Source organism: Rhododendron vialii, chromosome 3a (assembly GCF_030253575.1).
Source record: "Rhododendron vialii isolate Sample 1 chromosome 3a, ASM3025357v1".
In the NCBI taxonomy this organism is placed as follows: domain Eukaryota; kingdom Viridiplantae; phylum Streptophyta; class Magnoliopsida; order Ericales; family Ericaceae; genus Rhododendron; species Rhododendron vialii.
This window is the reverse complement of record NC_080559.1, coordinates 15,366,314-15,470,636: the sequence shown is the minus strand read 5'-3', so window position 1 is coordinate 15,470,636 and position 104,323 is coordinate 15,366,314. Positions and strand designations below refer to the sequence as shown.

Sequence of the window (104,323 nt, the reverse complement as noted above, 5' to 3'; positions counted from 1 at the left end):
CCCGCGTAATAACAAGATTCAAAAATTTACCAATGTTCAACTTCTAAATAGTTGGTGATGCCGGTGTGTTGTGCTTTCTTCTCTGTTCTCACACCTCATTCGCCTCAAAGTTGTATTGCTATTGTGGTGTGGTGAGAGTGGTGTTGTGGTGGCTGTGGTGGTGACTGATGGAGGAGAAGAAGAAATGGGGCAATAGGAGAAGAAGAAACGGGGGAGGGAGAGAGAGACGGGAGGTGGGCCTGTGGGGTGGGGGCGGTAATGTTGGGTAGGTGGGTGGTGGCGGTAATGGTACCTGTGGGTGGTGGGAGTCGACTGGAGCTGTGGATGGACTGGAGAGAAAGAAAACCTAGGTTAGAAAAGGGAACGAATGGAAGAAGAAGGAATGGGATTGTTGGGTTGTATGTATGTTATGTTTATTGTATAGAAAGGCAAAAAGGGGAGTTCAGGAATAATTTATTGGTTGTAAGTAGCAATTCCTTATAAGGTGGTGGTTTGTAGGTAGCAATTGACTGCGAGTAGCAAGAATTGGGTTGCGAATAGCGGCCACCTTGAAAAATAGCCCGCGTTATTTAAGGCTCTGTTTGGAAAGAAAATGAAAAGACAAGAAAGGAAAACTAAAAAAAATTTCTCTTATTGTTTGGTTGGAAGAGAAGAAAATAAATTTTTCCTCCCATTTTATTTTCTTTTTCTTTCCTTCCTTTTCCTTGGGTTCCAAACAGAGCCTAGATTTTTTATTTTTCCTCTCGACTTGAGAAATTATAACACTGTATGAATATGGACTAAAATTGAAATAAATTTAGATAAGCCAGTACTAGAAATAATAAATATAGCTGTTTCGTTTTTTTTTATTGTATTTTTTTACCTTTTGTACTATAATAATAATATATCTATAATTATATTTTTATCGAGAATAATAATTAATATGAATATTTTGACTTGAATCAAATCAAAAGTCAAAACAAAGCAAAACTATTGTAGCGCCCCCAAAAATGTGATTCATTGTTACAAGAATTTAAACAAAATACGGATCAACTTGAACATTTTATTTTTAAAGATAAAAGGTTAGTGCGGAATTTAAGACCATAACACTACAACCCCAATTTTTTAATCGAATAAGTTTTCAAAATCACAATTTAGGTGCGGGGTTTCAAAAGTCATAAAAATAAAATAAAAAACACTACGTTCCCATCTACTAATATTATGTTTCCATACACAACGTTCTCATACGCCAAGTCCTACTCATTTGTTATGACAATATCATAGTTTAAGACATAACAAGGTGCTCTCATACATTATTCACATTCACCGAATTCCCATACAAAATGCTCTCATAAGCTAGGCTTAACTCTTAATTTAAGATAATATCACAGCCTCAAAAAAAAAACTTCTTGTTTCCTTAAATAAACAAAAATAAATTGCCGTACCATTACTTCTTGTATTTTCGTTAGATTTACGTTAAATTTTTTCGATTGGACATTCATTTATCTTGATGAGAAGAGTGTAAAAGTTAAAAACTTAGGCCATCCACAGTGGTATAATCAAAAGTCAGTTGTTGTTAAAGTTAACAATATTTGTGCAAAAAATGACTCACAATGGTATAATCAAACTTAGCAACATCCTTAGAAATAATCAAATTTTGGGCTTTGGATAATCAAAACTAGCAACCTTTTTCAATAATCAAAATTTGTGAACCCCACACTACATAAGTTAATTGGTTCCAAAATTTATATACGCGCATATTTCAACTAGTATTTTCTTCTCATCTTCTTCACTTGCTCTATATTTTCTTTACTTCAACCACAAATTGTTTCTCTTTCTTTTTCTCCAAAAATGAAGCTCATATTTCTAGATCATCTACTACAATTTAACTCATCGTTGCCGGATTAAGGTATTTTACTCTTTTTCCCCGTTTTTATTTTAGGCTGCATTCTTATGAATTTAACTTAAACTTAACTTAAATCTGAAAATTGTCTTTATTTGAATTTTTTCCCATTTGTTAGTTTTGCACCAAATTTTTATGGGTTATTGATTCGTCTCGACTAGAGGAATCAGAAAAGTATTTTTTTTTTTTTACTTTTACCCAAGTATTTTGAGAAATAATCACTTTTTAGCAAAAAAAGAGACTTTTTTTTGACTAAAAAATGATTATTCCTTTTTTGTTCCTCTCCCTATGGTTGAGCAAATGAAGAACCTTGCAAAAAAAAAAAAAAAAAGAACCTTGCATTCTTTTCCAAATTCAAGAACACGTCTGATTTTTTTTGAAAGATTAAGAGAGTGGTGGATTTGTGATATAGGCTATAGAAATAGGAAGAAAAAAAAAGTTTCGGTATAGTTTTGATAGATAACACTAGGAAAAACACCATATGTTCGATATATTTTTGCCAAAAAAAAAACGTAATGGAGGGAAGTGAATGGCAGAAAACAGATGGGGAGAGAGAGATTGTGTGAAATTGTAGTGGACTCCTTATTTTGGTTATGGACTAGAAGTGACCATTATAAACCTCAACATTGTTAAGCTTAACAACCTCTTAAATGAATAATCAAAAGCTGACGTGTCAACTTTTGGTTATTTATTTTTGATTATACCACTATGGATGGCCTTATAACCAAAAGTAAAAATCTTTTTACTAAAGACGAAAAAATTTCGAAATAGGTGTCTTCTTTAATGTCGTCCCATCTGATTTTTTTTGTAAAATGTGATTCTTTTTACATATTTTTTTGATTCCTTTGTAGAGCCGAAACTATAATGACCCCCCTGAGATTTTTGACGTGTATAAAACTACATTCCTCTCTCTGAGTTTTAAGGGACTCTTGGATACTAAAAAGAATAGCGAAAAAAAGGGTTAAAATCATTTTAAGATACTAAAGTTTATGTTCACAAGTAAATATTCTCTCTCTCTCTTTTTTGGTTTGGTTAAAAATGAAGGCCTAGGCCCTGAACACCAAAGCCACTACTAGCTACGGATAATCTGTCAATGCCATCAACATCGTTCCGCAAATACTCTAGGACCTCCAAAAGGACTTGCTCGTGAATTAACTCTCTTAGCTCAAACTTCAAGTCTGTCTTTGCTAATTCATGAGCACACCCATTAGCTTCCCTCCTCATAAAAATTAGAAGTCATGCCTTAACATAACCATCTATTGTTTAATAAGCATAATCAGATTACGGTTTGGACATGATGATATCTTAGAACCTCCTATTGTTTATGTTACGGAAACAAGAAAAATAGGAGTGAAATAGGAAAATGGTTTCCTCCTATCAAAATATAAAGGTAATCGATTGTCACTCCACTTTTTGAAAATCACACTATTGGCAAATCCGTACCCGATCACCGAAAGCGAATGGCTACCCATATCCGCCCCGAAACCCGAATGGGTAGAGGAGTGGTGAACCACTCCGAACCGAATGGATAACCGAAACAAACTTTGAATCAAATGAAACAAGCTATGAATCAAACGAAACAAGCTGTATCAAACGAAGACAAGGGGAAAAAGAAATTCATGGCTACTATTCTTCACAGGAGTACCAAGCCGGAAAAAGAAAACCCAGATCTTAGTTCATACGTAGCTTTTATTCTTCACTTTTTTGCATCAAGAAACAATATGTGACCTAACCAAGGATATAGTAATCTGAACCTTGACCAAGTTCCTTCTTCAACCAGGCATCACAATTGATTTCAACATTTCCTTGAGTAGGAGCTTTCCACTTAGGCTGTGGAATCAGATAAGCAACTTGATTAGTCGATACCACGATTGAACGAGGAAACCCACGACGAGGTCAGATAGAGATAGATGCATGTACGCCTATATAGAGAGAGAAACAAACCTAGTTGCTAGAGATAGAGGATTGGTACGGCGAGGGCGAGAGAGAGAAGATGATCGGATAGGTGATTATGTGAGTGAGAGAGAGAGAGAGAGAGCGGGGGGGGGGGGGGGGGGGAGAGAGAATTCTGAAAACCCTACACGCCACTTATACTTATATATATACAAAGGGTATTTTTGTAATTTCAATATTCGGTTCAGTTATCGGTTCGGTTTGGGTATCGGTTAGACCATAACCGAACCGATATCCGTTCGGTTATCCAAGGTCTCAAACATACCCATACCCACGAGGAATTTTTCGGCTATGGTTCGGGAAAAAATTTCGGTTACAGTTTGGGTACCCATCGATTCGGTTCACTTTGCCATCCCTACTCCAAAAGCTAAAAGGAGTTTTTTGCGTTAGGGCGTAATAGGTATATAGATCAAAATCAAAGGGGTCAGAGTGCTCTACTTGGAAATTAGGGAAAGTGGGGAAAAGAAAGAAATGTTTAAAAAAAATCTTTACCATTTTTTGGTTTTACTGTAAGAGAAAATAAATTTTAGAATTTTGAACGGTGAAATTTTTGAAATGGGAGGGCTACATGTTTTAATCGCTTATCTTAGCAATCGATGGTTTGGATATTAATCAAGTAATAGACAATTTAGATTTATATGTCATCCAATTTTATCGAGTTGTCCATGCCAAAATGAATAGTCGAATCGGTCGCTTTGCACTGGTCGGCAACATCCTCGGATTTTCCTCCTTTTTCCTCTAATTTTCCTCTTCTTTTCTTTTCCTTCAAGTTATTTCTAGTACCGCGAGTATAAATTTGTCGTCCCCTCTAGGGCCTCTACGTTAACTTGAGAAGTTGGGCAACACAATCATTCAATGGCGGCTCGACAGATTCAGAGGCGATTACTCCCTCTCTTTTCCGCTAGACACCCTCAAACCTCCTCTCTCTATAACGGTAATCTCTCTCTCTCTCTCTCTCTCACACACACACACACACACACACACACACTCACACATCTGTGACCTAGTTTGTCGCGAATAGGCCTGTTATGAACTTTAGAAGTTGGGTTCGATTCCCCTTTCGTTTGAGTTTCCGTTTTGGTAATTGAATCAGTCTTGATTTAGTTTACGTGGAATATATCATTTACAGAACAGTTCTGGTTAGCTTCTATGTTCTCGTTGATGGTGATTATCCCTATAAGGTGGATATGGAGATACAGAAATGGTTTTCCTATTTTTAGCTAAATTGCAAAATGTTGTAATTTTTTGTAAGAGGCAAGAGCCACTGACAAAATTACTCGTTAAATAGTCCTGAGGATACAACTAAATCACTTAGCAAATGAAGCACCGCATTGCGGACTAGGCTTGCCATTTTTATTTTATTAGTATTATTTTTTGAATTCTTTTAAGGATTTGGAATCAGTGAAGTTTTGTCCGAAAACTTACTGGAGGTCTTGCAGTAGTGAAGAGCCAGTAAAATAGGATCAAAGTAGATATACATTCAAAGATAGCCGATGGAGAAAGAGGGATAATGAATAATGATTAGTGTTTTCTTCCTTTCCTTAAGTGTGGGCATTCCCAGCCTGTGGATTGAGAATAATCTCATAACATTGTGCATTCCTCCTTCATTTGGGTGACTACAGTACTGCTAGGGGTCTCTGGGGTAGCTAATAGCTTCATGGGATATTCACGCAAGTGCAGTTTTGACATCTAGATTTGCACTTCCCGAGGCACATATCATAAATTAGGTTGCCACTTACGCCTTGGGGTTAAAGATTAGGGTTTCATTTGTTAGATTGAAATGTTCAAAGATAAGAATGCTCCAAAATTATTATTATGTGAGTGAAAGCCACAATCCTACATCTCAAGTGCTTAAAGATCACGAAATTCGTTAGACAACTATTAAGTGTTAAGCAACTGCAGATTATCTTTTTGCTATAAGTCAACTTCAGCCTCTGACCGTAAGAGTTAAAATTGTTCATGAGAGATCTCAAAACCTGCTGCGGTAATGCGTGCGGTAGTCCCATTACTGATATTGTTCTGCTAAGTGATGCCAAATGTGCATACTACATGTTTTGTACCGCGTTTGAGGATGCCCACAGCTAAGAGCATCAGCACCAAGCTCATCAAATTTTGGACTACATTATTCTTCAAAAGTCAATTTTCCTTTTCAGGTAGTCACCTTTTTAAAAGCACGTTACATCAGCTTCTCTGTAACGACTTTGTTTTATTATTCCTTATCTTCTACTTTACTTTTTCTATATTCTAAAATGAACAATTCATGCAGTTCTGATTGTTATGTGCATTTTATACATACTGCTTTCACAAATATAATACAAAATATTGAAAGCTGAGTGAATAGTGCCTCTCTTAAAGAGAGAGTGACTGTTGCAATTGCAAAGTGTGGCAAGCCACTTGGAATGATTCACGAGTGATGAGCCTCATGCAAGGCTATTTTGAACCATTGGCTAGCTAAAGTTACATACAGAGCGACATAGATTGCCTGAAGCTAATGCTCTAAGCCATAAATATTCCAACTTTCAAGTACAGAAAATGATCCCTTCCAGAAATCGACATAATTTTGAACTGAGCAACTACAGGGACAAACAGCGTCCGCATAAACCTCGGTTTGTGTATTAGAATCAAGTTCTCGGTCTAATATTCAATTAATTGTTTGCCACTGCTTAATGCCTAGTAACTCTAGTAAGCATCATACGTGGACGCAATGATATTATCCTAAGACAAGGAACTTCTCCAAGAGGTCAGAATTGGTAATTTGGTATATATGCATAGATGCATGGAAAATGCTTATGGCTCTATTGGAGCCTTTTTCTATTTTTAATTAATGACTCCATAGGAGCTGATAAACCAATCGGTCATTCTTTTAGAATGAGTATTTTTTGTTTTCTTCTCCTCCTCTCTCTCTCTCTCTCTCTCTCTCTCTCTCTCTCTCTCTTGTTTTCTATTGAATGATTGAATCTGTTGCTTGCAGGACCCTCATGGCAGTTTCTTCCCTCGGCAAATTCTTTCTTGAGCAGAGCTGAAATATGCACAAGAAGAATACAAACGTTACCTGAACCAAGTGAGCTAAAAGATGTGAAAATTCATGAAGCTTCGAGTTTGAGGCCTGATTCTGACTCATCAAAATCTCTCTCCAACTCAACTGATAACTTTGATTCTTCTGTGAAATTCATGGCCTCCTCAAACTTAAAGGTATCCTCTCGTCACGATCTAGCGATGGTCTTTACTTGCAAGGTCTGTGAAACAAGATCCATAAAGACAGTGTGCCGGGAATCCTATGAGAAAGGCGTGGTGGTGGCGCGGTGTGGTGGGTGCAATAACTTACACCTGATTTCAGATCATCTCGGGTGGTTTGGAGAACCAGGGAGCATCGAGGACCTCTTGGCTGCTCGTGGGGAGGAAGTGAAAAGAGGTTCTATTGATACTCTGAATTTAACACTAGAAGATTTGGCTGGACAGGACTCAAGAAATACGAGTGGGTAGAATTTGTGGAATTCCTGAAAATGAGTTGGAGCTTTCTCATTGGTCAAGTAAAATTGGTCTGATTTTCTCTCATTGTATTTCATTCGTAGGCTTTTACGGAAAGGGGACTTTGAACCAAATTTGTTCTCTCTCTTAGTTGTTCGCTTTATGTTGCTATAGCAAGGTGTTACAGTAGAGTCTATTTGATCTGAAGATCCTTAGAAGACGTGCTCATCCCCAAGGTGGAAAACCTTGGTCTACACGGACGGATGTTGTAGACAATCCAAATGGTACGTCTCGTAAGCCTCGAGAAAACTACTCCAATTTGACTGGATATGAATAGACACATGATCAAATAATACCACACAGGATCAAACTTTAGTGACATAACACACCCTGAGGGCAAGTAGGCGTAAGTGAGCTCTCAGTAAAAGTTCTTTAAGCAGAAACTTTTCCGGATGATCCATTCCAGAAAAATGTTTCCAGAAAATGGAAAAAATGCCAACAAATTAATGAGCTTAAACTAAACCAATTTTCTTGTTTTGAAATTATTCTCTTATTATAAAGTCAAATGTATGAATAAATAAACAAATAATAAATGCATTAAGTTTTTCTCCTTGCACAAACATTTACACACACAGTAGGTGTTTTATAGTAATACTCCAGCAGTAGAATTGTTACACAAAGTAGTAATGGAAAGTGGAAATAGAAATAGTACAAATTAGCAGCGTGTTTGGAATTTGTGAAAAGGGAGAGTAGGAAATTAAAAAATGGTTAAGAAGGAAAGTGCGACAAAAATGCGGAGGAAATTGTTTTTCTTGCGATTAGGATTTCCCTACTTCTCATTCCACTACCAAATTAAACTTGTTGGTTCTGGAAGTTTTTAAGGGCACAGCATTGTAATTTGTTAAAATTAAGGGGGTGAAAGATTAAATTTCCATCCTTCTTTCTTTTGCATACTACCGCTTCAGCTTCATTTTTACTCCGTATTTATGTTTATGTTTTGCCGCTCTGCTTTGCTCAAGGGTCAAAATTGCAAATTTGGGAACCAAAATCTTGAATGGCGACTCGGCAGGTCCACAGGCGATTACTCTCACTCTTCGCCACTTCAAAGCCCCAAACCTCCTCTATTCCAAACGGTAATCTCTCTCTCTCTCTCTCTCTCTCTCTCTCTCATATTCGTAACCCCTATGTCGTACAATCGGAGCTTTGGTGGATACAACTGAAATTTTTAGAAAAACCCAAGAGAGATTTACCTATATTTTGGGAATTATTGGCCTACATGAAAGAGCAGGTGATGTAGTACTTTGGAACCCCGTACTGTGGTTTTGACCTCATGAAACTTTAAATTTTTACTCGAATTTTGTAAGGCCTCATGGGCGGCTCCACCATTAGTTGAGGGGTTGTGGTGAGGAGTTCAAGCGAACCTCCGGGTCAGAAAATGTGTTAATTTTGTTTATAATTTTTGATATGTAATTTGGTTTTTCTTTAGTATTGTCTGCACTGGATTAGGATTAGGAGTACGAAGTCAAAATGAATAAAATTGAGTTACATTTGTGAATAATTAGATAATATAGCTCAACAAATAACACAAACCAGTCCCAATAAATTTCTAACTATAATAATAAAAAAAACTTTAATCCATACAGAGTTTTATACCACAAAAATTTTCTATACGATTTTGTCAGATTTTGTCACAACCGCTGAACTCTAATCCTGAAGCCGCACCTGAAAGGCTATTTTTGTCCTCCCAAATTTACAACCCTGCCATTAATGGAGCTTTTTACTCAAATTTGTGCTTAGATTTGGGATTGTCCATTGAAGTGTTTCATATTGAATGAAGCTTTTACTAAAATCAGGGTATAAATATGACCAGCCCTTTCTCTATTTTGAACTCAGAATCAAAATTTGACTAAAATCTCTTAAATCTTTCCCGAGCCCTTGACTCAAACCCATATCAAATTGGGTTTTACTCAAAAAAATTTAACCAAATAAAGGGAGACTCAATTCCTTATTCAAAATTTGAAGGCCATTTTCTCCCTCTCAAATTTACCACTATGGCATTAATGAACCTTCTACTCAAATTTATGCTTAGATTGGAACTTTCCCATTGAAGTGCTTCATACCAAATGAAGCTTTTATTCAAATTTTTACTTGAAATTCGGTAAAGAATTGAGTAAGATGGAGATGCTAACATGGAATATATGAGATCAAATCCCAAGTTATTGTGAACTAAAAAACACTGAGATTATGGAAGTAAATATTCTTGCGTTTGTTGCCACTGCACTGTTCATTCTATTGTGCTAGACTGGCATTATCGAATAACGCCTTTCAATGAGAGATATGGACAACAAGCTTCGCAAAAACTAGTTTTTTTTTTTTTTTTTTCTGAATTATGTGAAGTCAGTTAGCAAACATCGAATCTGTGGGTATTTCAACCCAAGTATCCAGGAAAAAGTAGACTATTTGATGGAAGAACGCGGGATCCTTTTGAACCACCTGTTATCACAAGGAAAGTCCTATGTCTTAAAGTTAATTCATCAAGTTGATGATTAAATCCATGGAAGTTCCATTGGACTGTCAGCTTCCGTCTTGACAGGGTGGTGCTCTAAACGCTAATGTTTCCTCTGCATGTAGTCTTTATTTAAACTCGGTGATTTAATTACAATTAGTCTTGCAAGAAGGAGATGCATGAGCACAAATATTCTCAATTTCATAACAAATTTGTAACGGAGAAAATTGAAAGGGACTATTTGCTAGAGGCTGAAAAACGTATAATTTTCCTCAGCAAAGCTTCAAATTGTTTTTCAAGAATGGCAGTAATGAAAATGTTCCCCGTTCATAGTTCATAAGAATTACACGAGTATACAGTTCATAGTTCTTGAATTTAATTGGACACTTACCTGGATAATAACTATGCATAGAACTTTTATATTATGCATAAAATGATCTATGGTACCTTTTGAACACTATATACCTTAGGAAATAAAATAAGTATGTTAATATTTACAGCACTCCAATGTCCTTGACATAAGAATTAGTAGACGAGTTTGACACGTAGAAACATACCCCTGATAGTTTACCCAATTCCATGTAGGATAGGTTACCATCGTCGTCATCATCATCATCATCTCCTTCTCCTTCTCCTCTCACATTTTGTTTTGGATATACTGGCTGCAGAACCCTTGTGGAAGTTTCTTCCATCTGCAAAATCTTTCTTTACCGTAGATAGATTATGCAAAAGAAGAATTCAGACTCTGAATGAATCGAGTGAACAAGCTGACAAAGATGAGGAAAGCCATAAAGCTTCTAGTTTGAGGTCAGATTCTGACTCATCAAAACCTCTCTCCAATCCAACCGATAATGACCAGTGGGATTCCAACTCACCAAAAGCTCTCTCCAACCAAATCAATAATGACAATTCTGCTGTGAAATTTAGTGCCACCTCCAAATTGAAGGTATCCTCTCGTCACGATCTTGCGATGGTCTTTACTTGCAAGGTCTGTGAGACAAGATCAATCAAGACTATGTGTCGTGAATCGTATGAGAAAGGTGTGGTGGTGGCTCGGTGTGGTGGTTGCAACAATCTACACCTGATTGCAGATCATCTGGGGATGTTTGGACTACCGGGGAGCATTGAGGACGTCCTGGCTGCTCGTGGGGAGGAAGTGAGAAGAGGTTCTGTTGACACCCTGAATATAACACTGGAAGATTTGGCGGGGAAGGAATTTGCCATAAAAGATGGATAGAATAGAATGTGTAATGGATGCTCTGCTGTAACTGTCTCGAACAGTTCCAAAATGTGGGGGGAGATGTGGGCCGCTAATGTGGGACTACTAGGGTGGGACCGACGACCTCTCTTGACATGTTTTTGGGTATCCAGATTTCAGACAATTGCTGGAGGGGAACCAAAAACCTTACGCAATTCGATTTAAGGCTGTGTGTGATATGGAATCACTCTGTTTGTTTGCTGTATCTTCTTCTGTAATAAGTGGACTTCTTGTGCTCTTGTTTTCTCATTTTGTACTGGTTTCTTCTGTAAATACAAAACTTATTTTGCTCTTCATAAAAAATTAGTGAAAACACTTTGTGCTTGGGAATTGCCCCTGTTCTGGTTTATCTGTGGTTTATAGTTTTTTACATGCGTTAATGTGCGCGCGTGTGTTTCTGTACAAGTTGCTTTGAATATAGTGTCATTAGAGATTCTCTAGTCTTGATCCAAACACTTTCCCTAAATTCAGAATTTGACCAAAAATCTTAAAAATCTCTTTCCAATCTTTTATCCAAATCTTTTTCCATTTTGGGTTTTACCCATTTCTTTGCTCAAATTTGAAACAACTCAAACCCTTTTCCCAATTTTTCCAATGGCTAGTTAGAGAAAGAGACGTACAGATGGAGCGAGTTCCTACAAATGGAGATCAGATCCAGAGATTAGGGAATTCACATCGTCGCCGTCGCCAGAACGAGTTCCTATGGATGGAAAAGAAAGGAGGATATATGGATCAGAGTTTTTTGGGTGGTGGTAAGTAGTATACTGTTTGGATGGTTGCCAGAAGGTTGTGGTGATTGGTGGTTGCCAGAGCACGGGTCGACTTGGAGGAAATCGCAAAGGTTGGCAGTGGTTATGGAGATGGGCGAGTTCTTCTTCTTCTGCTTTTTTTTACACCGGTCACTCTCTACTCCAAATCAAATTTGTTCCCCTTTTATTTACATTATTGCCATTGAATAATTAAAAAATAATATATTTGGGTAAAAGATCATTTTGCCACGGGAGTAGGACCGACCCAAAATGAGTTTTGATCCAAATTTGGGTAAAAAATTAGTTCAAGACTGAAGATGCTCTTACAAATGAACCAAGGTTACATAAAGTGACTAAAACCATACAACTCACTCACACTTGCACACACACTCGTATCTGCATGTGAGCCACACATACGAGTGTGTGCGTGTAAGTAGCAAAGTTAGGGCTAATATCCCCATTTGAGTAATGACTTCGGAGATCGCATGTACAGCAGCATAGGTATATTGAGTGCATTAGGTAAAATCTATTTTAATATATCTATTCTATCCAATACATAAAGTGAAAGCACCTTTTGGTGTGGACACCTTTTTTAGGTTAGCTCACATTTTGTTCTTCCAAAATTGTCCCTAAAAAAAAAATAGTTTCACAACTAACCGCGTGGACAAAAAAGTAAAACACCTTTAGTGTATGAGAACAAAACACGATCTGAACATTGTAACTGCTGTAAACCTTTTTCTCATACATGGCATAACTGCTCTGTAACTGCGTCTTCTCAAAGGAGTTTGAAGATGAAGGCTTACATCCTTCCCTCTGTCAATATTTCGACTCTCTCTCTCTCTCTCTCTCTCTGAGTTATTAGTTTAGAGCAGAAAAAAAACAAAGGATTCACCGCTCCAATTTGTGGCAGTTTAACTCCACTTCGAGGAAAATCCACCGCCTCCACTCTTCTACATCTAATAACTGCTATGGATGAAGTTGAACAGGTACTATTATTTTGAAATTCTAGGTCAATGTATTTTTTCCACATGTCGATGTATTCATATATAGCATCTAAACAATGAGCAAGAGCCCCTTTGGGATTTTTTCTCCCTCCATATGCATGTGCAAGTCTAATTTTAATGTTGTTTCTGAAAAGACGGGAAAAAGGAAAAATTCGACGGTAGGGAAGCATTACAAAAAATTGGTTTGCACACGCATAAAATATGAAGAAAAATATTGTAAATTCCACACCGATAGTAGGGAAACATCATTAAAATTTAATTTGCATACGCATCAAGTGTGTCCGGCCTCTATAAAATACGAAGAAAAAAATTGTAAATTCCACACTGACCGTAAAGAAACATCATCAAATTTTGATTTGTACACGCGTTGAGTGTGTCCACTGATTCCCTTGAGTTTGTAGTTCAAATCTCAAGGGTAAAATTGTTCGCTCACACAACAGTTGCATATATGCATTAGAAACCACTTCGGCACTACCCCATTTGTCGTTAAAAAGAAAACTGCCAACTCCAATACGTGTTGTCTTCTGAAGCAATTCTCTTTCTTTGTCTTCAATTCTGAAATTCTTTCCAAATTTCTTTTTGGTTAAGTTTGGCTTTAGAATTTTTAACAAGAGGCCGGACATACGCAATGCGTGTTCAAGTCAATTTTTTGTCAAAATTGAATCAATCAATAAGCGGGAAGTCATTGTGCATAATACGACTCGCTAAAAATGCAAAATTTAACTTGCACACGCATCACGGGGCACGCGTGTGCTCCAGCCTCTAGTAGAGAATGAAAGCTACAAAGGTCAACTGCAACAGAATAGCAAAAAGAACCCTGCTACACATTGTGCACAGATTTTGTGGGTTTCATACAAATAATCCGAGCCGTTTATTAAATGTAAAATAATTTTTCAAGGGTCCCCTTAAAAAAAATCAGCTCAATCCGATACCTATAGATGCTCGATCCAATCGTCTAACTTTTCATTTAGATTTTAGAATAATGAAAAATTAGACGATTGGATTGAGCATCTATAGGTATCGGGCTCAATCCGATACCTATAGATGCTCGATTGAGCCTGATACCTATAGATGCTCAATCCAATCATCTAACTTTTCATTTAGATTTTAGAATAATGAAAAATTAGACGATTGGATTGAGCATCTATAGGTATCGGATTGAGCTTATTTTTAACGGGAACTCTTGAAAAAATATTTTACATTTAATGAGCTCGGATCATTTAGGTGGGACCCGTGATGGACCACACTTCAATCCGATACTTATAGATGCTCGATCCAATCATCTAACTTTTCATTTAGATTTTAGAATAATGAAAAATTAGACGATTGGATTGAGCATCTATAAGTATCGGATTGAGCTTATTTTTAACGAAAACTCTTGAAAAAATATTTTACATTTAATGAGCTCGGATCATTTAGATGGGACCCGTGATGGACCCCACAACGAAATTGTCTGTGCGCGTAGACTTTCCGTAGCCAAAAACTATATTTGCTACAGTAGTTCGGTATTTTTACATAGGAACTGTAGCTTAGGTAGATATTAAACAAGTATGGTTTCTCTTTCCTCCATAAGTAAAACCCAAATCTGAAAGGGAAAAAAAACCCAAATTTGGAATGGGAAAAAAACGGAAAAGGCAATGGGGAAAACAGTATTTTAAGAGAGAATACATAAAATAGATTGTTGAAGTATTAAAAGAGACGTGATTAGCTAAACCAAAAAATGTGCAGTATTCATTAGCATTTTTTGCAAAGAACTGGTGTACATGCTCTAAGCAAAAGAAAATTTGTCATATTCCCTTTCTTTTCTCTCTTTCCCATAAGACAAGTCTAAAATCCAAACACAGTACTATCCCCCCAGTAATCCAAACACGATAATCATTGATGTCAATCATTATGCACAATGAATATGACATAACTTATTGAATAGTACACTTTTCACACTCTGAGTGACAACATCTTCCTTTCTCTCCCAACACCTATTCCACTTTCCAATACAACCAAACAAATGTTTTTGGACACAAGGTTAATGTCTCAATTAAGCAAAGATTCCCTAATATCTAAACACAATGATACACCAAGGGTTTATAAAGAATGATTTGACAAAGAAAGAGAAAAAGGACAGTACCTTATCTTACTATCAGAAGGACCTAGTTGAGATGCACATAAGCTAGTCTAGACACCTGGTTATAAAAAATAAAAAACTATTGGAAGCTCCCATAATGATCGTCATTTTGCAGGGTATACAGCGTGTGATTCTCAAATTCTCAAAACTTGCGCTTTGTTTCAGCTTTTCGGGTTCAAATAGAATGACATAGCAAGTGGCTTGAATTCTCAGTGTTTCCTTTTGAAGGTGAGCATGCCAACAAAAGCTATAGCGCGAGTGACAACACCTGCCAGCATAAGGAAGGATATACAGCGGCCCCAACCATCAAGGCTATAGCCCATTTTCCTGAGCAAACCACAACGAGTTATAATCCATACTCCGGAGTACCTGAAATGAAAGATGATTAGTATGATATACTGCATACATACAAAACTTAAACCAGAACACCAACACATGTTAATTCTGCCAGATATACCAATAGGTCAATAATGCTAGACCTAGTCCTAGTCATTCAATATAATGAAGGGCAGTGATTGTCAACACTCTCCAAATTACTAACGACACTCCAAAAGGCGAGCGCTTTTTGCACTCCCTTTGGAGAGTAGCTGGAAATTTGGAGAGTGCGAAAATCAATTCCCTAAATGGATCTCCATGTTAAAGATGAGAACAACATGGGTGCTATGTAGCACGGACACGGACGGGACACGACATGGACACGCAAATTTTCAGAAAATGATATATATCAAAAATTAAAAAAAAATTCAAATAAGTTAAAAGTTTAATAATATCATAACCAGATGGCCCTAAATCTGATCACTAAGAGAGAAAGAAAGAGAGAACACGTTCAAATACAGAGAGTGTCCCCCCGAAGTGTCCCTAAAGCGTACACTTTGATCCATTTTAAAAGTTCTTATAATTGCATTTTTACCCCCGAAGTGTCCCTAAAGTGTCTGTAAAGTGTTGGACCATAAATATTGGAAAAAAAAAAAAAAGGACACTCCGGGAGAAGTGTCGGACACATGTCGAGAGCGTATCCGTGTCCAACACCGGTATGTCGCCTCCGGCAGAGTGTCGGTGCTACTTTCTTGTCTCTCAGCATCCAACGCCTCAAAGGATTGCCTATCTACTTATTTGCAAGTAAAAACTTTGCAATTAATTTACGTCCTCCACACCAAATCACACCCTTGTTTCTCATTATTCATTATTGAACAGTGCCCAACATTTTCTAGAATGGAGCAATTCTCGCCATAACCCTTGCAATGACATTTGTGTACACAAATAATGTGCATTATATGCATGAATGCAGCCAAGATGAGTTCTACCTAAGGCCATGCAACAGAGTGCACTTTGTTTGCATCTGCAGTTGTGCTTGATGTTCTAACATCATGTCTGTGAAACAAGCTCCACTGCTACAGTGTTATTGAGCGATTGCTCTTACCATTCTACAGTAGGGACTTGGAAAATAGTTCTCCAGTTGCAATGCAGCGCCCAAAGCACAATTAACCAAGAATTTGTATTCCTCCCAAGCTGCCATGTCCAGTTCATAGCAGCAAAGAGTTCACAATGCTACAGTTTTTGGATTTCTTATCCAGGTTTTCTTGCTTTAAAATTTTGTTTCAATATCCAGACTTTCCGGGTTTGGCCCACTAAGATAAAGAGTAAGTTCTACCTTTCGGCATTTGCAACTACGAATGCTTCCAAAGCCCATTTTGGGTAGCACAAGTTTGCTAGTTTCTTTACAAATGTACCATCTCCCGTTTGAGTTGAGATCAGAGTCAAAACCACAGGAAGAAGCACAGCACACTGAACAAAACGGAAGTATGTCATCAGCAGAAATCATAAACATATCGTATCCCATTTAGAAGTTAGAAAAGCTTTGAAATATATTGCTAACCAATTGGGATGGACCAGGTTCAAGGAAGATGGACAGTGTGTAGCCGATCCCAGTAACACAATACACCAGACATAAAAGTACAACGTAATTATCTGAGAAAGAAGATCTAGGGTTGGTGAAGGAATAGAACATTGAGAGAAACACCGCAGGCTTAATCACTGTATTAAGATGGTCTATTGTGTCCTTAGAAAGAAAATGAGCCAAGCTGCTAATGCCAGAAGCACTCTCTCTCCAATATTGTAACTTGTCAAGAGAAAATGATCTCAAAGCCGAAATTGTACACAGAAGAGCTGAAATAAAAGTCATGATCAAAACATAAATAAATAAGACGCAATGAGGAAGTAAAGCTTGTGCAATGAGATAGAGACAGTACATAATACTAGTTACATTAACATTAAGACTACCACTGTTTCCAACTCGGAAATCATTATTATTGTAGCAATTTACACTTGTGCTAGAAAGATATGTTATTCATTTCACAATCCAAACAAATAGTATGGGTCAAGGTTGTTAATCTCGTTCCAGTGCCGGCAGGTACATCCCATTTTAGAGTAAAAACTGTACAACCATCTTTGGTTTCGTTCCGGCCAAGTTTCCAACTTTTACTGGTTGTACCAGACATATTTTTGGTGAATTTCAGTCTTTCCATTGTTTACTGGCAGTATGTATCGGTCATTAAAGGAAATGAAAGAAATCTAACAAAAATAGAGGGGAAGAGAAGATAGAGATTCAGTCATTCAAGTCGGAACTGGGAGAGAAGATCCAGACGGGTTTGTGGAGATCTCCATTTTCCTTGCGAAGATATGTCCAACAATCGACGACAGTCAAACCAACAAGGAAGGTGAAGAATTGAGAACTCAAATGATGAAAATGCCCACCTATTATATTTTCCTGTTTATGTCGTTCAGGAATTTGAGCAAAAAGGGGTGTAGTGGAGTAATTGCACAGTGAAACACCTTTAGGCTCCCTTTAGTTGCAAGGAAAGGAAAAGAAAATATAGAAATATCTTACTTTTCTGGATTTTTTGGGGAGTTAGCAAGAAAGTTGTGGGACCCACATCTCTAACTTTTCCATTAGTACTAGTTTTCCCATAAAACTCATCCTGCAAAAAACACAAGATTTTGCAGGAATCTTGTTTCTGTACTCGTTTCCTAAACAATTAAGCTATTACTTTTTTAACTTTCCAACAACTTTCTTTAGCACTTAACAACATTTAGGAAAATGAAATTTCTTTTCCTTTACTTTGCTTCACTAAAATTTTCTTGTGAACATTTTTCTTGTACCATTTCTTGACAAGTGAACGAAGCCTTGTGCGTAATGCAACACACCAAACTCCAGAATACTCATGTTTACTTCACTCCCATTTAACCATTCTTCTGTTATTTTTTTTACCGTATTTGGTTCAGATTTGAACATTTAATTTGTCAATTTAGTAGTCTATGATTTTCTGGTTCATAAGATATTGTTGGGTGATGACAAGCAAAGCAAATTTTATAAGTAAAATATGATTTTTGATGAATAAATATTAATAACGATTAATCCAAAACGGTACCCAGTAACATATCGGTACGTACCATACCAGTAACTAAAACGGTACTTTGGCCGGTACGGTATTCAGAACCTTGATATAAATACAGAGGCGGCAAGATTCAAGCAAGGTTTTTCCATACTTGTGAATCTTTTTATCCACCAGAGCATTAAAAACCAGCCTTGTGCAGTTTTATAACAGAGAGGCCAGATTTTGCTACTTACAGACGGCAATAATGGTATAGGTATAAACGGGTGCTCCAAATGTCGCATCGGTAGCTTTAATCAGGGATCCTAAACAGGCCCCAGCAAGTAACAATATCAGAAAATCCACCGCAAGGATTCTAGCTTCTCGTAATCGCTGCTTGACAACCCTGCAATTTTTTTGGGCACACAAAGTCAAAAAACAGAAACTAATTAAACATAAAGACTCAAATATCAAACAAAACACATCTCCATTCCTATCGATATCTCAATTCGATATAATCAAAACAAAATGTACTGTACATAATGGTACACTCGCGCCTACTTTTTGCTATTAAAGAAAAAGGGAATTTGACTGGTCATAGTTTTTACAAATGCCAAACACCAGCCATCCAAAACCCTTTATTAACCCCGTCATAACTAACCAAACCAAGCCTTAAATCCCATTCAATTGGGGTAGGGGAAAATCCCTGTCATATTTTCTTATATACTGGCTCTATATAATGACTAAGGCACATAACATTCTTGCATGTATACTCTTCGGGAAGAGTCACACAAAAGAATCAGCTATATTATTTCTCAGGGAATTAGTAAACAATCTCCCATATTTCCTCAACAAAGGAAATACTTGTATAAATGATATCATTGATCGAAGAAACCAAAACCAAACCAAACCAAACTGAGCCTTAAGTATCACTTGGGATCGGTTACATGAATCTGTTGTCTCAATTGAGTTCTCTAAAGGACATCGTGGTCCATGATATCCAAGAAACCTAGGTCTGTTCGAACTACGGCCTTCAAAGTCAAATTTGGTTATCCCTCCCCTTGTTAGCACCATCTGCCTAAACCTATTACTCCTTTAACTACCGTAGCAACCGATCTACGATAGACATGTCCAAACCACCTTAATCTATTCTCTCTCACTATATCTTCTATCGGTGCTACCGCTAGGTCCCTTACTATCCCACGAAAGTTTTCGTTTCTAATTCTATCTTGCAAAGTCTTACCCACATCCATCTCAACATTCTCATTTCTACTCGTCGAAGAAACCCAAAAAAAGTTTTAAATGGATGCATAATAAAAACGATTCTTGAATACTTACCTCCCAATAAAGTACTTGTACTGCAGAAGAACACCAGGGGTTCTCCGATTGGACAAGTCCCTTGACCTCAAGAAATTGTGTTGTATGATATCCCGCTGAAGCTCCATATTACGTCTCATGTCCTGCAACACTTCTGCAGCAAAAGATTGTTCCTCAAGTGTAGCATCACTATCTACTTGGTTATGTAAAGTTACTCCTGAAGAGAGGATGGCAAGTCCAGCCGAATTTTGCTGCATATCTGGGGGCACCACATAACCATTATGAAGCATCCATTGTACGGGAAGCTCTCTGGAACTTATGCCTGAACTTGTAGACGGCTTAACTATATCCTCCAAAACATCGATAAAATGGTCTGGAGGATTCACACGCTCCGGTACATTGATTCCAAGGCCTGCAAAATACTCTTCAACTCTCTTCACGGGTCCATGATACACGGTAAGGCCACCTTTGGCTAGAAGTATTAAATCATCAAACATCTTGAACAAGGTGTAGCTGAAACAAGTACCCAGTAAGATAAAGAATTAATTCCATGACCAGCTAGAGTGACGTAATACCAAAATATTTTTGATGAAATTGAATTCGAACTCTGTTAATTTATGTTGTTGGACTTTTAAACCTTTTTGTTGTGCAAGGTTTACCATCGCGGCATTTTTACATAATCTAGGTGATCTTCTGTGGTGTCTATGCTATACATACAAGAGACAGTTCTGTATCATATGAAATGAAAATTATGTGGTCCTTTTTTGTCGTGCTCAATGACAGTGGGACCTTCCCTAGCTAGTCCATAGTGAATTACTTGTTTGACTAATGTTCATGGCGTGCTGCCATGTCTTCTGTAAATGTGTAATTCGATCTTGCCCCATAGTTAAAAAAGGTCTTGAACTTTGAACACTTCCCATGAATGCCATTGGCAATTCAATGCCCGCATTCTTATAGCATAATTATATTCTCATAAGTTGCCCTTGGCAGAGCTAACTAGAGAAAAAGTCTCGGTTCTGTTTGGTTTGGTTTATATTCTCATAAGTAGTAATTGTAGAACTCCTTATTTCCTTCATGTATGGTAGTGGAATATTAATATGGCTTTAGAACTTGATTGTAACTAAAATGGTTTTTCTCCTATGCTTTTCAAAAAAATTTAAGGTTTGAGCTTATGGGAATTAAGTAATTAACCAAACCTATCTTACTTGCCTGCTCACATCTTATTGCGTGCCCAAAAATTAAAAGAAGATCACGCAATCCGGATTGTTGTATGATATCAGTCCTGTTGCTGTGAATGAAACGATTTAAGAATGCTTTCTTACTTAAGTTTATGTGCATTCAAAGACACAAATGACAAGGATGGTGAGCTTAACAACAATAACAACGATACCCATGTAATCCCTAGATGAGGGTATTGGCATGGGAGGACTGCAGTACACCTAACCTTTAGCAATACATGCACGAAGTGGTTGCTTCCAGAAATTTTTACTATTAAAATAGCGGCCCCCTAGACGGTGAGCTTAATGCATGAAATAATTTCTTGAACCTCTCAATAGAACATGCTGATATGCTCTCAACAAAGTTATCCTCACAGACAAAGAGCTTTCAAATCGAAATGTCGAAACCGTCCCAGTCATGTCTCGTCACACAACTAGAAGTAGAGAGAGAGAGAGAACGAACAGTGTCCCATATATATAGTTATTGTAAGATATCATTACCTAGGTTGGTGGACAACCATGCAGATATTGACCCCTACAAGAGCTTCACGTTGAAGTGCTCTTAGAAGTAGCTGGGAAGATGAACTATCCAAACCCGAGGTGGGTTCATCTAAGATCAGAAGTGATGGTTCCATTACCAATTCCAGGCCAACATTTACTCGCTTCCTTTGGCCTCCTGATATTCCTCGCTTCTCTACTGTTCCAACCAAGGAATCCCGCACTGCTTGCAACCCCAACTCCTCGATGGCTCTTTCAACAATAAGAACCTTATCCGCCTTCGGCAAGTTTGTAGATAATCTTCCATAATAAATGGGTAAAAGAAGAGCAATCAGAAGTAATTGTGCTACGGATATGTATGACAAGATATCAAGATATTATGGTCCTAGAGCATGGCATAGAAAAGGAAAACAAGCAAGGATAATAGCAGAAATCCAGTGCAAGAACAACACAGTTGAAAATTACTAAAGCAAATAAATCAAAGTTGCAGACGAACTATGGGTTTGGTGGAACATATGGAGTGATAACTAAGATTAGGAACATCTACCACGAACATTTAGAAACTTATATCAATCATCATCCAACCGGTTCTAAGGAAGGTTTGATGAGATACCATAATTATTTACATGCCCATGCAGAGATTGAAGAAGAACAAATATAGTTGTGAAAATGGTTAGAAAATGGAAAAATTGAGAAGCTGCGTGATTAAATAACACCAGTGCATGAATTTTAAAAATAATATTTCAAAATCACCTTTTAAGGACACACTTATGAGGGGCCAGATAGAAGCATATCCAAAGGACTATGTTTCTTGGACTCTTCAAACTAATCCAGTACTCCGAAGGACTTAACACCTAGAAAAGGTGCGGGATATGTCATGTCTATCCAACACTTCAAATTCGCCAATTATTATGTGTGTTAAATAATTTCTATAAAAAAGCATAAATTATCTTTTTTGACTAAATTTTAGGGAAAACACCCTTTCTGTCCAACTGGATAGACTAGAATATAAAGCAATTACTCCTTTTTTTTTTTGCTGATTCCCAATCCATCTGTATCTAAAAAAGTGGCTGGTTGATGGGTATAATGCTTAAAGTTTGAGTCCATGTATCAATTATCATAGTGGTAGAATTAGCCGAGCTACAATGACGATTGCAATCTCAATCTATAACATCGCGTTGGAATGACAAAATGCACCTAGCACTGAACCAATTAAAGTAAATTGCAGGTAGAATCTGCCATAGAACTCGTTTTGACATACCTGCACCTAGCACTGAACCAGAGATTCTCCTCCACAGTCAAATTTCCATGCACAATATCATCCTGTGGCACAAAACCAATAATTTTTCTGTACGAGCAGATTGATTCATTCTTTCCATTTATCAGAATGGAACCAGTCATCTTGCATCCAACTGTTTTTCCCACCAAAGCAGAAAGGAATGTTGTTTTCCCAGCCCCAGAAGGACCCATGACAGCAGTAATGCGGCCAGGCACGATTTTCCCTGTAACACACCTTAAAAGATGTTTGTTGTTCCCTTTCAGAGTAAGAGTAAGGTCTCTAAAGGAAACCTCAATTATGGGCCTTTTCCTAATCTCAGGATTGGTAGCCATTGAAATTACTCCTGAGAAGGTAAGGTTTTGTTGCCGCACAGCTTTTTCTATCTCTAGTTGACCGTATGCATATTTGAAAATCTGACTATCAGAATGTAATTGTTTTTTCTTTGGCATTGGCCTTTGTACATGTTTATCTTCTACCTCAATAGTGGTATCATTGCAAATATCAGGACCATCTTCAGTTGTATGTATCCCCATCATTAGGCCACTGGGTTCTGTCTTCTTTCCTCCTATTGCAGCAGATGACTGCTCTGAGGAACTCAAAATAAATGCATGCGTAGTCGGGCATAGATCATCATCTATCTCAATGTCAGTTTGACTGAAAATCCTGAGTTCCTCAGTAGGTAGAGAAAATGTGCGAGATAACTGACTAGGGAAGCCTCTAACATGCTCCGTAGCAGCATTTTTCCCAGATTTCCACCTCTCACGTGCCTGTGTTTTCTGCCTCACACTTCTCGCTGCTGCTTCCCTGGATTTGGCTTGTCTTCTTTCCCGAGTGCTGAGAACTTGGTCAGAACAATTATAAATAATAAACAGGATAGTAGCTAAAGCTGCCTGCATTACAAGTGAGGGGTCAGAGGATAAGTGGAAAGAGAGAGAAACATAGTCGGAATGAATGTACTAAAGGTAAACAGATTAATCATACCTACAGTATCAAGAGAATGCAAAACTGAAATCCTGATATATTCCTTGTTATTTATGAAAGTTATATCATTGTACAGGTAGTGAGACTATTAACACTAACTGCTAATCGTTTGCATGTAATCTCATAACAAAGACACGATGATAAAGGCGATGACACCAGTAACTACCGCACATTTAGGCATCATACCATAGGAAAGTCGAACTCTATACTTTCTTTTGTCTCTACAGCTAATCTTATTTTCGTAAGGTGTACAGTTTTACAGTGTACCTAGCCTTTAAACCCGCCAAAAGGCAAGTACATCAAGTTAGTGTTTTAGTGTTTATTAGTACTACTTACTATCAACATAATTCCGTACGCATAAATATTCTGATACACAGCGTCTGCATGACATGACGCCAACTTGAAGCACCCTGCAAATTTTGACATTAATGACTATCAGACAGTTTGTAGAATCAGCACTACAGGGGCTTAAAAGTACAAAAGCCATGCAGTGGACAAATTGGTTGAGTGTGCAATATATGATGCAGTAAATCACAACTCAGCAAGAAGCTTACGTTTCTCATACATAGAACCCATCCGGCAGTAATGCCTGAAATTGCAAAAGGAAATAGATAGCGTTAGAAAATTAAAAGCTCAACATGCAGTAATTCCATATACACTGCTTACAAATCCCTAAAATATTTACATTGTTCTATCAAAAGCAGGATACAACAATTGATAAAGTTAGACACTGGCAAGTACTGCAAGACTGGGGACAAAAATCATTACCCTCTACTGCATGAAACTTTTTCGATACTTGTAGGACAATACGATCCTGCTGAACAGAATACTTCACTACTACGAGCAACATCTGTCCAGATGTTAGCGGCACCACAAGTGTGATTCGGCTGTCCAGGAGGTAGCTGGTAAAGGTATCTGCAGAAACTCATCGGCCATCATTGTAATATGTTGCGCCATAGACCCATGCATAGCAGGAAATGCGGTTAACAATTGAACAACAACAATATCAACTTACGGATCACACATGCCAGTGGTTTCGTTGAGCGTCGCAAGCGGGCAATAGGAACCCAATGGGCAAGCTTCACAAAAAAAATTCAGGTGGCCTTCTAAAAAATAATCAGACAAATTACAGCTCAATAGCTTAAAATTGACAACTCAATGTTTCACGCAAATAAAGTCTTTTCCAGTGCTTAAAAACAAGTAAGGATCTTCACATACTCACGTATCATGCATGTAAGACCCTCAGGGCAGAAAAACCCTTCACAACACGCCTGACAATCAAGAGTTCTAGACGGTATGTCCTCGGATTCGTTGAGGCTAACCTGCACAGTTGGGTTAACACTACATGCCCAACCTGGCTCGCAACCAGGAACCCAAGAGGTTAGATTGCAGTTCTTGTTAGGCAAAACTACTGATCCCCCTCCAACAAAATTGTTGAAGTAGAACTTTGCTTCTGCTGCAGTACACAAGCGTTGTGACATATTTCCTGTTGAACAAATTCCAACTATCAAGACGTTGTGAACAAGGTATAATGGAAGTGGCATGACAAATCGAACGGATAGACTAAGAAATTTAGGACGCGGGGGCTCTGCTGTGGCACGAGGCACAGTACCTCCTACCCAGGACGCGGGGGCTGCTTCAAATCCACTGTAACCCATGGACCGAGAGTTATATGGGCTCCGATCAGGCACTTAATGATATCCAATTAAGCTGATTTTTTGCATAGTTATTCTACTCGACGAGCTCTACAAAGTGAACGTTTCAGATCATCGGAGCGAGACCGGAGTGGGCCCGAAAACCCGGGACAGCAGCACGCTGCTGCCCCCTTGGGCAGCAGCCCCCCGCCTCCCTCCAAACGTGCCGTTTTGGAGGAAAACAAATCCAAAGACTTCCTATTTACAATCCTAAGGAACAGAAACGTAATTATAAGGGCCAAGAGATAAAATTTAATTATGTCTATTTAGAATAATATGATCAAAATAATAAGATTTTCACACTGGTTCAAACGGATTGAAAATTGGAGCAGTTATGTATTTTTAATATATAAACCGTCTAAAAAATTAAATTAAGTGCTCCAATTTTTAATCCGTTTGAACAAGTGCGAATATCTTATTATTCTGAACATATTATTCTAAAGAATCATAATTAACTTTTGTATCTAGAACTTTCATAATTAAATATCTGCTCTTTATTTAGGATTCTATGAAGAAGAAATATGATTATTAGAGCTTTAAAAACAAAAGTTAATTATATCTTTTTAGAATAATATGTTCAGAATAATAAGATTTTTGCACTTGTTCAAACGGAATAAAAATTGGAGCACTTAATTTTTTAGATTGTTTATATATTAAAAATACAATTAAAAAATTAACTGCTCCAATTTTCAATCCGTTTGAACCAATGTGAATATCTTATTATTCTGATTATATTATTCTTCTAAAGAGAGATAATTAAATTTTATCTCTAAAGCTATTATAATCATGTTACTACTCTATAGAATTGCAAATAGAAAATCTTTTGATTTTTTTCCTCCCAAACGGTACCGTTTGGGGGGGGGGGGGGGGGGGGGGGGGTACTGTGCCATGAGGCACAGCAGAGCCCCGGGTCCACTGAGAAATCTGATCTTTCCCTCCTTTCTTTCTTTTTTTTTTTCATCACTTTTAATTCTGTTCTTCTCATTTGGCTGAAGAACATAGTGGATGGGCTTGTAACTATGTGCTGACGATGTATCATGTATGGATACACCACCACCCTTAGAAAACATGTAGAAATAGAAACATAGCGAATAGCATATCCGAGAATCCTAAGCAAATCTTTTGAACTTAATGCTCAGCTTGACTACTACATTTTGTTTGAGAACAAACTTGTGTCCAAAGAGGAAACTAAAACCCGAAATTAATAGCAAACTATAGTCTGCCTAAACCCTTACAGAAATGTTATGGACAAAGAAAATTTACCCCGAAACTATCCCGAAAAGATCAACTAATGGTTGAGATTCACTTTGATGTGTGTGATACAATCATCAAAGTGATTCTCAACCATTGATTGCTGTTTTCGGAGTACTTTCGGGGTAAGTTTAAAGCTCAATTCGTGAAGTTATCTTTTGATGCATTGCAAGTACAGGTTAATTTCCCATTTCTCATAAACCAAAAAGAGTGAAGACCCAATGCACTTCGTACCTTCAGTTTTCTGAATGCAAGAACTCACAAAAGTCAAATTAGAAGAGTAATTGAAAGCACGGTCCCATTCAACCTCCCTGGAAAGACAACAGAGCTTCGAAAAGTCAGAACTCAAAAAATATAAGCATTACACAAAAAGTCCAAACCCAATAGAATTAGTTCAACTAACATAGAAGTTGCAATTGTCCTACTACACACTACAACAAAAAGGAGATATTGAGGCACTTTTTAAAAGACACTTTTACAAAATTGCCTTATCAAATAGTTGACAAGGCATTCCCTTAGAAAGTCCCGTATTTTGTTAATCTAACGGGGCAGTCCAACTTAATAGCAGATTTTCGAATTATTATTTTTTACTTTTAATATGATAGGGCTAGTTTTAGTGCCCCAAAAGGTTTGTATATTAGGGCAGTTTTTACAACCCATCAAACACGTCACTCCGGTGTGCCTCAAAAGCTTGTAAAAGTGCCGCATAAAGCTATTGCTGCATCGTTACAAACGGCACTTGCATATTCTGCCCCACTAGGTCTCTTTTTGGGGCAGTTTTGACTGCCTCAACATCATGATTTTGTTGTAGTGACATGGGTGAATGTACACGAAACAAAAGACTCATTAAGAACGTGTACAATCTCATACCAATTCACCACCACAAGATGTGGTGAAATTATCACAAACTTAGATAAATAGATACTTTTAGTAATCACTTCAAACGGGGGGGGGGGGGGTTGAAAGATACTTTCAGTGAAGACATAAAATTGGAGGACACCATTATCCAAAAAACTGCTTAGTTCTCATGCGCCAATATAGGGTTTCTAATTTCTATAAATCTTCGAAAAAGAATCTCGGGATGTATGTAACTTGAATAGATCATGTGCTACACACACAGCAATCTGTGCACAGATTTCATTGTGGGGCCCACCACAGATCCCACACAAATCATCCGAGCCGTTCATTAAATGTAAAACATTTTTTCAAGGGTTTCCGTGAAAAAATAAGTTCAATTCAATACCTATAGGTGCTTCATCCAACCATCTAACTTTTCATTCAGATTTCTGGATAATGAAAAGTTATATGATTGGATCGAGCACCTATAGGTATCGGATTGAGATTATTTTTTATAGAGACCCTTGAAATTTTTTTTTACATTTAATGAACGGCTCGGATGATTTGTGTGAGACCCGTGGTGGGCCTCACAACAAAATCTGTGCAGATTGTATGTGTGTAGACTTTCTGATAATTAATTCTCCCTACTTCCCCAATAGTCAGCTCTTTTCTCTAATTCTAAAAATAGTCCGTTAATGCCACTATATTATTGGACTACATGCTAATGGCAATAATGAAGTTGTTTCTGCTAAATGGTGTTTTAGTTGATCGCATGTGAGGAGAATGCCTAGAAATCCGATAAAAAAACAGGTGCTTTAGTCCGTCTACTTAGTTTAGCGCCCCTTAGAACTTTTAACTAGTGTAAAAAAATGCGAATAATTATCTACGAGAATAGCAATTGATCCGAGAACAATTGGGGACTTAAAGGAAGTGCAAGTCCAAATTTTCGACACCGTAGCGATAATGAAAAGAAAAAAAAAATTCTACACCTGTATCATTTAATTTGTGGGGAAACGAAACAAGGAAAAGGATTGAAGTCTTAAAATTCGTAACTTGACGCCGCGATGCAAAACGTACGCAACACTGTGGTATTTAAAGAACTTACGGATCCTTGATGCAGAAGCGGGCGTTCTTAGTGAAGGGAGCGCTGAGAATGGTGGAGGTGAGGTTGTCGATGGCCTGAGTGAGGTTGTAGTTGTTGACTTGGCACTGCGCCAACTGTAGAGAAAAACTCAAGAGAACAGCAGCAATGGCCAATGCGTAGTTGTAGTGCAAGTGGTAGTGGTAGTGGTTATGGGGCATTATTGTCTTGATGTTCAGAGCAACAGGGGGAAGTGGAATTGTCTCTCAGAGCATTAGCAATCAAATTCGTCAATCAATTGCTCGGAGATGTTGTTATTGGTTTGTTCAACGCTGATGATGAAGATGGACGGGCTATTGGGCTTTTATTTTTTATGTTAAGGAGAGACGACCTTTTCGACCTCAGCTGACGAACAAATTTGAATCCAAGTATGAAATAGTCTGAAAGGGAATGTTCACATAAGGAACAAAATAAATCGTGAAAGGGAGAGGAGGAGGAGAAAGGCGGGGTCAGCTCTCTCTTGGAGCATCTTCAATGACATTTCTAGTTAAAAAAATGGTTATTTTTTAAAATACTTTAGTAAAAGTGTTAAAAATTTTACTTTTTTGATTGCTCTCGTCGAGACGAATCAATACCCTAAAAATATTTGGCGCAAAACTAACAAATACGAAAAAAATTCAAATAAAAACAAAATTTTCAGATTTAAGTTAAGTTTAAGTTAAATATAAAAGAAAGATAGGGAACGTTTGGTAACTTTTTTGTTTTCAATTTTTAGTTTTTGTTTTTACCTTTGTAAAAACTAATGAATAAAACTTGTTTGGTAACAAGTTTCTACGTTTTTGTTTTTCATAAACCTTTTTAAAGTTTTTGTAAACTATGGAAACTATAAAAAGGTATCTTTCCTAGGGTTTTTTTTTTTTTTTTTAAGAAACACAAATATTACCAAACATGTTTTTGTTTTGTTTTTAATAAAGCATAAACCTATTTCTACTTGCATTTATGTTAAAGAGGAAATGACCTTTCGACCTCGGCTAAGGAACAAGTTTGAAATAGTCTGAAAGGGAATGTTCAAATAATGAACAACAAAAATTGGTGAAAGGGAGAGGAGGAGGAGAGAGACGGGGTCAGCTCTCTCTTAGAGCATCTTCAATGACATAACCAAAAACAGTTGCCGGCCTTGTTCCGTTAGCAATTTAAGTGTTAAATATGAGAGAAGAGATATTTTATTGATTTTGATCATAAAACTATACAATGAGACATCTATTTATATGAGGGGAGGGAGCCTAACTATGGAAGAGAATCATCCTAATTATAATAAAATCATAATCAATTACAATCAAAATAAAATCAAGGCAATCATATAATATCGTAATCATATCAGCACATATTATGATATTACTATATGATTACTATATTCTAACATCCCCCTCAAACTCAAGTAGGTCTACCAACTTGAGTTTGAAAAAGCCCAGAGAGAAACCAGAAGCAACCAAGCCAAGAAAAAAATTAGGAGCAACCACGCCAAGCCAGGTCGAGAGAGATACCATGAGAGCAAGAGAAACCAAGAGTGCCACTGAACAACCACGAGCGAGAGAATCCATGATAGAAGAGATTTGAGATGAATCCGAATGAACGAGCCAGCTACATGTTACTACGAGTGCCCAGCGGACGGCAACGAAATTTAGGCCGCCCGCCGAGAGCAAAAATTCCACAGGTCCTAGATCTTATTGCTCTGATACCATATTAAATATGATGGAAGAGATATTTTATTGATTTCGATCATAAAACTATACAATGAGACCTCTATTTATACGAGGGGAGGGAGCTTAACTATGAAAGGGAATCATCCTAATTATAAATCAATTACAATCAAAATAAAATCAAGGCAATCATATAATATCGTAATCATATCAGCACATGATTATGATATTATATGATACTCTATTCTAACACGCGATTTTATTTATTATATATCTATTTATTCTAACATCCTCCTCAAACTCAAGTAAATCTACCAACTTGAGTTTGAAAAAAGTAGAAATCAAGAGCACCGAAGCCAAAAAGAAATCAGGAACAACCTAGCCAAGCCAAGAGAACCAGGAGAGCCAAAAAGATAGCCATAAGTGAGAACCAGGAGCAGCCACGCCAAACCAAGCCAAACTCAAGCAGGTCTATCAACTTGAGTTTGAAAGAAAAGAAATGAAGAATCCATGAATCAAAAAGCCACGAGTGCTGGTGGTGAAGAGGCACCGTGGGAGAAATAAACTATGAGTGCCCGGCGGACGGCAGCAAGGCACTGCCCGCTACGAGCGAAAATATATTCCACAGGATCTAAATCTTATAGCTCTGATACCATGTAAAATATGAAGAGAAGTTTTATTGAATTCGATATATAAAACCTTACAATAAGCCCTTTATTTTATATTGGAGAGGGAGCCTAATTATGGAATAAAATCATACTAACTAACTATGGAAGAAAATCATCTTAATTACAATCAAATCACAATCTCAAGAACTTTTTAGTAGTTTGATTTTCGGACAACGAGTGAAGTGAGGAATTAAGATAATAATTGAACAAAATGAGCAGTTTTGATTATTTTTGTTGGACCCGAGACGGGTTCAAATGCGCGTTGCTGTTGGACCAGTAGCAGCACTCTAATTGAAAATAAGGGGTAATGAATGAAGAGATAAATTATGAAATCTCCAAACCGCGTGCTCCAATCTAAGTTTTCAAACCAAATTTAAATTACTCATGACTGTGCTTTGTACATGTGGAAGTTGAACTTTTCCATGGTTTGTTTGCTACATGGTCAAGTCAGGCCCCGTTCCGTTTTACCTTCTTTTTTTAATTTTTTTTTTCAATTTTCAAACTCAAATATAATGAAAATGAAAAATAATTTTTTGATTTTTTTACACTGTATAAAAGATCTTAATGAGATCTATTAAACAAAATCTATATTGGTAGAAAAATTATTTGCGTAAATACATGATTTTTGAGTTTAAAATTGCCTTCTTTTTCAAACAATACTTTTTCCAGAAACCGAAAGACCCCCTCAATCTGTTTCCTTTTCTATTCAAACCAAATTTTCCTGTAATGCCCCACAGTGGTATTGCGGCATGGATGTCCTCATAAATATGAATTTTTAGATTGAAAATGGATAAATCTCAACCAATAGATTCAAATCATCACAAAAACAATGTGGTTTTACGATATTTTCGCAGGCCACATTTATCATAATATATGACCACAATATATACTCATATCAGGGTTGCTCAGTGGATCAACCGAACCACCAAAATCGACCAATCTGCCCAAACCGATCCATCCGTGAAACAAACCGAGGTATGTGATGGATGGATGCAGATGGAAAAAACAACATTCCGCCATGAGCGGATCGAATGTGGATTGGATCCGCCCAATCCGCTCAAACTGCCCAATCCACCCAAAGTAAAAAATAAAAAAAATATAAGAAAGAATTAAACCCTTCACAATAAGCTATTAGCCCCACCAAAATAATATTGGTAAACTCGATAGTACTCCATATACCATGTTGCTTGTTATTGACATAGAAATTTCAAAGTTATGTCAATACGAAAAATTATTGGCTAGTCTTGGGGCAATATGGAGTGGTATAATTTTTTATTGTGTTACTATACTTTTAAAATTTTTGGTATTTATAAAAAATAAATTACAGGTTTAAATCCGCCCAAACCACATCCAAACCGATCCGATCACACAATGCTCACGGATGAGTGGTGGATGAGGTAAATATGAATGTGTGTGTTTTGCTCTCTAATTTTTGGGTATTAAAGAGCTTTTTAAAGCAGATATGAACATGCTTTATTTTAAAAAATACTACTTGAGTAATGTAACATTTTTACGGATGCAAAGTTTTGGAAGCTTTTTAGATTTTTTCGAAGTACTTAGGCTGTTTCAAATCTGCCCAAATCGACCAAGCCAAACTGCCTAAAGCGCAAAGTAAACCGACCGAACCGTGAAACACTCACGGACGGCTGCAAATGGAGAAAACAACAATTTGGCGGATGCAAATCCACCTAGGAACCGAACCAATCCGCCCAAAACCAAACCGCGAACAGCCCTAACTCAAACTTACCATTGGGTATAGAGCCGGTATATTATGGAAGAAATGCCCAAAAACATTTTGTAGGCACCTTTTATCTAAAAAATATATATATAAAAATAATAATACTTGGGAATATGAATGTTTTGGCATGTCCCGAGTCTTTGAGATGAAAATTTAAAATTAGATGGATCCGACTCCATTTCCTTGATTTGATGAACTTGATTGTTTTTCCTAGTGTTTCACACCGAGATGATTTGGCTTGATAGGAATTGTTTCTCTAATTCTCTCTTTAGCTACCGTGAGTAGTGAGGCTTGTAATCTATCCCTCCAATTTCCTCCCTATTTGAAGAAGGATAAGCTATAGAAAATTTTCCGCAATAGGCAGCATAACATTGCACCGAATTGAGACTAGCAAACATGTCAATACTACAATCAGTGTCACCATGTTAATATATACGATCCTTTTAGAGTGAGTGGAAGATGGAGAGGTGCTGTTTCTATGGTTATTCCAATTATGGATTTTAATTTCGGTATCTGCTTCTGCTGCTATCTCTCCAATTTTCTCTTCTGCAACAGAGCCTAAATTCTGCAAATAGTTGATGTTTTGTAGTCAAAGTGGTGTTTGATGTAGTTGGGGTATGGATTGCTGCATCTGCTTCACATGGGTGTTATGGTCTTTTTCTCATGCTTCAGCTTTTTGTTTCATTTGCGTCTAATGTCTGGTTAGACTATGACATTGATTTTCGGTTATGATAGTTCGGTCTTGTTATGCTACTTGTATTTCTTATTGTGCTTTGTTAGCTCCTTGCTGAATTACTAGGTTGTGTCCATACCTATCAAGAGTAATTGTATTACGGGTGTGTCGTGCCCGCGTGTCCATGTTTCTATCCGCTTCTTAATTTAAGTCTAATGCTACCATATCTAGTTCACTAACCACCGTTTTCCTATTATTCATGGTTGCCTGTATTACTAAAGGTACCAACCAAGTTTGTTTTCTTGATTGCATATTAGTCATGCTTCTGCGGCTAAATCTGCAATTTAGGAAAGAAATTTGTTCCAGGGGTTCCGCGTGATAACATTACCGCCCGTGCAATGCCAGTGTGCAAACATGCAATTTTTTTCTTCTCTATCTTCGTTTGGAAAGAAATGGCATCATTGTAGGAGCCCAGATTATGTTGTTTGTTTGTAAGTTTGGCATTAAACCTCAGCCAAAAGGAATGTGGCCATCCATTTTTTTCCTCCATGAATGTCCGATCCACTTCTTGGCTCAGATTTTGTTGTTTATCTTTCGTAACAACTATCTTACGTCTCAATTCTCTATGACGTCTAGACGGTAAATTTTTTTCAGGAATAAGAATTTTTCAGATATTTTTGCTGAAACAATTTTTGCTATTATCAGGGATATATCTTACCTATTACTTGGAGGCATCAAAGCCTATGAATTCTCAAACCATATTGACCCAAACAGAGGTTAGCAAATACTAGTTGTATTTGGTGATTAAAAAATAGGATTGTTGGAAGGAAAAATAGCTGTTGCCTGTTGGAAGTGCAAAAGTGCAATATGATTGTAGGAAGGAAAAAGTAGTTTTTGGAAGTGCAATTGAAAAACTAGCTTTTCTTCTTCCATAGCGCTAAAGCAGGGAAGTAACTTTTGCACTTTACCATTGCAATTAATAAACGAATATTATTGTGATTTGAATAGATTAAATGTCTAGGCTATTGGGTACCTCATAGTTAAATGGCTAGCTAAAGTAGAAAATAGCATTTGGTCTAAGCCAAAATGCCAGCAAATTGCTGGAGATGCTCTAACACTGATTCAATTTTCAGGCTCTGCTCAAATTTTCGAATCTTATCCATTCTGAATAAGAGGGTTGAATTACATTCTTATTAATGAGTTTAAAATGGAGGAATGATAGGAATTTTCACCTATACGAACGTAAAAGTGGTGCCGCTTCTCACCAAAGGCTTGAGTACCTTTAAGTGATGTGTTTTTTTTCTTTTAGGAGAAGACATCTTCTTTCCTAAAAGGCACTTATGTCTTCATATAAACTCCTTCATCCCAATATTTTTATATATACTTAAAACTAGCGTTTTGCCTGTTCAATGCTTGGGGACGAAAAAAAACAACAGTGGAACCTTTTTCCCTGTTGTTCTTTGCATCAAAGAGTCAACATGTATTGCTCTAGGAATTTACTCCCTTTTTTACTTACTCCCCTTTTTGAAAGAATTGGTCCTCTTGCATACGTATATTATATATACATGTATATTTATACATATTCTTGCAAAAAATTAGGAAAATTCCACAGCAATAACAAAAACGATGAAATAAAGAAGACAGGTTTGAAGCAAAATAGAGTATATATTTGTTAGTTGATTGAACTTAGTTTTCTTTTTCAAGCAAAATAAAGTTTATACTTCACGTAGGAGAGAGAATTAAAGAGAGAACTTTTTTTTTTATTTTAGGTAACTACATTGATTTAGTATATGGTGTAGATAGATATAAATTTCACTGTTTCTACCTCATCGTAGTTTTGTTAGGAGGAGGATTTCTTGAAAGGTTTCTGGAATGATTCTGCTTGAACTCAACATCAAACTCTACCAAGTCGAGGCAACTTACATTCTAAAGAAAGTGTCTTTTGATACGCATCAAAGTCTTTCGGATTTATCATCTTTACATTCTGTCCCAACAGAATATTCTTGTGATAATGTGAAGAATTGTATATCATGTGAGATAAGGAATAATGTGCAGGATAAGATGTATTTAAGCCGATTGAATTGTCAATATTGTACAATTCGAAGAGTAGAGTAGTTTTGTACTATTATACACCTTTGTGTCATATCTCTTCTCCATAAGATTGAGTTATCTCGCCTTCATTGGATATAATGACAGTGGCCACATCTAGATAGAGATTACATTTAATGTGATGCATACTAATCACATCATTCGATAAGATGCCCATATATAATACTTGTAATTGAGCAGTACTGTAAAATTAGTGTCGTACCGAAATAATACGCAAAAATAGTGCACGAATGCGAATACGCATTGAATGATGAACAACTTAATTAATACATATTGATCAGTAGAAAAGCAACGCTATATTAATTACATAATGTCATCTGCCAAAAATCAATCAAAATGAGCTAGCTTCGGTGGCCTACTGTTGTTTTTCTACCAATGAACCAAACTATACATACACACAACTTCCATTGCTGCATGCATGCGATGTACTGGAGTACAATAATATTTATTTTTCGTTAACACCTCATCAGGTAATTAATACGGTTGTATTCAAATTTTGTTTTCCAAGTCCATGCGGAGAAAGAAAGAAATAAAAATAAAAAAAAATAAAAAAAACAACTGCCAACATTTAATTTGGCGGTTGGTGTGTGATGGTATATATATTTTAATAACTTTTAATTGAAACTTAATTCAACAACAAACCAATCAGATATAATATTGGTTTCCAATATCTTATGATTCCTCAACGGAATCATAACAGGTATTTAAAAATTAGTAGTTCATATATAATTTTTTTTTGGAAAAGTAAATAATACTATAGAATCTGTACGTTGTAATGCTTTTCTTTGGGGCAAAAGATTTTGGAGGAAGAATTTGCTGATCTATTACGTAACGTATAGGTAGCCTGGCAAAATTATTTGATTTGTCTATTAAATTAGAAATTGGAAAGAATCACGACATCGAATAAAAAATCCAGCAATTACTTTCGACACGCAACTTAACCAATAACGATCGTGGGTGGTGGTCCGAATGAGATCCATTGGCTCGATCACGAAATAGAGTTCGGGTTTTTGCTTTGTTTATATTCTATTTTATTTGCTTTATTGTCTCAATCGGATTACACGGTAATATTACTCAATTTAAATCTAGGTAACACTTAGTTATAGCAAGTACCTCTGTTTTTTTTTCCCTTGTAATGTTGCCAAATTGTTTTCCTTTTGCATTGTGATATGTGTTAAGAGAACTTTAGACTCGTGTCTAGATGATAAACACCAGACTCGTGTTCTTATTTTCTGTTTTAGTTTGCTAAAATTGTTCTCGTTCTTTTCTTTGTATTTGTATTTTTGTAAATTCTTTGCAAGTCTCGTTGAATCCTATAAATACTGTACTCAGGCTTATTCAAAGTACAAATTTTATTACGAAGTGAGACAACAAAGAACAATTATCAAAATATAAACAAATGATAGTTTGTGAAAAGAAAAGGGTAAATTTTAAACCCCTAAACTTTTAAAAACTTTACAAAAAAATATCTGGACTTTAATTAATGACAAAAAGGTAACTGAACTTACCATTTCGTTAACAATAAAGCCCCTGCCATCTAATTCCGTCAATTTATAATGGATGGAGCTAACGGAAGGTATTAACATTCTTATTTTTTAAACTTTTTACTTAAAATTTCTTTTAACACTTTTTAAAGTAATAAATAAATATGCAATAAAATTATTTTTTATTACTATTTATTATAAATTACTTTAACCCCATTTTTTTTACATTTAAATTTTACCTTTCCCCCCTCTCTGTCTCTATATTTTTTAAAAAATTTGGACCTCACACGCCGACCAACAGCACAACCAACCGTTAAAGCTCCAACCCCAATTTCAAATTACTTTTAACCTTCCTTTTTTTTACTTTTCACTTTCCAAAAATTACTTTTAACTCTTTCTTTTTTCAGTAGTAAATAAATATGCAATAAAGTCCTTTTTTTCTTCCTATTTATGAAAACTTTATTTAACCCTGTTTTTTACTATTTAAAATAATAACTTTAACCCCCTTTTTTTACTTTAAAATTATACCCCCCTCTCTCTCTCTCACACATACACACACAATTAAAACTCTCTTTCTTCTCTACTTGATTTAGGGTTTGAATTTTGGAGACATCCAAAATTCCCCTTTTGGTTGGTTCTGGGATTGATTGGTTGGTGGTGTGTAGTTGAATTTTTTTTTTTAAAAGGAAGGGAGAGAGAGAGAGAAAGGGAAAGGTAAATTTTGAAAGTTCAAAAAGTAGTTTTCGTAAATAGTTAAAAAAATGGGTGTGAAATTAAGTTTTAAAAAACATAGGTAAAAAAAAAAAACTTTATTGCGTATTTATTTATTACAAAAGAAAGAGTTAAAGTAAATTTTAAAAGTAAAAGTAAAAAAAAGGCTAAAGAAAGCAGGTTAAAAGTAATTTTGAATTTTTTAAATTGGGGCCAGAGCTTTGACAGTAGGTTGTGGTGTTGATTGGTGGTATAGTATCAAATTTCTGAAAAAAGAAAGAGAGAAAGAGAGGGGGAATAGGTAAAATTTGAAAGTAAAAAAAAAAAGGGATCAAAGTAATTTTAATAAATAGTAATAAAAAAACTTTATTGCATAGTTATTTATTACTTAAAAAAGAGTTTTAAACTTTTTTTGAAGTAAAAAATTAAAAAAAGAAGAAGGTTAACGCCTTCTGTTAGCTTCATCCGTTACAAATTAACGGAATTGAACGGCGATGGCTTTATTGTTAACGGAATGATAAGTTCAGGTGTCTTCTTATCATTAGTTAAAGCCCGGATATTTTTTTTAAATTTTTTTTTGCTTGGAAAATCGAAACATTTTATAAAACTCGAAAGGGATATATATGTGTGTGTATTTTTTTGTGACGTTCCTAAAAAGTTCGAGGACTTTTTTTAAAATTTTCCAAAAGAAAATAGTAAACCAACTCCAGGGGGCTCTTGTATCGGCCCCTCTCTCGTCATTCCTTGATATCCAATCTTTCCAGTCTCTTTCACGAACCCCTCTCCTTTTCATACACGATCTTACAATCCCTTGCATCTCTCTCTCTCTCTCTCTCTTGCCGTCTCTTTTCAAATGGGGATTGTGTTTGGTGAGCTATATTACAGCTGCCTAGCATTGACTTGTCGCTCACATACATCACAGATTGCTCGTTGCCCAATTAAACACCATCATCTGGATTCTGGGTTTCTCTTTAAACCCACCAAGATGGAGGGTTTCTGATGGCTAGCACTCTCAACATTGTTCATCTCATTTTACTGAGATTTGTTATAGGAGGTGAATGTCTTCTTCTTCCTCTTCTTTTTGATCTTTTGGGTTAAGACTTTATGGTTAGAAATATTCAACTGTTTTATTGGTCTGTATTGAACTGGGTAAGTTTGCTTCACTCCACTATCTTTAAGCCGTGTTTATTGAGCAGTTTTTTCGCCTTGCTATCTGGAATAAGAGCTTGGTCATGTCTGGAATTGAGATATCATGAATGTGCCCTGTTGTAGTGTTGTGAGAAGTAGATATAATACACGTATTAGCCAAACATAGGATAGGGGTCTCTGAATATCCCTTCATTGTATTTACCCAAAAAAAAAAAATCCCTTTATTGTATAAAAAGATTTCATTCATTGGACTTGTGGTGATTTTTGGATTTCACTTTTGAAATCTGGTTGTTCAAGTGAGTTTGACTTTTAAACGAAGGATGTGATATTTGAGATTTATTAAATTTTGGAATTATAGTTCAATAACTTTGTGCCTCTGCGTGAATAACCTTTCATGAGGAAGCGGTATCTCTTTAGGATCTATTCCAATATTTAGATATTCGTTAATCGTTAAAGATACATGTACTGGATGTCCTACCCAAGAGAGAAACCCAAGTCCTAGTAGACCCGCTTGACGGTGATTCAACACTTTTAGGCTTGATGTAATAGCGAATGCCTATAAACCTTGGAATCATAGGCCTAAACTCTATGGGCAACCTGTCCAAGTAACTATTCCAATTTTTTGATGTTATATTGGTTAGCTATCATTTGTTGGAAGGTAGCCCTTTATAACTTGAGACTGCTCTAATGCCCTAAGGTAATTCTTTCTTCGATGGCCCTTTCTATAACTCATGGATGGAACATGGCACCTGCTGCAACAAGAATTTTGTAGTCCTAACTTATACGCAGTTTCTAAGACCGACAAAATGCCTCAAGAAACTATTTGGCATTTGGTACCATTACTCTATTTCGCTTCTTTGTTCATTTTTTGCAGGGGAGAAGCAGGCTCATCACTTCATCTCTTATTTTGTTTGGATCGTCCCTTGTAGCCTTTCATTTAAATTTGTATGGTGTCTCACTTTATATTGTTGGTCTTTCTTTGTGTCTATGTAATTAAGCTTCGTGCTTGTGCTGTCAGTTTAGTGCTCAGTAGAGGGGTCTTGTCAACCTAGTGTATATATGTCTTACTTACATAGTTTTATGCCGCTGACTATGCAGTGTAGTGATTGGCGTTTTGGGGGCTATGAGGTGTTTCTCATGCTTGCATGAAACTGACATACCAAAGGGTACTACTAAGTCTATCTCAGTTCGCTCTTCTCCTTTTGCATCAACTGATCGAGATGTGAGAAAATCTGGATCTGAATTGAACTCTGAGAATCTGTCCTTCCCTTTTGCATCAACTGATCGAGATGTGAGAAAATCTAGATCTGAATTGAACTCCGAGAATCTCTCTTATGTAAGCGCCAAATCATCTATGAGGATCTCATTAGCAAGTATGTCCCAAATACAAAGCAACCTCAGAGATTTCACATTGGATGAACTGAAGACAGCGACAAGAAATTTTAGCCGCTCTCTTATGATTGGAGAAGGTGGGTTCGGTTGTGTATATAGGGGTGTGATACGAGATTCTGAGGCTTCATACAAAAGGATTGATGTTGCTGTTAAACAACTTGGAGGTAGAGGATTGCAGGCAAGGTTTCTTCCTCTTGCTGTGAGATTTAAACTACACTGACTATTAACTGCTTTCTATAAAAAACTTTTAAGGTGCACGATCTTGTGTGGATCGTAGGAAGAGCTTTGTCAATTAGGTTTAAAAGCTTTGGCAATTAGGTTTAAAAGCTTTGCCAATTAAGTTTAACAAAAGAATGTAGTTGGTTTGCATATGTGACGTTTTCTAATTGAAGTTAGATGTAGTAGGTAGATGGTGAGAACCTTGTCAGCTACAAATGGAAATGGCAATTGTTAGAGCTTGTCTGACATCTGTGTAATAGCACCTCCCAAGTGGTGTACAAACCTTTTGGGCCTTTTCACTCATAGCCGATCAGTTTTGAGTTGGATGCATTAATGTGGTATCAAATCTAGCCATCTAGGTTACGGGAGCTTTGGGCTAGACTTAATTTGATTCCCCCTAGTTCCTAACATAGGCGCTGATGTGCCCACTTGGTAGTTGTTGATTTTGTCATTTTATGTTTACCAAATGACCGTCAAATGAGATTACTTATTTACGTTAACCGGACTATAACTAAAGATTTGCATAGTACAGTTATAATGACCCAAGCTCATCCCATCCATGTTTTGAAATAGGAAATCGGTTTTGTTGTAATGGGCAACTATATAATTGGTTTGTGAACTTATAGAGAACATCTCTTACTCCACACATCTCACACTCGAGTTATGAGTCATTCAATGCCTACTGACATCCACAGCCATAATTCCATATCCTGTATTTTCTTTATGTTCTCTGTCTCTTTGCACCACCACATGCCTTATACCAACGGATCCCATCTCGAGGCCCATACATCAAGGGCATTAATCATTTGCAAACAAAAACCAACAACTATCCTCACCGATAGCCCCTCTTAATAATTTGCTTCCTCATTATGAACCAAATCCATTCCTCAAATCATTTGAATTCTGGAGCTCAGCAATGAATAGCTTATGCGTAAAGGGCTCAAAATGGCAAACAAAGGGGAAGTGTATTTCCGAATGGAAATGAATGGACTCAATACAACAAAAATGGCCCAAAATCCTTTCCCTAGTACTACATGGTTCTCCAAGTTTCTACAATCGATCTCAACACAAAAGCAGCGTGACACAAGTAATGCATTTTTGGCATTCGACCAAACATGAATTGATGATGAGACTACCCAACAAGCATTATGCGTTATCAATAAAAATATAAGAGTAAATGAACTTGAAACTCTCCAAATGAAAGAATGGCTTGATACTGACTACGGGTAAAAGCCTCCACAAGTGTTTATCAAGATTTCTGGATGATCCACACACATCAATACGATCATGCAACTAGTCGTGAAGTGTAGAGTGCTGAGTAAAAGATGCCATAAAACATTTTACAAGAGGCTAATATTTTGAACTAGGGTACCAACAACATAGCCAACATAGCAAAATTTATGCTTATGCTCAATTGCAATTTAAGGCCAAGTTTGATACAAATAACTTTGTGACCTACAATTACAAAAGTACCACAAATGATATTAAAGAAGAATAACAAAAGACGGACCAAATGTACACTAGGCAGCCTAAATGAAAACATTTCTGCACTTATCAGGTGCACTTTAATATACCTCGGACTATGACCTCTAATTCTTGTCTACCTCTCTCTCCGTGTGGACGAGGGTTGCACGTGAGGGAGCATTACAGCTTGTCCCGCAATGGTACATTCTCAACTCCCAAGTTAGCATATGACCCTTGGGGGCCTCTCCTCTATGTTTGTAATAAGCAATTGTGTTTTAGCTCGTTGCTTTTAACATTCATAACTGCAAATAAAAGGGGATTCTAATTAGAATTTAGAAGCAAAACTAAACTACATTATGCCCACTGAAACTATTACTCTGGTGGTATAAATATATGGCTATCTTGTATTAAATTCATATTTTTGTGGGAGCATTTATTAACTAGTATCCGAACAGAGTGCTTCATTTCATTGGCAAGAGATATCTTGCTAATGATCCAGATACTTTAGTTGATGCACCAACTCCAACTTTACCAGGCATCATGTCAAGTCAAAAGTACAAAAAAGGACATCCTTTATTTTTGCCTATATACTTCTAAGTGCATAGGTTCCGACCCAACTCTCTCTTCTGCATATTTATCAAAACCAACTTATCAAACTCTAAAAAGAAAATTGCTTTGTCCGCAAAATATAAAAAATTATATATTCTTCATGTTTGCTGTGTCAGCACTGGGAGACTATATATTTGTAACATGTCGACAAATTTGCATAGCAATTGAAGGGAGCATGTCCCAATTTTGTTGCAATTATAAAAAAGTTTGTTTTCACTTCTTTTTGTTACCATTCTTCTATAAAATAAAAACTCGAACTCGAAGGAAAGATCAGAGAGCTTCCTATTTAGGAAATATAAAGTAACAAGGATGATTTGCATAGTGGGTTGGAGATGCTCTTCTCTACATGCAATCTCCTAGATCTTGGTAGGTCTGATACTATGATGCCTGAATATTTATTGTTCATCTCCTTTCATTCGTTGAATAGTTTTTTGGCAGATGGTGCAACAAAAGTCTCTAGCTTAGGTTTTTCTATGACCTAGTGACAAGGATCTCCTTGAGCTCTTTGATCTATACATAGAAAATCCTAATTGATCTCATGGTTCTCTTGTTATCTGTCGATTATCAATTATGTACCTGTTATCTTATTGGCATGATCTCATCTTCTTTTTTCATAAGTATAAGTTTTGCTGATTCTGTTTCTTTAGTTAAATCTCCATGGTTTTTCTCGCAGGGGCATAAAGAATGGCTCACAGAAGTAAATTTCCTCGGGATTGTTGAACATCAGAATCTCGTCAAACTTGTGGGCTATTGTGCTGAGGATGACGAAAGAGGGATTCAACGGATTTTGGTATATGAATATATGGTCAACAGGAGTGTGCAAGATCATTTAAGTCAATTTAAGGCACCTCTTCCATGGATAACAAGGCTTAAAATTGCTCAGGATGCTGCTCGTGGCTTAGCATACCTCCATGAAGGAATGGAATTTCAGGTACCCTTTTATCCTTCTCGTGGCTACTGTTTTCATTTAATTCAGACACATTCGTCGTCATATCAATGTTATCAGAAAACTGGGATCAAGGTGATTCACTGAAGAAATATGCCTTCAACGGCTTTTATATTCTTTGGTCATGGTCATCCATGTTTAACTGGGACTGAGGTGATTCATTGATGTAATATGCGCATGAAGATTCTTATTTTTCTCCCCATTTAATGGTGTATGATGGAATAGAAGAGTTGAGTAGATGCCACTATAACGGAATCAAGCAATGGAACTCCCTCAGGATATAAAATCCTTCAACAGTTGTCTATAGTCTTCATGCCCGTGCTTTAATTCTGCTGACATGAAGATGAAAGAAGCAAGTTAAAAGGTGCTATTGTGGAAATTGAAAGAGGAGGTGGAGATGTCCCATATGTTATTAAGTGATCACTCATTCTACTCCTAAACAATGTGGGACTCTATTTCCTTAACATCATCCCTCACGTGCAGCCATGTTTTGAGGTCTGTCACGTGTGACCACTTTTGGGTCCTACCATTGTGCAGCCTTTTTGCTGGTATGTTATCTTGGGTTGTGGATTGTGAATTTTTTTTTTTAATGTGGGGGGTGGAACGGGCTGGCTTTGAGATGGATATAAAGTTTCTACATGATATCAGAGTGCGGCCCGTTCCACCCCACATTTTAAAAAATTTACAATCCACACCCCACAATGACAAATCAGCAAAAAAAAGTTGCACGATGATAAGACCCAAAAGTGGCCACCTGCGACAAACCTCAAATGCGGCTGCACGTGAGGGGGATGTTAAGGAAATAGAATCCCACATTGCTTGGGAGTGGAATGGGTGATCACTTAATAATATTTGAGACCTCTCCACTCATAGCCAATTAGTTTTGAGATGGATATAAAGTTTCTTCAGGTTGTACTTGACTTGTGAGAATTTTCCCATCTTGTGAAGCATTGTGAAACTATACCTATTTCGTGAAGATTGATGGCTCTGTAAATAAGCAATGACCTTGACTTGTTCTGTGATTGCATAAATTCCTCCAGAGCATTTTGCTGACATTATTGTCTTATATTGGGACAGATCATCTTCAGAGATTTCAAATCTTCAAATATCCTTTTGGATGACGAATGGAATGCAAAGCTTTCTGATTTTGGGTTGGCTCGGCTAGGCCCTTGCGATGGAGTAAGCCACATCTCAACAGCGGTATGTTTGAGCAACTTAATCATTTCTATTCCATGATCCCTATAGAATTTTATCTTTCCATCAAGTAAGAATCTCTACCAACATTCTCATTCTGTAACTGTAATATCGGCTTTGATTAATAAACATGCTGAATGGAAGATACGGTTCTGCAATGTAATTGTCATGCACTGTATAGTTTATCTTTTGAATATACTTCTTCTTATTTCTGTTCTCATTAGCGTAAATGAAGAATTTTATTTCCAATAAAAAATGTGATTAGAGTTGAAAAAACTAGCTGCTCACTGCCAATGTGTAAGTTTGCAGGAAAAATAGAGCTACATTCCCACCCAAACTAAATTCTTCCAGATTTCCGATGAATAGCATGAAAATCATAACAATAAACTGGAAATTTCCCAAATTATGAGATTTGGTTTGTTCACCACCCAGTAAATGCTCGAGTGTTTTTTGTTTCTTATTCTAATTCCTTTTACTCTAGTGATTATGCAAACATACTGTGCTTCGATTGCATGTACGCTCACTCACTGTATGGATTACAAAACTGACGATTCTAAGATCCAAACAGGTTGTGGGAACTGTTGGATACGCGGCTCCAGAATACATCCAAACTGGGCGCCTCACAGCCAAGAGTGACGTCTGGAGCTACGGAGTCTTCCTCTATGAACTTATCACAGGTAGGCGTCCGATGGACCTAAACCGACCAAAGAATGAGCAAAAACTCTTGGAATGGGTTCGGACCCACCTCTCCGACATAAAGAAGTTTGAACTGATTTTGGATCCTCGACTCAACGGGAGGTACTCCCTCAAGTCCGCCCAAAAGCTCGCGGCCATTGCCAATCGTTGCCTAATTCGTCACCCAAAACTGCGTCCCAAAATGAGCGAAGTCTTGGAAATGGTGAATCGGGTTGTTGAGAAGTCTCGAATCCCGTATAAAGAGTCTTCCCAAAAAATGGCAATGGGAGGACTCCCTGACAAGTTTTGAAAAGAAGGCTTGTGGTTCCTATAATAGGAGAAAACCGGTGGTTGGGGTGGCAAAGTTGGAAGCCTAAGCTTGCAAGGGCTAGTTCAGCAAAATGAAACTAACAATGAGGGACTAGGCAGATGCTTTTGGCTACTTGGGTGAAATGGGATTATGAAGGAAGGCTGCTATTTTGATGAACATGTGAACTTATGCAGTGTTCCTGTTTTTGTTTTTATTTGTTTGTTTTTCCTGTGCTTTAGGAACCATAAACCTCTATAAGTGAAGAGTCCACCTCATTATTTTTTGTGTGTGCGCGCGCGTAACCATTAATAAAGGTATTGTTGCACTTTAATTATACTCATATCTGGATATCTCTCCTTTTCATTAGCATATAATCAAAGACTAATTAGGATAGTTTTGTTTGTGCTATTCAATTCAACCTTGATCTGACAAAGGTCGTCGTAATGCTTGGGGTTTGATCTGGAATCTTCGGTCGCCTGAAAGAAGAGTCTCAAAGTTTTCCTATGAAATTGTTGTAGCAACAACATTCTTCAAGTTGGGAGTATTTTTTTAGCTTTGAGGAATTAGAATATACACTCTCTCCTCTTTCGGCACACTGCAAGTAAACGCAATATAACATAAAAATGCATTGTCTAAGAATCCATAGTTTCATTTTTTATTCCAATTATTATTCAAGTATGTATAAAGTAAAGTGGTTTAAAAAAAGTAAATAAAAAATGAAGAAAAATAATAAGAAATCACACTTCTTTTTTATAGTACTGTTCAGGGAGTCAATAAGCTAATTCATGTGGATGTTTATTTGCCAGACTGTCCACTTAAACCGGAATCAGTGTCACATTGGAATTAACAATCAAATGTGTCTTTGTTCCAACCACCGTGGAAGCGTCGTACAAAGGATAGGTTGGTTCACTTGAAGAGAATATTTTGTATGATTAGATTCGAATCATGTCGTACATGAGATCCAGTTGAAATAAAGTATGACTGTATTTGATCTGGCAAAGTGACCTCGCCTTTCATCAATGGATCTTGGACTAACGGATGCTTCGTCTCGCAAAAAATAGTAACCGTATGATGTTCCTTCTGCTCCTTCTTCTGTCTCAGCTATGGTAAGGGAGTGCCATTTGGTTTAACAAGGCATCTCTTTGGATGTGTTTGTAACAAAATAATGACAATCCGAGAGTGGACCACTTGCAAATACTGGATTAAAAAAAAAAGGAGCAATTTTGTTTCATTGAAGTGCAAAAATATATGGAAATAAACATCTAGGAGTTGCCCCAGTGGTAAAGAGGAATACTAGACTTAGAGAGTAATCTTCTTGGTTTGGGATTCGATTCCTCACCGGCTGAGTACCCCGGCATTTAAGAGGGCGGCCGCGACTGGTGTGTTGTAGCTAGCTCTCCCTGATGTTTGAGTTGTCCAGTCTCGTCCACTTAGTGGCATGCTTGTAGGGTTATTTCTCGATTAGGACCTTACAACTCGATTAGGGCGAGTGAGCTTAGTTACCTCACTTCTTTCCCGATTCTCGATTAACTTGGCAACCATGGTGCCAAATTTTCTGTTTAGGCAGTGGAATAGTGGCCAATATTGTTCATGGAAGAAATGCAGGCGAAGTCAAACATGGGTTATGGCATGTAATGTTACTCAGGCAATATATATATAAATTTAAATAAGAGGAAAACTGCGAGGAGGGTCCCCTACCAGACAACCAAAATGCTATGATTTCTGGGGATTTCTTTACGGCCTATTCTAATGCATATTTCATTTCTAGCAACTCCATAGTTGTAACTTTTTACTTTTCAGTATCGGAAATCTCCAGCATTTTGTTGTATTTGGATGAGTTTTTGAGAAATTTTTTACGAGAGTAATGGTTGAAAGTAGAGGTAATGAGTGGAAAGAGATAGAGAGAGAAATGAAAATAATGATTGAAAATATGGATAATGAATGAAGAGTAATGATAGTAAGTAGGGATAATGAGTATTTTTTAGTAAGAAATTTTTTAAAAAAGGGAGACGAACTAGGCATTTATGTTTCAACTTTCAACCACATTCTTTACGTTTGAGCACTGTACTTGTTTTTCCTTCTACATCACTTGAGAAGATTTGATGTCCTCTAAGTTAAAAAAGAATTGGTGATGGATTTCATTTTCCGCGCATAATTTGCTTGTTCAAAAGCCGGTCTTTCGATCACACAAAATCAAGTCGTCGTTTCGTTTTTTTGAGGAAAACATGACGCAATATCAACATAAGGATATACCAAAGGAAACTAAATAAAGAAATGCCCATTGTTAAGCGCCCAATAACTATAGTTGATTCGTCTCCAATAACTACGGTTGATTCTTTTGATGATCCCGGCTTTGAGGTAGTGCGACACGCCGGCAATGCACTGCCGTGGTGTAGGGCTTCGATGTGGTCAATTAAAAAATTTTCATCGAGATTTGAACAGTTCAATTTTGTGGAATATGCCGATTAATTCATTCAGCCACAAAATTTAATTGATCGAATATCACTAGTTCATTGGTCGGAAAACATAATTTCTACGAAAATGGATGATCAGTATAATTTCAAAAATGCATTGTGCAACAAATCTGTAACGCCCTAATTTTTGGAAACATTATTTATAATTATTTTATTCAAACTTAAATATTTAATAATTAAAAGTATAATAATAAGTCATTACATCCCAAATTATTCTCAAATCAAGATTACATTTATTTAAGGATAGGGAGGGGTGCTACAGGAAATTTCTACTCCTCATGGTGATTTCCTTATTCAGTGGTATTCTGCTCAGCTCCATACTGCTCCAAATTATAATTATAGTACGCCTCTTGTTCGCCTTCTAAGTCAAGCATAAGATGCTAGGGCCACAAAAGTAATACCGTGAGCTTTTAAGCTCAGTAGCTAACTCCTACCCCTATATCCCATACTTTAGCAAAAATAACTTCTACTTTACAAGGCATCAAACAAAACTTTAATAATGAACAATTATAGACATCGTACGAAAAAGTGTCAAGTGTAATTTCTACGGAAATAGATGATCAGTATAATTTAAAAAATGCATTGTGCAACAAATCTATCCCAATTGTGTAGATACAAATGTTCGATTAACTTAATTGTTAGTTAAAATAAACTAGGGAAAATTTCACGTAGGCACCTAATCTTTCACACAAATCATACATAAACACCTAACCTTTCTTAAATTTCATATAAACACCCAAGCTTTCTAAAAACTCATCAATTCAACATCTAACTTTTTTTAAATTTCATATAAACACTTGAGCTTTCTAAACACTCATCAATTCAACACCTGCCGTCACCCTTCCGTCTAAAACCAAATGGAAATAAAGTTAAGTGCTTCAATTTTTTATTTGTTTGAACCTGTACGAAGATCTTATTTTTTTTATCATTTTATCTTAAAGAATTATAATTAATTTTTGACTCTAAAGCTCTCGTTAGTCAGCCCTAAGAAAGTCGTATAATTAAATATCTCTTATGGCTAACAAGAACCTTAGAGTCAAAAATTAATTATGATTCTTTAGGATAAAATAATCAGAAAAATAAGATCTTCGCACTGATTTAAATGGATTGAAAATTAGAGCAATTAATTTTTCAACCATGTATAGACCGTTTATATATTAAAAAATACGGTTAAAAAATTAAGTGCTCAAATTTTCTATCTGTTTAAACCGGTGCGAAGATCTTATTTCTCTGATCATTTTATCCTAAAGAATCATAATTAATTTTGAATCTAAAGCTCTCGTTAGTCAGCCCTAAGAAAGTCGTAGAATCAAATACCTCTTAGGGCTAACTAACGAGAGCCTTAGAGTTAAAGATTAATTATGACCCTTTAGAATAAAATGATCAGAGAAATAAGAGCTTCTCATCGGTTCAAATGAATTGAAAATTAGAGTAATTAATTTTTCAACCATGTGTAAACCGTATATATATATTAAAAAATATGGTTAAAAAATTAAGTGGTCAAATTTTCAATCTGTTTAAACCGGTGCGAAGATCTTATTTCTCTGATCATTTTATCCTAAAGCATCATAATTAATTTTTAACTCTAAGGCTCTCGTTAGTTAGCCCTGAGAGATATTTGATTCTACGACTTTCTTAGGGCTAACTAACGAGAGTTTTAGAGTCAAAAATTAATTATGATTCTTTAGGATAAAATGATCAGAAAAATAAGATTTTCGCACTTGTTCAAACAAATAAAAAATTGGAGCACTTAATTTTTTTTCCGTTTGGTTTTAGACGAAGGGGTGACAGTAGGTGTTGAATTGATGAGTTTTTAGAAAGCTTAGGTGTTTATATGAAATTTAAGAAAGGTCAGGTGTTAAATTGATGAGTTTTTAAAAAGCCCAAGTATTTATATGAAATTTAAAAAAGGTCAAGTGTTTATGTGTGATTTGTGTAAAATGTCAGGTGCCTACATGAAATTTTCCCAATAAACTATTTAGCAACCTTTACAAGGGAATAGTTCATATCACAATGATGAAATTTCGATGGAGTATATCTGTCACACCCCACCCCGGGCAGCACTCGAATGAGCCCAAACTGACGTGAGGGTGCAACATCAACCATTAACCCAATCCTATAACTCAAGTTCTAGCAACTAAATTAATCAATAGTTATTTTATTGATAACTCAAAACATAATGTTCTTACAAACACAATGGAAGTCTTAAGAAAACGTTAAACTATACAAATATTAACATAGGCTGCGACTACATTCCTATCTACAAAAATTTTACCAAAACTAGTCCAGCCTTCCCGACATGCTACCCTACGCAAGGGTACAACCACCCGACGATCAGCGGTGGATATCCATAACGCCTGCAAAACTGGATTCCAAAATGGAATCCGAGAGTGTTTATGAGACATGGATGCAATTCCATATTAAAGATACAACTAAAAGATAATCTCAACTTGTAACAGTTTATCGAAAAACCAAAAGCAATTAAAAGCAACACCAGGCACACAACCAATAATTTAAGGCATAAAGCCAATTACCGGGCACACAGCCAATAACTTAAGGCAGTAAAGCCTTTTGGCATAAAGCCAATCACTGGGCACTAAGCCAACATTCAAGTTCAATTCAATATAGAACAACATCTATGAATCAAACACTCACCTCGTACTCCAAAAAGAAAGTACAACTATGATTTTGGTGCTCCTTGATTCACCGACTCGTCACCTATCCATAAGCCAAACATTTTAGTGTATAATACTTGAAAGGCTTAGCAAATGTATTAGCAAATATCCTGCCTCAGATCAACAGTATAACATCTAATTTAGTCAAATACGGTATCCAACTCTTATTTTATGCAATTATAAACACAACAATTCCAGCTACCAATTCTGTGTTGGAAATACCAAAATTCAGTCAGACAGTGTATCGTATTTTGGCCATACTTCTCTATAGGCTCAAAATAATACTACAAGACTACCACCTCTAGCAAGAAGACTTCTAATACATCAATCTAGATATAAAATTTGCCCAAAACGGAGTCCGGATGACCAAGATACGCTCAAATGAAGTTTCACGTCGAAAACATAAATCACAGTTCCAGCAAAACAGTCTGCGATCGAATACTCATTAAAAATTACATACTCAATCTTTTCCAATAATTCCAACACCAAAACATCACCAATTGATCAATGTTTAAGACTCATGAGAACTCATGTCCACCCAGCATGCTTAAACTTGAGGAATTTCATGAAGAACACAAGCCAAAAGTTGTCCAGAATTTCAGAAGTACCAAAACCTGAACTTTAATTCAAAAACTGCTATAATCTAGAAAGAACCACGACATAACCCATACATATTCAGAAAGATATACGAGTCTAGTTTCAGAATCAAGAAACGGTGCGTAAAACCAATACCCGAGCTAGAAGTTGTGCCCATTTTTCCAACACGTATCCGTGCTGCCAGCACAGACGCGAACCAGACACCAGTTCGATTCATGATTTATATATTTTTCTACATTTCTCAGAAAATTCTAAATTTTTTACAACACAGACTACACACATAGAGGCATCTCCAGTAAAATTACCAAAAAATAACATGGTTGGCATATTGATGAGAAAAATTCGTCAAAAACAGGGCAGATTCAACTTGCCCAAAATCACAGTTAGCACAATCATATGATATACGAATTTTTCCAGAATAAAACTCAATTCCAACCTCAAAAACCCTCTCCCATGGATTCAATTCAGTGCATATTAGATGCAGAATATGAAACTTAGCATGGAAAACATGAATTTCAATACATAAGAAGATGAAAGTTACCTAATTAACTTCAATTCAAGGTTAGCACTAATTTTTTTTTTTTTTTTCTGTTCTCCTTCTTCTTCCTCCGTCGATCTCTCTCTCTCTCTCTCTCTCTCTCTCTTTCTAACGTAGAAGCAAAACTTCCTTGATGGGTTTCTTTTTTTTTTCTTCTTTTCTTTGTTTTAAAAGAAAAACACACACACACACACACCTAAGCACACACACGGCACACGGCACGCATGCACAATTCTAAAAAAAATTGCACTTTAGTCCTTTAAGTTATTAAATATAACTTTAAAGCACCTCAAAAATAAAGAGTGTTACAATATCGAGGCGCCCTACATCCCTGGTGCATCACCACATCTCTGGGCCTAGATTGCCCATCGTTTCTGATTAAGCCAGAGTTTTACCCCTCAAACATTGATTACGATTTAAAGACTATTTACTATTATCTTTTGTGGACGGGGATTAGGAAAAAAACCAATCTTTAAATTGGGAAGGGTTTAATGGCTACTCATTCGGATGGTTATTTTTTGTTATTTTATATAGATTGATGGATTATTTGGCTGGTCGGTGAACTATTGCTTGTTATAATCCAAATCCAAGTCCAAGTCAAAAAATAAATTTGGCATTTTTTTTTGTCAATATTGTATACATCAGTGGGAGTTAGTGAGGAAAGTTAATGAGTTAATCCACAGGGGGTTCAAAATCCTAATCTCCCACAATAGAGAGCCAATAGTTACCAACTAGGCTACAAACCCATTGGTAAATTTGGCAATTCACCTAGCTATCAAATGGACTATTTTACCTATAATTAATTACTAACAATGCGGTTAATTTGTATTCTGATTGTTTATATGCTATAATGCAAATACCAAGCAAATCTTGATCTCATTTTACTGATAACATTTTGTTGCGGAATTTTTTTTTTTTGCAAGAGCTTCTATCGTAGTAATTTTGAGCCAACCCACCTTCTAGCAAAGCAAGCGCTGACTTCTTTTGTCCACTTTTTTAGCTACATGACATGAAACAGACAGATTCTTTGTCATCAAATTAGCCTTACGTATGAAGTAGCAGTGATGCACAAAATTTCATATTGTACAATTCTTTAAATTTTTTAAAACAAAGAAAAGAAAATAGAAAACATTAAATGATGAGGGAGAAGATTGTCAATCAATTACCAAAAGAATAGGAGTTTTATTGTCATGAATTTATAATCGTACTTTTCCAGTTCACTTTTGCACACATAATATTGTAATGTCATCAATTCATTTGAGAAAAAATGGCACATATATGGTAGAGAGTCACTACCGCCAACATGGGCCCTAGGCGGCTACACTAGATTTGAGAGGCTAAAACGAACATTCCTAATTTAAAAAAATACAGTAAAAATTTTATGTTTTTTTATATATATAATTTGAGCTTTTGTAATATTTTCTGCACTGGATCACTGTTATGAAGCCAAACTAAATGAAATTTTACTAAGATTTGTGAGTAGGTAGATAGAAACTATATAAATGAAAGTCCGCTAAATTTTCAACCAAATAAATATTTTTATTTCATATATATAGTACTAATTTTTATGGAGAAAATTTTAATTTCTTTTTGTCCATTTATATTTTAACGATGAAGGAAAATCTGAAAGCTAGCATTGCTTTTTTGGTATTACTTTAATAGAAATTCCACCAAAAGAGAAGATTTTCATTGCAACATTAAAAACGAGATTCTAAAGAAATTCTCGCACGCAAAAGTATCCTATCCAGTATTCCATAAATAACCGAAATTAATTTTGTTCACATTCTTTAAAATAGGGAAAACGTTACTTTCAACAAATAAGAGAGAGGGTCACCTTCTTTTAACGAAGGTAAACAAATTTGCACCTGTTATACATATACACAGACATGACATCCCTTGTGGCATCCATTCCATCCATTATACTAACCGGAGACTCCAGGTTTCGAGAAAATTTTCAGTGCGGGGTATCACATGGTGTCCGCTCAGCACATTCGGATTATTCATTTCGGTTTTAGACGACTCGAATTTGGAAAGAGAAAGAGGAAAGAGAGTGGTGGGGTGAAATGAGATAGAGAGTTTCAATCTAAACCGTTCAATATACTTTTAAACGGTCCAGATAGATTACTCGGGCACCACGTGGGCACGGCCACGTGGTACCCCACCCGGTACCCATCTCGATTCCCCTATCCAGCCGGACCTGATCCTTCCACGTGGACTCCTCTGCTAATGTTGTGCGCGTAGCATCTGGTTTTTTTGTTCCACTTGATAACATCTATGATAGATAAAACTGGGGTCCACCACCATATAACCAGATTTTCTCATTTCAGAAAAAAGCAGCACGCGAAAACAGAAGCAGACGCCAAAATCAACGGCTTCCGTTACGTTTCCACAGTTTCAAAAAGTTGCTCCATCTTTACCCTGTCGCTTCGATATACAGTACCATTGTACATTTTCAAACTCGTGACGTCGTTTCCTCTCTCTCTCTCTCTCTGTCTCTCAGCCAGACATCGGCGTTCTTTACCCGTTCGTTCTTCGAATTTCTAGGTTTGTATACCATTTTTCAGTTGCTGTAAAGGAAGATGATTATTATTATTATTATTATATGATTCTGTACATAGTAGTAATGTACACTATATCTGCTTGATTTTGATCTTGTTCGGTTGAATTTCGCTTCCTTATTCAATTGATACGAGTTTTCGGAGGTTTGGTATTAGGATTAGGGTTTGCGAATTTTCCGAGAATTTCGATTTGCCTGAAACTGGATGGAATTTGAGATTGCTTAATGCGTAAGGTTTCTGGATGGAATTTGAGATTTCTTAATGCGTAAGGTTTCTGGATGGATTTTGAGATTTCTTCATGTGTAAGTTTGGAATGCATAGTTGTTGTTGTAGGGATGGCAATCTCGCCGGAACTCTTGGTTACCTGAACCGTACAGAACCGATTGGTGCCATTTTTAACCGATTTCTTAACCGTGGTTTTGGTATTTGAATTTGAAAAACCGGTCGGGCCGGGCCGGGTCTTGGTTTCATGTGATAACTGCACAGAAAGCCGAACCTCAAACCGTAACTGTAACCGAACCACATCGTAATTATGCAAATACCCAATACATATACGCATTTATGCCCTACCTTCAATTTATACACTTTACCAATTTACATAATGGCCTATTTCTTATTGGATTTGGGGGTTTATACTTGAGATTAACTCTTTTTCCTTTTGTAAAGTTGTAAAGGAAGAGAGACACGTGGAATGGGAACCCAAAGATTTGAGTTATTTTCTCATTAACGTGAGATATGTATACAACACAATAAACTAATTGCACTATGGTCCTAGAGAATGGAACTAGTTACACAATAGAACAAATAATACACTAATTACAAATACACCCGTAATCTAACACTCCCCCTCAAGTTGGTGCGAAGATATCTATTAAGCCCAACTTGAGCACAATAGGGTGAAAACTCTTACCACCAAGCCCTTTTGTGAATATGTCAGCTAACTGATCTTCAGACCTCACAAACGGCATACATATCAAACCCTCCTTCAGCTTCTCCTTGATGAAGTGTTTGTCAATCTCTTGTTGGGATGAAATCTATTTAACCTGAGCGAGAACCGAGATGCGCGCGGGTCAGCCTTTTTAGGGTTTCGGTCCATTGTATGCTTATGATATAAAAGCAAAGCTAGGGCTGCCTCCTTTTGTAACTCTGACATATTTTTTATCATAGTGAAACACCCCAGCACCCCGTGGACGTACGATTGAGTTCATCGCTCAAGTCGGAACCACGTAAAATCTCTGTGTCTCTCTTTTCTCTGTTTGTGATTGTTTTCTCTTCGTTAGTTTGTTCTTTGATTGTGTGTGTCGATCGTGGGTTTGCGCGCTCGAATCCCCAACATCTCTATATGTTTCGTTCTGTCATGCTGAACAGGATTATGAGCAATGTTAATCGCAGCTTTATTATTACAGTAGAGTTTCATAGGACTATTATCAGGAATTCCCAAATCACGTAATAAGGTTTGGAGCTACGAGAGCTCACAAACACCATGTGTCATAGCTCTATATTCAGCTTCTGCACTAGACCTGGTGACCACAAATTGTTTCTTACTTCACCAAGTAACCAAATTGCCCCCGAGGAAAGTATAGTAGCCAGAAGTAGAGCGTCTATCATCCACAGAACCAGCCTAGTCGGCATCTGTAAATGCCTCTAACCGTAGGTGACCATGATTGGAGAACATAATTCCTTTCCCTGGAGTTGATTTGAGATACCTCAAGATACGATAAACTGCATCCACATGTGAACTACGAGGGTCATGCATAAATTGACTAACAACACCCACTGCATAAGTAACATCCGGTCGGGTGTGAGCTAAGTATATCAGTCGACCTACAAGTCGTTGATACCTCTCCTTATCTGTGCGCTCCCCCACATCTCCACTAAGATGATGATTAGCCTCAATAGGAGAAATTGCAGGTCTACAACCCATCATACCTGTTTCTTCTAAAAGATCAAGTATATACTTCCGTTAGAGATAAAAATACCTCTATCAGACCTTGCCACTTCCATTCCAAGAAAGTATCTCAATGGTCCCAAATCCTTAATCTCAAATTCTTGAGCCAGACTAGATTTAAGATTGAGAATCTCAGTCACATCATTGCCTGTCATTAGTATATCAACATAAACAATAAGGACAACAATCTTACCAGCACCTCCCTTGATGAACATAGTATGATCTGCATGGCTCTGTTTGTAATCAAACCTCAACATAGCCTTCGAAAATCTGTTAAACCAAGCTCTAGGTGATTGTTTCAACCCATAAAGAGCCTTCTTTAATCTGCACACATTTCTCTCAGTCTCAGAGGAAGAAAAACCTGGTGGTACATCCATATACATCTCCCCTCTAACTCCCCATGAAGGAATGCATTTTTCACATCAAACTGGTGAAGAGGCCAATTCAAATTGACAGCACAAGAAAGTAGAGCTCGCACACTGGTCATTGCTATTGGAGCAAATGTCTTCTCGTAGTCAATACCATAGGTTTGAGTAAAACCCTTGGCAACAAGTCTTGCCTTGTATCTCTCTACTGTACCATCAGCATTTTGCTTGACAGTGAAAATCCACTTGCATCCCACTGATTTCTTTCCCCCTGGGAGTGACACCAGCTACCAAGTGCCATTCTTTTTCAAAGCCGTCATCTTTTCTATCATAGCTCTTTTCCACTCAGATATCATGAATGCATCCTGCCAATTTTGTGGGATAGATATAGAAGAAAGAGACGAAACAAAAGTATGGTACGAAGGAGATAAACGATCATAAGAGACATACTGGGAAATGGGATGTTGAGTACATGACCTAACACCTTTCCGAAGAGCAACATGAAGAGTATCAGAATCAATAATAGGAGGTTCAATGAGGGAAGATTCATTACCAGATGAGTCAGCTGAGGAGTCCGGAACTGAAGCAATGGATGGTGATTGGCAAGGTGGCAGTGCACATAAAGATTTGCCTTTGCCTTTCTTTTGATATGTTGCCAAGGTAGCAGGCCATTCACTAGGTCTATGCCTGTTTCCATCCACTCATCCACTAATGTCCTGTGTTGCACTACCAACAGACACTGGTTCCACTCCAAACTTCTCCTTCTCCCCCTCACTATGAAAAGGAAGTGGTAAAGACCATGACCCTTGATTCTGAAACATCTCTTCCTCCCTTATTTCTTCCTGACTAGCTAACATGCTGCTCCCCTTGAAGAGATGGAGTGGAGGTTGAGTAAAAAGACGTGGTTTCCCAATAAGTGACATCCATAGAGACAAAAAACTTTCTAGAATGAGAATCATAACATTTATAGCCCTTTTGGGTAGGAGAATACCCAACAAACATACATTTATGGGCTTTAGGACCTAACTTGCCACCCGAAGGGTGAGGAGCATGAATAAAACACACACAACCAAAAACTCTAAGGGGAAGAGTCAAGACACGAGAAATGTTAGGGATACACTCAATAGGAGTTTTAAAGTGGAGAACACTAGATGGCATACGATTGATAAGATAAGATGCACTCAAAATCGCTTCTTCACATAAATATTTGGGAATATTCATGGTGAATAAAAGAGAGCGAGCAACCTCAGAAAGATGACGATTTTTGCATTCATCAACTCCATTTTGTTGCGGAGTGTCAACACAAATTGTTTGAAAAAGAATACCATTTTCATCCAGAAAAGCCCTAAAATTCCTATCGATATACTCAGTGCTATTGTCACTACAAGAAAATACTTCACTTTTTGACTTAAGTAAATACACCAAAGTAACATGAGAATAACAGTTAATAAAAGTGACAAACCACCGAAAACCTTTAAGAGAGGTAATAAGGGAAGGACCCTAAACATCAGAATGAATAACCATAAAAGGAGAGGCACTCTGTTTATTAATAGGTGCATAAAATAAACGTTTATGTTTTCCAAGCTCACAAGCTTCACAAAAAAACTGACTCCTAGAACATTGCTTAATTAAAGTAGGGAAAAGTTTCTCTAAAATCCCAAAAGAGGGATGATCTAATCTATTGTGTCACTGATGTAACATAGAAAGAGCTGAACTCATATCTGCTTGCTGAGCAAGACTACATGACATAGGTGAACGAGGTGCAAACTCCAAAAAATAGAGGCCATCCTGTGCTTTACCACTGCCAATCACTTTGCCTGTGTCTAGTTCTTGAAAAATACGATGAGTCGGAAAAAATGTCACTAAACAATTTGCAGAACGAGTAAGACTACTTACGGACAAAAGGTTAGTGGCAAAGTTTGGAATATGTAGATTTAAAGAAAGGAAAATAGAGGGAGAATAGTGAACGGAACCTTTCCCTGAAATAGCAGAGAATGATCCATCTGCTATTCTGACCTTATTCTTACCAGAACAAATAGAGTAAGAATCAAATACAAAGGAACAACCTGTCATATGATCTGAAACACTAGAATCTATAATCCAAGGAATAGCAGAAGAGGCAGTAAATGCACTAGCCTGAATACCTGTGTGAGCAAAATAGGATGAAGTGGGACTTGCTATAGAAGTAGGAGCTATAGTAGATGGAGAATCAATCCGAGCCATTAGGCGCCTGAGAGTTTGCATCTCCCCCTGAGAAAAGTCACTAACATGATTAGAAGACGCCTGAACCCCAGTACTGAACCCAGAATTCGGCAAGGTAGCAACCCATGTAGACTCTGAAACATGGGCCTGGGTCTAAGAACGCATGGGACCACGACCGCGACCACCGCGTCCACCCCCTCTCCCACGAGAGGGACGACCATGTAACTTCCAACAGAAATCCCTGACATGGCCGGTGTTGTGGCAATGATCACACCGGAGTGACTCTCAATCAATAGGCTCATTGCTAGCTCCAGACTGTGATTTACCACTCTGTGGAACAAGCCCACCCTGAGGAATGGCAACCAAGGCAGAACGATCAGAAGTAGGAGTATGCACGATAGCATCCTTCCTACTTTCCTCCTGCTGAACAATGACATAGGCCTCTCCCCAAGAAGGAAACGGAACACGATCCAACACCTACACTCTAATCGGATCATATTCCATATCAAGACCTGCAAGAAAGTCATAAATACGCTCTTTCTCTATCCTCTTCAGCCAATTTGTAGCATCAACAACACAAATAGCCTGAAACCCCTGATAATAATCAAATTCCTGCCATGCTCCACTCAAGTCAGCAAAGTACACAACGACGGATCGATGATTTTGTTTCAATGTACGAAGTCTCTTCCTGAACTCAAAACACTGTGCATCATTTCCTTGCTGAGAATAGGTTTGGGCTACAGTAGTCCAAATTTGATGTGGAGTATCAAGGAGCAGGAAAGTATGACGAAAATCAGCTCTCATAGAGTTAAACAACTAGGTCATGACTAATGATTTTTGAGATTTGAACTTCTTGAGTTCAACCGCCTTAACAGGTGAAGTAACAGGGCCCTCAATGAACTCTGAAATCCCTTTGGCTTCAATAGCTAAAGTAAAAGCGCGAGACCAAATTAGGTAGTTGGTACCATCTAACTTAATGTGGCAAATATCCAGAGGAGAGTTATCCATAGTCCCTACATGACTCAACTCATCCTTTATACTAGCGGAAGCTTTTGTTTATCATCCGACATTTCAATCAAAACTCAGATGATGACAAACTACGTAGAATAAGAGAAATAGGGGTCCGGTAAAAACTTGATTATTCTGACCCAACTCCAAATAGGTGTAAACAACCCTTACCCAGTCCAAACAAGAGCAACCGGATTTGGTCCGAGCCTATCCGAGTGTAACAGAGGTTGTCGGAGGTCAAACAGAGGTTGCTAGTCCTGACCTAATAATTTCCGAGAACAAACAAAAATTGCCGGAGGTTGCTGGTGATCTGAGATGGCTAACGGTGGTCAGAGATGACTGGTGGAGGACCTGCGGAAGTCGCTGGTAGTAGTGGTGGACCTACGGAAGTTGGGCTGGAGTAGGAAAGGGGGCAGGCGATGGCCTAGGTTGGTCAGTGAGAGTCCCGGAAAACGCAAAAATCCTTCAACGTCACTGTTCTGGAACGAAATCATCAGAACACATAAACCCTAGGATCGAACCTGGCTATGATACCATGTAAAGTTGTAAAGGAAGAGAGAGACGTGGAATGGGAACCCAAAGATTTGAGTTATTTTCTCATTAATGTGAGATATGTATATAACACAATAAACTAATTGCACTATGGTCCTAGAGAATGAAACTAGTTATACAATAGAACAAATAATACACTAATTACAAATACACCCGTAATCTAACACCTTTTTAATGGGAAGCTATAATATTTATTGTGTGCGGATTATGGGGTCCTTTAGGGCTTGTTTGTTTTGGGTTTTGAAGGAGGTTTGAGTGTAGAGAGGTAGATAGAGAAAATCTATTGGAGACCGTGTGCAAGGGTTTTAAAGCCCCCAAACGAACAAGCTCTTAGTTTCTGTACAAAGTCTATTATATTGCAACAGCGGATGCATTGTTGGGGATTGGGAAATTGAGATTTTTTGGGGCCCAAATTAAACCCTGGATTGAGGAGTTGTGATATGAGAATTTTAGGTTTCTAAAGATTTACTTTGCAGTTGGATGTAGAAGCAATACAAAAAGCTATATAAATGGGTAGTGGCGATGAACTTATGCCTGTCTGATAAGCTGTATAATTCAATTTAACTTTGTCCCTGATGAAAGTGCTTCTTTTTTCTTTTAGTAGTTTTCTTTTTAGAAAGGTTGGTGTGACATAAAGCTCTTGCATTCCTCAAGGCAATGTTGTCATGAACTTGAGTAATGAAACAGTTTGACCATTTCAACCTATGTAAAAGGATCTTACTACTTGGTTCATAGCATGGGATTTAACGTTCCATATTGCAGCCTGTTTGTTTAAGAGGAAAGAAAGATATGTGTTCCACTGAGTTTATTCATCTGTCTCTATCTCTCTTTACATATGTGTGTATATGTACACACACCACACACATACGCATACACTAGTTTTTGATGCACACGCAAAGCATGTGCAATTTCCACAAATAGATTACTACAGGCTTAAAAAACAAAGCAAACTGAAAAAGAAAAGCGAACAAAAGAACAGAACACCCAATTGTAGACATATAAAATACAAATTTCAACAGAATATCTTTTTGTAGGTGTATCTAGATATTTGCAAAGAGAGTACCAAAACTTACAATGAAGATCTTTGTAGGTGTATCTAGATAATGGAAAATGGAAATCCCACCCTCGATAGCTTCCAGATGTGAGAAGTACATGTACGGGCATGCAATGCAGAAATGGAACTGGTAATTGCAACGGCGAAACATGGGGGTGGATTAAGATAAATGCTATATTGGATTTACAGATTCGCCCTCAACAGTTAAATTAATTTATGGCAGTTGTAGTGTGTGGGCAGTTCTAATTTATGGGTGTTTATGAGAACCCAAAAAGTGAGCCAACTTCAAAATTTGTCTACCCAAAAAGGGGGGGGTTCCCTTCGTAGTAGAAATAGATTTTGATATAAATAGTAATATGTGTGTCTCTGTGTGTGTGTGTACAGAGGCTTGGTTTCATGAAAATGGAATTCTTATGGCCATCCAGCCACCATTCTTGTGGGCAATTAGGTCCTGTTCTTGTCTTTGCCTCTAAGGAGAAAGAGAGGGAGGGAGGGAAGTGTTGCCAGATATCATGGCTTGATGTATGAATTGAGTAAAGGTACTTATAGAATGTGAAGGGAAATGAATGAAGAAAATCATTTATTTGTTAGTTTTTAGATGAATGGTTTGAGGTGGGAAACAAAGGGACTGTTAGGATTTCCGTATCCCACGTTGAATATGTGGATCAAACTTGTCTATCTTGTGAAGATGAGGAGGGACCTATGCCACTTCGCATGTCCCATAACTGTACGACATGGTTACAGAGACCATTTAGGCGTGTCGGTGCTTCTTAACCTGGGACTCTTTTAGCTATGTGCTATTTAGGGGTTTAACAGACGTTGCTCAAGTATGGACCACTTTTCAGTTTCACTGATTAGATGTCATTTGAGCTTTAATGGGGCGTGGAGTACCTTGGAGCTTCTCCTTATGTCTGCGGTATATTTCATTACTTTGGGAAACAAATAAGGAAATAATTTCATTTTGTGCAGTGGAAAGTTTATTTTGAGAGGACTGCATTTGTCATGGCGTGGTAGAAAAGAGGTTACATTGGGACTTCTTAATTTAATACCGTTTATATATGCTCGTTTCATAGGCAGAATTTAGAAGCTTTAGTGTTTTCCTTAGTTCATTTGTATAGACAAATATTGGGTCAGTAATCGTAAGTCCGAGTTACGAAAATAGTGGAAAAGGATGTAAATCTGTTGTCTAATCAGATTTAACTCATTAGATTTGTTGCTTAGATGGATTTAAGGTGGAAGCCCTGACTATGTTTCTATGGTAAGCAACAAAACAAGCCTTATGTCAGTGTGGCAAAGTGGGCTGCTTGATTAGTTAGTAAGAGATACGTAGCCAAACATCTGGTGAAAGTAAAAATTGCTTTCGAAGAAAATGCTTGATTGTATAATTTCCATGTGATGCACTCTTTAGTACTTTGGAGTATGGTGATATATAGAGGCGGCTCAATTTGTCTCAAAATCATGACCTGTAAAAGAAAAAAATTTAAGAAACTCTGGAAGGATATTACTACAAGACGTCTTTTCTACAAAGGCTAGAAGAGTCTCTTGAGAACTTATTGAATTATGGAATTTTGATGCTTAATTCCATTTTTGGAGCACTGGATTGAGAGGCAGATAGTCTTACCAAATCAAGTTTCTTTTTTGAGAGGGGCGGGCGGAAAGTCAGGGAAGTTGTCTGCTGAGAAAAAGGAACGGTTGGTTTGTTCTTTTCTAATAAGTTCGTATTTCTCAGATGGATAATGCTTTGGTTTCTAAGTTGTTGATGATTCATATGATTGGTTTTTGTATTCTTCTTGTTGTTTGAGATGACCTCAATATGACAAATGCTTTTGTTTTTAAGTTGTTGACGATTCATCTGATTGCATTTTGTAATCTTGATATTCTGAATGATCTCAATATGACAAATGCAATGAAAGATTAACTACAATGGCCTGTGCTGGTAATTTATAAATTGGAGCTGAATATTCTAGTAGGAGAGGTTACTATTTTCTTTGATAGTAATTATAGTCTGAAATTTAATAATGAAAGAATGCAAAACCAAAATATGGCTGTTCTTGGTGCAGAGCCTTTCGGGAGATAATACAAGCAGATGATTATGTATGAGCAAGATCCTGATGTTGTTCGTTGGGGTCTTCATCTTCTAGATATTTGCCGTATACCTAGTGGTGGTTCCCCTGGTAGTTCCATTCATTATGAAAAGGATTTATCTCAAGTTGAATGTGTCAAAGAAGGATATTGCGAGACAAAATGCGACGAAGTGGAGAATGATGAGATCATTGCACATGCTTTACAAGAAGAACTATCACGACTTGCAGCTGCTGAAGCATCTGGATCTTCACAAGCTGGGGAAGAAGATTTGCAAGCATCCATTCTATCTCAGGACTGGCGGGTTCCTTCAAACAGACATTTTACTGTTGGTACTTGGGAAAAAACAGCTCTACCTTTCCACAATTTATTCGGTTTCTATCTGTTTATCATTTTCCCTCTGGGTTGTTTTCATAATATCATTTCTACTGTAGAGCATGGGGGTGATCATAGAGACACAGATGAAAGGGGAAATTCTGGTTCATGTTCTAGCCTGGGAGAAGAATCGAATTTTGTCGAGAGCCAGCCATATTCCCCGGAGATAGCAAATGAGTCTGTTCTTGATGGTGAAGTGGGCAAGAGGTTGAATCAGATGGTTCCTGTTCCTGTATGTGTAGCTACTTTGTAGTTCTATTCTTTCCTTATATACTTTCAGAAGTTCATTATTTGCTAGTCTACTAGACATTGGGAAAAAGATATTTATATGTAATTGTAAATTATAATAACCCTACAACAAAAAAGAATGCAGTGCAGTCAAATGAAAATTGTTGGAGAACAATGGCGTACTCTGATAGATATTGACATGGTTGTATTCATGCTATAGTTAATAAGAAGTTTATGAAATTGATATAAAGTATGAAAACTTGCCAAAGGAAACGATTGGGGTTTAAACGAAAATGGTATTGGTACCGACGGGGTCGGTACCGAAATCGTAGGGACGGCCGCGCCGGGCCGTCTCCGGCCACCGGACGGCCGATCCGAGCCGTCCAAAAATTCTAAAAAAAAAAAAACGAGGGGGCCTACGCGAGAATCAACGGCATCCGAGGTGTGTAGGGTGCTTGATCCGGCACCCCTTTTTCGTGTATATATGTATATATGTGTGTATATACATATATTCACGAAAAAAGGGTGCTCGGATCAAGCTCCCTACACACCTCGGATGCCATTGAATCTCGCGTAGGCCCCCTCGTTTTTTTTTTTATAGAATTTTTGGACCGCTCGGATCGGCCGTCCGGTGGCCGGAGACGGCCCGGCGCGGCCGTCCCTACGATTTCGGTACCGACCCCGTCGGTACCTGTAGCACTACTTGGGGTTTAAATATTCGCATGTTTTTCTTCTATAAAAATAGTAGTTTAATAGTTTCTCGAATGGTCATGTGTCAAGTATCCAGTAGTTGATGATACTGGAACTTTACTTTGCTTCTTTGCAGAGAAGATAGAAAGTAGCTTAATGAGATCGATTCACCTCGTGATTGTTTTCTTGACTAAATCATTTGTTTTTTTCCTTGCGTTTGGCAATACATATGTATCTGTATATCCATCCTTTTCGTAAGCAAATTATTATCTTTAGACTTTATTATACGTAATCATGAAGTATCGGTTCGTGGGCTTTCTCAACTTGCCTCTGTTGCCTATCCATGACTTATGCTTTAACCGTGTAAATGAGCAAGTGTACTACATAGAGTCTTCACTGAATTAGCAGCTTGCACAGGAAGATTGAGTTCAGTTCATCAACCTATAAAGCTTTGGATTGCTTGCTATCTTTCTGTGTGCTATTTTGGATACTATACATTATGACGTGCATGAAAATGTGTACATTTTGTGGGAATGCAATTTATATATTTTGTGGCAATGGTTGTAAATGTATTGGTGCGTTATGGAAATTGTGTGAGCCATGCATTAAAATCTAAGGGTGGATTTACGCATAGACATTCACTAATGTTGACATGCACAAGCACATATCCACTTTCTTGTTTAATTCCTTCTAGATACTATTTGTTGTTGCGACATTGGTCATTCTTCCATGTAATCTCCTTGTGTACAAAAGAGACTTGGATACCTCCCCTTCCCACCCCAAAGCAAGATTAGCACCCACATGAGCAAAGCGACTTAAGGGACTTATTTTCTCAATCTTTCGAACGTTTTAGTCGCTAGTCATCATCCATAATATTTTGTTACGTATATTTCCTCTACACTGTGTTGCTGAGCTTGCTTAGAAGACTGCATTTAGTGCCTTCATTCAAATGTCTATTGCCAACGTAATTACACTTCAGGATATTATATTCTGATTCACAAGATAATGGAAAGATAGGTTTAGAATTGGAGCAGTCGGTTTGTGGGGATGAAAATCTTAATTAACAGCTGAAGAGGTCATTACAGACCATTAGTTTGCCAATCCTTATGTTGGGACATATGGAGTGGCTTGCCTTGTACTCAAACCCTTGCTTTCAGGCTTTATTGCCGGGGTAAGCCTGCAAGCCCTCGGTCTTGGGCAACCCCAGGCAACCAAAATTAAATACTAAGCTAGATCATAAGTACAAAAAAGTTTCCCATAGTAGCACAAACTATTCGCCTGGTGTAGTGGTCACTGCAGCTGTGAAAGCTCCAACTGGGCTGAGTTTGATTCCCAGGCCCCCCACCCTCCTCTTTTCTTTATTTCTCCATTTTTTGTTCTACCTCCTTTTGTTTTCTTCTCAATCAACAATTTTTGTTCTACCTCTTTTTGTTTGCCTCTCAATCCACAATTTTTGTTCTACCACTTTTTGTTTTCCTCCCAATCCATGACATTACGAAAATCAAATTACTTTGTTGGAAATTTTCAGACTTAATAAATGCAACAATAATATATAAGTAATATGTCCTTACATTTGATTAAAAAAATATCATAGTTAAAATAAATCAAGCGAGCTAACCCGGTTTTTATTTTTATCTTCGAACTACCATTTCGCAAGAGAGATTAAAGCACTATAACCGGGGTTTACGTTTTGATATTGATTTTTTTTTATGCTATTCAAGCTAAAAAAACAATGTAAATTCGGATTTTTTTTTTTGTACTTGTATGTTTTTTTTTATTTATATTTTGTATGACTTAATAGTAAGTGGGCAACAAAGCATGAGGTTGGGCTAGGGCAACCCAAATGTGGGGGCCGGCACTGGCTATTACCACTCCACCCTACATGGATTCCTATTTTATTTAGATAATGGCAGTTCATTACTTCATCGTGGATTACATTGGGAAACAAGGAGGATATGGCTAGTGTATCTTGCCCTCGAAACTTTCCCTTAAATTTTTGAAATTAAGAGGAATATCACATACGAATCGTTTGAACTTTCTTGCTAACATGAACTCTTACTAAATTTTATGTATTTTGAGATGATGGGTCACTCATCTGATAGTAGAGAAACAAACAAGTTTGCTACTGTAAGTGGGAGCATTGTAAGATAATATTGTATGGAAGGTTATTCTTGTTGAGGACAAGAAATATTCATTTATGATAGGCAATTACCTGTTTGTCATAGATACCATGCTACTCCACAAAGGCACAAAGATGCATTAATGCTTTCTCTTACCAAGCTTTTTGTCTTCATGCTGGTCGGTGATTTATAATGAAAGAAAAGCTTTTCACATGTGTCGGGACATGTAATACGGTTAGTAGCCTACAAGGCTACAATCTTGAAAAGACTGGATTGGACTTGACATTGCTCTGTTTATTCCTGGCCTTGTGCAGCATGTACCTAAAATTAATGGAGACCTTCCCTCCGCGGATGAAGAAATGTCAGATCATCAAAGGTTGCTTGAAAGGTAATGTTTCGCACATTTCTCTTATGCTCTTTCTATTTTCATGTATTTGTCATCACACTGGTTTCAGTGCTCTGGGGGAGTACATTTCCCTTTGGGTTTCAGTGCTTATTGTTGTTATTTTAGCTGTGATCCTTGATTCTTGGATCTCCAAATTCAGTATTCTAGACAGGTGAGTTATCCTTTTTCATTTGTCTATATTCAGAATCACGTTATGAAGAAACTCCTATTTTTGTGGCCATCAGGTGGCTGCAACAGGATGATTCTTTTTGAAATGGGTTCTAAAATGCGCAAGACAAATGCACACTTTTCTATTTCGAAAGGAGAACTTTGGACAAAGAGTTGAAGTGTTTATGTTTTGCCTATGGTAATATATCTTGAGTATGAAGTACATAAATTCTTTTGCCGGGGAATGCCAACAAACACTTCACAGTGCTGGTTGATTCATGATTTTTCTATCGTGGAGATGTTGATATATTGTACATATGCTTGTTCATCAAACTTTTTAGTACTTCAAACCAAATACTACAGCGAGCTTCATAACTGTTTACCAATAGCCAAATATCCTTGCGTGACTGCCTTCCTCCCCCTCTGTGATATCCAAAGATAAAAGCCATCTAGCACTTGTATCACTTATCTTTATTCAGCGTATTCCTCCCTCTCTGTCCGGTTCTAATATGAAGAATGCAATAAGCCAATAACATTACTGAAGTCATTAAGTAGAAAGCCAACTAGGTTGAAAACCAATGGATGACAAGGGTTGATTGGTAATAACATCACGCAATTCATTTAGGCTAGTTGGGGGTTAGTATCGTGGTTGCGTTTGAAGCAGTTGATTGATTTTCTTCTGAAGATTGAGGTCAGTAGAAGTCATATTTGATCAGATATGGAAGTGACGGTGGTTGCTTGCAAAATATTGAAGATGATGAAATTAAGGTGGGTGTTATTTAGTGAAGAGGTTTATGAACTTTGCATTTCTGCTCAGCTTAGGGAAGTCCAGCTCTAAAGGGTGTCTTCCTGTCAGCTGTGACTAGTTGAAGCTGGAAATCTCTGAAGGCCACCTTCCAGATCTGGATTTTGCACTCCCTGGTCTTTGGTAACAAATTTGCCTAAGCTAGATATTGGCTTCGATAATGCAGGATATGACTCCTCATTAAGCTGGTGTATGTGCAATTCATGCCGGTGGCTCCAGGATTTAGAGCTATGGTGTTTTTAAGCTTAATTGAGTTTTTTTTCCCCATGGCTGTATTGAGATGATGAAGAATTTAGGGGAGGTAATTACTGTACAGTTTATGAGAGAGTCAATCTTAATTTTTCTTTTTTAGCGGGTTCTATATACAAAGCTCCATCAATGTTGAAGGAAGCCATCACAGTGGAAGTCTCGAATTCTCAAAGGGCACTCATACTTACCTTGAACTTCTGCCCTTTTAGTGATATCTCTTCATGCTATATTTTTTAGTGGCATGTTTAGTTGTGTGTGTGTGTGATTTCTGTCCGTTGCCTTTCTCTTCTTTTCTTGGACTATGAATGTTTATTCTTTAGGGTAATTCCTTGTTTTTTTTTCTTCCCCTTTTCTCTTCTAAAAGAAACCTTGCTCGGTCCTTCCAATCAGCCCTTATCTCTGCCTATTTTTTCTTGTTGTGGAAAAAGAGAAGGCAACCGTCTATTTGTTTGCCACTATTAGCATCCACATTTGTTGTTACAAATGATACTCTCTCCGTCCCGATTTGTTTGTCCACTTTTAGACTTTTTGAGAGTGTTTGACCCCTAAAAAAATTGTCTATAATTTTCAATTCGTAATGTTTTGAATATGCAATACGGATCTTGTTTGGTAGATCTCAATTAGTTTTATTATACAAAGTCTTCAAAATTATAAAAAACATTATAAAATATAAGATATAAGTATATTTTTGAAAGACACAAATTTTGATAACTGGACAACAAATTGGATGGAGGGAGTATCTAGAAATAGTGCATAACTCAAGTCCTTTTGATCCACCTGCATATCTTCCTTATGTCTTTGCTTTCTGTTCACTTTTTATTCAATATTTCAATCCACATAAATTGGTCCCAATTAAGTATTTTCAATACCAACAACACTGATCTTTTCAGATTGCGTTTGTATGACTTGGTGGAGCTTAAGGTTCAAGGAGATGGTAACTGTCAAGTTAGTTCTTATCCTTCTTAATGCTGTAATTATACGTTGCCTAGTTATATGTGTACATGGATGTATGAGTTATTTTGCTCAGTATTCTGTATACCTGTCCTTGGTTTTAAGAGATGAAAGTGAACTTATAAAGCTATTGTGGATGATGATATCCTGTATTGTAACTTTACTTTCTGTATCCCATATATGATGTATGTCATTTTGATTCCATTACCTGGCCTGAGTTAATGATCACTAGCTTTTTCTACCCTGTGCTATGTGCGAATTGCATTTGAAATTTGATTTCCTTTTATTGTCTTTTACTGCATCAATTCCCATCTACAAAGCAAAAAGAATATAAAAGGAAGAAAAGAAAATATTCTGAAAAGTAATGAAAGAAACATAAAAGGGAACGTGATTTTCTAAATTTTTTCTTTCACCTAAGTTTCTTTGTATGTATCATCGAAATATACAACAACTAAATATGTATTATTCTTGCATGCCACTTACTGTTTGTTTTCAAATTATCATTTACATCATTCTGTGTAATTTCAATATTGATACTTGAATCAAATCTCAAAACGTCGTAGTTCAATTCTTTTCCATCAGTAAATCGTCCTATAAGCATTATCAATGAAATAACAAACTCCTACCACAACCATAATCTGTAGTAAGACTGTAAGACATACTGGCATGAAAAAAAGTCTTACAAAATTGGATTCATAAAAATATCCCTAATCTTCAATTTGTATTCAATTCCTTTTCCATCCTCATCACATTGATTCTGCAGTTGATCTGTTCTCAAATTCCCCGTTTCCACCATTGCATTCCGAATATAAAAGCACCTATGCAAATTGAAAAATCAGTTTGTTGCTACTTTTTGATTTGACATTATGGCCTTGCGGAATGCGGTTTCATGTGAATAAGTGAATGCATCCATAAGAAAGTTAGATATGTTTTGGAGAGTCTGTATGATGTAATATGGTAACACTGGCGGAGATGTATGAAGAACTGAAGATTCATTGTCTGTTGTAACTTGTAACAAATCAAGTAAACCTTTTTTTTTGGTCAAAAAATCAAGTAAACCTTTGATTATATGAATCAAGTGAAAAAAAATTAAGTGCGTGCAAACTGCAGTCAAGCCAAACAATGTTGAATAATGGAGCTTGTTAATTTCAGTAGATGCAGCATCATATTTGGGAGTAAGGAAAAGCAACAAGCCTCAAAGAAAGTAATCTGGACCATTCACAACCTGTGAAGAAAGAGGGGGAGGGGGGCATGATAGTGCTAGCAATACTAATTTAAGTTTCATGGGTAGTAATACAAAGGGGTAGTAAACATTTGGGCTACAATATTTGGTGGAGAAATTTAGCATTGCGGAAATTTTTTAGTTCTGAATTCTTAGTGTTCAACATATCATTATAGGAGCTAACCGTTTAAATTAGTGAGAATAGAGTTCACTCAAACATATGGAAATGTTGCCTTCCAATGTTAATAATCAGCTATAATCGGTTTCAACTTAGAATAGAAGAATTTTTTAACTGCGTAGTAATTGATTACTCATAGAGTCGTAGATTGCAATGATGCTGATTACCATTGCTTTTTGATTCGTTTGCGGATTAGTGATCCCTCCATTTTGGGATTATCGAACTAAAAAATTGTGGTAAACAGATAGTGGTAGATTTTGTTATATTCAACATCAGAAAAGCCAGTATAGTCTACCATTTATTATCTCCTTATTTTTATTTTGCAGTTCCGTGCTTTGTCAGATCAAATCTATCGTACTACTGAGCACCACAAACTTGTAAGAGAACAAGTAGTTGGGCAGGTTGGTATTTTTGCTTACCGAAAATAGGTATGACTTATTGTCAATTTTTTTCTATTGACATCATACAATTCTGTTGGGCCTAAAGTTTTGATGTCTGTTTTCAATGCATCAATGTCATCAGCTAAAATCACTCCCAGAATTGTACGAGGGTTATGTTCCAATGGCTTATGATCACTATTTACAAAACATCAGCAAGTATGGAAGCATTCTTTGCTTGAACTTTGTGGGATCTCTGCTTTTTATAGAACTTGGTCTTGCTCATATCCGTTTTGTGTACATGATTATAGGACTGGTGAGTGGGGTGATCATGTGACGTTGCAGGCTGCTGCAGATACGGTATTAGCAAATCTATCTCTCTCTCTCTCTCTCTCTCTCTCTCTCTCTCTCTCTCTCTCTTGTGGCTCTGTGTGTGTGCGCGCGCGCATCTCTAGCTATTTGTAATGATTTAAGACAGAAAAGCTTAATTTCTTCTAATCAAACTCAAAATTTTTTTTCCGAAATCAGGTACTTGTTTAGTATGAGTATGATTGTATTCACATTTTTAATGCAGGATGATATGAATCAATAGTGTGATGAGGTACAATGACTAATCCCTGATTGTAATTTTATTGCAGTATGGAGTCAAAATCTTTATCATAACGTCATTTAAAGATACTTGTTACGTTGAGATTCTTCCACACACTCAGAAGTCGGAAAGAAGTAAGTGATGGTGCCTTTGTTTGCTGTTGTCAAAACTGATACTGAATTGTTCTCTCCAATAGTTGTTGTGTCACTAAGGGCATGGGAAAGACAGTAAAGCAGGACTACTTTTATTTGCTTTTTTTTTTTTTTTTTTTTGTAAAGCTGGATTTCTGTGATGATGTCCTCCATTAGCTGGATAACACAAACATGGAGTAAGAGACGTAAGGTAACAAAGGATAAACAAGGTTCCACGAGTTGATATGCTATGAATTACTATTTAATCAACATCTAATTTCAAATGATAACAATATCTGTTTAAAACACGAAGTGCATGCTTCAAGAATAGGCGCACAGAGTCTTCTGGTGTGTGCTTCTGTTATAAGCACTAAAACTAAATGTAAAGCCGGATTTCTGCGATGATGTCCTCCATTAGCTGGATAACACAAACATGGAGTAAGAGACGTAAGGGAACAAAGGATAAACAAGGTTCCACGAGTTGATATGCTATGAATTACCATTTAATCAACATCTAATTTCAAATGATAACAATATCTGTTTAAAACACAAAGTGTATGCTTCATGAATCGCACAGAGTCTACTGGTGTGTGCTTCTGTTATAAGCACTAAAACTAAATGTTTTGCATTTCTACTGCAACATCTGGAGACTATTGGATTCGTTGATGAACAATGGTGTTATAGTTGTGAACACTACGTATTGTTCTTTGGTTTTGTGAAAAAAATTTCGTCACTCCATCGGTTGATGAAGTGAAAATTGGTTTGCAGAAATCGTAAAGATAAGTATTACCAGTACTGATCCCCATAAACTACGTGTGTTTGGAGAAATACGATCGGGGAAGATCTAACCGTAGACAATATTGCGCAAATTGGCTGCTCTTAGACCCCCGAACTTTGACCATTATGTGTACAAATTAGCTGCTCTCAGCCTCCAATCCGCTTGAGCTTTTGCCATACAAAATGTACGGCAAATGTATGCCAATCAGGCAATTAATGCTGAGGCCAAAAAAGGAGCTAAAGCATACTGTTCCCTTGGAAAGATACCATTACCTAAGAATTTTGGTTGACGCGTTTTGAATTGTTAAGTATTACCTTTCACACCCATGAAGGAAATTTGTTCAAAGTCTGATGCTAGGTTGTAAAAGAAGTTTATATGAAGCTCATTATAAAACCTGTTTTGCCATGTCGGCTTCTCAAAAAAGAATCTGGACCAAGTCAATTGTTGTAAGGGAACTTCATCTCGGGAAGAATACTCTGTATAAAGGGTTTAGTAATACGACTGAATGGCTGTAGATTCTGCATTGTGACTATTGAGGCCCAAATGAACCTACCTGTTACTGTATCATATAAGTTCCTCAGGATGCATTCTGTGGAGTTGCGGTCCAACATGGTTGCTATTGCTCTTAGGGTACCATTTTTGGTTCTTCCGATGTTACTTAACATTAACCCTATTGTCCGCTTGTTCCTTTTGATTTGCATTTTCTTGTGTTCAAGTTGTTTGATGTTGTTGTTATGCATTGCCAATCACATTCCGGTTTGTCCTGGCATTTATTTTGTGTTCCTTCTTACCAATATGGCACATCGATGTTCTTTTTGGCTTTTTGCTTTTTGTTTGTATGTTGATTTATCGTATTTATTTTTTTGGATTTTTAATTGTTATAAGAAGATGAGGTAAAAGTTTCATAATCTCCGTCTCATGCAGTTATATTTTTGAGCTTCTGGGCAGAGGTGCATTACAACTCCATCTATCCTGAAGGAGGTAAGCATAGATAAGATCATCATTACACGACTAACATGTGCTGCTTTGGCATTCTGTAGAAGTTTAAAATCACACTGCTGTAAACTCCCTTCTTACGAGTTATGAGCATGCATTCATAATTTTTCGTATATAATAGCGTGTAATTTACTATTTTTCTTGGTCATTTTATTTCTTATGGGAATTCTCAATTATTTCAAGAGTCTTAAAACTGCAGTGAACGAAGTGATAAATTCCATACTCTTTAGATCTATGCATACATTCACTTTATTTCTTCTAACTATCATTTGTTGGCTTGCTCGATCCTCCTCTGGCGGGTGATAACTTGGTCTCTTTCCCTATGCATTAAGCATATTCTTGTGTTATCAGTTATCACAAGGGGGGTTAAAAATCTTAAATGGAATATGTCCTTAAGAAACTGGGAAAAGGAAAATTGCTTTGTGAGGTTACCACTACCATGGTGATTGAATCTGCAATAGGGAGCCACTAGTGCTTAGCTTATGAACTTTGAAGGCAGTTTACAGAACGTGGGAGAGTTCACATTAGGGATGAAAGTTTTAACCGAAAAACCGAATAGACTGACCAAACCGACGCATTTTTTACAAATTCGATTGGTTTTAAGAGTAGTTCGGTTTGATTCGGTTTCAAATTTTGAAAAAATATGAGATTCGGTTCGGTTTCGGTTTTCAAGTAAAACGAACCGAAAACAACCGAACCGAACCGACACTTAACTCTTCCATTTGATTTTAATCCTAACCCTCCATTTGTTTAGTACTAGCTGCCAGCCGGTGATTCTCTCCACGTGCCCAACCAATGAACCAAGGAGGCAAGGAGTAAACTTGGACTGGAGTCTGGACTTCACCTCTGTCCTCTTCCCCCTCTCTCTGTGTCTATCGCCATCAATGGCTGTGATCTGCAAGCTCCATCCGAAACGGTGATGGTGTAACACAAATCGGAGTATCTCACCTCCTCAGTCCTTCATCTCATTCTTACACCTGAAATCAACTAGATTTCTCATTATTTTCCATCGATTGTTGCAAGAAGACGACCAAATGGGTGTGGCTGTGCCGCCTGTTCAGTGCTTGTTATCTATGCGGCATCCAAGTTCGATCTTCCTGCTGTCTGAAATCTCAAACCGAAAAACTGACAAAACTGATCGAACCGAACCGATTTCACAATCCCCGAACCAAACGGTTTCTCTCATCAACAAGTTGGTGTCGGTTCTAAATTTTGGAAAACCGATTGGTTCAGTTCAGTGGAAATATTGGCGAAAAACCGACCGAACCGAACCGATATCATCCCTAGTTCACATGCATGATTGTAATTTCTATCTCTTCTTTTCCTAGTATAGAGAAAGCCATTGTTTTGGGAATAGGGCTGCAAACGAGCCAAGCCGAGCCAAGCTTCACCATGTTCGAGCTCGGCTCGCAAAAATGTTTGAGAGCTCAAACTCGACTCGCGTGGCTCTCCAAATCTGGAGAAACTCTTGTGCGGAGCACGTGGAAAAGGAAGTGAGCTGGACTCTTTCTTTATACTGGTACACTGGGTGTGAGTTCTCAAGAACTTCCGATGCGGGACTCATTTTTTTTCCCTCACAATGAAAAGCCTACCTCAAGACTTGTCCCACATTGGTAAAAGATGTGCAAGGGTAGCTGTAGACATATGTTCGTGTGTGGTGGCTGCATAAGGCACGTGGAAAGTAAAACCCAAAGTTGTATATATTCAAAATGTATACATATATAATATATATTCCAAATACATATATGTATATGTACATGTACGGGGCGGTTCTGGGGACACCCAAAAAAACACCTAAAAAAACACCTCATAGTTTTCCGATCAAATTTTGATGATATGAGCCGCTCAATATGATCAGAACGTGATTTTAAAGGTATCCGTGAGAAATCAGCAAAAAAAATGACCGGGAAGGGCTTGATTCGAACAATTTCGAACGGTTTTTTATTGAACGGTTCAAATAAAAACTGCTCAAATCAAACCTTTCGCGGTCATTTTTTTTGCTAATTTCTCGCGGGCACCCTTAAAATCACATTCTGCACACATTGAACGGTTCGGATCATAAAAATTTGATCGGGAACTATGAGAATGAGATTATGGGTGTTTTTTTGGGTGTTTTTTTAGGGTGTCCCTTGAACCGTTCCGGTACACGTATATGTATATGTATATATACCAGCTTGCGAGCTCATTCGAGCCGAGCATCAAGTAGCTTGAGCTCGTTCATTTATTTGACGAACCGAGTTTGAACGACGACCCGCTTGCGAGCGTCTCTGTTCGTTTGCAGCCCTAGGTGGGACTTAGAATACCTCAACTTTCATACACTGAAACAGTTGAAGGATATACCACTTAAGCTATTAGGCTTCTGTATGGGTATCAGAAGTGGTACTGAAGAATGCTGAATGCTGTTGGAAGAGTCTACGTAGAAGAGAGTAAGTACCTATCTCTTTGTGCAGATAGAATCCTGGACTTATTTTCAGGATTTTTGTGACAAGTGATGACATTTATTAGAAGGCAACATACAATTATACTCTGGGGAGCAATAACATGAGGTTTCAGTGGATGAGGATTGCTTCCAGTGGCTCCAGTCACCTTCTTTAAGTAATTTTGAGGATAATGCATAAGATTGTGTTGTGGTACTATTACTCAATTGCATATTGGTTCATTTTCACCTTGCCTGGCCTTACCATCTAACGTGCTTTCATGATAAGAGTTGTTGATTTTGTGCCTATACATCTCTCTCCTGGGTTAGATGGCATCTATTACTAAGTTTTACAGTTACCAGATTTCTTGACACTTGCTTTATTCTTTAGATCTGCCGGTAGTAGAGGTGAAGAAAAAGAAAAGATGGTGGATGCTTTGATTATGCTTATGGGTCTGGCAGCCTATTTCATGCCGAACGATTTTATGCAGGGCAGAAAGCTTCTGTTTGTTGACCTTTTACCACTTTCTTGGTCCTTGGAGAGGAAGAAAAGCTATGAATGCTTTGAAGTTGGTCAACTGGGTATGCTCGTGGGGTTTGCAGCATATTTCTCACACAATTCTTCTAGCCACTGCAATTATGCTATGACTCTCCTTGTACATAATAGGTTCTCTTTTTTCTTTTTATTTATTTATTTCTAAGAATAGGTGTTTATTCGCTTCAGGCTTATTCCTGATTCCTTATTCCTTTTGAAACTGTTTTCCTAGATTTTTATCCATTGATTCATTTATAGCTTTCTCGGGAAGTTTTGTACGTCCTTGGGCAGGCAATTCTGTTTTTTTAGTGTTATATACTAATATAGCTGTGAATATGAAACACAAGCAAGCATCTTTCTTCTTCTTCCTCTGTTTCAGTTATCTCTATAAATTTCAATTTCACACCCATCTCAGTCTGGAGGCTACCAGTACTTCAAGCTGTTCGAATGAGCATGGTGTGGTAAGGCACTGTTTGAGTCATGGATTTTTGGATCTTTTGTTGGAGGAGATTAAAATGATAGGAAGTAGGAACTGAAGTAATGCCTAGTTTCTTCACCTTCATTTTTGTCCTTATGTTTTTATTTCCCTCCTCCACAAATCGCACACTAAACCGTTATCCGAACAGAACTTTAATACTTTACTTTATCAATCTGAGCACGAATGGGCCTATCTGATTCATATGATATTGGTGATGATAGAGGAGGTAGATTGTTTTTCTCTAGCCGGGGTTTGCAAATGAGGCGAGTGGGGCTGCTCAATCTCGGCTTGAAAACTTGAAGGGTGTGTTTTTTGTGTGAATGGAACATGTCCTAAAACCTGTTCAAAACTTGGGTCAATCAAGCCAACCACAAGCAGAATTCAAGTAGTTCAATTTGTTCATGCCATATAATTAGCCTGAGTTGAGTTCAGAAATTTACTGGCTTTAAAAATCTAGACAAGCTTGAGCCCAAGTAATGCGAGTACAGAAACTGTGACTTGAACCTAACGATGCAATCTCCATTTTTTTTTAAACCAGCTGGATGTCAGCACAGTCCATCAGGCAAAAAACCGTTCAACTCCATCAGGTTAAATAATAAATAGCTTTGATGCTGTGCAAGGAATATGGGGCTGTGGACCTTAACATGAATGAATTAAATCAAAACAGCAAGAAAGGCCAGTAAAATAACACTAAGATGCTTAAGAAATTCTCAGCACATTTACACCCATCATGTCTAAATCATAGATTTCCACCTTTCTTTACCGGTGCAGACATTTACACTCAAATTGTTTCTTTACAGCCTTAACCTAAGACGACTCTTAACCATGGAATAACAAAACCGCGAGCTGAATATACAGAACGAAATAGATAAGCAAATCTTATTTAGGCAAGTGAACTGAGCCGCGTTTATTTACAACTCTTAGAAGCTCTATACAGAAAAATAATAGCTCAAGTTGATTAATCCGAGTCACCTTCCATGTTAGCTGTACAAAATATGCTTCTTGAATACCTCAATAAAAGTGCGAGGATGTTGACCCGCTACACCTCTCTGGAAGAAAAAGTTTTAAAGTAGATCAGAAATGGTTTCTGTATTTAGTAAACCTGAAGTCAGTTAATGATGGGTTTATCAAAAAGATTCCTTACCTCCAGTGGTTATAAGCTTTTCAACACGTGAAACAATATGTTTACCGTAAGTGTACTTCTTCAGTGTATTCAAGTGGACCTTGATGCGAGAGAGAAGTAATTCACGGCTCTGATCATCACAGGTCTCAAGAACCTTCTGCACAACGTAGTTTCCGAAAGGATCCTTCATCATGGCCTGTATTCAAAATATATTATCTTTTAGTTATTCACAAGCAGTAGCAGTGAATGAAATAGAGAATGAGTGCAGGTAAAAACACCCACTAAACAAACTAGGAGGTTCACATTCACCTATGACCTATCAATGAAGCGAGGAGAGGTACTGTGCTGTTTATGTCCCATGTAATGGTTATAAACAGAGGACAACACACATCATATGATGCGCGAGGTACTATGCTGTTCAACGCAGCATGTTCCATGTAATGGTTACAAGCAGAGGACAGCACACATCATATGATGCACTTACTTAAATGCCTGACCATTGTAACAAGGCTATCTGGGGGAGAAAATGACTTTTTGTATCTGAAAGTTCATTGACTTCTTCCAGATGTCTCTGCAAATTTAGCAACTTTTCCCCTTGACAAAAACATCATAGGTGAGAGATGCAGAGCCAGGGTTTTTGTTCAACGGGAGAAGCTTTATCTAGAACTATTCCTACAAGGTAATAAGGTCATGAGATGTGGGCTGTGGTGGTAGAGGACATAGGTAACAGTGGTCGTCAAAAATGAGGAAGAGGGGATGAGAAGAAATGGAAATACAATATAAAGGAGAGACGAGTTGACGAATTGATAGGATCAAAAAGTGAAAAGAAACCTGAAGTGTAGGAGAGAGAGAGAGAGAGAGAGAGAGAGAGAGAGAGAGAGAGAGAGAGGGACACTGGTCGAGTAAGAAAAATATAGCGCAAATATATGCAACGGTTTAACAGGGACTAAGCATCAGAATTGAAAAGGAAAATTGAACTCATGTTAAACTTGGAAATCAACAATATTTGTGGGGTAAATCTGAAAACCCTGTTAGAAAGTATCGGTAAAAGTACAATGTTTGAGACCTCGGACCCAGTCGGCCCTTCTTCGCTCCGCCCATGATAGAAGACTATGATCGGTTCCCAATCATAATATGATCTACTGCAGAATTTGAGAGGTAAGAGATTTCAAAAACCTGTAAGGGCGCATTTTCATCTGATGAACCAAGCATCTCATTCACCAAAAGCTGACGCTCAGCTGGACCACCAAAAGTTAAGCACTTCTCAACGACATTAGAGGCAAACTTCTGCTGACTCATCTTCACTATCTGTCCAGCTAGCTTGCTAATAATAGCAGATCGTTCATGTGGTTTACCATGTTGCAGGACATGCTAACCAAGCAAAAAGCATAAACATGAGTGACAAATCACAGCTACATAATGGGACTATAAAGCACGATTGGTATACATAGAACCAAAACAAGGCACGAAAAGTTATCGCAAAACGTCACAAAAAAACTCTTAAAGAATGCATGATACCATGGGAATTAGCATAAGATCTTTACTTCATAAATTCTTTGACTAAGTCCAAGAATACATTCATTAAAGAAGTTTTGTTTCCCTGTGACTGTGAGATGGAAAATTGCAAGATCAAACTCAACCTTAGATCCATGCATCTGTCTTTTTTACCCAATATCTCTATCCAGAGCAATATATTCCTATGTCTTAACCAGTGTTCTAAAAATCGGCCGAGTCTCCACCTAGGCGCTAGGCGGTGGTGCAACGCCTAGATTAGGCAGCCAACTAGTCAGCGTATAGTACCCGCCTACGCGTTAGGTGCCCGACTAGTCGGCGCTTAGGTGCTCCTTTTCCACCCAACTAGCGCCTAGTGATTTTTAGAACATTGGTCTTACCTGACAACTCATACCCCAAGGCCTCAATCTGGATCTTTTGACTGTCCTACCAAACTGAAAAACATTTTTGTTGCATTGATCCATCTTTGCTGGAGATATCAAGTTAGTCCCTCAGATAGTTGGCATCTGATCTTATAGAATATAAAAAAAAAAGTATATCAAAACCCTTAACCATGTAAACAACTTTTGTCGCCAGAATCTTGATTACGAAATGCTGAGTACCAGAAATAGGATTTATCTTGGATCCATTACTAATCAATTCAAGTCTTACTATGAAGTAAGCACCTTCAACTATATAGCAAAACAACTTTGGTTAAGGAGGCATAAAGAATTATTACTGCAAACTACACTACTTTCACGAGCTTTAAGGTGGACATGCTGCTACCTTTGTTTATATCTCGAGCTCTTCTACAATTTTTCCTTTTCTTTCCTTTTTTAAATGAACTTTCTTGTTCTCTCTAATAACAAAGAAAAAAGGGGGAAAACAAGAAAGAAAAAAATGCACTTTTTGTATCTGAAGCTAAGAAAACACAAGATATCTTCTCCAAGCATCATTTATACCTGCAGTTTTTGGACTAAACCATGTAAATACCACTCATCATTATCACTGCTATTAAGAAACATTAGGCATGTAGAAATGAAGCCATGTAGAGTTGAGGACTGAACAAAGGAACTACATGGTGGCTCATTACAAATTTATCATTTTGAAAAAGTTTTGGTTCTTATAGTCAATCAAGTACAGGGATGTCTAGTCCTTTATTTCCACCAGAAAAACAAATCGATTTTCCCAAATTTTGAGGGTACATAGCATAAACAAAGACACAAATGGAGATTCCTGTCTAAGGCAGCTAACCTTCCATTCAGGAGAAACGAAAAAAGTTTGCTAGGTAATAACCGAAGAAGCCCAGACAGGCCAGACTGCACAAACATATTCCCTCAACAGAAACTAAGGATCTCACTGCTAGTGCTGACACTTGTAGTTGACCAGGAGATGTAAAATGCAAGGGAAAATTTACCTGAATCACATAATTTCCATATTGGTCTTGTGCCAGAATATCTACTGAATGCATAATTTCGTCCATGATAGTTTGTTGTGTCTTTGGATCATCGCAGTGCTCCAGAACCCTCTGTTGACATCAATTGGCATTACATCATGGATGATATGGAAGACCAACCAAAAGTTAAGTACCAAACCACAAATATCTAACCTGAATCACACGGCAACCATAAGGATGAGTGGAAAGTCCCACAACTTGGCCAAAAAAGGCTGAGATAATGAATTGTATTCGATCTTGCGGGACACGTTCTAGGGACTTCTGAATAACATGATTACCATTCTGGTCACGAACACATTTCATGACGGAACCATCCAGCTCTGATACCATCTGGGTTTGAAGTTCTACATCAACCACTTCCAAGGCCTGAAATCACCAGAATAACAGCATTAAAAGAATACATCATAGGAAAGGAAAACAAAGTGGTCGCACTTAAAGGCATGCATACTCATTATTCAATAGCATGTGCAATTCAAGATTTACACGGGATTTGATAATCATACAACTAATCAACATTTTCATAGCATATAATTTTGACATATTCGCAAATCTTTCAACCTAGGACAACAGGATGACTCAAGTACACCAAGTGAACCACATGAATCTAAGTTTAAAGGTGTTGTGGCTAAAGACAAAAGGTCTCCATGACACTGCACCCCCATGCGGATCTAGCTGTATTGGGCGAATCCATGACTGAGAAAAAGAATCAAAGAAAGACCTCTCTATAAAGATATCCAGTAGAATCTTCTAAAAACTAGGGCCCTTTGCCTCCAAGGCACTATTTCCTACAGAAAGGACACACGTGGAGCTGAACATATTCCCTTACAAAATCACGTGTAGTTGTTAATTTAAAGAACTTATACCGGAGGAACAGAAAAGTCATACACTTGCATCAAAGTAGTGCCAACTTAAACAAGAGAGAGATACAAGTGCACTGAAAGCTGAAGACAACTAAGAGACAAAGCTTTAAGAGTACCTTCTGAATAACTCTGCAGCCATACATTTGAAGACTGAGAGGCAACACGTGCCCAGTAAGTTGGTTAGCTAACTCCTTTCTTTGAACCTCTGTGCCATGCTCAAAAAACTGCAATCAAGAATAACCAGTTGGAAGTAAATTCAGTATGACAGAAGATTTCTCAAGTTCATTAGATGGTAAGGTACATACTTTCTGTATCACGTAATTCCCAAAGACATCAGTTATCAAAGCACGAGCATGAGGACCAATCTTTGGGAATATCTTTGTCTTTTCTTCCACTGAAGCAGTTTCTAGCTTCTGTTGAATAAAGCGACTCCCATACTGATCCATACTGCATTATAAAATGAGGGACAATAAACTCTTCAAAGCAACATGAAGCAGCAGGAGTCAAATAAGACAGCCAAAAAGACTCATGCATACCTGAATTCAACTACATCATCAACGATGTCTGAAAGTTCCAAAGACCTTGTCTTTTTGTTCTTGAGCTCTTCTAATAAAGAAGATACAAGTACACCTTCCATGTTAGTTCCAAAATCTGAATGCCATGACCCATTAGAACCTCCCAGTGAACTTCTGAACACAGAATTATGGGGCGAAATCCGGTCCTTCTGCAATGTTGGACCCCCAGATCCACGAGATGGAAGCACAGTCTCAGCCATTTGGTTTCCTTGGTATGGAATGGCAAGACCAAAAGGTGGATTCACATAATATTCGTGATTCAAAATGCCAGATTGGCATAAAAGTGGTGTCTCACTCTGATTTTTCTTTTGAGCAGACAGTGTCTCGAGATAAGCTTTCTGATAGTCTTGCAACTCTCCATAAGCAAGTGAAGTGCCAAGATAATCGTGCATTGCATAATCGTAAGTTTTCTGCAAGTACTCGATATAATGTGAATCAATATGTGGTGAATGAGAGTCAGACCCAGCTTGATTGCTAGTTCTTCTCAAACTTTGCCCATTTCTGCCACCATGGAAAGTTGGAGCTGAAAGCAAAACAATATGCAAATGATAAAATCCACCAAGGTTCACTAGTGAAAGAAAACTCCCATAAATGGGACGAGGAATAAAGAATAACCTGAATCCAGCTGATTACCAATTTCTGCATTAAGCTTTTTACCAACGGAACGCCCACTTGACAAGTGTCCAGAAAACTCCACACCGGAAAAATTATCAGTTTGGCAGTATATGTTAGATCTTTCCTTTGTTCTTGAGTAAAGATTGGCAGGAGACGATGTTTGGGGACAGTTCATCTGCCCATCAAAACCAAGCTTACAAATATTTTGGTCTATCACAATTCCATTCCTCCCGTTTGAATCATTATAAGGGGTAGGAATATTCAACTTTTCAGGTTTGGACCTGGTAACAAAGTGCTGATGTTGATGTTGTATGTGACTATTTGACATATCCAGCAATTGATTAGGATTATCAAATACCATTTGGAGTTGAGACTGCACAAGACTGTCTTCATGACTTGGTTGATTTCTTGACAAGCTAAGGCTAGATAAAGAAGATGCAATATCAGAAAGCTTGGTCACGCTAGAAGAATGACCATTGAGGGCATTCGAGCCAACAAGATTCTTCTTTTCGACTCTGTCACCCACAGGAGGAAGACCAGGACTTGAGGACCTTCCAATCAGCTGAGGTTCAGGAGTTCTACTCCTCGATAGAGGCGAAGGCACAGAAGATGCAAAAGAATGAGAAACTAGTGAGCCAAGGCTCTGAACTCTAGGCAGGCCCGTGTTATTTGCCCCAGGATTCAAGGCCTCTGTGGATTCCACTCCATTACATACTGCTGCTGAATGTAATGAATTACGACTTGCAGCGCGCGAGAGATGACCTGATAAGGAATAAGGTCGCTCAAGACCTTCCTGCAAGAAAAAGGAATTTTTATTATCGAACAGTCATAACTCATAAGACATATCTATTACAAGTGAAGGTTCAGACAAACCTCGAGTTATTTTTAAAAGTGCAGTAATGTGCAATAAAACAACACCAGAAACCCTACATATTCAATGACCTCCAGAAGTAATGCTGAACAATGGTAGATACAACAAAGAGTAAGCAGATGCCATGGTCCACTAAAAGAACTATTCAACTCACTAAACACGCAGGTGATGTTACTGACAATAGGCTCGCAAATTAAAAGGTTGACCTATTGAGCAAAATTTTCCAACTAAACTGCATCTCTCACCCGCACCCACCCCCTGAAAAGTTTCATCACTTTTTGTTGCCCCAATAATGTTTTCAATTGTGTTCCAGCACCCCAGTTGAATATCAAATTTGCCTCTATTCCGTTTCTCTCCAGACTTTCCCTTCATGTGCCCGTCTATTTAAGTTCCCATAATCAATATCAAGTCAACCTATGTGAGGAAGCATTCCCTTCTGTAAGACGAACGATTCATGTAGACCAGCAGAGTTAGGTGTTTGTAAGGCTGGTTATACTTGGTTTTTGTAGCTGCAAAATTTGATAAATATACAGGGTTATAAGTGTATGTGAGCAGGTCGGAAAGTATACTTGGGGTTGCTAATCGGCTATTCTTCTGGTGCTACACCTTGCCGTTTTTAAGGGTAGTCTTATGATGCTTGGGTTGAATGTTTCACAAAGGAGAAGTACTGAGATAGGTAATCAAGATGATTATGGAGAGCAAAACGGTTGAAGAAAAATCTTGCCTGAAGTTTCAAATCCTTAAGGTGCACGAACAAAAAGAAAATAGAGAAGAAGATATTTTAATTTCTCTTAAGGGCCTCCTAGGAGTCTGACCAAGAAGAAAAAGTGGAGTTTTCCTATTTAAAGAGAACTGCATAAAACGTGGTAGTGTTATGAGCACCAATTTGAGTGTTTTTTAAGTAACAGAAACGCTTTGTGTCATTATTCATTGCAAATTCTGAGTTCATTTGATCAATTGATGTGTCACAGGAGTAAGGAGTGAATGAGAGAGAGCATGATCAAAGCTGAAAAAGTTCCAAAGCACATCCTACCAAGTCGTGAAGGAAACATTAAGCCAGAAATCTGAGATGGAACGTACAGCCACAAATTAGACAGTGAAACCAAATCCCACCAACCACATATTCCAGCACTACCGAGATGGGGAGATCCAAAGTTAGTAGGATCCAACTAAGGTTTAATGCCCACCCTTTCCATCCAGGTTTAATATGCAAGATGCAATACGTAATCTACAACTTATAGACATCCTGCCTCTGAATTCCACTTAATGATCAAACAGCAAAGCTGCATTAGAGAAGTTTAGAAGCTGTCGATTAAACATATCTTCAACGAAAGAAAGCATTATAGGATTGTTAGATTAAGAAATAACACTAGAAATCTCTTCTCTGTTAATTATAAATGGTCACAAGATAGAAAATTGAGTCAAGCCCAGATCAATTACCTGAAGAATGTCGGCAAAACTCTTCCTCCTCCCTCCCAATCCCGTATGTGACAACCCAACCGAACAATTGGAGCCTCTATTTAGCCACTCAGAGGATGACGGACGTGAGAGATTCCTTGGAGTATCGTTCCTCAGTTCCATCAACTCATCTTCTGCCTGTTGTACAGATAAGCTAGGCTGCATTGAGAATAACGACGAACTTCCACTGATATCGATCAGATTCTTCTTCGTCCAGTCCCCAGTTGCCCCAAATGACGAACCCCCTGAGGCTTGAAACCTTTGGGCCACTCGCCAATCCTCTCGTGACAGTAATGGTGGGGGTAACCTAGGGTTAAGATTTTCATTTGAATAGTAGTATGATAAATAAGCGGGGTGAGACCGGATTTCTTCTTCTGTCATTATTTCAGTGGCATTGCTACTGCTACTATCAATTCCGGCAGGATTTGGATTCATAAACAGACTGCCCACTGCACTTAATGACCCTTGAACTGTGGGAGGAGCACTGCCACTCCTCAATATGTTATAATCTCTCTCCCTCTCCCGATCGATAGCATTTCGACTATGCTGCTTTCGCAGCATTAGTTCAAGCTCGTTCTGCAAAATATCTTCTAAATTGCCATTTGATCCTCTCATTACCCCGTCTTCTAGGTTCATACGTATATTCATATCAGATATCACATCCATCTTATTACTCCCAATTACCATCTCAAGAAAACCCTAATTCACCCCCCCCAAAAAAAAAACAAATAGTAATGAATAACAATTTAATAACACTACACATGACATCAGAGAAAAAAACATCGCATATAACACCAAAAAAAAAAAAACTAATTACCAATTGCAAGTTGAAACTAACCTTTCATACGCAAATTAATGCGTCAATGCGGGATAAATTGCACCATTGATCGGTCTGAAACCGAACAAAAAACAACACGAAATTGAATTATTACAATAATCAGAGAGAACCAGAGTTATATAGATGTATTACGTGTGTGTGTGTGTGTGTGTGTATATATATATTATAAGTATCCGTGTAAGTCATATATAGGTGGTTTATAATGGTGGTTAGGCTTACAGAATCAAATTCACGCGAAAACTGGAGAGGATGTGACAGGTTCAAAATTCACGTGTAAATTGTGATTGATTGAATTGTTCGAAAATCTAGCAACGATTTTGGAACAATTCCGAAGAGAGATTTTTTTGCTGTTGGACCGAACAAGGTGGAGATTTTTCGAAACGGCCGCGTAGAGAGAGAGAGAGAGAGAGAACTCAGAGAAGTAAGGAAGGAGGGAGAAAACAACTGGTAGTGCGACGTAGGAATGAGGAGGTCGGGGGAAATTATTGGACGTTTGATTGAAAATCAACGGTGGATGATTGGGTTGTGGGGTTTACGTGCATGAGAGCATATATATTGGCAAATCGATAATTACGTTTACTAGTGTGTGGATGGAATTATTAGGAGGGATGTTCCCTACGCTATATTGTTTCAATACATAGTTATACTATATTTCGTGTGAGGCCCATCCCGAGCATTAAAAAAAATCAGAAAAATATTTATAAATTTTAAAATATTATTTTATAGCCCTGTAAAAAACCAAACAATATAACGGAATACGAGGCTTTGTTACTGGGTCTTGAGTTAGCCATTTCCATGGGGATTCACCGCCCGGTCTTTCGGCTGTGACGGGTGCGGCGGGTAGGCAATGTTCCAATTTCATTGATTCTTCTCGATCCAATGAAAGTTTGAGTTTGCCTTTGCCATGGTATGTGAGGAAAGCGGGGGATACACCTCTTCACTCTAACAAATATCGATAAATATTATTTCGATCTGTACAGACAAAATTACGTAGTTGAGCAGTTTTGTTCCTACGGATCGAGAAATAATACTTACCGACAGTGGCGGACCCAAGATTTGCCTCATGTGGGAACACATTATACTAATAACCTTAAGCAAAAATCGAAATTAAGCGCACAAATTATGGAAAATTGAATTGTAAATTTCATTCATTGGGTAAAAATCAAGTAAAGAAATGAAGGCCTAATTTTTCCAAATAATGAAGATATATATTACGAACCTTAAAAGAAAAGAATATAAAGTCCTAAATTATGTAGCCCCAAATTAAAAGTCCTTTCAATAAAATGTTACTTTTGCCGTGTAGCTCCAAATTTAATTGATGATTGGTGAGAAAATGGTGTGGTGACGGGTGACGACCACAGAGAGTCAGAGACGAGCGACCGACAACGACAAAGTAAATCAAACGTCAAGCGAGTTCTCCCCGTCGAGTTTTCTGTGTGAATTTCTCGTTCTCCCACTCATTTTTGCATAAAAAAATAAACTATAAATTAAAAAAAGAAGAAGAAGCCGGGGGGGGGGGTCACGTGCCCCTTACTCAGTCCGTCTCTTCTTACCGATTTTCGTTATAGCTGATTTTTACGAACACGGGGTGATACTACTCGACCAATTTCTTCAAATTGGTTTGGTTGCCTTTCTATTTTATGGGTTGTTTGGATTAGTGTTTGAATTTTTTTTTGAAAAATAGTAGGGGTAATAAGTGGAGAGATACAGAAAAATATGTTAAAAGTATGAAAAATCTAGGGAAATTTTTTTGAAAAATTCTTTTTGTCAAAATGGTTGGCTCTGGTCCATTAAAGAGACTGACCGTTTAATTGAGGTGGATCTTTTGTAGGCTAATCATTCAATAATTATAATTAGATGTGGCAAATGAGTGGGTTTGGACGGATTAAAACGGGTCATGGGTTAAATATGAACGGGTCAAATATGGATCAATGATAGACGGATTAAAATGGATCGAGACAAATATGGATCAAGCCATATCCAAATCCAACCCGGCCCGACACATTTCTTCATTTCCTCCCCTTTTCAAATGAAGCAGATTGAGGCGATTTTATTTTTTTTTAAAAATATTTTGAAGAAGAATATCGAAATTTAAAGTATGATTTGACAAGCTGCTATATATCGCAGATATCGGGTCGGTTTGGCAATTAACTTTTTACTTCGCATTTATTTAAAAAAAATTTCACATTTTTTAGTTTTGTGTCAAACTTTTGTAACTTATTGATTCTTTTCAACGAGAGGAATCGAAAAAGTATAAATTTTGTTTATCAAAACTCATAATTTAAAAAAAAAAACAAAAATAAGAAGGAAAAAAACTTATTTTTTGACTTATTTTTTTGTCTTTATTTAAAAAATTATGAGTTTCGATTAAAATTTTTATAATTTTTCGATTCTGCTCATTGAGAAGAATCAATAGGCCCCAAAAGTTTGAAGAAAAACCCAACAAAATAATAATAATAATAATTAAAATGCGAATTATGTCAGTCGAAATTCAAAAATGCGAATTATGCCACCACCAATGCACTTGCAGGTGGAAATTAATTACCCGCGCCCCAAACGGATGCATGAGCAGTGCCACGTTTCTCTTTTCTTCCGTGACAGTGAGCACTTGGGCAGTTTGGGTTGTCTAATTAAAGCCTAATTTTAATTTTTAACCCATCTAAATCTATGTATACATGAATTTATATGGGTTCCATATAAACTCATTATACAATATGGGTGAGTTAGATTGGATTATAAGTGAGCAGATTTGGACAGATTAAAAAATATGGATTGAGATTGCCATCTTTAATTAGAATCATACATTTTTCGAATTGGTTAAGAACATCAATGATATCAAAAAAGTTGAAACAAATCGGATTAATTTGAGATTGAAACCACATATTCATGATATATTTGTTTTTGAATATGGTTGCTATGGAAGGTCACAAAGTATTTAGTGAACATCATAACCTAAAAAAATCTAACTAGTAAGGTCCCCCAATACAAGTCTATTGTCAGAAGTACCGCATAACCGAACTGGTCCAAAGCCAAATGGACAGGATCTGATCCCCTAGACATACATATCTATATCGATCTCTGCGCATTTCAGATAAACACACGCATTCCACAAATCAAACAACTTTTTGAAAGTAATAACGACGAGGAGAACTAATTGCATAAGCGTATCATACATTCCATTTTGAAAGTGCATCTATATTTGGTATTTTAGATAAACACACGCATCCCACAAATCAAACAACTTTTTGAAAGTAACAACGATGAGGAGAACTAATTGCATAAGCGTATCATACATTCCATTTTAAAAGTGCATCTATATTTGGTATTTCAGATAAACACACGCATCACATAAATCAAACAACTTTTTAAAAGTAATAATGATGAGGAGAACTAAGTGCATAAGCGTATCATACATTCCATTTTGAAAGTGCATCTATATTTGGTATTCAATACACGACCAGATGAAATTCTAGTGCTTATCGATAGTGGGAACGGTGAAATATGTCTGAATGCAGCTCAAGAAAATATCAAACATTGTGTCGTGCGGACGAGGGATGCCTAGTGCCTAGTGCCTGCCGCTTAGGCTAGCTAATTGAAGAATACAAATTAGTAGGGTTTTTCTATATCATTTAAATAAAAAAAAAACTTTATTGCATTTGTGAACAAAATGTAAATTAAGAAAACTTTCTTTGTATACCATTTACTTCTCTGTTGATTTAGCAACTTAAAATTTTACTTTACACTCCATATTAAAAATGAAGACAATGCAGAAAAAAAAAAAAGAAGAATCCAAAACTTAAGTATCCCATTCATTCTTGTAAACTTATTTTTCTTCTTCGTTTTGTGTGTTTTGTTTATTTTTTCAAAAATTTTGTTAGATTCACGTCAATATTTTTTAGATTAGTCATTCAATTTCAACAAGAGGAGTCTAAAAAGTACAAATTATAATGGAAAGTAAAAAAAAAGTTCACTAAAAATGAAAAATGTATCAATCAGTTGTTGTAACGCCCCGATTTTTTTCAAATAAATTTCAGAGACATTAAATATTAATTTCTGAAAAATTTACTTTATTAAAGATCAAAATCCAAACAGATAATTCAACATAAGGATTCATTTTTTACAACTTCAATGTGGAAATACTAAATAGTCTTTGTGGTAATGAAATAGTAAAAAGTTGGCCTAGGGTCTACTATAGCATGTTTCTAACCCACTAAGTCTACTGATCAAGTTTCTAACCCACTAAGTCCACTAATATGTATTTGGTAATGCATAAAGTCCACTACATTTAAAAAGAAAATTAGTGCCTAACAGAATTGCACTTCTATTCAAATTCTATCCATTTAACCCATAATCATACCAATCACGGGTATCTATCTCTCTCTCTCTCTCTCTCTCTCTCTCTCTCTCTCTCTATATATATATATATATATATATATATATATATATATATATATATATTTGAAATCACGCCAATCACATTGTTGTACTTATATAACGTTATATAACAGTCGAAGATTCTCCTTTTCTGATACACTATATATAACGTTATTGTGCATATATAACATTATATATTCTCCTTTTAAGAGTTAAGCCGTTGCGCGGACCAATTCATATAAGGTTGTCTATGGTTATATATGATTATGGTTATATGTTTATGCATATATATGATCAAGTTTTAACAAGTAACAATTATTGAAACCACTCACCCGCTCTGTCATTGCACATATAACATTATATGTTTAGGTCTGTTAAGTCGTTACGTGGACCAATTCATATAAGGCTGTTTATGGTTATATATATGGTTATATGTTTATGCATATATATGTTCAAGTTTTAACAAGTATCAATCATTGAAACCATTACATTCGCCAATCAAAATATCTGTGTTCAAAATAAATAAAAAATAGATTCAGAGTCTGGTTTTGTTCAACTACGTAGTTATAAATTTGATCGATAGATCTACAAAACGGATTTCAGAGTCTTCTGAATAGCAATATGAAAATAAGACAAAGAAATTACACCAAAAGACTTTAACCAAATTAAAATTCTAAATCTAATGTTCTTGGCTGTCTTGTCAGGATCAACGATCCTAATGTGGCTCTTCAACGTCATGAGGTACCTTTGGTAGAAGGATTTGATGTGGATGGCTCTTTTGAGGTTGGAGTTCATCCTAAACTCCATTATCACGGTGTCATTGTGGTGATACTCCAATTTGCAATAAATTAGATTAGGCACTTCATGAAACCATACTCCTATTTCTGGTAGATTTGTCATTTCTGCACATATAAGAAAAAAGTTAAACAGATGGAAACATATAGCGTTATATGTTAAAAAAAGGATTCAAGAATTCGTATATTACCATATATGTTTCATGATATCAGCTGTTAAACGAAAACCTAAACGTTATATATCTCATGATATATGGTTATATGTACAAAATAAATTAACATATATTTATACACAAAAACTAATACACTGCTAAATTTACATCATTGAATAGGTCTGCGCAGCGGCTTATAGACCTGAATATATAACCATATATGTTTCTCAACAGCAGCAAAAAAAGTACAAAAAATATTCCAAAGCCAGCAAAAAAATAGTTTTAGTGCAATTGGACTACCGTTTATAGACCTGAATATATAACCATATATTTATATATGCATAAATATACAACCATAATCATCTATAACTATATATATAACCATATATGTTACCATATATAACCATAAACAACCTTATATGAATTGGTCCACACAACAGCCTAACATATCTGAACATATAATCATATATGTTACCCAACAGCAGCTAATCAAAAGTACAAAAAATAAAATCCTAACATATCTGAACATATAACCATATATGGTACCCAACAATAGCTAAACAAACATACAAAAAACAAAACCTTAACAAATCTGAATATATAACCCTTCACAGAGAAGGATAAAGAAAGGAAAAGAAGGATTCTTATGCTTTTATTGGTGTATAAACCGTTCAAATGCAAAGAACCATACCGAGGGGCACAAGGTGACGAAGATCGAGTTATTTGTTATGATTTGGAGGGGCACCTGATGTTTTGAACAGATACATGATGATGAAAGTGTCGGCGACGGTGGTAGCAGTGATGGAGGGCGGGAACTCGGCCATGGTGGTAACGGCCATGGATGGTGACGAAAGGCGGCGAGGAAGAGGAGGAGTGCACCGCCGCGAGCAGGCGAGGAGGAGGAGGAGTGAATCGGCGGCGATGAGTAATCGGCAGGGACGGGATGTGACGGCGATGGGAGGTGGGTGGCGATGGCGATGACGATAGGAGGCTACAACGAGATATTTGTCACTTTCTCTCTATCTCTCTCTCTCTCTCCCTCCTCCCCTCTCCTCCCGTTTGAAGAAAATGGAAAAGAATCTACATATAGTGGGGTATATATAGGGCTACATATAGTGATTAGGGCTACATATATTGGGGTATATTGGTAGGCTACATATAGTGATTAGGGCTACATATATTGGGGTATATTGGTATTTTTGTAGGCTAGTGGACTTAAGGGATTATGAAACTTAGAAGTGGACTAGATGGGTTTGAAAATTGCTATAGTGGACTTATGCAAAATTCTTCGATGAAATAGACAAAACACAGAGCCGACTCCTAGGCTTGATACGGATCCCAAGCATACTCTGGCTTGACTCCCATCTCCGGATTATCCTTTGGATAATACTGCTCGTTTTCAGGGCTCTATGTCTCTTCCTGGTTTTCTGTAAAATCTTGCACGGATGCTAGGCAATCAGTACCTAAATGATAGAGTTCACCCAGTAGAATAATCCAACCAAACTACCCCTATTGTTTTACAACTAGCAGGTAAATTGTGAGACCCTGTCTTGAAATTTAGGGATTAAAATGAAAGGTGCATTTTGTATTTGTGGTTTTATGAAGTTTTTATAAACTATAGGGCTGTAGGTGCAATAAACTTAAAAAAATACCCTATGTGTGCACGTGTAAAACAGTTGAGGTGCTAGGGTGCATGTGTGTATATGTATCATATATCTATTGCAATAAAAAAAAAAAGAGAAACCTAAAGCAGAGAACTTCTCTTCTACGTTAGAGAGAGAGAGAGAGAGAGAGAAAGAGAGAGAGAGAGAACTGACGGGAAAGAGAGTCGGCAAGGGGAGAGAGAAGGCTGGGGAAATTGAAAACCCTAACTTGGTAAGTAACTCATGCTTGTATTTTTATGGTTATTGATCCAATAATCTATTATGATCATGGATTGAGTTTTTAGGGCTTCTAAAATCAATTGAGTTCATCTAATTAGGCTATTCTTTGTTGTTTTTCTCTAAGGAACTGTTAATTTTATGTAGAAGCAAAGGGATTGGAAGTTAGGACTTGAATTTGGTAACTAGGTTGCTATTGGTTGAGTTCCTGCAGTAATTTTATTGTGGAAACTGTGAATAATGGATGTTTTTGGTGCCTAAACCACGTGGTTAGTGCTGGAAATTGCTTGCGTGTGCTAAAATAATAGTCTATAAGTGCTGAAATTAGGTTTAAGTTGCTAAAACTGAAGATAAGTACAGGAAACATGAATTAGAGGTGCTGAATCTATTAACAGGTTGTTGAAAACTGCTATTTGGATGCTGAAATTGCTTAAACAACTGCTGGAAATCACTAGAAAGCGCAGGAAATATGTTTTACGTGCAGGGAATTGATAGTGAATGCTGAAAATAAGAATTATAGGTGTTGTAACTCTGCAATAGTTGCTGGAAATTATTGTATTTCCTGAGAACATGCCTCAAAGTGTTGTGATATGTGTTTAAGTGCATAAAAAGAGTAGAGCATGCTAAAAATTGATTGTATGTGCTACAACTTGGTGAATAGATGATTTAAACTGATCATACTCGCTAGTAATATGATCTAAACTGTTAACACGCTTGCTCGAACTGTTGAGAGTTAGTTGAAAAGGAGTGTTGAAGCTTGTAGTAGTATTTGGTACGTTTTTTCTACTTCTTTGCTTTTGGAATTGAACTTTGAGCTCATATGTGCGGAATATTTGTTAGGTTCGGAGACGACAACGAGTATCGCAGCTCCACGTAGGGAGTGACTGCGTTGGTTTTCTTTTTGTTGGAGACCGAGGTGAGTTTCGATTCATAGATGTTCTTCAATTGGATTGAATTTGTGATATTGGATTGTGACTTCGTGTCGGTGGGCAACAACGGCCAACGGCTGGACTTTGTGTTGTGCCTTTGACTTTGTGTCGATTCAATGGCTTTATGCCAAAATTATAACTTTGTGTCGAGCTAGTGACTTTGTGTCGGATTAAAGACTTTGTGTCGATTATTGCTTAATGCTTAATTAATGATGAACTTGGATTTATTGTCTATATTGAACAACATCCATGTCTCATTTACGCTCCTGGAACTCGTTTGGGGTTTCAGTTTTGCAGGTATAGGTCGGTGTCCACTACAGGTCACGTTTTGCATTTTTTTGTGACTCGCTCGAGAAGTGCGTGGTTGAGGCCTGTGGGAGTCTTTGTCTCCTGGCCCGTAGATGATTTTTGCTTAGTTTAGTTTTGGATAATAGTTGGTTATGTAAAGTTTATTTCTTGACAGACTTCTGCTGTAGTTTGTAAATGACAAATATTTTGAGATGTAAACAAAATGTGGCTGTTGAACTGTAGTTGTTCGTTATTCTTGGATTTGCTAGTAGCTAGTTGTCACGTGTTGTATCGGAATAGGTTGATGAGGTGCTATTCCGGAACGGGACGTGACATAAATAATATAATATCGATGCGGAAGAGTAAACAAAACTAGTACGCATAAACTGATTTATCACAATCCATTAGCCTAACGTGTGATCTAAGATCTCATCCGCGCGATTCTTCCTCCCCAACCCCTAGTCATGCCTGTCCCATGAGATCACTTCCTTTTGCTATCGCGGATACACCTAAGTTATATACCGAGCGTGCATCTCAATAAGGGTAAATTACTGTTTACCACCTCTAACCATGGGTCAGGGGCACTTTACCCCCTCTAACTTATTTTTTTTAGCACTTAACTCCCTCTAAGTTATGGAAACATTATTTCCGTCTGACTTCTGTTAGAAAATGGATGGGAAGTGTCATGTGCCCTCATTATAGACGATTCTACTCTTCTCCTACCAGATATATATGCACACTACCAGATACATATATACACACAAGTCTGTACTGTCTCTCTCGCCCCACCGCTACAGATCCCAGCTGCAGCACCCTCTCGTAAGTGAACAACATCCCTCCCTCTCCCACTTCCGACCACCGCCGTCTTCGAGCTTGAACAATGCCACGTTGCCGAACCTCCACTTGACCTCCAAGAACTCCCATAGCAACGACGGCCGCGACTCGTCGTCATCCCTGCACGGGCTTCACCACCTCCGCCGCCGCCTTGTTGCTTCTCCTCCACCTCCCTCCGCCACCACTGCCGTCGTTCCCCATCGTGTCGTGCTCCAGTCACGGAAAAACGAACCCATTGATTGGATTTTTACCAGAAACGGGAATTTCTTTTTTATCACAGAAATTCCTTTTTTATCATAGAAATGAGTATGTAATTGAAGGGGGAGTTCATCGAGATCGGAGGAGGAGGAGTTCGTCAGAGATCCAGAAATGGGAATTTCTTTTTTTTTTTTTAATCACAGAAACGGGAATTTTTTTATGCAAATCTAAAAACGGGAATTTTTTACCTCAGTGTCGAGATCGGAGGAGGAGTTCGTCGAAGAGCATGGGGGTGGAACCAAGGCGTTGCCAGATCGAACATCACTCACTGTGTGTATGTGTGTGTGTTCGGATTTTTAGAGAGATTTGCTTGGGTGAACCTCTAGAGTGGAACTGTGGGTGAACTGCAATTTGAATCTGGCAGAAGAGAGATGCTAGGGATGAAATGTGAGTGAACTATGTTCTGCAATTTGTATTGTGAGAGGACTGAGAAGGAGTTCTGCAATTTGAACTCTGTGTGTCCGGATTTTTTGTAGAGGCGTGTTTTTTGGGACAAAATGCTTGTTTTCATGAAGGGCAAATTTGTAACTTTACGCCTCTCCGTTAAGAAAGTCAAACAGAATAAGGTTTCCATTACTTAGAGGGGGTTAAGTGCTAAAAAAATAAGTTAGAGGGGGTAAAGTGTTCCCGACCCATAGTTAGAGGGGGTAAAATGTAATTTACCCTCCCAATAACTGCAAACAAAAGGAAAGCTTATCATGCCAAGACATAACTAGGGTTCGTCTATCTTAATCATCATTTCACAATTACCACTAGACTCCCGCTAGTTTGGAGACTGGGCCTCCGTTAGCATCTATCTCAATTCACATCTCAAAAACCCGCCTGCAGGCAATCTCTAACATCACTTCTTTCCAATTTAACCTTTACCTAGCAACGTCTAGGTGAATGCTATTCGCAAACCAACACATGTCTCTAGGGTCCAATTTAGCATGTAAATCACGAGTTGGAACAATATACAAATAATCAAAGTGATAATTGAAATAAATAATAAGCGTATAAATCACATAACTTTTTACGAATGGGCCATTGCCCTTAATCTTGTATGGCCGAGAAGTTAATTTTAATTAGTAGAAACCTTTATTAATAAAGAAAAATATTTTTTGTTCAATTACTAGTAAGTCTAGGCTTGTATTAGTTTATTTATGAAATTAGATTGATTAATAACTATAATAAATACATTAAATAGATAAAAATATTAGAATAATTAACATGACCTTAATAGGAGTTCTACGGTCCTACGCAACATATTCGGGCATAAAAAATCAGGTTTGCAGGGTCGCGAGGTTATTTTAAATAAAGATTAACCGAAAGTATAATAATTAGGTAATAAATAAAAGAGTCTAAAAAAAATTATCCGGGCGTTAATAAAGTGGTTCACAAGGTCGCAAGGTTGTTTTCGATTGAAAACTTTGTAAAAAAAAAAATAAATAGATAATTAAATAAAAAATATGATATTAACAAGATATCATCTTTGAGGTGCAAGGAGTCTAGAAAAAATAGTTTGGGTGTCAAAAATATTGTTCGGAAAATCACAAAGTGGTTTCGAACAAATTTGAAATAAATCGAACGGAGTTTGTGGCGGGAGTGTCAGACACAAGGTCTAACTTGGTCAAACCTTGCGGTCTGCCAGAAAAAGCCTGGATCTTGCGGTCGAAGGTTGCGGCCGCAAGGTTCACTCGATTTTGCCAAAAATTTTTTCTTCTTCTACGGTTTGATGCATGGGACCTCATGGGGCTATGAGTTAGGCTTAAAAACACTTAAATATACTTAGAAATGAGATGGATATGATTAAAATACCTTGGATTGGTTGAATTGATCCCAAAACTGAAAACTTTAAAATGGGGAAGATGACTTCGGGTTTAGCCGAGGGGGAACCTTGGGATTTAATTGAGACTTGCTTGGTGATGCTCTGGGTTATAGGAAGTGATTGGTGTGGTCGAATTGAGTTTCGGTTGGGTCTAGATACAAAACCCATTTTTCTCTCTCTAGAACTCCATTGATTGAAGCTTGAATTGCCTTCGGTTTTCTCTCCTTTCTGACTCAGTGGTGTGTGGGGAGATGGTGTGCTCGTGGATCAATTGGGAGAGGTTCATATAGGTGAATTTGGGAGAGGTTAGATAAGATTGCATTTATGGAGGTTGGGTTCTTGGGATTAGAAATGGACGGGATAGGGCCAGATTCTGTGATAGTGAGGAAGCAGGGGCTGGATAAGAATGAATTGAATTCGGACTTTTTCTTGGGGATGAAGGAATTTTCCGGTTTACGCGAGGAGGAATGAATATGATTTCTTGGAGGGAAAAAAAGGGATAGAAAGTGGGCTATGAGATGAGAGAAAGAGAGAGAGGGAGAGGGAGGGGTGCATGCATGCATGTGTGTGTGTGTGTGTCTATATATATATATATATATATATATATATATATATATATATATATATATATAATAGTTATTATATATGCATGTATATATGTATAATAGTTATTATATATGCATGTATATATGTATTATGTTAAAAATAAATTTTAAAAAGAAATCTTTTAATATTACTAATGCTATTATTATTATTATTATAAAAAAAATATTGGTCAATATAGTTGTCTTATTAAATCTAAAATGTCATCTTATTTAAATTTTTTCAACAATGGTCCATATTTTTTTTTTAACTTTTCGATTCATTTTGTCAAGACAAATGATTAATCAAAAAAGTTACGATAAAAAGTTAAATAAAGAATTATGAAAAATAAAAAATACTGAAATAAGTTTGTACTAAACCTCTGAATTGAACGATTTAGAACATCTTCAACCCATGTCCAAAACTTCAAAATGGAGAATGAATGTGATATATTGAGAATAGATTTCGTAATTTATCCCTCCTTTCTTTTGTACATTTGGGAGAATTTGGAGAGACCTATTGTCCTCTTTAGAGTTTTGATCTCCAAAATAAAAGTGTGGTATCCATATTTGAAGATCCAAAAGAACAATAGATACCTTCAAAAATTTTCTCTCAATATGTCACATCTATTATTCATTTTAAAATTTTGGAGACGGGTTAGAGATGCTCTCACCCAACAAGATTTCGGAAGGAAGTGAAGTGGGCCCATGCCCCACTCGGTGGTGCCAGCGTTGCCAATCATACATCCCCTTGGGAAATACTTCGCCCCCAATTCTCAACCAATAAATTGAAGCTCATAATTGCCAATTTTTTCCTTGTACAAATATTTTCGTTCACACGTACCTATCGATATTTGATTATGCTAAATTTTCCTACGGATGATTAACCCAACGAACTGTACAAAATGAACGAATTTTATCGTTGTTATTGGCTCAAGAGGGGCTCAAAACTGAACCAAACTGGACAATATTAAAACTGGACTGGACTTTCTCTTGCCGAATTCCATGCCAGTTGGGTGCCATGTGGCTGAGCAATGCCACTCCACTTGCACAATAATTTTCTCTTCAGTTTCTTCTTTTCAGGCTCTGTTTGGAACTCAAGAAAAAGAAAAAAAAATTAAAAAAATTTCCTTTCTATTATTTAGTTGGAAGAAAATGAGGAGAAAAAAAATAATTTAAATTTTGAGAATGGTAAATTTTCCCTCTTTTTTCCACTTATTTTATTTTATTTTTCTTTCTTTTTCTTTTCCACACGTCCAAACAAAAAACTTTTCCTCCTGATTGTTCTCCCTTCTTTTCGACGCCGACTCTTCCAGTTCTCCTCCGCGCCTCCGCCGTCTCCACCACCTCGTAAGAACCTCTCTCCTCCCTCCCTCCTTCATCCTCATCTCCTCTACAAAGATTGCTGACTACTTCTGTTTTACAAAGTTTTGGGTCAATTTGGAGCCCTAATTAGTGGTGCTGGTGTGTGTATTGGGTTGTGGATTGAACTTTTTGATTTCTCCTGTATCCAATTCCCGTTTGTAGGAAGATAAACGTTGAAAAAAAAATCTCAACCAATATTTCACTCTTCCATAGCAATCCACCAATTAAAACTTAAAAATGTCACCCTCAATTTGCCTCATCAGTCCCTTCACTACCCCCACCACAAACTTTCCACCGCATTCCCCTCTTCAGACCCATCAAACCCCCCGCCATTTCCACTCCCCAAGACCTCTCAAACCCGCGCCCCATCAGATCCGTCATCAGAAATTCCGGTCACCCACCTGTTTCTGCAGCAAAACCTGTTTACACCCATTTTTGGCCAAAATGAGAAAGAGAATAAAAGAATGGCCTTGGAAGTAGTTTCAGGCCTTGAGAAGTCTTATGAATCAGTCACTTGCAGAACTGGGCCTTTGGAAGAATTTAAAGTGGCCATAACTAGGCCAAATTGAGTTTGGAAAGGCAGGAGAGAGTTTAAAAATTGATTAGGCCACATTAATGTTTGGAGCATGGCCTAATTAGTCAAGGCCCAAATTGATTTTCAGATCTAGGCCCATTTTCAGGCCAAATTTTCAGGCTTTGGCCCAACTAATCAAAACCCGGACTAGTTTTTCAGGCCTATCTAGCCCAATAAGGCCAAGATTCATTTTTCAGGTCTGGGCCCAGTTTTTTAGATTTATTTAGGCCTAAAACTGACCAAGTCAAAAAGGCCATATAAGCTGCCTAGTCATGCTTGGGAAGCAAGCTACTTACAAGCAGCTCAAAGGCCTAGAAGCTTCTCCCTAGCAAGCTGCTCAAGCAGCTCAACCAGGCCTGTGTTTTTTGGCCTTGGTGGGCCCAAATATCCCTTTTACAAGCATCCATGCACGCAAGCAGCTCAACCAGACCAAGGACACGTGGCAGCCATGCATGGAGACATCCCAAGCAGCTCAAAGGCCTAGAATGTTCTTGCTGGGCAGACCTGGGTAAGCTGCTTACAAGCAGCTCAAGGTCCGAGTGGACCCCATCCTTCAGCATAAAGCAAGGCCAAAGACAGGTGGCGCACATGCAGCCCTTGGAGCTGCTGGTGAATGATTCATGCAGACCTAAGCAAGCTGCTTACAAGCAGCTCATCCAGGTCTGGTTGATCCTTAGTTTCTGGATCTTCTTCCGTGAGAGATCAACCTCAGAGGATTTAGAGGGCCCACAAATTATGCAAGGTCCAATAAAATGATAAGAAAGGCCTGGTGAAGTATTGGTCTGCAGCTGTGGAGGGCCCGGAATGGCCTGGATACTGCAGGAACTGAAATTTTCTTTGCCCTTTTTCAAAGTTTTATACAAAGAAGAAGGATTTTTCAGGCCTTTGCCCTTTTCTTGGAGTAAAAGGCACGTTTTGTTCAGGGAGCAGCCTCTCATTGGAGCATTTTGAAGTCTCTCATTAGAGCATTTTGAAGCTGCTCAAGCCTAAGCCTTTACAAGGAGGACACTTGGCAGCCAGGCATGAAGGCCTGTGGAAGCAGCTCAAGCAGCTCAAGGCTTGGAACATCTGCCTATAAATACCAGAGTTGAAGGCCTTGGCAAAGGTCCCCGACCATCAAGCCCCAGGTTTATGCAAATTTATGTTTTAATTATCTTCTATCTTTCGGTCCCCGACCATCAAGCCCACGGCTTATGTATATTTATTTTCCATTTATCTTTTATCTTTAGGTCCCCGACCAATCAAGCCCCCGGCTTACTCAATTTATCTTTCAATTATCTTTAGTTTCCCGTTCAATCTAGCCAAGCCTAGATTTTATTTCATTTCCTTGTAATCAGACTTTATTAAACCATTAATGAAGTCCTTTTATTTCTGTTTTAGGCCTTGCTCTACCTTTCTTTCCATTTTTCACACGATTAGGAAATTTTAAGTCCTTAGCCCGCAAAGGCAAACCACGAACCTCCTCACGGTCTCCACCCTTAGGCCGTGCACTTTTGTCCAGTTAGAAGTCAGATTAAGGCTTCCAGGCCTTGATACGAATTTGGGCAGCAATCCTGCCCTGGCACGCCCGCATCAAGCCTAGAACTGCACTACTCGCTGTTCCTAGGCCAATTGTTACTTTTTGGAAACAATCAAAACCCAGATGGGAAAACATGCTCTCCGCCGCAGCGAGCCTGTACCCGACCTTTGTGACCGTTGGAGGGGTTGTTGCTTGTTTGAGACCCTCCACTTTTTCGTGGTTCGTGGAGAGAGGGCCGACGTCGTATAGCTTGTCGCTTTGGTTTATAATGTTGGCTACGGGTCTGACTTTAGAGCTCATGGACTTGTTCAACTTGTTCATGCAAAGGCCTCTTTCTGTGAGTTTGTAAATATAGTTTCGAAGTTTGTTATTGTTGTTGGTTTTTGATGGAAGTCATGCTGTATTGCTATGTAATTTGATTGTTTGAGTCTCATTTTAGGAAAATAGAGGAGGTTTTCTTTGTAATGTGGATCATGTAGCCTATACGATTTTTAGGTGCAATTGTGGAGGAATTTTGGAAAGTTTTTTTTGGAAGTTCATTTAGGGCATCTCCAAATTTGGCGTCAAATTTGGGGTGTCAAATTCTTCAGAAGGCTTATGTGGTAACTGGATGTGTTAGAATTTGACATCACTAATGTAAAAGTGCCCACTCCAACCAGTATGTGAATTTCTTTTTGGTTTTGGTATGTTTTCACTTTAGTCTAGTTTTGATCTTTTATTTTATTAAGTATTTGACATTATAGTAATTAAAGAAAAGATTTACATCATATGTCAAATTTGACATGACAGAGGAGATGTCAAATGACACATGGACAATTGTTGAAATTGGTGCAAATGCCAATTTATTCGCTTGGCATGCCGTGCCAAATAGAACGGTAGTTCTAGTTTGACATCCTACCAACATTTTAGCAGGAGTACTAGTTTGACTTAGTGACAATATACTTGTTCATGCTAGTTATTGAACACTATGCAATATAGAATTCAAGGATAAAGGAAAATAGAAGTAGTGTGTTGCCATTGAAAAAGGAAAATAGGTGGCAACACACTTGGAGTTGAGCTCCACGATTCACTCGATAGGGTTTTACACATATTAAAAAAAATTGTATCGATTTTCCTTAGATTAATGAAGTGTTTGACAGAATTATGGGCTTCTGTATTCTTTAAGGGAGGCTTTAGTTGTATTGGGTTTCATTGCTTACAGTTTCTTGTTTTCCACTTTGAGCAGATACTTTTTGGGTGTGTTGCTCAGTATACAATAAAGCCAGCTCTTGGATTGATAATTAGCAAATCATTGGGGCTTCCTCCCTCTGTCTCAGTTGGTTTTATATTGCTTTCATGTTGCCCTGGAGGTACTACATCCAATGTGGTAAGGCTTAGAAGCAATTGCTATCCTGTCTTTATAATTTGCAGAACCTACCCAAAAATTGCCAATCCTATTTTTCTTTGTTCTTATTTTTTAGACATCCTTTAAGTGGTGTTTGTAGAAACTTATATTCTGAGACATATTCTAGCCGTATCCTTACCCTATTTTTGTTAGGTTTCGCTGCACCGGCATAAGTGTATTGTACAACTGGTAGTCTGGTACTCATTCACTTGCTCTGTAGCCCATATACGAGAGAAACTAAACACCAATCTGAACAATAAAATTTCGAGTTTTTCCATATGAAGAGATGGACAAGGATGTTTCATTCAAGTTCAAATGGGACTTTAAAACTGTTCCATGCTAACACAAGTACTAAAAACACAATCATCAATTATTGCGGAAATTTGCTGCACAGTTCAGTTTCTGCGAATTATTGTTACAGGTGACCTTGATTGCTCAAGGTGATGTTCCCTTATCAATTGTAATGACTGTTTGTACCACGCTTGCAGCAGTGCTTCTTACTCCTCTTTTGACTAAAATCCTGGCTGGCACATATGTACCTGTTGATGCTGTTAAGCTTTCCATCAGCACCGTGCAGGTTAGTTGAATTGAACATTTCAAATTCGTAGTTTGTATCCAATATTCATTCAGAGAATTTTATTTCTTTCTTTAATTTATAGGTGGTTGTTGCTCTGATTCTACTAGGTTTTTATGCACGGTACATTTCCTGCAGTTGTGAAAGTTGTAACACCTTTTTGCTCCATTACTTGCTGTTCTAACTTCATCGCTGCTTGCGTGCAGGTTTGGTTTCGATAAATCCTATTTCATTGTTAAAGGTGCTCTCTCTCTTCTCTCTCTAATTTGTCACCTTATGGTTATGTGTCAGTGTATTCTCAGAGAAGGTTGTTCGCCTGAAATCCTCTATGCTTGCTTCATCATTGTCATCTGAAGCATCACCTCTTCTTCGTGCTCAAGAAATTCTTTCTGGTGAACTTGGGGTCATTATACTTTCGGTGCTTTTATTGCACTTTGCAGGATTCTTTGTCAGGTAAGACTTTTCTGCTTTGTTTTCTTTAGCTACTTTA

The 104,323-nt window shown here is 37.4% G+C and overlaps 6 protein-coding genes, 1 long non-coding RNA gene and 1 pseudogene across 16 annotated transcripts; 6 read left to right on the top strand and 2 right to left on the bottom strand.

The window, feature by feature from the left end:
* Window positions 1–4,603: 4,603 nt before the first annotated feature.
* Window positions 4,604–7,437, top strand: LOC131318693 (uncharacterized). Of its 2 annotated transcripts, none has more exons than XM_058348626.1 (2): window positions 4,604–4,769; window positions 6,807–7,437. In XM_058348626.1, exons 1-2 carry the CDS (start codon window positions 4,691–4,693, stop codon window positions 7,316–7,318), a joined length of 591 nt encoding a protein of 196 aa, XP_058204609.1. In that variant the 5' UTR covers window positions 4,604–4,690; the 3' UTR covers window positions 7,319–7,437. The 2 variants fall into 2 exon arrangements, with proteins under 2 accessions (XP_058204609.1, XP_058204608.1); XM_058348625.1 differs by lacking the exon at window positions 4,604–4,769 and adding an exon at window positions 5,375–5,988.
* LOC131318691 (uncharacterized protein C24H6.02c-like) lies at window positions 7,413–11,397 on the top strand. The gene is made up of 3 exons (XM_058348624.1): window positions 7,413–7,587; window positions 8,323–8,436; window positions 10,478–11,397. Exons 2-3 carry the CDS (start codon window positions 8,358–8,360, stop codon window positions 11,044–11,046), a joined length of 648 nt encoding a protein of 215 aa, XP_058204607.1. The 5' UTR covers window positions 7,413–7,587; window positions 8,323–8,357; the 3' UTR covers window positions 11,047–11,397.
* Window positions 11,398–14,714: 3,317 nt separating this feature from the next.
* LOC131318690 (ABC transporter G family member 28-like) lies at window positions 14,715–28,940 on the bottom strand. Of its 3 annotated transcripts, none has more exons than XM_058348621.1 (14): window positions 28,493–28,940; window positions 26,785–26,861; window positions 24,828–25,091; window positions 24,621–24,684; window positions 24,374–24,520; window positions 24,160–24,194; window positions 23,942–24,015; window positions 22,607–23,514; window positions 21,349–21,645; window positions 19,652–20,143; window positions 18,571–18,719; window positions 16,819–17,108; window positions 16,594–16,727; window positions 14,715–15,311 (listed from the first exon to the last, which is right to left on the bottom strand). In XM_058348621.1, exons 1-14 carry the CDS (start codon window positions 28,687–28,689, stop codon window positions 15,152–15,154), a joined length of 3,288 nt encoding a protein of 1,095 aa, XP_058204604.1. In that variant the 5' UTR covers window positions 28,690–28,940; the 3' UTR covers window positions 14,715–15,151. The 3 variants fall into 3 exon arrangements, with proteins under 3 accessions (XP_058204604.1, XP_058204606.1, XP_058204605.1); XM_058348623.1 differs by having other exon boundaries at window positions 26,813–26,861; window positions 28,493–28,551; XM_058348622.1 differs by having other exon boundaries at window positions 15,148–15,311; window positions 16,673–16,727.
* A 9,341-nt stretch (window positions 28,941–38,281) lies between these two features.
* LOC131318689 (serine/threonine-protein kinase PCRK1-like) lies at window positions 38,282–45,840 on the top strand. Its single transcript, XM_058348620.1, has 5 exons — window positions 38,282–38,605; window positions 39,799–40,270; window positions 43,058–43,315; window positions 44,408–44,530; window positions 45,093–45,840. Exons 2-5 carry the CDS (start codon window positions 39,824–39,826, stop codon window positions 45,507–45,509), a joined length of 1,245 nt encoding a protein of 414 aa, XP_058204603.1. The 5' UTR covers window positions 38,282–38,605; window positions 39,799–39,823; the 3' UTR covers window positions 45,510–45,840.
* Window positions 45,841–54,133: 8,293 nt separating this feature from the next.
* LOC131318688 (OVARIAN TUMOR DOMAIN-containing deubiquitinating enzyme 9) lies at window positions 54,134–77,118 on the top strand. Of its 3 annotated transcripts, none has more exons than XM_058348618.1 (11): window positions 54,134–54,337; window positions 63,541–63,894; window positions 63,997–64,169; window positions 67,290–67,363; window positions 69,473–69,527; window positions 71,260–71,334; window positions 71,456–71,529; window positions 71,622–71,670; window positions 71,949–72,033; window positions 73,733–73,789; window positions 76,612–77,118. In XM_058348618.1, exons 2-11 carry the CDS (start codon window positions 63,567–63,569, stop codon window positions 76,659–76,661), a joined length of 1,020 nt encoding a protein of 339 aa, XP_058204601.1. In that variant the 5' UTR covers window positions 54,134–54,337; window positions 63,541–63,566; the 3' UTR covers window positions 76,662–77,118. The 3 variants fall into 3 exon arrangements, 2 of the variants coding, with proteins under 2 accessions (XP_058204601.1, XP_058204602.1); XR_009197784.1 differs by lacking the exon at window positions 71,949–72,033 and adding an exon at window positions 71,885–71,911 and having other exon boundaries at window positions 54,139–54,337; XM_058348619.1 differs by lacking the exons at window positions 71,949–72,033; window positions 73,733–73,789; window positions 76,612–77,118 and adding an exon at window positions 71,839–71,906 and having other exon boundaries at window positions 54,139–54,337.
* Window positions 77,119–77,907: 789 nt separating this feature from the next.
* Window positions 77,908–86,967, bottom strand: LOC131318687 (pumilio homolog 4). Of its 5 annotated transcripts, none has more exons than XM_058348612.1 (12): window positions 86,740–86,967; window positions 86,521–86,574; window positions 85,665–86,381; window positions 83,354–84,146; window positions 82,700–83,261; window positions 82,469–82,610; window positions 82,280–82,387; window positions 81,457–81,669; window positions 81,265–81,375; window positions 79,533–79,727; window positions 78,378–78,552; window positions 77,908–78,282 (listed from the first exon to the last, which is right to left on the bottom strand). In XM_058348612.1, exons 3-12 carry the CDS (start codon window positions 86,367–86,369, stop codon window positions 78,245–78,247), a joined length of 3,042 nt encoding a protein of 1,013 aa, XP_058204595.1. In that variant the 5' UTR covers window positions 86,370–86,381; window positions 86,521–86,574; window positions 86,740–86,967; the 3' UTR covers window positions 77,908–78,244. The 5 variants fall into 5 exon arrangements, with proteins under 5 accessions (XP_058204595.1, XP_058204597.1, XP_058204596.1 ...); XM_058348614.1 differs by having other exon boundaries at window positions 83,372–84,146; window positions 86,740–86,926; XM_058348613.1 differs by having other exon boundaries at window positions 85,665–86,383; window positions 86,536–86,574; window positions 86,740–86,926.
* A 6,710-nt stretch (window positions 86,968–93,677) lies between these two features.
* On the top strand, window positions 93,678–95,168 carry LOC131318686 (uncharacterized). The gene is made up of 3 exons (XR_009197782.1): window positions 93,678–93,715; window positions 94,561–94,636; window positions 94,939–95,168. It is a non-coding gene; the product is annotated as an uncharacterized LOC131318686 (long non-coding RNA).
* A 5,673-nt stretch (window positions 95,169–100,841) lies between these two features.
* Window positions 100,842–104,323, top strand: part of LOC131321139 (probable sodium/metabolite cotransporter BASS2, chloroplastic) — a 4,639-nt pseudogene continuing 1,157 nt past the window's right edge.

Bases quoted from the DNA above. Each gene is read 5' to 3' on its own strand.
- LOC131318691 (XM_058348624.1), top strand. From the start codon at position 8,358: ATGGCGACTCGGCAGGTCCACAGGCGATTACTCTCACTCTTCGCCACT. The intron at 8,437-10,477 runs GTAATCTCTCTC...TACTGGCTGCAG, and splicing joins AACCTCCTCTATTCCAAACG to AACCCTTGTGGAAGTTTCTT.
- LOC131318688 (XM_058348618.1), top strand. From the start codon at position 63,567: ATGATTATGTATGAGCAAGATCCTGATGTTGTTCGTTGGGGTCTTCAT. The intron at 71,335-71,455 runs GTTGGTATTTTT...CAATGTCATCAG, and splicing joins GAGAACAAGTAGTTGGGCAG to CTAAAATCACTCCCAGAATT. The intron at 73,790-76,611 runs GTAAGCATAGAT...TTTATTCTTTAG, and splicing joins CTCCATCTATCCTGAAGGAG to ATCTGCCGGTAGTAGAGGTG.
- LOC131318687 (XM_058348612.1), bottom strand. From the start codon at position 86,369: ATGGTAATTGGGAGTAATAAGATGGATGTGATATCTGATATGAATATA. The intron at 79,728-81,264 runs GTAAATTTTCCC...TTGCTTGGTTAG, and splicing joins ATGGAAATTATGTGATTCAG to CATGTCCTGCAACATGGTAA. The intron at 78,553-79,532 runs GTTTTTGAAATC...TTTTGAATACAG, and splicing joins ATGAAAATGCGCCCTTACAG to GCCATGATGAAGGATCCTTT.
- LOC131318690 (XM_058348621.1), bottom strand. From the start codon at position 28,689: ATGCCCCATAACCACTACCACTACCACTTGCACTACAACTACGCATTG. The intron at 26,862-28,492 runs GTAAGTTCTTTA...TTGTCTTTCCAG, and splicing joins CGCTTCTGCATCAAGGATCC to GGAGGTTGAATGGGACCGTG. The intron at 17,109-18,570 runs GTAAGTAGCAAA...CTTTTATTTCAG, and splicing joins CTATACCATTATTGCCGTCT to CTCTTCTGTGTACAATTTCG.
- LOC131318693 (XM_058348625.1), top strand. From the start codon at position 5,865: ATGCCAAATGTGCATACTACATGTTTTGTACCGCGTTTGAGGATGCCC. The intron at 5,989-6,806 runs GTAGTCACCTTT...TGTTGCTTGCAG, and splicing joins AAGTCAATTTTCCTTTTCAG to GACCCTCATGGCAGTTTCTT.
- LOC131318689 (XM_058348620.1), top strand. From the start codon at position 39,824: ATGAGGTGTTTCTCATGCTTGCATGAAACTGACATACCAAAGGGTACT. The intron at 43,316-44,407 runs GTACCCTTTTAT...ATATTGGGACAG, and splicing joins ATGAAGGAATGGAATTTCAG to ATCATCTTCAGAGATTTCAA. The intron at 44,531-45,092 runs GTATGTTTGAGC...AGATCCAAACAG, and splicing joins TAAGCCACATCTCAACAGCG to GTTGTGGGAACTGTTGGATA.